At 44.4% G+C, this 103,787-nt stretch overlaps 2 protein-coding genes across 10 annotated transcripts; one reads left to right on the top strand and one right to left on the bottom strand.

The window, feature by feature from the left end:
* The first annotated feature begins 1,700 nt into the window (after positions 1-1,700).
* RNF141 (ring finger protein 141) lies at positions 1,701-30,875 on the top strand. 2 transcript variants are annotated; one of them, XM_006203524.4, is made up of 6 exons: positions 1,701-1,800; positions 11,262-11,455; positions 14,316-14,424; positions 20,872-21,053; positions 24,321-24,428; positions 27,282-30,875. In XM_006203524.4, exons 2-6 carry the CDS (start codon positions 11,313-11,315, stop codon positions 27,430-27,432), a joined length of 693 nt encoding a protein of 230 aa, XP_006203586.1. In that variant the 5' UTR covers positions 1,701-1,800; positions 11,262-11,312; the 3' UTR covers positions 27,433-30,875. The 2 variants fall into 2 exon arrangements, with proteins under 2 accessions (XP_006203586.1, XP_015094070.1); XM_015238584.3 differs by lacking the exon at positions 1,701-1,800 and adding an exon at positions 1,807-2,170.
* Positions 30,876-31,737: 862 nt separating this feature from the next.
* AMPD3 (adenosine monophosphate deaminase 3) lies at positions 31,738-74,395 on the bottom strand. Of its 8 annotated transcripts, XM_072969486.1 has the most exons (16): positions 68,465-68,769; positions 67,486-67,665; positions 63,633-63,858; positions 55,394-55,598; positions 52,914-53,076; positions 50,611-50,830; positions 48,556-48,685; positions 44,292-44,486; positions 42,872-43,003; positions 42,179-42,342; positions 41,373-41,499; positions 38,710-38,873; positions 37,558-37,678; positions 36,265-36,438; positions 34,558-34,668; positions 31,738-33,576 (listed from the first exon to the last, which is right to left on the bottom strand). In XM_072969486.1, exons 2-16 carry the CDS (start codon positions 67,508-67,510, stop codon positions 33,400-33,402), a joined length of 2,334 nt encoding a protein of 777 aa, XP_072825587.1. In that variant the 5' UTR covers positions 67,511-67,665; positions 68,465-68,769; the 3' UTR covers positions 31,738-33,399. The 8 variants fall into 8 exon arrangements, with proteins under 8 accessions (XP_072825587.1, XP_015094068.1, XP_072825589.1 ...); XM_015238582.3 differs by lacking the exons at positions 67,486-67,665; positions 68,465-68,769 and adding an exon at positions 74,261-74,395; XM_072969488.1 differs by lacking the exons at positions 67,486-67,665; positions 68,465-68,769 and adding an exon at positions 73,605-74,037.
* Positions 74,396-103,787: the final 29,392 nt, after the last annotated feature.

The following is a 103,787-nucleotide window of genomic DNA, read 5'->3' as shown; positions in this document are numbered from 1 at the left end:
CTGTTGTTTACTGGCTGTGTAACTGAGTGAACTACTTAAATAAGAGCAATGCCTGTGAAGTGCCTGGTATAGTATTTGGCATACAACAGATGCTTGATAGATAGCAATTATTGACAACAGGTGTTCTGAAAAGCCATGATATTGCCAACACGTGTTCATAATAACAGCTGCCATTACTAGGGCTTACTATTTTGGACCCCGTGCCGGTTACTTTCTATGCATTTTTTTGCAGTATTTTTTATTATTATTTTATTTTGAAATAATTATAGATTCACAGTAAGTTTTAAAAGTACAAAGAGGTCCTATGTAGTCTTCACCTAGTTTCCCTCAATAGTAATGTTTTAATAACTGTAACAAAACCAGGAAATTGACATTGGTACAATCCACAAATCTTACTCGGATTTTACCAGTTTTATATGCACTTGTGTGTGTCTGAAGTTCTATGCAATTTTATAATGTGTCAATTTGTATGTCAACTCCATAATCAAGATACAGCCCTGCTCCATCACTCCATCACCACAAATACCCCTCTCTTAGGGTCACACCCCTGTCCTTCTCTCTCCCCTTACCCTCCCAATTTCTCACCCCTGGCAACCACTAATCTGTTCTCCATCTCTGTAACTTTGTCATTTTGAGAATGTTCTATAAATGAAATCATACAGTTTGTAGCCTTGTTCTTTTTTTATTATTATTATTTTAGAGTCAGGAGGTATTTGGTTTATTTACTTTTGGAGGAGGTACTAGGCATTGAACCCAGGACCTCCTGCATGCTAAGCATGTGCTCTATCACTTGAGTTATAACCTCCCACCGGTTTGTAGCCTTTTGAGTTTAGCTTTTTTCTTTCAGTATAATTTCAGATGTTTCTATTTGAGGGTACATATGTTAGTGATTATGATTTTGTATTTGTCATGGGATAAAAAAGTATTAAAATGCCCACCTCCCAGATTCATCTAAGACTGGGTCTTCTTTCTTTGCTTTTCTTTCTTTTTTTGATGATGTGGTTTTCTATTTATTGATAGGGAAGGATGTCACGACATACTATTTTAATTTTTTTAATGTTTTAATTTTTATTTTTTAAATTGAAGTGTAGTCGATTTACAATGTTGTGTTAAGTCTCTGGTGTACATCATAGTGATTCAGTTACACACATATATACTTTTTCATTATCGGTTACTACAAGATAATGAATATAGTTTCCTGTGCTATATGGTAGGACCTTGCTGGTTATTTTATACTGGTCGTCATATAGGCTCAAGTGCATTCTAAAAAAAAGAAAAAAGCTATTTTCTTACTCCCCTCCCCCATACATATTCTCTTTTATGCTTCTTAATCTAGCTAGGTGAGCATTATCAGCCCCCAACGATAAAGAAACGAGACGATCTTTGTGATAACCAGTGGGAGGTTGGAGTCCTAATAAATAGTGGCCTGAAATTCAACCCTTGACCAAACCAGGGCTCATAGTGTCAGTCACCGGCTGGGCACATCGACAGCCGGCTCTGGAGATGGCACCAGGCTGAGGCCTCTCCCAGCGCCACTAAGGCACGACCCACTCCTTGGCCTTCGCCACCACCCTTCCCTCTCGAATGGCCTTTCCTGCTCAGGAGAAGCGAAGCCAGCGAGCTGAGCTCTGGGGAGGAACGTTGGGCACTGTCTCCAGGCAACGCTCTGGGGGCGGGGCTTGTGCGTCACTGAAGTGCGACCGGGTCGCGGACGGAGCTGCCGCCGCCAACGCCCGAGGTTCTGAGCGGCTGGCTGAGGCGGCGCCTCTGCAGCCGGAAGCGCGATGCCTTGAACCTGGGGTGAGCTCCGCAGCGCTGGTCTGTTGCTGCCTCTCTTCCCAGCTGCCTCCCAACTCTCGGGTCAGGAGTAGAAAGGCCAGCCAGGCCTCCACTGACGCGCCGAGCTCCCGCGGGGAGACAGGCCTGGCCCTGCCGCCCTTTCTAGGCCTCGCCTTAGGGCGCGGGGCTGGCTAGGGAGGGCCTTCTGTGGTCCCACCGTCTCTAACCCGGCGGTTTCCAGTGGCAGGGCGTGGAGGTGGCTTGTCCCGTTTGGGGGAGGTTCTAGGGTACCAGGAGAGAGTTTTTCTTCTTCGAGTGCGGATCCGGATTTGAATATTGCCGCCGGCGCAGTCAGTCCGCCAGCAGACGTAGCTGTTGGTTACAAGTGCAGGTGCGCTTGAGGAGGGGCTGAGACAGAGAGGGCGGCGGGAGGGTGGCGGGTGCGTTTAGTCAACACTAGTGCTGCTAGAAGCCCGTGCGCCTCCGCCGCACTGGACACCCCAGGTTAGAAAAACCCGTCCCTGGGCAGTGGCTCAGAAATGGCCAAGTTGGTCTACTTAACCCTCCCTCCCTTTCTAAATTAGCTTAAGCTGCTCCCCTTCCCAAAGGCCTTACCATGTCAAACCACTTACGGTGAGACCCAGCTGAGACCGTTCCTTGCTGCTTAATTGTAGTAATCATTCCTGAAACAGGAGCCTCCTGTGTTTGCTGTTGAAATGATTTCTTTCCGCTATTGGTATCGTGTTACAGAATGTGGGTTTACTATTATGTTCAGATGTATTCCCAGCCTCTTTAAAATTGCGGTATACGTCCAAATTTATTTATAACGCGGCCGTGACACTTCCTATGGTTTATAATTCTTATATCTTCTGATTCTTTTACACCTCCTCCCGCCCGTTTTTCTTGCTATAAAATGAGATGCATCCATTCGGAATTTTCATGTGGGGCAAGAGGTGTGCCTGAGCAACGATTCTAAATTAGCAACCTCAGTATTGAAGTCAGCCTTCTAAGAAGTAATGCGCTCTGAATTCGAAATTCAAAAATAGTATGAATTTTTTTCTTTTCCTCTGATGCTGCCTGGCTACAGTTTCTAAATATTTTCTTCCAGGATATGACTGTACGTTTTCAGAATATGTTTGTCATTTGGTGTAAGTGAACTTTGTATTTAGTGTGTGTGGCCTGATCTTTCTTAGCTCACATCTATATACTTGACACACTTTCCTTCCCCTCTTCCTCCCAAAAATGCGGAGAAGGTCCAGAGAGAATTCTTACAAGTCTAGTTAGTGCATTTTTCCGAGTATGAAATGTATTTAGTAAACACACTGGTGATACCAGAAATCCATGTTTTCAGTCTCCAAGTACTACTATCCTTTTGTTGTTTTCCTTTCTATACAATTTTTGTCTGATTAAGATCTTTCAGCCCAGGCCATGTATTCCCGACCCTAGTAACTGACTAGTCTGATTGTTTCATATGATCTATTATAGCTGCTGTTAATTTCTTGTCTTGCAGGACAGCTGATGATCTGTTTACAGATCTAGAGTTTGAGTAAGCAATGAATAGTAAAATAAATAGTAACTTTAGGGACCTACTTTGTAGTTCTTAGTTTTTATCACTGATGCTAAAGCAGCCTTAACAGTAAAAATAGTTGATTATTTCAATTATAAATATCTCTTTTGTAAATAAAGAATTTGATACAAAGTTTCACGGAGAGCAGTTTTCAGAGAGGTTTTCTAAATACTACAGTATTTGTGAACTAGTCATCTTGTTGCACTTTCACCCTTTTCATCTTTGCTTTAATCCTTTTATGAATGGATGTGGCTTAAATTTTCATGGAGGGTTTTTTCCCTAGTTACCCATGTTGTGATTTTTGTATCTTTATAAAGAGTATTTGAACTACAGCAATTTATTTGTTAGAAAAAGAAGTGATCAAGTGTATGTTACCACCCACTAGAGAATGTGGCATTTTTGGAATCCTTGATATTCTTATGTGTTTCAAAATAACGGTTATTCTTTATTTAGAAAATCCTTCAAATGTTTTTTGAAAGCACATTGTTATTCTGTTATAAAGGACTAAATTATAGGTGATGCAGTAGTATGGGAGCTGCCAGTTCTTTGAGAAATCTTGACCAGAAATTTGTCTTTTGCTGAGTTCTACGCAAGTGGTTTGCAAATAAAGTTCTTATTTAATACTGTTTCATTATCTAGGGGGAGTATTTTGCTCATACCAAATAATATTTCTCAGTCCACATAAATGTTAATGATAAATTTTTATAATTTTATATTTTTTCCATGTTTTTTTCACTTCAGCTTCTAAGTTGATATTAGTAGATGACTGAACAAGTTAACAAAAATCAAGACTACTAAGTGAATAATAAACCCCCCCCAAACTCAACAGTATTTACTGTATCCATTTATAAACATTTATTGTGTGCTTCTGTATCTGCCATTAGAGAGAACACAGCTGCCACCCTTAAGAAGCTCACAGAGGGGGATGGTCAGGTGACCCAGCTGATGTTGTGTGCTGTGATGGAAGAATGTGCAGAGTCACCAAAGAGGGACATTGAAAAACCTGGGGTGGGTGACTAGAGGGTGGCCTCAGCACATTGTTTTGTGAACAGACATGCACCCTTGGCTGTAGTTCTATTTCGCATGTAGATTACATAGCCATATTTTTATACTCATGATGGATGTTAATATTTATCATTATTTTGTGACATTCAAAATGAACTGTAAATCACAGGCCCTTTCCACCGAACCAGGTTGAGAACCACTGTTCCGTGCTCTCTCAGTACTCTCTAGGTAATGTTCCCTTTTAATCCAAGAAATAATCAGGTTTCTCAGATACCAAGTGCAATTCAGGATAACAAGTTAGTATCTTGCCTCAAATTGTAAACCTTATTGAAAGTTGGGTGTATCATACTAAGTAAAGACAGACAGACAGAGATAAATATAATATCACTTATATGTAGAATCTAAAAAATTAATACAAATAAATTTGTTTACACAACAAGAAAAGACTCAGACATAGAAAACAAACTTATGGTTACCAAAGGTAAACAAGGATTTACTGTATAGCACAGGAATCAATAGTCAATATGTTGTAAAAACCTGTAATGGAAAAGAATCAAATATATATATAACTAAATCACTTTGCTGTACGCCTGAAACTAACACGATATTGTAGGTCAACTATACTTCAATTAAACTTTTTTAAATAAAAAACAAAATTAGGGCATCAGATCAAAACAATGTAGAAACAAAAGGGACCATTTCCTAACTCAATAAACAAGCAACTAAATCTTTTAAAATATCTGGTGGGCACATTGATTAAACTATTATATGTTTTACATAAAATATTAAAACCATATATTTCAAAAGTTTAATTTTTTCTTTGTTAAGAATTTTAAGTGTAAGTTTAAAGTTTTCAGTCTGATTAATTGGAATATTTTATTGCATTTTGATTGGATTAGTACAGGAACACTAGAGGGAATTTAAGTTTTACTTTGGGAGTGAAATTTTAGGTTAGAGGTCACCTTCTCCACTTATTACTCAAGCAGAAATCTATAAAACACTTATTAGATGAATGTCTTATCTTTATTTAAACAACTCCACATTTCCAATGAAAGCAAGCTCACAGGCATTACAAGGTAGCTCTTAACTCTGCTGGATAATTATGAATGATAGGAAATTCTTATATTGACCCGAAATCTGCCTAATTTATAATTTGGCCGTTCTGTTCTCTGTAACCATATAAAATAACTGTTACTTCCTCTTCCACATGAAAGCTCTTGAAGTATTTGAACAAACCTATCATGTTGCTCCATGTTGTTACTGAACTATGATTATCTAGAATAAATTGCTTCCTTTTCTAGATTTGTAACATCTTATGTGCTCTCCTAAATATGTTCAAGCGATTAGTGCCCTTTAAAAGTGTGACTCCTTAGAGCTGGTTACTGAACTTAGTGTGCTAGAACCATTACAGAGCACAGTGGGTAGGCTCTTCCTCTGGACATTTGCTTCTAGCAAGAGTTCAGGATTATTTCAGCATTTTGGCCTCTTAACTGTTGAATTATTTTGACTGATACCCTCAGACCTTTTAATTTTAATTGCTTTTAAGCATATCTTACCCTTGTGCTTTTGTGCAGTTGCCTTTTCAAAGCATATTCAGGATTTGACTTTTAGTCATATTTGATATAATTTATTCTATTTCAGAAAATCAGTATCCCCTTTCAGTCTTGATTGTGGTATTCAGTAGATCTTCATTCATTCCAGTTTTAATCATCCACAGATTGGGCAGGCATGTAGTCTTGTCTTCAGGACATCAGCAAAAATGGTAAACATCCCATCTCTTGTTGCCAGTCTCCCTCTCTCCCTCTCTATTTTAGTCACTCTGGCTTTTTTTTTTTTTTTTAATTACCTCAAAGTCAGCCGTACCCCTTCCTATGTTAGGCACTTTCTATAACCTTTGCCTGGAATGTCCTCCCCTTGACATGCCTCTGTCCCTCTTCTCTGGCTAACTGACTGATAGCAAATCAGTTGTTTGCCCAAGGACTTCTTCCCTGACACAAGACTAGGTCAAGTCCTCCTTTTACAGGCTTTTGTAGTACCCTGTACTTGTTTGGCTTCACACTTACCATTTTGTAATTATGTCTTTCTTGGTATGATTGTTGTCCCCACTGTATCAGATGCTCAGTGGTGGCAAGAACCGTGTTTCTTGTACTCATCATTGTATCCCCAGAACATAGCACAGTGCCAGACATGTGGTACTAGTTGAATTTAATTTTTTAAAAGGCCGTGTAACAGTTGCTCCCTAACACCAGTGTACAACCTTTGGCTTCTGACGATGTTTTCACACATTTGGATTAGACAAGAAAAATAAGGACAGTAGTGTACTGTATATGTAGTATATGTCAGTGTGAAGTTACTGCATTCTTGGAAAGGACTTTTATTCTAATATAGCCTTTGACTTCTCAGGTTATAAATTGTGCTTTTTAAAAATTTAGTTTTAGAAGTTTTTTTTGTTTATTTTTGGAAACTATTCTTAAAAATAAGTGTGCAACACTGTGGTGCTTTGAGATTTTGTTAGTCTGTGAAATCCAGAAATCACTAATGTTGAATACTCTAGAGACCTCCTCTAAGCTAAAATCTTCATTTCTCTTTGGATACAGTTGGTTTGAATCCACTTGGCTATATTTAAAATATATAATGTTGCCTTCAGAGATTTTTTTTTAGTAGTATGGACCTTCCTCAACAATTTCCTTTCATATATCTATGTAATACAGTATTTATCATTGCTAAATAGGTTCAGATTCAAAACAGTAGTTGTTAAGTTTTTCTTTTTTAGTACAATTGTACTTTTCCTATATTTAATGTATAAAAAAAACCCCTCAAATACAATATATTAAATTTGAATAGCGAAAGCAAAATTTGCATATTTATGATTATTGTGAACTCCTTTTGTAAATGATTTTATATTTTAAAGTTACATATTTTAGAGTTATAACTTAATTCTTTTTTTTGATTAAATGATAAAGCAGATTTCCTTAAAAAACCTTTCTTTTGAGTTATAGTCAGTTTACAATGTTGTGTCAATTTCTGGTGTACACAATTTTTCAGTTATACATGAATATACATGTAATCATTTTCATATTCTTTTTCACTGTGAGCTACTACAAGATCTTGTATTTATTTCTCTGCATGTATACAGTATAAATTTGTTTATCTGTTCTGTATATACCTATCGGTATCTACAAATTTCAAACTCCCAGTCTGTCCCTATCTATCCGCCTCCCACCTGGCAACCACAAGTTTGTATTCTATGTCTGTGAGTCTGTTTGTTTTATATTTAAGTTCATTTGTTGTCTTCTCTCTCTCTCTCTCTCTCTTTTTTTTTTTTTTTAAGATTCCACATATGAGCGATCTCATATGGTATTTTTTTTCTCTTTCTGGCTTACTTCACTTAGAATGACATTCTCCAGGCACATCCATGTTGCTGCAAATGGTGTCATGTTGTCATTTTTATGGCTGAATAGTATTCCATTGTATAAATATACCACCTCTTCTATATCCAGTCATCTATCAATGGACATTTAGGCTGTTTCCATGTCTTGGCTATTGTAAATAGTGCTGCTATGAACATTGGGGTGCAGGTGTCATCCTGGAGTAGGGTTCCTTCTGGATATATGCCCAGGAGCGGGATTCCTGGGTCATATGGGAAGTCTATTCCTAGTCTTTTGAGGACTCTCCATACTGTTTTCCACAGTGGCTGCACCAAATTGCATTCCCACCAGCAGTGAGGAGGGTTCCGTTTTCTCCACACCCTCTCCAGTATTTGTCATTTGTGGACTTTTGAATGATGGCCATTCTGACTGGTGTGAGGTGATACCTCATTGTAGTTTTGATTTGCATTTCTCTTTTAATTAGTGATACTGAGCAGTTTTTCATGTGCATATTGATCATTTGTATGTCTTCCTTGGAGAATTGCTTGTTTAGGTCTTCTGCCCATTTTTGGATTGGGTTGTTTGTTTTTTTCTTATTAAGTCGTATGAGCTGTTTATATATTCTGGAGATCAAGCCTTTGTCAGTTTCATCTTTTGCAAATATTTTCTCCCATTCCTTAGGTTGTCGTTTTGTTTGGCTTACAGTTTCCTTTGCTGTGCAAAAGCTTGTAAATTTAATTAGGTCTCATTTGTTTATTCTTACTTTTATTTCTATTTCTCGAGTAGACTGCCCTAGGAGAACATTGCTGAGATGTAATATGAGATAATGTTTTGCTTACGTTTTCTTCTTGGAGGTTTATTGTATCTTGTCTTATGTTTAAGTCTAATCCATTTTGAGTTTATTTTTGTGTATGATGTGAGGGTGTATTCTAGCTTCATTGATTTACATGCTGCTGTCCAGTTTTCCCAACACCATTTGCTGAAGAGACTGTCTTTATTCCATTGTATGTTCTTGCCTTTTTAAAAAAAATTTTTTAACTTTTTTTTGTATTTTCATTTATTATTGTATTATTATTTTATTTTGGTAAGGTGGGAGGTAATTAGGTTTATTTATTTTTAGAGGAGGTACTGGGGATTGAACCCAGGACCTCGTGCATGCTAAGCATGCACTCTACCACTTGAGCTCTACCCTCACCCCTCTGACAAAACTTTTACTATAAATTGTTACTATTTCACCTGCTTTACATGAATGTTAATTTAGGTGAGATAAAATGAGAGTCTTTGATGCAAACCCCTCTGCTTGTTTCCTAAACTGTCCTGTTTCTTCATCTATAAAATGGTGATCATGAGGATTTAAGTGACTGAATTCACAAATACATAGTGCTTAGAGACGTGTTACATGATGGAAGTGATGAATAAATATTAGTTAAATTTACTATTATTAGTAGTGGTATTCTCATTGAATAGGGATTTCCATACCCAGTTATAGAATATATCAACATGGATAAATACTAAAAATTTATCTTATTTTCTATTTTAACCATATCTTAATGCTTGATATTCTGATAAATCAATATTTACCAAAGAAAAATCTATTAGAATAAACATATCCAGCTCTTCTCTAGCCATGGTACATAGAATTATATCTTCCAAGACTTTAGAGTAAGTGGTTATTGCAGACATGTTTTGTGATTAAAATTTTAAATCAATTCAGTACCTTATTGATCTGCATTGATAGTAGATTATTAAAGTGGTGATCCAGCTTAACTAAAATAACACCTTCTCCAGGGAAGACATACAAATGATCAATATGCACATGAAAAACTGCTCAGTATCACTAATTATAAGAGAAATGCAAATCAAAACTACAATGAGGTATCACCTCACACCAGTCAGAATGGCCATCATTCAAAAGTCCACAAATGACAAATACTGGAGAGGGTGTGGAGAAAACGGAACCCTCCTCACTGCTGGTGGGAATGCAATTTGGTGCAGCCACTGTGGAAAACAGTATGGAGAGTCCTCAAAAGACTAGGAATAGACTTCCCATATGACCCAGGAATCCCGCTCCTGGGCATATATCCAGAAGGAACCCTACTCCAGGATGACACCTGCACCCCAATGTTCATAGCAGCACTATTTACAATAGCCAAGACATGGAAACAGCCTAAATGTCCATTGATAGATGACTGGATATAGAAGAGGTGGTATATTTATACAATGGAATACTATTCAGCCATAAAAATGACAACATGACACCATTTGCAGCAACATGGATGCCTGGAGAATGTCATTCTAAGTGAAGTAAGCCAGAAAGAGAAAAAAAATACCATATGAGGAATCTAAATAAAAACAACAACAAAGCATAAATAAAAAATAGAAATAGACTCACAGACATAGAATATAAACTTGTGGTTGCCAAGGGGGTGAGGGGTGGGAAGAGAGAGACTGGGATTTCAAAATTGTAGAATATATAAACAAGATTATACTGTATAGCACAGGGAAATATATACAAGATCTTATGGTAGCTCACAGAGAAAAAAATGTGGCAATGAATATATACATGTTCATGTATAACTGAAAAATTGTGCTCTACACTGGAATTTGACACAGCGTTGTAAAATGATTATAAATCAATTTAAAAATATTAAAAAAAAATTTTAAAAAGTAAAAAAAAAACACCTTCATATTTAGAAAACAAATTATATAAATGCAAAGTTAAAAATACCTATAAGAGTTAAAAAGCAAGAGAGTTGTCTTTTTCCAAGCAGAAAATGTAAGATGGTTAAATTATAACACTTTAATTATCTTAGATTTTTCAAACCAAAAGTCTGTTTGATTTGCATATATTTTACAATTAAAAATAAGTTGCACATTTATAAACAAAGTAACCCTACAACAAATGTTTAATTTGGTCTATCAATATCATGATTATACGCCATAGTATGCCATAGTGTTTTAGAACATGAGCAGTGGAATCTGAAAGACATAAGTTTGAAGTTCTTCAACCATCTACCAGCTGTTTGACTTTAGATAAGTCACTCAGCTCTATTTCCTCATCTATAAAATAGGAATGTAATAATTCCTACCTCTTGGGGTTGTTGTAAGAAATAAATGAGATAATATATGGAAAGTCCTTGGTTTGGAGTCTGACATATGGTAAGCAGTCAGGAAATGGTCTTAGGAAAATTGTATAGGATAAACAAGCTTCCTATTAAATACAGTCACTTAAATGCCTCTGTGTGTGTGTGTGTTTGTGTAAAATGGTTTTTGACTTGGCAAAATTATAGGAATTAGAGATTTATTATGCTCAATAAGATCAGTGAACTCTGTTTTCTCATTTAACTTATGATCTTAAAAAAATAGAACTGTAAATCTTTACTTTAAAATACAGGTGTTTAAATAAATTCTCCCTTAGGCTCATGTAAGTCTGTTGAGCTCTCACTTAAAAGTTTTCCTATTTTTCTTTATTTTCTTGAAGGGATGGGTATGTTGCTGTTTTTATATTACAAGTAAAAGTAACTTTTATGTATATTTGACAGAAACTATGTGAAGCAGGAGTCTTCCTGGATTTCACAAGACATCACTTCATCATGGGACAGCAAATTTCAGATCAGACGCAGTTGGTTCTTAACAAGCTACCAGAAAAAGTAGCAAAACATGTCGCATTGGTTCGAGAAAGTAGCTCCTTAACGTACGAAGAATTTCTTGGGAGAGTAGCTGAACTTAATGATGTGTAAGGCTTGCTCTTTTTCATTTTATTTTTCCCCCGACATATGGCCCAATATCATGAGTATCTGAGAGGGAACCAGAACTATTGATTGGTAAGACTTATTAATATTTTCAGCAGCAGTTAGCAAATGTTTATTGAGTACTTTAAGATTTCCTACGTGGCTATTTAAAAATATGTAATAGAAACAAAAGAGAATGAACTTAAAATTGAATTTCGAACACAGACATGTAAATTTATTCTTACTTGAAAGCACTAAAGAGGGTGCATAACAGAAGAGAATATACTAATTAGTCACTCTAGAGAAAGACTCCTAGGGTGGTGAAAGGACACTCAGATTTTTGTACATCAACCAGTTCATCTAGCTAATAAATAAATCTTCTGTGTTTGTTCATTGAGCCATTATTTTGCCAGAGAAATATATATGATAATAATTCATTTGTCAAAAATAGGACATTTTGTTTATAAATATTTTATAATTAGCTAATATCTTTAAATCTCTACTTAACTCTTGAATAGGTTTCTAAGATGGAATAAACTCTGCCTCCTTAAAGAGCACACCTAGTAGAACTTAGCTGTCTCTTTGTTACTTATTCTTTATTATATCAATTTTTATGATGATCTATATAGAAGCTATTAAAATACACAAGGCTCTTTGTCCTAAAATGACCCCAGATTGTAATACTTTTAAAATACCGCTTTTTTGTTTGTGTGTTCTCCCCTAGTGACAGGGGAGCAGATGGCGCTTTTTCCTATTAAATCTTCCTCAGCAGCACCCATATCTGCCTCTCTTTGTTTATGTATCTCCTGTCTCCCTGGGGATATAGTTATAACTTACTAATGCTGCCTTTTAAATGAGATCTTAAAGTTTCTCTCTTTATTCAATTTAGCTAACGTTCACTAAGCACATAGTATGTGCAAGGCATTCTGCTGATGGTCAGACATTTTAACTGAGACCTAAAGTGATTACCCACTTAGTAATGGCAGATCCAGCTCTCCCTAAGTCTGAAGTTTTTTCCACCAGCTCCCATTACTGCTCCTTAAACCCCAAAAAGGCCAAATAAAATCACCCAGTAGTCTGAGACCACTTAGCACGTATAACTTTATATATTATAGTCCCTATTAATAATTTAGAGTAAGATATGTGAATGTACTCCCTAAGCTTTGTGGACGATAAGAGACGTGCTTGGCTATCTGGAACACTTTAGATAAAGAGAAGGAAATACAGTCCTTCTGTGGACATAGCTGGCGTGTACTGTTATTGGCCAGTCATGAAGAATAAAGCATTCTTAACTCTTAAAGCTCTCTTAGGAGATCATTTCTTTTAAGAACACTGGATTTCACTCATTAAAAACAAACCAAAAAACCCTGTATGGGTATATGGATGGATCCTGTATGGGTGTATATGTAAATGCTTAGAAAATGAACTAGAAGGATACACACTGGGTCTCTGGGGAGTTGGTGAAAATGAGGGGCAGTGAAGGGAGATTTTACATTTTACTGCGTATGTTTGTGTATTGTATGATCTTTTATAATAGAAACATAGTCATGGGTTTTTTAAACTCTAGCATTTTACTTTGTTCTTTTTTTTTTAAAAGATCATCCAGATGGTAGCATTTGAGGTTTTACTTCTGAGACCATATTCTTCAGGAATAAAATTGGATTGAGAGTTTAATTGTATCATAACAGTGGAATGCTTTTTTAGGTTTATTGTTTCAACTTTTTTGAAGAGTAATCATGACATTTTCCATTCCTTTAGAAAATTAGAATTGAATACAATAAACCTATTCTAGTCTATGAAATTTTATTTTTTGGTCTAAAGATACTGGATAAAATGTGTCCTATGAAAGCGTCCGCAAGCTAAGCTTACTGTGTAATACAGAGGTGATGGTAAAGAGTATCTTACTTATTTAGCACAGGATGTTTCTGACTCGATTTGCTTCTTAAAACCAATTCCCCTGGGTCAGAGTTGGGCACCTCACAAGTTCAGTGCTGTCTGAGAACAATAAAGTTAAACCTGCACAAAAGAAGCGTGGCTCGATAACTAGAAAACAGCTGTGAACTGGCAGTACTACTTTCCCTGGCAGACTTTGTTACGTAGAGCTGGTTACTTAATTTTCAGTGGCCTCAATTTATGTGACTATAAGTCACTTAATTCTGAGTGTGATATCCCCACTGGTGCTCAGAGAGAAATGTGAGTAATGATTAAAAAAAAGGAGCTGCAATACTTGATTACGTCTTTGAACTGATTTAAGTTGGTGTTGATAAATGATACTGAATTAGCCTCTAAAAAGTGTCATACTTCTATATTAGTACCCTGTCACTCTCTAAATTAGAATTACTCTGCTACTGGAAGACAGTAAACTTATATAAGTGTCTCAAAATCATTTGCTTCATCAATCCCACATTATCTATAAAAATTTTTTTCAAAGAAGTATGTAAGTGTTGCTTAAGGAAGGACTCAAACAAGGGCAACATTTTTTCACACCTTATATACATCTGAGGCAATAGGCAAAATTTGGACAAGTGAAACCAGCTAAAATTTTCTGTAAGTACTTGACTCCTTACATGTTTTTCCTAGATGTCTTTGTTAGAAATTTAAAGACCATTGAAATATAGATATGACAAAAATTTATAAATGCCATTCCACTGTGCTGTTGACCTTGGAAATTAAATTGCATGTTTATGATCAAAACACTATCTGTGTGTTTCAAGAATCTAATTATTACAATCATTGGATCGTTATTTTTTTTTGTGTCTTCAAATTTCCTTCTCTGCTTTAAAGTGTTTCTTGAATCTGGTTTCATAGCTCCATTATTTTACATGATTTTTCATAAAATTAACAAATGTGTTTGTCTCTTTTCAGAACTGCTAAAGTGGCTTCTGGCCAGGAAAAACATCTTCTCTTTGAGGTACAACCTGGATCTGATTCCTCTGCCTTTTGGAAAGTGGTTGTACGAGTAGTCTGTACCAAGGTGAGAGTGATAGAGGCTTCCAGCTCTGAGCTTAAACTATTTTGGTGGTTAGAACCACATTTAATAGTATAATATAGTGAAAATAAATGTTAATAATTTGGTTATATTTTGGTCATTACTAAATATTTATTTATAAAACTATGTAAAACAGTTTTGATACTGTTATTGCCTTCTAGGTTAACTATTTGAATCTCAATGGTTGTATAATTGCCATATTGTAGAGATTTTTGTACTCAAGGAAGGTGGTAGTAAACTCATTCTTACCTTCTTTCTACCTCTCTTTTTGGATTTTAACTGACTGGAATCCTAAGGTGACACCCTACTTAGCTCTAAGATGACTCCTTAAAAATTAAAGTTATTTTAGGAGATTATTTCTTTCAAGAACACTAAGTTTCATTCATTAAATAATTTTAAAATCCATTAGAATGGTTTGATTTGGGGGGGATATAGTAATTTTTAGTTATAGAATGGATGTTTCACCATCAATGCACTATGTTTCTTATTTCATCTCTAAATCTTAGAGAATTGAGTATATCAGCTGTGCTAAAAAAAATATGATGGCAGCTGTCACAGAGTATTAGGAAGCCTCATCCAGTAATGAGTAGATTAGGTGGTTCTTAACCTTTTTGAAGCCACAGACCTTTGGTCTAAAACAAACACAATAAAATCATCTATATGCATATGAACAATAAGTTGGGCATTTATGAATACCTAGAATCCCATTCCTGATCAACCCATAAAGAACTCCTGGGTAAGGAGATTTTTTTCTTTTGTATCATGGACCCTGGATATTACCCAAGTAATATGCCACATTTCCCCAGTAGGTTGATTGCCACTACTATGTCATAAGTATAGTAGGGCTGATTATGTTTAGTTGATCCAATTTGAAGGTTTAAGTAGTAAAAGAACTTTTAAAGAGAATTGGAGGAGCAGAGACAGCAGATCTTAACTCCGACTTGGCTGAGTTAAATTGCGCCTGTTAGAGTTTACAGTTGATTTAGAAAAAGCATATAGTATAGCTTAATACCATTCACCTGGGTCTGTCCACATTGAACATTTGCTTATTGATTTTTTTTTTAAGTTCAAACGTTAAAAAGCACTAAAATAGCTGCCAGAGAACCATCATTCAAAAAATTTTGCATTATTCATCACAAAGATAGCTAATGTGATACTGGTGCGGGCAGCAGTGTAACTTTATACAGTATATAATGTGTTACAAATCATAGTAACAGAATACACACTGAAAGCTTGTTCCGAGATCATATTTTGTTATTTATACTTTGATTCTTGGGCCCAAAAATTGTATACTAACCACATATTTTTTCCATTTTCTGTTTTCTTTGTTTTTGTTATTGGGTTTATATTATATTTTCCATTAAATTCACTGGGGGTTTTTAACACTGTTATAAATATGCAAACTCCCAAAAAAGAACTTTGGGAATCTGCAACTTGTGACTCTGCAAAGGAGTAAGATAAGGAAGAAGTGAAAAACTGGGCTAAAAACATGTAAAATCCATTCAAATAGTCTAGGTATCTCCCATACTCCCATTGTCCTATAGCTGTGAGTTTACACTGAACACAATCTTTCAGGACAGTTTGAAAGTCACTTTCAGAGGACAGGTGGGTGAATTTATAAGAACTCTAGTGACAGAGGTCATTTCTGAAAATCACACTTTCTTTCTCCTTTTCTTGCCCTCTTCTGTGCAGTAACCATCTAGCTGATCTTGTCAGTTCTACCTCTACCGGGTTTCACCTCCAGTGTATTTTTAAGACAAAGTTTACAGTCTGGAAGAGACTGTAACTAGTGCTCAGGCCCCTCTTTCTTCTCATCCAAATTATCTTAGATTCTGTGATTAATCTCCACATCTTCAGACTCTTCTCCTAATTCTAATTTATGATGCTGTGAGAATAACCTTTCTAAAGCACAACTTTTACCACATCACTTTTCTGCTTAAAATTCCTCAAAAATTCCTCCTTGGCTACAAAATAGTCCCAACTCTAGCCTGGCATTTGAAGCCCTCTGCAATATGGCTCCATGCTATCTTTTCTGTTTTATTTACCACTATCCTTTTCTGCCATCTACAGTCTCACCAGGCTTAACTAATTTAAGTCTATGTAGCTGTTACTTTCCCATCTCGGTGCCTCTGCTCGTTGAGTTCCCTCAACTGGAATGTCCATTCTTCTGTCATTTAAATTGCCATTGGCTACAAGTCACAGAAAAACCTCTGTTCCACCAGTTTAAACAAAATAGTATTTTGTCACTTATCAAGAAATCCTTTTATTAAAGTAGCCCCTGGATTGGTTAATTCAAAGACCTAGGGCCTAGAGATTATCACTAAGTGAAGTAAGTCAGACAGAGAAAGACAAATATTATTTGACATCATTTATATGTGGAATCTAAAAAAACTGATACAGATGAAATTATTTACAAAACAGAAACAGACTCAAACATATAAAACAAACTTACAGTAACCAAAGGGGAAAGGGCCAGGAGGAGGGGTAAATTAGGAGTTTTAGATGAACAGATAGACACTACTATATATAAAGTAGATAAACAGCAAGGACCTACTGTATAGCACAGGGAACAACAGTCAGTATCTTGTAATAACCTATAATGGAAAAGAATCTGAAAAAGAATATATATATGTATATGTATGTATATAACTGGATCACTTTGCTACACACTTGAAACAAACACAACATACATCAATAAGCAAAAAAAAAAAAAGAAAAAAAAAACCCAGAAACAACAATAAAAAAAAACCAAAGACTTAGCAGATCCCTCTTTCTGACTCTGGGTCAATATTTGCTCACATCCCTTTCTTATACCTACACTGGCAGAGGGGATGTGATGACTGTGATTGATTTAGATTAGACTAACCAAGATTGACTCCTGAGTCATTTCAAGAAGTGGTAGACAGACACGAAAACAAAATTAGAGCTCTGCAGGCAGTGAAAAGTGGGAATGGCATTTGGGTAATTGGCTAATAGTTTCTGCCACATCTTTTATTTCTGCATATCTAAACTTAATGTCTCTTTAAAGGTCCACCTCAAATACCATCTTATCCATAAAGTCTTCCCTAACAGAAATTCTCTTGGCTCTTCTAAACTCCAACAGTACTTTATTTGTACTTCATGATTAAATACTACGTTAAGAATAAAATTATTTAGTTTCTTAGTTCCTCTAGTAGGTATTCGGCTTCTGAGGACAGGAACTCTGTCTAGATTCATTCTAGTATCTTACAGCCTCCAGTGTTTTGTACCTGGTAGGAACTGAATATATCTTGAGTGAACAAAAATCTGTTGAAGAAATATTCTTGTTTTAAGTGACTGTGATATATTGAAGCTTTGTTTATTGATACAGTAAAGTACCTAAATTACATTTTATCCATCTTTATTTTATAAAATGCTCAGCTCACATCAAAGGGACCAATATGAATTGTAGAAAGCTGTAGGAATCAGATTTCTGATTCCTTATTTTTCTGGTGCTCCTCTTTGGCAAATACATAATTAATGTTTAATTTTACTATTGGTCACGTTTTTTCTTTTTTTGCTGTAGTATCTTTAACCATTAATTACATCTTTAAAATAAGATTCTAAGAGAAAAATATTAAAGACAGAGGCAGTCAGATTTTTCATTTGTATAATTTTTCTTGATTTTAGCTCTACTCTAAAGAAATGTTTCATTTGCATTTCTTAGGTTCTTTCTGAGAGAATATGAGAAGTCAGTGTTTACGTTAGGAAAAAAAAAGTTTAAGTCCAATAGAAAAAACTGATAGACTGGAATTTCATATTTCTTAACCTTAAGCAACTAAAAACAATTTATAGTAAGACCTTATCTTGACTATCTGCTGTGATGATTATACTCAGTTTAATTCATTATAGAAATAATCTAAATGATGTTTAAATGGAATATTTTGTGGAAATAGTATTAGAAAAATTAATGGGTTAATTAAAATTATGCACTAAGGTGGCTGTTAAGAAACTTTATTAATTATATTATTATCATCTGTCTTTCTGCGTAGACCAAATCCTTGGAGTCATCCTTAATGTGTCTTTTTCTGTCATACCCCACAGTCAGTGCATAAGTGAATCCTGTCAGGTTTCTGTTCAGAATATATTCAGAATCTGGCAACTCTCACCATACCATCTTCACTACTATCACCTTATTCCTAGCAACCATCGTCTCTCACTGGGATTATTCCAATAGCTTTCTAACTGGTCTCCCTGCTTCTGCCCTTGTTCTCATTCATCTGGTCTCAGCACCACATCCAGTCTTTTCCACTCATAATCTGAAATGAAATCAGATAGTACTCCTTGGCTCAAAACCCTCCAGTGACTTCTCATGCACTTGGAATAAAAGCCAAAGTCATTATTATGATCTGCAAAGTCCTATACATTCTGTCCCTGCCTCACTCCCTAACCTTATCTTCTGCCAGTCCTCCTTCCCTCTCATTCTTGTGTTAAATGCCTAGGATATATTGAAGCTTTGTTTATTGATACAGTAAAGTTCCAGCCACCCTGGGCTCCTTGCTGGACTCTGTGCTCCTTGCCAGGAGCACTTCTGCTTTTGCACTTCCCATTCCCTCATCCTGGAATGCTCCCGCCCCCCATATCCATATGATTCATTACATCTCTTCTGGTTCTTAAATATGACCTTCTCTGTGAGGCCTTCCCTGCAACCTTTCAGCATTTTCTCTCCTCTGCTTAATATTCTCCATAACACTTATTTCTAATCTGTAGTTTATTTATCTGTCGCTCATACCTATAGTGTAACCTCTGTGAGGGCAGTGATTTTTGTCTGTCTTTTACACACTGTGTCACCAGTGCCTAGAGCAGTACACATAGTACCTATAACATCTACATAATAGGTACTCAGTAAATACTTGTTGCACGAATCCTATGATTATAATAATTGCAATTTGATAAACTTGCCTGTTAAATACTAAGTTTATATGAATTATTCCCTAATCTTTTCTGAACTGTGCAGTTCCAAAAGAAGACTGGTCCAGTTTCCTCGGCTCTGAAAGCCTTATTTTGTAAGCCTCCATAAATTCCTGTCAACTTTAATTCTGTTTATTTGTTCTCTACCCCATGTATAGTTTTGTCACAGAGAATCTTACATATTTGCAACTCCATATAGATTTTACTTTCCCACAATTTTAATCAATTTTCTGATTATTAGAGATGGTTCTACAATTTTCAGTGTGGAATCTGATTCATATTTTTTTAATTGAATTACAGTCAATTACAGTGTGTCAATCTCTGGTGTACAGCACAATGTCCCAGTCTTGCTTAAACACACATATTGGAATCAGATTCATACTTGATTCTCAGTTTTTTCCCTTACTACCTTCTCAAGTAGTAAACAATTAATAAACATTAGTTACAACTAATTTTATTTTATTCCAAATATTGAAAGTTGCTATCATCATGTTTTTTAAATTTGTAACCTAACTACTTCACTTTCTCATGCCCCCAGTCCCATCAACACATTTAAAAACATATTTCATGTACAATTTTAAGGCTCCCTCCATATCTCTCCCTGCATTCTTCGTTTCTTTCTAAATGTTTTCTGATTTTGTTTGTTCCATTTACTTTGACATGCACTTTGATTTCACTGCTTGCTTCTGTTCCTACAGTCTTCCATACTGTCTCCTGTCCTGAAAGGAAGTCTTTCACACTCTAATCTGTCTCTGGTTACTTCAGGTTCTTCATTCAAGAATATTATGCCCTCAACCCTACTGGCTTTGGTCATTTCAAAAGAGAATATATGCCCTACTTCATGAGGCCCCAAGACTTATGAAGGCAGTATTGTCTCTCCTTACCTATTATCTCATCCTTGCCCCAAATATCTCCTCACAGTAAGAATGTAAGCTAGAGTAGGGAGAGGAACAACCTGTAGGCCAGTAAATGAGTTTTTTGCTAAAGCTCAAAATGGTCTTCTGGGAAAAAAATCAACCACTTTTGTTAGGATTTATTTTAATGCAAATTTTTTCTTTCATTTGAAAGTTTTGATACATAATAGAACTTAAGATATTCAAGAAAGCAATCTGTTGTTTCAGTTATTTAGAGTGATATGTGGTTGTTGGATTGAAATAAATCTTTAATTATTTAGAAATTAAAATGAAAATAATTGTCAATACTGATCTCTTAAGTCTGGAAAAGTTGTCTGACCTCAGCAACTCTAAACAGAATTATGCCTAATCAACACTACAGGGTTGAGCATCAAATGAGATTAAATTATGTGAGTATTTGAACCCCACAAATGTAGGGGACAGGATATTATTCATTTGCTGAGATTCTTGCTCTCTTGGTAGGTAATTTGCAAACCTTGAAAACATCTGTTTCCTAGGATATTTGACTAAATATTTGTTCACCCTTTCTGAGAAAAATTGACAGGAAAAATTACCAACTTTTTTTTTCATTTTCTTTATATTAAATTAGATTAACAAAAGCAGTGGCATTGTGGAAGCATCACGGATCATGAATTTGTACCAGTTTATTCAGCTTTATAAAGATATCACAAGTCAAGCAGCAGGAGTATTGGCACAGAGCGCCACCTCTGAAGACCCTGAGGAAAACTCTTCATCTGTAACATCTTGTCAGGCTAGTTTTTGGATGGGAAGGTATACAGATGCATAAATACCATGTTTCTTTTATTTGCTAACCTGCAAACTACGAAATCTCATTAATTTTTATTGGTGTTCTGTGACATCTTAAATCCCATTACTTTTTGTCTCAGCTGATACTATATCCCACATCAGCTTTTGAATTACTCTGTGCTTCAGGACATTGTTAGAGTGCCAAATTGAAGAAAAACTAAAGTGGCTCACACCAGGTAATGTTTCTGTCAACCCAGTTTCCACTCTTCATTCTGCCTGCTTGCACTTAATGACAAAAGATATAGTTTGTACCCCTCTTATAATAGGAATTTAGGTTCTTAGATAATTGAAGCCCTTCAGGGAATTAGGTCCAAGAATCTGGCAAAACCATTCCAGTTTTTCTTAAAGATATCTGACTAATTGGAGCATTAACATTGTAAATATTGGCTCTAGGACTTGGCAGTTCATTCAGGAATGAACAAGTAGTTGGTGCACATATTGCATGTACTGAGTTACCAAAAGGAAATGAAATCAGCCAGCATTTCTGTGGTGGTGCTTGTTTACTCAGGCCTAATGAATTATTCCATCGAAACTTTCTTTTCCTTCTCTGTACTGCTTTTGGCATGTGAAAGCTTGCACCTGTTGCCATTTGACAACCATGACCATAATTTAAATTTGTAAATGCCTCATTGGAAAAAGGCTTACGTGGGTCCAGACATGCTGACATCCTGTCTTATTGTCATACAGGGTAGACAGCACAAATCTGTATTGATAGTGTATTTTATCTTAAAGTTAAGAATATGCTTAACAAGAACTTCTCTTTTATCGTTCCGTTTGCAATTGCATTTTCCAATCCATTCTTAACCAACTGGTTTCTAGATACTATGTTGTAGCAAAATTGTATTTTAACTTATTATTTCCTGTTTATCTTTAATAGAATTGTTTGGCTTTCATGTTTGGGCTGTACAAGTATTACTGATGAAATGCTAAATGAATTTTAGAACATTATAGGCAGCATTTAGGCTTATCTTTCCTGTATTTTGTGAGATTACTCTTTCAAAGACAGGCATCTGATTTTCTGCTTTTCTTTCCTCTCTATCTTCTGCACAGTGATTTTTTTTTAAAGTATTTTCAAAGTTGAGAACAGTATTTACTAAGCTCTATGGTAGCAAATGAAATGAAAGTAATACTCTTTTCTTGTATCTTAATGAAGGAGGTAAGGGTTTTATCCTTTTTCATGCGCCCTTGAGACTGGGAAACTCACTGCCTGATTGGTAGGTTAGGGCTGCTGCTTGCCTTTGTTTTTCGGTTTTTTGTTACACCCTGACATACTTAGATCATGGAAGAACAGACTTTTCAGGGTGAGAGGGGTCTTAAGGGGGTTTTTTTTGGTTCAGCCGTATGTCTGATGCATTTTTCTACTAGTGGTTTAGTTTGTTGAGTACTACTTACAGGGTATTAGGCGTTGTGATGAGTGCTTTACGTGTATACCTCATTAAATCCTTGTACCAACCCCATGGGAATACAATTATTGGCCCATTACAGATGTAGAAATTGAAGTTTAGACAAGTAAGTGACATGGCTAGAAATTGGCCTGGCTGAGATTCACATTCAAGCCTGTCTGACAATACAGCCGTGCTCCTAACCTCTGCGTTAGTTCTCTCTGGTGCATGAAGATCCTGTACTGCAGTGCTTCTTAAACTTTGATATTCAGTGGTTTTGAGGAGGAGCCTGAGGTTCTGTCAGGCTCCCAGGTGTTTCACTGCTGCTTCTCCACAGATAGCACTTTGAGTAGTGAGACACCACTTACTACACTTAGCCGAGTGGTAGTCCAACTTGAATACCCGCACTGTATGGGACTCACTGCCTCAGAAAGGTAAGCCTTTTAATACACAAATGGCTTTAATCACTGCGCAGTTTTCTCTTTTGCGTTGTGTTCCTCAGAGCCAAAATCTGACTCTCCTAAGGCAGCACAGCACAGATTCCAGAACCAAATTGCCTGTGGTCAACTCCTGGCTCTACTCCTAATTGTGTCACTTTGGGCAAGTTATTAAACCCCTCTTTCCTCATCTTTTGAAAGAGTAAGATCTACTTGATAGGACTCTTGAGAGAGTTAAGTGAGTTAATATACATAAAATGCTTAGGAGAATGCCTGGCCCATAATACTATGGCTGTAAGAGTTAACTATCATAATTATTAAATATTACCATATTCTACTTATTTCAGTGGCAGTGTCCTCTGGAATTCTACCAAGTGTGTTCTCTCTCCCAGTCCTTCTAATATTTCAAAACAGTAATCAAGTTCTTACTGAGCATCTGTTCTCCAGGATAAGCCTCCCCATTTCCTTTGGCCTTTGTTTATGTGGTCTCTTCTACATCCCAGAGGCTTTCCTGTGTGATCTTTTATCTGTCCATTTGTCTTTTGGGGGTAGGGGCAGAGAACTGGATTCTCTGCTCTACAAGTGGTCTAACAAGGACAGACAGCAAGACTCTTTCTCCTTCCTTCTTCTGGTCACTGTACTTCTAGGGAGGTAGCAAAAGAATCAAGTGAACGTGGTACAGGTTCGACTGCTGCTTCTGTGTGTCCTCTTCTTTCTCTTACCTCCATCCAGAACACTCATAGCCCTCTGCTACTCGCTTTTAAACTCTGACCTTTAGAGCTCTGTCTCTCTTTATGGATACAGTTATATTCTCTGCTACTGACACCCAAGTCCACACCCTTAGACATAAATTGTAAGCTCCTCAAGAGCAGAGACCCCAGTTCTTCTCGGTCTGGCACAGTTTATAGCATCTAAAAGACACTTAAACATTGAGCTGAATAGATAACAGAAAAAATCAAATACATTAGACCCACATCCATCTAGGTCTTCATTCAGTTTCCCCATTTCAATTCAGAAGTTGCCCACTTTCATGCATTGCTAAAGCATAGCATTTAATCTTGTTACCACATCCTGATTTGTCTTTTGTAATGCCCATCCGACCAGGCCCTAATTATCTCCCAGGTGAATTGCTGAAATAAGGATCTGATTGGTGTTCCTCCATCTAGACTGTCCCTCATCCTGCTGTCCCAGTTAAAAGCATTATTTCCAGTGGGGGTTCCCTTGCCCCTCCAGTATGTCTTCCCTAGTATATTTGCTATCCCTAAAAGATAAGTTAACTCACTCTGATTTTGCATGAGTCATATTGTGCTCTATGTTGAAGGCACACAGATGTTTGAAGGCAATGGAAACAAAGTGTACAGCACAGTGACAGCAGAGAACATCATTGCTCCAGCTCAGTTTTCACATTGCAGGATAAAGCAGCTGACTGACGAGGAGGAGTGCTGTATCTGTATGGATGGTCGAGCTGACCTCATCCTGCCTTGTGCTCACAGCTTTTGTCAGAAGTGCATTGACAAATGGTAAGTAATCTACTGCCTTCGTGGGGTAGGCAAAGGTCAAGTGCAAGAGTGTATTGGAAACTTCAAAAAATACAAAACCATCAAAGTTAAGTATAAGAGATTTTGTTCTTTAGTACTTTGAATTTTATGACATGCCTCCTACTGGTTAAAATATTTTTATTTTTATATCTAAAGTTTATAAAATGTGGGGATGTATCCTAGTTTTGACAGTTAACTTTTGCTGTAAGGAGCTTTGTGCCTGACTTGAGTTTAGAATCAAATATTTCCCTTTTTCTTCCATTTATCTCCTCATTCCTACATTTTTCCTCTATATATGATTAGAAGGAATAATATGAATCTTTGAATATTGGACTTAGAACTTTAGAGAACCGCTAGTCAAGCTCACTATTTTACAAAATAAGAATCAACCATTTATGATAATTTATAATTGACATACAATAAACTTCATATTCCATAAGATTGAATGTCTGAATAACATTTTTGAAAGATATTTTTTCTGGATGTAGAGTTCTAGACCGATAGTATTTTTTCTCTCAGTACTTTAATGATGTTGCTCCACCCTCTTCTTGCTTACATCATTTCTGATGAGAAATCTGCTCTCATCCTCATCTTTTTTCCTCTGTAAGTAATGTGCTTTTTTTCTCTGGCTGCTTTTGAGGTTTTTTCCTTTATCACTGACTTTGAGCAATTTGATTATGATGTGCCTTAGAGTAGTTTTCTTCATGTTCCTTGCATTGGAGTTACAGGTTTATAGTATCATCGGTTTTGGAAATTTTTCAGCCAGTATTTTCTCAAATTTTTTTTTTTCTGTTCTCTTTTCTCCCTTCTCCTTCTGGGACTCCGGGTACACACACATTAGACCACTTGGGGTTGTCCCACAGCTCACCGATGCTGTGTTCTTTTCTGAGTCATCTTCTCTGTATTTCATTTTGGATAGTTAATATTGATTTATCTTTTCAAATTCATTGATCTTTTTTTTCTACGGTGTCTGACTTGCCATTAATCCCATCCAGTATATTTTTTTTCTTCAGATATTTTAGTTTTCACCTCTAGAAGTTTGATTTGAGTTTAATATCTTCCACGTATCTGCTAAATATATTTGGTCTTTGCTCTAGTTTTAATACTTGGAATACAGTTACCATAACCTTTAATTTTCTTGCTGTTAATTCTATCTGTGTCAGTTCTGGGTTAGTTTTGATTGATTTTTTTTCTCTTTATTTTGGGTTGCATTTTTCTGCTTCTTAGTATTTCTTAATTGAGTGCCAGATACTGTTTTTTTGGTTTGTTTGTTTTTTGTTTTTTACCTTTTGGGGTACAGGACATTTTTGTATTCTTATAAGCATTCTTGAGCTTTGTCCTGGAATATAGTTACTTGGAAACAGTTTGATTCTTTTGAGTCTTGCTTTTATGGTTTGTTAGGCAGGACCAGAGCGGTGTTTACAGCTAATTTGCCCCACCTAATGAGGCAAGCCCCCAGAATCCTCTACCCAATGCTCCATGATTTACAAGGTTTTCCAGTGTGGCTGGTGGGAACAAGTAATGTCCAGGCCCTATGTGAGCTTTGGATACTGGCCTCTTAGATCCTTTTGGGTTGTTCCTCAGCCCCAAGTTGTTTCCTCACATGTACACACTGATCATTACTCTACTGAATATACTTTATGGAGACCTTCAGTAGACTCCAGGATTCTCCTCGTGTGTAGCTTTCTCCTCTCCAGTACTCTGCCCTAGCTGCCTTGGCTTCCCGAGATTCTCAGCTCTGTCTCATCAAGTCAGGGAGTCTGCCAGGTTCCATCTAGGTTTCCCCTACGTGTTTTGCCGCCTGGAAGCGCTCGAGGCAGTAAGCTGGGGCAGTTGTAGGGCTCACCTTCTTTTGCTCCTCATCCCTCAGGGGTTGTAAATCCTTTGTCGTTTTATGTCTAGTGTTGAAAACCATTGTTTCATGTATTTTGTCCTGTGTTTTAGTTGTTTTAAGTGGGAAGATAAATTTGGTCCCTGTTGGCCAGAAGCCGATGCTGATTGTTTTAAAACTGTGATTTTTATGCACAGAAAAGCCCATGAAGTTATCTTGAAAAATATCTCTGAGGAACCAGAAATGAATCTGAATAATACATGTCAAATCTACTTTCCTATTTAATTTTTGGAACAGATTTCTAAATTTCTGCACAAAAGCCAAAGAGCAATTGATATAATTTAATTACTTTGCTCTCTGACTTCACTGAGAGATGAAGAGAAAAACAGTTTCCCTGTATGACATTGTTCTGGATCAAATAAGTTATTTTTGAAATTTCTAAAATAATGTTTGACAAGACCAAAAAAACTTTTGGAAAATGTTATTTTGTTAAAGTGATCATAAATAAGTTTTTTCCTCCTCCCAAAGTTATTCTTCATGTAAAGTTCGTGTATGTTTGTTTTTTTAAGCCTTGAATGCTTTCATTCCATTATTTATAGCAGCAAAAAGCTAAGGAAAAACCTAAAAATCCTTCTGTGTGAATCTAGTTAAATGAATTATAGCCTATCCATACAGTGTATGTTTAAAAAGAATAGACAGTTCTAACAAGTGCTGATACAAAATAGCCCACAAGATACATTAACAGGTGAAAAGAGCAGTGATGTATATATTACACACAAGCTTGGTCATGCTTAATCTAGTTCTAGAAGAATGTGTAAGAAACTGGTAACAGTGGTTGCCTCTGGGGATAAAAATTAAAGATTGGGATAGGAGGGAGAGAGATATTTTCACTGTGTACTTTTATGCTGTTTATTTAAAAAAAAATGTACATGTATTACATTTTGAATCCTTTTTTTTAAGAAGGAAAAGAGAACAAACTTTTCTTTATTTGACTTCTCTAATAGGAGTGATCGACACAGGAATTGCCCTATTTGTCGCCTACAGATGACTGGAGCAAATGAGTCTTGGGTGGTGTCAGATGCACCCACGGAAGATGACATGGCTAACTATATCCTTAACATGGCTGATGAGGCAGGCCAGCCCCACAGGCCATGACTTTGAGGTGAAGTGTTTCTATTAGGGGCTACAAACACTCCGGTCATGGGGGAAGGATGCAAGGTTGTTGTGGTGCAGACACTGAGAAATCAGTTTTTCCCACCCTCTTATTTTTGCTATTCTGACAATTTATCCCATTTCTTTTGACAAACTTTCCATGTCTTCCATTTATGGTAAACTAAAATTTGCTACTGTTTTAGGTCAGATTTTCCTATTATTTACCTGTTCTAATGAATATTAGGACTAATTGCTCTTGAATCCTTTGCTGGGGTTACAGCAGCATTTCCAGGGGCTTCTGAAACAACAACTACTTTTCAGGGCAAGAGTAATCTGGAATCTATTCAGTTAGGTCTAAAATAAACCTTGAAAGTTAAAAAGTTGTAGCCATATGAGAGAAAATCTTAAATGACTGAAAATGTAGAATATATCAAAGTGCATGTTACTACTTAAATTAGTCTTTCTGCTGGAATCTAAGGAGTATGTATGCCCCCTTGTGGTTAACTATTGCTCCTTTAATAATTTTTACTTGAAATGATCCAGTTATTTCCTAACTTTAGTGGTGTGTTTTGGAACTACATGGGTTTTTTGTTGTTGTTGTTTTTTTACCTAAAAGTCTTTTTTTCCCTCATGCTTTATAATTTGGGTGAGGACTGTAAATTTGGGCATGGCTTTGCCTTGTAAATGGATTTCTTCTGGGGAGTCTTCTTGGCTATTCTGGAAATGCTTTCCCAAGCTGGGAAACTTCTAAATAGCTTTTGATAATACTTATGCATCTTGGAGTTTCAGATGGAAGTTTTTCTTCATCACAGATCCTAAGTTTTATATTTCTAAATTATGAAAAATCATTCAATATTGGCTTATGGTGCTTTTATTTTTTTAACTTGAAGGCATCTTTCTGAGGTTCCGAAGTCTTCAAATTTCTTAGATTAAGAGAGAAGAAAATAGGGTGTAGCTTTTTAATCATATTTATACACAAGGCACCTCTGAAAATTAGGTGATAGTTTGACTTTGTTTCAGTGGACCTTATTTGAAATACCCTGAAAGAGTACAGTCATAATGGAATTATGATGTTCAGTGGCACTTGAACCATTTTTGAAAAATTTTGCTCCTAAAGTAAAATTTTTGTTTTATGCTACACATGAACATTTCAGCATACAATAAATTAGGGCCTGATGCCTTCTTTAAAAAGTATGTTCACATTCCATGTAACTTTTCTGATTTATTGGTAAATTGCAAATATTACTATTTTCTGAAGTACCAAAGTACACAATTTAAGTTGCTGCTTATTGACAGCAGAATTTTCAAGTACTAGGATTTTAATAGGCATGCAAATTAAGTAATTCATTTCTAGGAAAAATGTCTGACCAAAGGTAGCTTGATTTTACCCCCAAAATACTGATACTGGTTGACATTCATGATGGGAGCAGCTCAGTACCAAGTAGCTAAACACTTGCTATGGATGTTTACGAAGTAGAGCACTGGGGATGCTACCCTGTCAACCTGGTAATGCACTTGATGGTTGTGTGACCTTGAGAAAGTCCCTTCCTCTGGTTTATAGATTCCTACTTTATTTTCACACTTCCTTTTAACAGTAGAACCTTTTTGCCCCCCAAGTAAAAATCTTACTCAGAACCCCTACACGCACACACACGTGCTGCGTGGGCGCACGTGCGCGTGCGCACACACACACACACACTACCCCACTATATAAAAGTCATTTTATTGATATAAATTCCCTTATACAAATTTTAAATACCATAACTAAATATTATAAAGTCAACCAATGAAAATATGTATTAATGTAGTGGTGGTACCCAGTTTATTGGAATTTGGTGAGTAACACAGTTGTATGATAGGACTTGTTTTTTAAGTTTTTTAAAAAAATTAAATTCATGTCAAATTTGCATAACTCTAAATCTCCTCCTTGGATTCTTAGTACTCTGTGGAATTTATTTTGAAAACCTTGAGATGATCCTCTGAGATCTTTTCCAGCTCTAAGATTTTAAACTATCTTTTTGGATTAGACTTGCTGAGTCTAATTCAGATTGCCTAATTTAAGAATGTTTCTGAAAACAAAGTTGCTTTATAGATTTTTGGTTCTTTCCGGATATAGCCAATGGTTTTATCCCCCAGAATCCTTCACCCTTCAATTCTTTAACGGTGAGCCTGGTGACTTGATATTGCCCAGACCTTTCTATTTTCCAGTATGAGCTCCAAGACACTAACTGATCTACTGTGAAATATGTTTTTATTAGCCTTATCAAGTAAATGAGCATAGTTTTTTGCTCACTCCATTAAACTGGGTGGTAATTCTTTGGATGTGAATGTTAGGTAGGCTCTACTGTAATAACTAACCATAAAAGTTGTAAATTTGTTTAATGGCTGAAATGTATACTTTTTGTATTCTGTACAGCTTGTCTTTTTTAAATTTGAAGTACTTAAATGCACTTACTATGATAGGAAATATGTGTGCCTTCTAGGATTTATGAAGTGGTTTCATGAACTCTTAAGAAATTTGTTTTATAAGTTATTAAGTTTCCCTATCCTAACTCAATAACATAGAGTTTGCTTATAATACCGTAGAAGTTTAGTTTAAGAAAATGGTTTTAACTATGTACTGAATTTAGAAGTAGAGAATAATAGTATCTGTTTTATTCTTACGGGAAACTGACATATTGTGCAGTAAGTAATCTTTAGCAAGTAAATTTTAGCTAATTGAAGAGATTTTCTTATACCATGTAGTTTCATATTCTTATATTACTAAGTGTTTATATTCTTTAGAGGACTATTTTGTATTGTGCTCTGGAGAGTTGTGATGGTTTTGTGCTGTTTTAAAATTCACTTCAAATTAGACTCAATTTCCTTATACCTAACATATATATCTGGTTAATAAGACTGCTTGAAAATATCTTTTGGTTCAGTGATTTTTAACATTGAGAAGTTGGATTCATTAAATGCAATCTTAAGAATTTGCATTTTTAGCTGTTTTTTTCTTAAGTCAAGCTTTCTTGGTCTCTCTAGGAATAAGAAAGCTACTTGGAGATTAGGGAAATCACCTGATCACCCAGATTTATAATGGGCAACACAATGACAATATGATACAAACAGTAACAGACTTTCATTTGTTTTCATGTCTTTTACCCCTATTTGACAGTAATTGATGAGTTACTTCAACCTATGGTGGTTTTGATATTTACCATTTTCTAAGATAAAAGAATGTAAGTAGAGACATAGGTTAGAATCATAGTGCTGAGAAGTAGAAAGCCATTTATAAGGAGAAGCTGTTTAACTGATGGAGAAGTACACATTTTGGTATCAAAGACATAAAAGCCCCCTCAGATATATTTTGATAATCTTACAGCTGCTTGTAATCTCACTGGTATCCCTTATCTTTCTAATCAACTATTTCTTTAGAATTGGAAGGTATAAAATTTTCCAAGGAACTATGTCTGTCTAGTGTTTTTATTACAGTCAGTTTTATGCTTGTTCTATTTTGTAATGGTCATTGTTTAGGTAGAGAATACTTAGGTCTATTACCAACATACCGCCTTCAGTTGTGTCTGCAAGCCCAGAAAAAGATGAATATCATTTCACCAACACAGCACTCGGACACAAGAAAGAGAAAACCAGAGGGATATGCTTTCAACTCTGCTTTATCCAAGGTAAGGGAAAGTAAAGGCCCAAGATAGGCCTTGGTGAATATCAGCTTAGGAGGTGTGTGGTTTGTTTTCATGAGGCAGTGAACTGTAACATTGATCATTTCAGCAGTGCAGTTTAGAGTAATATATAACGTGCACTTGAGCCTTTTAGAGTAAGCAAGGAGATAACATGCCTCAAAAATTGTTCTTTTAGAAATGTGGACTAGTATACTATTGGCTTTGATTCCAATTGTGATCACAAAAGAAAATAGAGCTTCACCCATATAGGCCAATTAGGTACAATGATGTAATAGTGCAAAATGCTATAGAAAAAGGTGGCTGAAAAGCCTTCAGGACAGAAAATCCAACAGGTGTGTCTGAACAGACAGATGTTATCTGCGGGGTAAAGGAAATGACCTTGTGTGGCTTTGCTCATGAACCGTAACAGCAAAAGTTAGAGAAAAAGAGCAAAGGTTTACCCTTCTGGGTCTAGTGAGCTTCAGTTCAAAATTTGAGTTTTCCTAGTTGAGTGTCATCCATGTCTGAGTCTTAGTAAAAGATAAATTAATAGTTATTATTGATAGCTTTTCATGATGCCTATCTTAAAGTTAAAAATTTAAAGATTTGCCTTAAAATAGCATCAGCTTAAAATAGTATTAAATTGTGCCACAGTCCTAACAGACTTTATTCAATAATTACTTGATACAGGTAAGATGACAATGAAAAACTGTACGATACTTGCTATGTTAGGGCAAATGTATACAAATGGGAGCTTTTCAAAAATAATGAATGCCTAAGATAAGTGCTTAGTTTTCATTCAATTTCATAATTAGCTATAAGATAACATGTTTGCCTAGTAAATAGACTATGTTTATTGTTCCAAATGCTAAGTTGACCAGTAGAGGGGACAAGCGCTATAAAGTAACAACACAAGACAATCTGAAGTCAAGTAAGCATTTTCACAGACAAAAATGGGGTTCTTCTAACTCTGTAATGATTTAGAAGGGCTTCCCAGAGTCTGCATTTTCCCACAGTCTACACAGACAAGGAAAGTCCTTGCTGAGTACTAGGAGCACAATCCTTAAAAAGGTGCCAGAGGAGGAAATTCATTCAAGTTATTTAATATACATTTATTGAGCACCTACTATGTACCAGGCACTAGTAACAGATGAAGAAGATGTTGGTAAAGCTTAAATTCAGAGTGGTCTTAAAAAAATGTTTTCTACCTGGCCCCTGGGATGGCTTGTATTTTCTGAAGAAGTCTGTGTATCAGGTAAAGGAGGGATTTCACCTTTGGGGAAAAATGCCCCAGGTTGCAGGGATTACAAAATCTAAATTTGTGAGGCCTGATGGAATAGTGGGAAGGACTGGATTAGGATTGGAGAAACCTAGTTCTAGTCCTATTGCTTATTAGAACTGTGTGACCTTAAGCAAATTTCACTTCTCTGGCCCTAACTCCTCATAGGTAAAGTGATAATCTGGCTACAGTCATAGAATATTCAAGCCAAAAGGAACAGAGATCTAGTCCTACGCTTTCCAAAGTCTTTAATTCAAATGTAAATACGTAGAAGTCCCCATTTAAAGCAGATGATGAAAGTGGAGTCGCCTTGAAGCAGTAAAAGCAGTGCCCCAGAGCCCCCCTCCCCCTGCCCACCCCTGCCCACCCCTGCCCTGAAGTGGTCCGGGAGGGGAAAAACCACTCACCTAGTCCAAACCCTCACTTTTCAAATGCGGAAACCAAGACACTGAACAGGAGTGATTGTTTCAATGTGAACACTTAGTTTCCTAAATAGAAAGGGAGGAGGGCTAAATAAAAGTTTTTAAAATTCATTAAAAATGCAAATTATCAAAAAGGAAGTTTTCTAATTCAAAGTAGCTCTTTTATGAAAAGGAGCTCTGAAATAGATTTTAAGGCAGCCAGCCTGTCAGAGGCTGAAATGAACAATTACAACTAGCCTGCAGGGTCTACAGAGGACTACAGCAGAAAACCACACAGACTTCATGTCACTGGGCACTGGACCGTGTAAGATCCTGGACCTAATGCGAGCATTAGCACTTTCAAGAGAAGTATTTGGAAAATTAGGAATGAGTACAGACGAGTGTCCAGCTCCCAGATCCCCATGGAGGAGTCACCATCTGTTACTCAAAAAAATTAAGAAAAGTGGGCATATGAGGCCTTAAAATGAACAGTGCAACCAAATCACTAGTTTGAAAGTTCAGAGGCATCCTCTCCTTGGAGGAAAAGTCCTCATTTGGTACCTTGACCACTGTTAATCACAGCAGACTTGAAATTAAACCAACAGGTTAAAATGCACATCCAGTGCTCGACCTATGTGGTTAGGGCTGTGATCTCTTCCGATTTCATGGCATCAGACAGGAAGCTGAGCTCATTGCACAAGGTCTCGTATCGGAATGCCATCCGAATCTGAGCAACATTTGTCTTTCGAATATCATTTCCTTCAGGTCCTTCTTTGTAATAATTTTGTCCCAGAAATTTCTGCTTTTCCTGTGGACCAAGAGAAATACAAATGAAACATACCTTAGATTCACTTTCTCTATCCACACGGCAGCTCTGACATTAGCCACACCAAACCAGGCTGGTCCCCTGTTAAAACATCTTTCCCCGCAGGGCTCCTACAAAATTCCTCCCAGCTTCCCTGCCTCAAGGATGTCACCCTGACAGCCACATTCATTCCCTTCATGTCTGACTGTTTCCTTGGTCAGAAAGGAAAGACGAGCTCCAAGAGCCGCTGGGGATGAAGAAGGCGAGAGGAAGGCATGAGGACTCTAGGAAGTCCCTCCTGAGAGCTGACAAGGGCAGACAGGTGTGTTTGGGGAGAGCCAGTCCAAGGAACCAGGTCCCCACGGAATGAGTCTTGAGCCTTAACCCTTGTCTGCATCAGCATTCAACAAGAGCAGCACCACCACAGCCCTCCTCCTGTGCCCGTGACGTCGCCTGGGGAGGGGACCTAGAGCAGTGGTCCTTAGCCCTGCCTCCAAGTCAGAATCACCTAGGGAGCTGTTAAAGAAAAAATTACCAATGTCTGGGTCCTATCCCTAGGTACGATTCATCTATTCAAGAAATACTGTGCCTCCTATGTGCCAGGGTCTATTCTAGGTCCTAGGGATAGAGTGCTGAACTTACATTCTAGAAGGAAAGACAGAAAAACATGACTGCCTACTGCAGTGTCAGCAGTGGTAAACGTTAGGAAGAAAAACAGATTCAAGGGATGGAGAATGAGAGCAAGTGTGTGGCTACTGCAGAATGGGTGATCGGGGAAGGCCTCAGATGGCATGTGAGCAGGGTTCCGGAAAAAGAAAATTCAGGAGTCTTCCCCAGGATCCTCCCCTAGAACACGGTTTTCAGTGTGACAGAGATCCTGCTTGTTCCGTTCATAACAGGTCCCAGGCTTGGGGAGTGCCTGGCACGCAGCAGACATTCGTCATACGCGGGTTGAGAGGACGGGAGGGACAGGGCAGTGCACACCTGATGGGAGAGGCCGCTCTGCAGCACGCTGTTCCGGGCGATCTCGCACAGGTCACACGTGCTCAGCTTCCACACTTGAGCCGCAATGGCGTATTCTTCCATAAGTGCTTCCTAAAGTCCCACAAAGTAAATGTATTAGATTGGAGACTATCCATTTCAATGCATCACATGTTTCCAAAGCTGGCAACATTGCAGATTTTGTTTTTCTTTAATGACTGGCACTGGGATAATCAAACATCCTCCTCCTCAAATTACGAACTCTGGTGATCTTTTTTGTGAGTGCACTCAGTTACCAAAGACAGGTTTATCGAAAAACACTTACACATTTATCTGTTGACCAGCACACGTTCAAAGCCCAGTGCTGGTGGCCAGGGTCACCAGCCTGCTCTCCTGTGCCCGTCTCCCTGGTCGTGCACACTTCTAGTGCCTGCTCTATATAGCTTGCTCTGTATTTAACACACTTTCTTAAGATTGTCCAAAATAAAAGTTACTCTGAGCAAAGCACTAAGAGCAGAGGTGGAACATTAAATAAGAATGAGAAATGATCAAGGATCAACAGTGAGATCGTGTAAGCCCAGGATTTGGGTTTGAGCTGTGATGGCAAATGTTTGACATTGAGCACAAGCCCTTCCATCACCTCTTCACCACCTCACTGCCTCTGAATCCTAGAATGGTGGTTCTGAAAGTATGGTCCCAGAATCCAAGGGTCCCCCAGGCCTTTTGAAAGGTCCTTCCTTTTCCAACTTTGTATTTCCTGAGGCAAAATTTTCTTCATATGCTTTGAAAAAAAAATTTATCACAACAGATTGACTGCAGAAGCAGAGATGAGAATCCAGCTGTCTTCTGTTAAACCAAACATTAAAGAGATTTGCAAAAATGTAAAGTAATTCTATTCTCAGTGTTTTGTTATTGTTTTGGGAAATATGGTTATTTCTCATAAAAATTGCTATTTGTGTTAACATTTAACAGTCTATTAATGTTATTTTTCAATGAGTTAAAATTTTTCAATTTTCCATTAGGTTTTTTCACACAGTTAAGTATCATTAGATGTCAGGCACATCATTCACAGCTCTCAAGGTCTCAGTTCTTCAGAATATAAAGGGGTCCTGGGATCAGAAGCTTGGAGCCTGTCCTAGAAGACCCAGGCACTTCTATTTTTACTAATCAGTGGCTGATCTAATCAGTACTAGCCAGATGTGCCAGTGCCCTAGTGGCTGGTTCACATGCCTGGCATCACTTGTCTCTTCCTCTTCTCCTTCCCAGAGATCCAAAGTCTAATAGTAATATTAGTTGTAACAAAATGGGAGCTAACATGTGGAATACATGCTGTACACAGACACTGTATTACACTCTTTGATTCATTATCTTAATGAATACTAACGGTAAGGTAGAGGTGGATGTAGAGACAATTCTATCCCTGTTTTACACATGAAGAGGTCAAGAGTCGAGTAACTACCAAATCACAGAGCTAGTGAATATCAAGGAAGGGGAAAACAGAAAGGCAAAGAAACGAAATTGTGCCCTCAAGGATCCAAGAAACCCAGAAGAGGGCTCCTGGAAGGAACGCTTTTCCTCACCAGGCGTTCACCTGTCGTCTTCACTAGGCCACCAATGCCACCCCGCAGGCAGAACTGAGCTGGGTGCTCAGGTGCCTGCCTGGGAGGACCGGTCTGAACTGGTGCCTGCTGGGGCCCCTGAAGTCCTCACCTTCGTGTAGTGGAACTGCATGGGGTCATCAGTGGAGAGAGAGACATGTAGTCCCTTGTGCAAGAATTCCCTCAGAGGGTTTTTGGAATATTCGAGGAACAGGCTGTTGTTGCTCAGAGGAGACATGGCAATGGGAATCTGAGCGAGGTAGTAGAGATACTGCAACACCGGGCTCTGCAAAAGAACCGCCATATTCAGGGTCACAAGAGCCAGCGAGGGGAGGAAGGGTGGAGAGACGCCTTCACCAGGGGTCCAGCAGTATCTGTGCAAGCCCCCAGTCAACCCAAGTTCCCCAGCCCCACCCTCCGCCTCCCCCGCCTGCCCACTCACCTCCCTTCTGCATCACGTGCCATCCCTCCCTGGGACTGCTCTCCTGTCCTCTGTGTGAAGCGTTCCCTCTTGGCTCCAGACCAGAGAGACAGCCCAGGGCAGGAAGGGTACCTGCAAGGCCCCAGGCCAACCCCAACCAATGTCCTCAGCGCTCTTCTCCCAGGCACTGGCCCCAACAGGTCAGTCCTGCAGGTGCCCCACTTCTGTTTTGTCACTTTGACCATAAACATTCAGGTTGGAACTGTCAACACTGCAGCTCCTTGGAGGTGGGAAGGGGCAGACCCAACCAGGCTAGAGTGGTTTTCTGCTGTAGCATCCACCCCACACAGAAACGTGAAACCTGGGTACATCTCCCCAGGAACAGGGAAGGAGAGGAGTCTAAGCAAACATGGTTCCTATGGGCATGATCCAGAATATGGAGAAGACTGATGCAGTCCACAGCAGCATTATTTATAAATGAAAAGTTGGACAGACTCTGCAACAACCTAAGACCGGCTGAATCAGGCACAGCCCATCCAGGTGGCGGCCCTCCTTCCAGCAGCCCTTAGAATGAGGAGCACAGATGTCATGTTGCAGCACAGAAAAATGCTTGTTACACAAAGTTAAGGGACAAGGAACCAAAGATTTGTGTTCATTATGATAGTAAACATAGAAGTAGGCTCTGGGAAAAAAAATGGGAATTCGAAATACTAAAAAGCTAGTAATGCTGTTTCTACTAAAGTAATAGTAAGAAGGGTTTTTTTTTTCATTTCTCCGTTTTTTTGAAAATCCAAATTGTGATGCGTTTGATTACATTATTTCGTAATTAAATATGAAATCAAGAGACTACAGACAGTACAGCCCAGGAAAAGGCCTAGCCTTTCTGCATCACTGGCTGAAGCCTCCCAGGGGGTGGGCAAGAGCCCAGGGGAGCCCCGGGCAGAACTGTCACTGCAGGCAGGCGTCTGTGAGTGGCCCGTTTACCTTCTTGAGGAGAAGCCCGTGGGAAATGTTGTCAGCTGTCAGGAAAGCAGACACCAGGTGGGTGATGGAGCCAGCCTCCCCGCAGTGAGGCCGGAACAGGAATGTGCTCAGGCCCCGTTCCCTGCAGAAGTGAGGCTCGTGGTCAGGAAGGACCCCTGGGGTGGGCCTGGGGCCTGCACCCCTAGCTCGGGGCCTACTCCAGGGGAGACAAGTTACCCATGGCAGGGTCAGCACAGCTGACACAAGGCACTCTGGGAACAGCCCCTCCCAAAATGCAGAGGTCCAGACCCAGAGCTCCTCAGAACCAAGAGATACCATCTCTGGGGAACACAGAGGGCCTCCACCCATTCCCCACCTCCCCCAGGACCTGGTGGCAAAGATGCATAGACCTTCAGAGCAGGAAAGGCCATGAGAAACCATCAAGTCCAGCCTCTGTTATGAAAATGAGCAAACCCTGAAAGTGGAGTCAGATGTTAGAAGCCACCAAGCAGGTTAGTGGTGGAGCTAGAACTAGAACCCCACCTCAAAAAGCTCGGTCCTGGACTGCCCCACTCCAACCCTAGGCCATCTTCCTTCCATCGTGGTCCCACTCAAAACCTCTGCATCCACAACTAGCCCTGGCTGAGGTCGAGCTCTGAGGCCCCACAGCTCAGCAGGGGCGGCTGGATGCTAGACCTGCAGGGAGGGGACCGGCTCAGCGTCCTGCTATGTGAGCCGCATCTGCATGTGTGCACTGGGAGGAGCCTGTGTATGCAAGACCACTGGATATAAGCTCCACGAGGGCGTGGATATAATCTGCTTGGTTCCCTCTTGTGTCCAGTGCCCAGGATGGTGCCTTCACATAGAAGGTGCCATGATTTGTTCAATGGACAGATGCACATGTGGACATCACTGGTTTGGTGGTAAGTGTATGTGTGTGTTGGCAGGTCCTGTGTCTATCATATCAGGGATGGGCATGCATACACGTAAGGTGTTGGTGAGTGTGTGTGACCACGTGTATGCACAGGCGTGGGGTGTGGCTGCCTTGTACTTGTGATCATGTGTTGCCACATGCATGCCTTCGTGTGGATGCGGCCTTGTGGACACGTGCCCTATGCGTTGGGCTCAGGAGCATCCCCTGGGTTGAGGTGTGTGCGGGCTGGGCTCACCCACCTGCGAAGGTTGTTGAGCACCATGATGTTGGCGTACATGTAGTACAGGTAGTAGCTGTAGGGCGGGTTCTGCTCACTGGTCCAGATGTCTGGGCTGGGGCTCTTGTCCGAGAACATGTGGTCGCTGTGCTTGGACTCATCATCCACACTGTCAAACCCCGTCACCTGGGCAGGAGGAGTCCCCCATCAAGCCAAGGCAGACAGCTGCCAAAGGCCTTGGAGCCCCAGCCTCTCAGGTGTAAGAGCTCAGCTGGGGGCCCCAGGGCCCACCTGTGCCACATTCCTCCCAGGGACGGGAAGTGGTTGTTCTGCTACCGTCCGTCCCTCCAGGGCTCCCAAAGGTACCCAGGACGTCAATCTGGAGAGTGCTCCTGTGTGCAGGCCAGGCGAGTGGTGAGACGGCTGGACCCACCACCCATCCTTCCACCGCACCAAGGAGGAGGCCGGCGCTGCAGGGCGGCCAGCAGCCACTGCCATCAGCAGCGGTGACAACAGCCGTGAGGGGGGAGGGGATGGGCGTTTTCCCATGCATCTACTGGATGTCAGGCCCTGCTTGACACTCTTAGCACTTAGCACACAGCAGCTGTTTTAATACCTGTGACCTTGTGAGGCAGGGCTTGGCTGAGAGCAAACCAGGGCCGATTAAGGAGCTTGCCCACATGACACATCCAGCTCTGAGCCTAAATGGGCTCAAGGTCTGCACTCTGGAGCTGTAGGTGGAGGAGGCCAGGAGTAGCCGTGAGGAACCAGCTGGAATGCCTCAGATAGGCCAAGGTGGGCACTGTGTGAAAGGGCCCCTTGGGAGGCTGCGCCATGGCTCCCAGGAACCGCCCTCTGAGCAGGGTCAGAGCAGCTCCGGAGACTCCCATCCTGCCACCGCAGCACTTACAGCTCAGCTGGGCCCCACCCTAGTCACAGGCTCCTGTCACCTGCTCCCAGAGGGCAGGCCCGGCAGAGGACATACCTGCGAGGACGCAGGGCGGTTTTGCTCCTGATTCTCAGCCACAGTAGTGCTTTGGGAAGGGGCCTCTGAAGGACTGGCCCAGTCTGGGGGGCTACCAGCCCAGGCCCAGGCCCAGCCGGGTCTGCCCGTTCCTAAATGGGCAGTAGGGACCCAGAGGAGCACAAGACCACCGGGGACTTGGCAGAATCGTCCCCATCAGTCATGTGTTGAAGGAAACGACAAGGTCCCCACTGCAGCTCCCTGCATGGCCTGGTCGGGTCTAGGGCCGGAGGACCTCGAGCCCTGCCCTGTGCTCGCCAGCTCCACGCTCCCCCTGAACTCCCGGGGCCTGCACAGGGGAAACGTCAGCCCCTCTACTAAGCTCTGTGTCCAACCCATGCAGGGCCTCAAACTGGGACTTCCTACGGGCCTCAAGCACAAAATAGGTCCAAACCCCAATTCCTCCTCCGCCCCAAGCCTGCTCCTCCCCCACAGTTGGCAGTGGTATCTGAAAGGCACACCATCTACTCCCCACAGAGCCAGGCACCGGGAGGCCCCCAGACTCTCCCCTTTGGGCTTTGTACCATCAGTTCTATACCTAAGCCCGTGACACTACCCACGGTCCCTCCCACTGTCTGTATACCCCTCCCTTCCTTAATGGGAGGCAGTACCGCAGGGGGATAATGACATCTGGGGAGTCAAACCCTTGGGTATGAATTCCAGTTCTGCCACTATTTAGCTCTGTGATCTCAGTTTTAATTTCCTCGTGTGTGTAAATTGAAGCTGGTCGCTTCCTAGGACTGTTGTGAAGAGTAAGTCAGATAATCCACAGTCCGACACATGGCAAGCTCATGGTTATTCTGCTTACTAGTAACACCGACAAAATGATGTGAAGCAGGGCCATTGTGACCCTACTGTCAAGGGAGATCACCAGGGCAGGCAGCAAATAAATGTGGAGCTGCTACCGCTCTTCTAAGCCCCCCTCAGGTCTCCATTGCTGGAACAGGCTCCCTGACTCTCACCTTGCCCCATTGCCCTCACCTCCAGCTGCCTTCTTTTCCAAACAGCCTGCATGGAGTGTGTCTAAAACATACATTTGATGATGTCCCTCTGCCTGTTCAAGTGCTTTCCTGGCAGTCCCGACCTCCCCCAACACACCCATCCAGTCACCCCTCCCTCCTCCAGCCCTCTGGGTTCTTCCCTGCCTCCCTCCCTGTCAGAAACCATCCCCACAGTTTCCACCCGGCACTCAACTTGCTTCTGCAGCCGCCTCTATTCTGGGCACCCAGAGGGCGGGACCAGCTCCCACCCCCTGACGCCCTTTCTGGTGGAGTCCCTCCTCCACCCTCACACTCCCTCTCCCACAACTAACCAGATAAATCTATCCTGCGGGGCTTGGGCACTTCTGCAAACAAGGTGTGAGGCAAGAGCTGGAGACTGCCGTGGGCGTTTCTAAAGGCCTGAGGCTGCAGCCAGCTGGGGCAGGACCTGGTCCCTCCACCCCAACCTGGTCAGGAACCGACTCCTCAGTCCTGTCCTCACAGCTGCCCCTGAGGAGAGGGGGACCTTCTCCTCCTGGAACAAGCTCATTATTCTAGAAATTCAGCTTCCTGGGGCTGGCCACCCCACGCCTGGGGCACACGAGTGACAGGATCTCAGAAGCCTGACCCAAACGCCTGGAATCGTCTCCTCCCACCCCACCGGTCGCCACCCACACTTACATATTTGAGGAAGAGGTGAAGCTCTCGGTGATCTTGGGGGTTGATGGTAGCCTCAAAAAGGGGCAGGAAGATGTTCTCCAGCATCTTTCCAAAGCTTGGCAGCAGCTTCTTGGACCTAAATATGTCACTGGAGGAAAGTAAGACTCGCCAGTTAAGGTGGACCCAACAACCCCCTTGGCCTGCCAGAGACCAGCCCCAGCCCCTTCCTAAGGCAGCCCAGGTCCCCATTTAAGCACCCAGGGTAGAGTCAGAGATGGGGCTCCAACGCAGATCCTCCCCCTCCTCTCCAGCTCCCAGCAGGCTCTGCAGCACTCGGCAGTGGTTGGCAAGAGAGCTTTCTCCAGCCAGAGGCCATGCTGGGAGGGGGGAGTTGGGATTCAGGCTGATCCAACTCCCTACACTCGGCTCAGTTCCTCTAAACCACAAGTCCCAGCCTGCCCAGGGGCCCCACACTGGCCAGACTGGAGAGGACATATCCAGGGACGAACTAGCAATGTAGGCCCCGGCCAGGTCACTCATACCCCCAGGACTCACCCAAAAGGATAATTCATCCCCAAACCCCAGTGAGAAGAAGATGGGCAGTAGTTTCCACCAGTCCTTTGCACATGTATGTTCTTCAAAGAACAAGAACTTAAGTGTCATAAGGACATCTTTGCCAACTACCCCTCCCTAGGAAAATCCCTGGGGCGGAGAGGCCTAGGCTGGCCCTGGAACAGGCCCTACCACTCTGTAGCAGACTCAGCAGCCCCTGTGGGACAAGCTGGCGTCCCCAGAGGGCACAGGCAGACAGCGGATGCCTCACTTACTAGATCCGGGGCACTTGGATGATCCAGCGCATGTTGGGTGAGTAGACCTTGTGCTGGATGAACCAGCGGGCCAGCCTGGGCCACTCCTCGGGACTGCGGCCATAGATGGAGAGCCGCGGCTCTGAGTACTGGTACTTGCTCTCCTCCAGCTCCCGGGCCACCTCCTGGCAGCAAGAAGAGCGCCGGTCAGCCCAGAGTACCCCAGCTGCCAGATCCGGCCGCTCCTTCAGCCTCCAGCCCCCCAGGCTCGGAAGGCCTGATCTGTACCCCATTGCTGCCATGTCAGCACTCGCTCTCCTTCCTGGGAAGAAAGGCCTCGGGCCTGCACAGTCATATGCCTGGCCAGGCCAGCCAATAGAAGTATCTCCGAACAGGGCTAACCTGTACCCTGTGCAGGCTGCAAACACACAGAGCAGTGAGCCCGGAAGCCACAAAAGCAGCCAGCGCTGGACACTCTACCCCTCCTCTTGCCAGCAGTCAGTACAGCCTGCACACAGCACAGCCTGCCCACTTGGAAGCCGGTGGCCAGGGCCACAGCACAAGGCACCTGCGTCCTGCCTGAGCTGTATGGTGGATGGATGGACAGGGATTCAGGGAGGGGAAGAGGACAGGAGGCCCTGCAAGACCCCCATCCTATAAGGCAGATGCTGCCAGGAATCCGAGGAGGCTTGGAGAAGCCCAGGGCTCACTTGCCTTGACCATCCGAGCAAAGTACTCTCCTCCCAGGTAGTTTTCAGTTTTCAGGTACAGGTCACGCAGCTCGCTGGCCCCCACAGGGTTGTATTTGGAGTTGAACTTGTCAAAGCGGTGGAATGTCTGCCGGCCCTAGAGAGAGGAGGCACCAGCCAGATCACCACGTTGTTCTGCAGCCACCACACACATCCCCCTCTCTGGGCCTTTACAAGGTGGCCTCACACATGGCCACATGGAAAGATGTCTTCTGTGTCAGTTCTCACATGAAAGACTGGAAGGTCCCGGAGCCAGGACCATGCACCCTCACTCAGTCAGCCCTGGTGTCCTTTTGGGAGGCTCTCTGTAAGGGAGAATCAACGGGCCTCGCGCTCCCAGGAGCAGGGCTGGCTGAGTGAGCACAGAATACTGAGCCATCAGTAATAATGTGTGTCCCAAGGCACTTTCTCTACATTGCCTCATTCAGTATCTGGTTTAAGATTTTTTTTATTGTGGAGAAATATACATAACACAAAACCATCTTAACCATTTTTAAGTGTACAGTTCAGTGATATGAAATACATTCACAAAGTTGTGCAACTATCCCCACCATCCATCTCCATAACCCTTTTCATCTTGTAAAAGGGAAACTCTGTGCATTAAACAGTAACTTCCCATGATCCCTTCCACCCAGGCTCTGGTAACCACCATTCTCCTTTCTGTGTCTGTGAGTTTCCCTATTCTGGGCGCCTCATACAAGTGGAGTCATACAGTGTTTGTCCTTTTGTGTCTGGCTTCTTTGATTTAGCAGAAGATTTTTAAGGTTTATCCATGTTGTAGCAGGTATCAGTACTTTATTCCTTTTTAGGGCTGAATAATATTCCATTGTATATACACAGCATTTTGTTTATTCATTCATCTGCTTATGGGCACTTGGGTTGCTTCCACCTTCTGTCCACTGTGAATAAGGCTGCTATAAGCACTGATCTGCAAGTATCTGTTTTAGTCCCCGTTTTCAGTTATTTTGGGTAGGTACCTAGAAGTGGAATTTGAGGAAACTCCATATTGTTTTCTATAGCAGCTGCACCATCATTTAGTATTTTAAAAGCTGTGATGTCAATAAGGCAAGTGGCATTTACCACTTTATAAGCAAGGAAATAAAAGCTTAAATGAGTTGCTTAAGGGCACACAACTCCTAAGGGGCAGAAATGGAATTAGAACTGGGACCTGTCTGACTCCAAGTCACACACCCTTTTCTCCTGTCCCGGGGCTGCTCCCCGCCCTGAGACTCCCTGAGGCCAAGCCACCTCTCACCGTCCCACGGCTGGAGGAGAAAGAGCTGCTTACACAACCTGGCTCTCTCCAAGCCTGATCGTGGTTGCTTTCCCAGGAGCTGGGTCCCCAGCTGGGACTGAATGAGGCCCTAGGGCAGGAGCTCACTCACCGCGTGGACGTCCAGCGAATCCACAGTGAGGTCGTACGGGTCCATGTGCAGGCTGTCGAACACCTGCCGTAGGGTGATCTTCCGGCCCCGCTTCTCAGCCACCGTCCTGTCGGGCTCCGTCTGGTACGTGTGCTTGATGAAGCGCAGCAGGTGCTTCTGGTTCATGCAGGCAGCCGCGTGGATGTGTGTGTCCACCTGCAACACGGGGTCCCCCAGCACGTGAGCTGGGCCACCTCCCAGCACCACAAGAGTCCAGCCACCCAAGCCTCAGGACCTCACGGGACCAATGCTGGAGCCCCTACCCCACTTCTCCTCTAGACTTTGAAACTGGTCTTTCTCCTTCTGGCCTTGCTGCCTAATCCACCTTACAGCATCAAAGGATCTTTTTTAAATGTAGATGGGATCCGGCCACTCCCCTGTTGACAAGTCATCAGTGGCCTCCAAGTCTCCAAGATAAAGCCCGAGCTCTGTAGCCTGGGGTTCAAGGCTTACTTCAAGCCTTCAGTCTCCTCTGGCCACTGCCCTGCTCCACGCCCCGTCCAGAAACACTCCACTTCCAGGTGCCCGAGGCACCACGCTAGTCCACACCGAGTCTCCTGAGCCTGCCTGCCTTCCTCCTCACCAATCTTATCCACCTGGACATTTCCTACAACCTCCCCCACTTGGAAGCCAGTCCTGACCCTCCAAGAACAATGGATCAGTTTTTCCCTTGCCCAACCTGACACCCCAACACAGACACTCCCATCACCGTACACATCCTCCAATCCACTCTAATAATTTTCTGTCTTCTTTGTTACTAGACTGGGAGCTCAGTCCTCAAGGACAGGGATCATCTTTGATGCATCTAAGTCTCCAGTGCCCACCCAGAGCCTGGTATGACCTGAATCAATGGATGGATGAATGGACCAGTGGACAGGTGTGGGAGGTTCCGATAGTTTCAGTGAGATCCACATCCTCATAGAACCCTGAGGGCCCACCAAAACCCCTACAAAACCCCATACTTCCCATTGACCTTTCTTGGAATCCCCAGAGCATTCCCCTCAGCCATCAGCCCTAAAGAAACAGAGACCTGGCTCTGCTGAGGGATGGCCTGAAGTCACGGTGAGCATCCCGATCCCCTTGCATGAGCCCAAGGGGCCTGAGGGAGGTCCCCAGAGAAGGAAGCAGCAGCCGCACGGACCAGGGTACCTCCAGTCCCCAGACCTCACTCCACAGTTCCTGCTGCGGCCAACCAGCCACTCTGCCAGGGCTGGGTGAGGAGATGGCTGACCTCAGGCCAGGGAATGCTGTCCACAGCTGGCCAGGCACCTCCAAGTCGTGCCAAACCAGACATTTGATCTACTGAACCTCGGTGAGTGTTCTACCAACCAGCCTAGTCATCAGCTCATCACTCACTCACCAGGGCCCTTCTGACTCTTAATCCTGCCACTCCTACCAGAAAGACAGACCACTAGCACCAGAGAAAGGAAGCACCAAAAGTTAAACCATCACCCAAAGCACCGTACACAGGCTCGGGCACCTCGGAGGCGGCTGGGCTCACGTGGGCTGCACCGAAGGTCAGCCTGACACAGCTGGGCTCGACTACCTCAGCATGACTTAGCACATTCCGGGCTTTCTTGCTGTCCTCCAGCATACCAATGACACACCACAGGGGGTGCAACCTGTCCTCACCCCTCATGAGTCACAAGATGAGGAGGAAAACAACTGGATAATTCAGAAAGCATCTGATCTGAACTTCAAAATTACCAAGGCAATTATTTTAGGAACAAGTAAAATAGCCTGTCATTGAAAGTCAGCATTTTCCACACACAAGGTGCACGAGCATGCCTTGCTTTCACCTAAGCTCCAGGTCTAAACAGTTTCTAAACAGGGCTGGCCCATCCTTGGCCCCTAAACCAACACTGGCCATTTCCACACCCATGGCAGACATCAGTAATCAATTGCAGCACTCTTCTCTAGGCTTCAGGGGTAGCCTCAGGTCAAGTTTGGCAAAGAAGATGAAACCTATTTGCTATCCCTGCTATATGACACTAATCCTACCCAACTCCCGAGCAGCAAACACATTCAGTCCCTTGCTCTTAGCTCTTAGCAGCAAACAATGGTCTCAGTACACAATCCTCCTATGTGGGACTCCTGGTGCCACAATTCCATGACCTGCTGTGATGTTGCAGGTCATTTCACAAATATCGCCAACCCTGACCCATGGCCATGCACAGCTCCTGCCTCAGGGCATGGCCCTGGCCTGCTCCCACGACACCGACAGCCACCTTGGACGTTTGGAGGCCATCCTCCCAGCCCATCCTGGATTCAGAAAGCTGGCTCTCCTCCCCCAGCAGAGGCTTCCAGGGTAAGGAGGCAGCCGGCATCCAGAAGGCAAGGAGGGGCAGGCCCAGCCTGACCTGGAGCAGACCTGGGCCCACTGCAGTGCCAGAGAGCAGACCACTGTGTCACTGCACAGGGCGCAAGGCCATCTCTGTCCAGAGAGCACATGAACCCCCACTGACAGGGAGCCCCGAGGATTGGCTCTGGTATGTAACCAAGCCCTCCCCACCCAGGACTCTCACCCACTTCATGGCCAGAGAGCAGCTGGTTAGCCCAGGAACACCCTCTGGGGCCCCGCCTGCGAGGCAAAGTGTCGGAGTCAGGGCACTCAGCGAGGACAGGGCCGCCGGCAGAAGGAAGCAGGCAGGCCCAGGGCATACACGTATGCGGAGGGCAGGGCTGCACAAGGAGTTTCCACGGACACCCATCAGGGCGTGTAGGCTGCATTCGGGCAGGGCTGAGAGGAGCTGGCCCAATGACTGGGACACCCACCCATCTGCGCACCAGAGAGGAGAAACATGGTGCTAGAAGGTGAAAATGCTGCATAGGTGGCATCTAACACATGTCTTTTCGTCTCTGCCTAGAAATCCCCAAGACTCCTCCAGGAGCTTCAGAGCCCAGGAGCTGAAGTCTAACTTGCACTCTTAAGGCTCTTGGTGGCCTCCAAGTGGGAGCCCACACTGGACCCCGTGATGCTTAGCAGAGGTGAGCTCGGGGCCTCCCAGGAGGAGGCCTTCCAGGTAGCATTGCTGAGTGTTCCCAGTAGGGGGTCAGGAAGGCCTGAGCGGGGCTTCCCAGAGGAGACACAACCTCCCCTGGCCTACCCTCCCTTATCAAAGCTGACCCCAGGGAGGGGCAATCCTCAGGGAGTCACATCCAGGACAGAGGCCCCTGTGGTGATGACGGCCCCACTGTACTCAGCTCAGGTCCCACCATCCCTCCTCCAGGTAAAGCCCAACCCCACTCTTTCCCCAGGAGCTTCTCTCCCAGGACACGGCCATACCCCCTGCACGACCTCCCCAGTTCCTGAGACAAGCCTGCGTGATCCAAACCTCACACACATCTGCAGCCTCACTCGCCACAACCCACCACCGCCCTCCCCCCGACCCCTGAGCTCCAGCCACACCGCACCACCAGCAGTTACGTCCGCACCCCCATGGGCTCTCCCCACCCCGCCTGCCGTGAGCACAGGCTGCTCCCTCCACCTGCGGTGCCATCACTTCCACTCCCAGTCCCACCCCTGCCTGGCTAACCCCTACTCACAGTCAGCCCGGTTCTGGCCTCTTCCTGAAAGACGCCCTGTCACACACTTTCCACACTAACGGTAACAGGCTGGGAACTGCCTGTGGACAGGAAGTGACTCTTCTTCAGCATCAGAGGCCCCACGCTTGGCACTGTCCCATGCTCGCTGCGCATGAGTCACACGGAGGAAAACGGAAAAGCCGGAGGCCGTGGTCATTTACCCCATGTGTCTGCCCCAGCCGCGGCCTCTGCAGACTGCTCATCCCCTCAAGGGGAGGCCCAGACACAGGGGCACGTCGGACGCTCTTCCTTAAATACGCCTGAACCAGGAGACAGAACCACAAACTCCCAAGTCAAAAGGGCCTTAATAGCTTTCTTGATCCACGATAAATTTAATAAGTTCTCTACCTTAAAAGTAGCCTTGCCTCAACTCTTTTTTTTTAACCAATTGACAGACCATGACCTATTTTTCAAGGAGGGCACATTCCAACAGATACACATGGACAAAGGTTTCCACCTAGAGTCACGCCAAGAACCACCTGAAGCAGGGAAGGCAACTGGCCAGTCTTCTGCACACTGCACATCACTCCCCTCTGGCTAAGGAAGGCCACACGGGGGACCGGCCCCAAACTGGCTCAGGGCATCCCGGGGGGTGGGGGGCCGGGGAGTAGGGACTCTGAACGCTGGCCCACGAACACACCTTTCTCACATTATAGAAGTCTCGGTGGGGGTTACTCTTCAATTCTTTGAACTCGGACATTTCATTTAACATCTCGTGAAGGCTGAACTTGGATTCCAGAAAGTTCAGTCGCCGGTGACAATATGTTTTCCTGCAGGTTGGGAAGGGAAGAAACCACAGTTGAGGAGAGGTCACATCAAGCTCTCCAGTCTGGAGACCTCCGACATCAGCAGGGACTGATTCTTGGGTGGAAGGTCAGGATGGAGCAGCAAGGGGTACGGAGGGGCTGGCCTTCTGCAGGCCTGGCTGAACCGCTGACCACGTCTGTGTGCTCTATGAAAAGCATGGAGTGGATACGGAGCAGTAGAGAGCAGATTCTGCAATCTCATATACATTCCTAAACTTCGAGTTTTATACGCACAGACAATTATCTCAAGCTTCTGTCTCCCGTGAACAAATATGGAGATGACAATGCCCAAGACTGAAGTGAGGGTTAAACTGGCTTATGTGCGTAAAGGGTCCAGCTCTGAGCTTAGTGGATGCTCAGTGAAAGTCTCCCTCCTTCAGCCTTTCCATCTTTCTATCCTCCCATCTATCCTCAGCCACTTTCAATTCCTTGAAAGGAGTTTAACTTCTGCCCAGAAGATCAGTAATACAGTCAAACTCCAAGGTGTGACCTGCCCACCTTGGCTGCAGAGAACCACCTGTGACCAAATGGCACCCCCCAAATCCCGAGACCTGAAGACCTCCCGACTCTGAGATTTCAGGACGAGAGGAGGATGTTTTGCATCACGGGCAGATTAGGAACACAGGGATGTTTGTTACCAAAACAAATCTCTGCAAGGACTAATGTCCCCACCAGCTGGCAAAGGCCCCTGGGGGTGAGAGCACCCCCTGTTCTCAGTCAGTTGCCCGCCCACACTCAGCCCAGGTGTCTGGCCACATGCCTCTGCCCACAGCCACACGGAACCTTCAACCCCGATTCACGCCACCCTGCTTCCTTGTGGCCTCCAAACACACACAGCTTTCTTGACATGCAGTCACTTGGACTTTCATAAAGAGCAGCTGCCAACCCCAGGACAGCACCACCATCTGTCTGCCGGGATGAGCCCCAGAGCAGAGCACGGGAGTCTCAGAGCCAGAAGGGATTCCCAAGGTCATCTCACTCAGTCCCTTTCCCCAGGGGGACTCGCCCTGAGAGCCTCCCTGACAGAACAGCCACTGCTCACACGCCTCCTGGGACAGCAGCGTCCCCAAGGCTTCCCCTCAAAGCTCCAGCTCACAATGGCCAAGCCAAGCTCCTGGGAACTGCCCTTTCCCCTCCCAGGTCACAGCTCTGCCCTCAGATCACCAAGGACCCAGACCCACGCCACTCACCCCCTGGGGCCTGCTCTTCTCCCTGAGAAACTGGCATCACCCGACTCACAGCAAAACCCAAAAGGCAGGGCAAGAGAGAAGTCCCCTCAGCCATGACCAGCCCGCTCTCCCTCCCCAGACTCCCAGTCCTGGCCGGGCACTCACAGAGCAGACACTCAAGAGGCCCAGGGCCCGGGCATACCAGCCTCCATCACTGACTGGCCTAAGTGCCCACCAAGAAGCGAGGGCCCAAATTCAGGACAGCTCCCTGCCAGGTTGGCTCGAGCGAGCCCAGCCCATAAGCATCATGGGGGTCATGGCTCAGAGTTCCCAGGCTCCAGGCACTATCCCCTCCAGAAACACAGAAAACCCAACATAGGAAGCAACAGTCTTCATTGCGCCCCCACCATCTGCAGTGCTGCCCTGCACTGGTAACTCTCTTCAAGGCTGCCACCCTACCTGGGGCGAGGGGTGACAGCCATTTCAAGGCGTACAGGTCTCCACACCCGTGAGTGCAGAACAGGCAGGTCATACCAGCTCTAAAAACAGGCCAGCCTACGATGGAAAATTGCTGCAGAAACCCACAAAGCACTAGGGAAAGGGGAAACCACTCTTTCTGGGATGGCTTAACTGAGGGAAAGCCCAGAGCAAAAGGATACCTCGCTGGCCTTTCCCAGTCCCTCCTACGGAGTGGCAAAGAGAGGGGGAACGCTGGCTTACGTGGGGCCGTCGGTGATGAGAGCCAGGATGTGGCTCATGTCCACCGTGTAGGTCTCCAGGTCGGGGTAGGGCAAGCTGTGGGGCTCCTGGTGCTCCAGCATCCTCTTGTTGTCATACACGAAGGGGATGCCCCCCTGCATGCGGACCAGGTAGCCCAGGTTGGGAGGCGTGTCATCCAGGCAGTAAGGGTCTTCCTGGGGCAGCGGTGGAGGGTGGAAATCTGCAAAACAGGACTGAGTGACAGCAAGGTCACTCAGGAGCTCGCAGGGGCTCAAAAGTCACATTCTCCGTGTGGCCAGTCCTGGTGGTCTGATCTAAAACGCAACCACCCCCACCCGCCCCGACATCTCACATCCCCTTCCCTGCTTTGTCTCCTTAGCATCTACCACTACGTAAAATAACTTCTCTTATTTATCTTGGGTAGTACATGTTCATTTTGTTCACTGCTGAATCCCCATTTCCTACAACAGATCCTGGCCCATGGCTGGCACTTCAAGACATTTATAAAATTTAACTGAAATGAGCTTCAGCCTCCCAGCTACTTCAGGGACAAGAGGTGTAAAAAAGGTACCCGCATCTTCTATAAGAGACGGCCTGGGACGGCCCAGTGGGAATAGCTCCCTGTCTCCCCACACCTTCCTGAGCCCAGGGCGGCCAGGGGGCTAGGTGAGGGAGCCACCCCCACCAACAAGCACGGGACAGAGAGCGTGTCTGCCCCCGAGACTGAGCTGTCTGTCCCCACAGGAGGCAGGAAACGCCTCCTGCCTGCTTCCCAGCTACGAGACTTGAGCCGACCACTCCAACTCCCAAAGCTGTCTGCTCAGCCGAGGGAGACACCCCAGCCTCCACCAGCTGTTGTGCGGGCGGCCGTAGCGGGTAGAGGAAAATGCTTTGTAAACAGGAATGAACCGAAGGGCATCATCCCCATTACTCTCATCATGGGTTTTCCTGACCCGATAAGTTCTGCTCTGGCCAGGGAACGGGTTATGCTAAACAGCAGTAGGACTGGGGGCTTCAACTCTGCACATCAGCCAGCCCTACACAGGGTCCAGCTGCCCACCCAGGCAGAGGAAACCCTGGAATCTTCATCAAAGGAAGGAACCAAGTGGGGTGACTGCCTGGGCATCCCCCATCAGTGTTCAAAGCAGACTTCCCCCAGAGCAGACATGAGGTGTCACGGGGGCTGGAGCAGCACAAAGCTGGGAGCTGATGTCCCCTCATCAGGCATGGTCACGGGCTGGCTCAGGAGCCCCTACATGTGCTGGAGACTGAGAGACACAGGCAGCACAGAGACTTGGGTGAAGCCAGTTTCCACTCACCACATTCGTGCCAAGGCCCCCTGGGGAACGCCGTTTTGTACAAAGTGCACATTTGACATTCCTGCCTGCCCTTGCCAACACTGGGGCAGGTGGGACCAACTTCCCTCAGACAGACAGGGAAATGGGCCCCAGGGGGTGACAGATGCTCCAAGTCCAGGTCTCAGAGCTTCAAGGAAGCCAGAGACAGGAGATACCTTGGGACCAACTCCACCCAGGGGGCAGCCAGGTCCTAGGCACCAGCACAGACCACTGGGCCCTCACCTGATCCCCCATTACCAGCTTTCCAGAATGAGATTTCCTGTTGTCTTCATTCATGTTACTTAACTTACAGCCTCTACTGCTCCTGGGTCCTTCACAGGCCAAACAGACTCCACCAGAAATGATTCTGCCTTCTCCGATCTCCCCTTCCCCAGAATCCACAGCATCAACATAGCTGCCACTTACTGAACACTCATGAGATGCCAGACCATGCTAACCACTTCGTGTGCATTCTCTTGTTTCAGCCCAAGAGATGGATATTATTATATTCCCATTTCACAGATCGAGAAACTGAGATTTGGAGAAATACCTTCTTTGCCCAAGAAAGTGGCAGAACTTAGATCAGGGTGCAGGTATGTGACTCCAGAGTCGACTTCCTAGGCCCCAGAACACACCCTCTGTACCCATCTCCACTCCTCCCACCCCACCACTGATTCGGCATTTACTGTCTGATTGTGCTGTTTTAAAGATCCAGCATGAGACTGCCTGTCTTCCTGGGGGACTCCCAAGATCAGGGACTGTCTTTCACCTCTCTCTCAACTTCTACAGCTCAGCTCTACCTAGGGCAAGGTACCCAGCACACAAACATGTGGGAGAACCAGTACCAGCATAGTATTATAGGAGATGCTACACCATCTGGGGGAAATAATGCAGCCAGGAAAAAGTCCGGACCACCTCCTCGGCCGAGCTGCGCTTGGTACCCCACTCGCAGCCACGGTGCCCTACCTGGGAGGCCCTCTTCCAGGGGTGCAGCGTCCACCCGCCGATGACCCAGGTACTGGGCTGTGGTCCGCGGGAAGCGGTGATAGGCGAGCCGGGCATACTTCTCCCGGATCATCAGGGCCTTGGCCAGGCTCTTGGCAGCCTGCTCGTAGTCCTCCACAGTGATCTGCAGAAGAGGGCACGCAGAACAGAGTTCACCTAGCAGGCCTGAGACCACTGTCTTAGCAAGATCTGCTGCGAGGCTGGCCCTTGGCTGGCAGCCGGCAACTCGGGTCTGAGGAGTATTCCCACCACAGTGGGCACAGCAGCTCACTGGACCTGAAAGGTTTGTACAAACACATGGTTTATGCTGAACACCTGATTTCCTTTTTGGAACCTGGAATTGGGTGATATGCTCTGCAGATGTGCAGCCAGCCCCAGTAAACCCCTGGGCGCCGAGTCTCTAATGAGCTTCCATGGTAGGATATTGCACATGTGCTGTCACAATTCGATGTTGAAGGAATTAAGGGTGTTCTGGTGACGCCACTGGGAGGGGCCCCTGGGAAGCCTGCCGCTGGCCTCCTCCAGACTCCACCCTGTGTACCTCCTCCTGTGCTGACTTTGCTCTGCATCTTTTCACTGTACTAAATCCTAGTCGTGAGTAGAGCTGTGTGCTGAGTCCTAGGAGTCCTAGCAACCCATTGAACCCGGTGGTGGTCTTGGGGACCCTCAACACAGGAGGAGAGTCGGGGCCACGGGGAGGGAGGAAGGTCCTGGGCCAACCTCTGTGCTGTGATTAAACCACAAGCCAGCTGCAGCTGCACCAGGACAGGAAGAGGCAAAGCCGTATCCCTGGTGGGGGTGAACACCATTCTTGTCAGTTGAGAAAACACACGGGTCCTTCGGAGGTAAAGATAAAAACTTCTGGGTGCTCAGTCTGCTGCTCTGCCAACCCCAAGCTTCTGATTCATCTGGTAATCACCCCAATTCACCCGGTCAACAAGTGCTTACGTGTTATGGGTCAGATCCTTCCTGCAGATTTCATTTTGGTCCTCACTGCAACCCATTCTACAACTGGGGAAATGGAGAACCCAGAGAGGATAAATCACAGGAAGACAGGAAGCCACAAAATCAAATTTCAGACCCTCATCTGGTTGATTCCCAAAGCCCAAGGATGCTCTGCCTTCCCGGAGCTGCCTCGCACTCAGAGACGAAATAGATAAATCCCCACCTTCCAGTGGACTCATTCATCTTTGGGAAGGATGTATGTGGCAGAAATCTGAACATGCTGGGGAAGACAAGCAGCTGGACAGCCATTCATGAGGGGATAAGAGATGCAGCAGAGGGAGAAACAAGAGGGAGCACGGAGTGGGGAGGGCGGCTGTCTCCTCTGCTTTAGTTAAAAAAAAAAATTTTTAGTTTTGAAATGTTTTAAACATACAGACAAGCAGTGAAGATAATATGATAAACTGGGATGTATCTACCTTTCAGAGCTAACAATTAATATTTTTCATCATTGTTTCAGATCTCTTCTATGTTTGAAAAAACAAACCGTCTCAGATACAGCCAATAACTCCACCCCCTCCCTCCTCCGCCCCACTCCATCCTCAGAGGAAGGACGTTGGTATGTATCTTTTCCATGCATGCTTTTATACTTTTACTTTTTTTTGTCCTTGCTTCTTATTAAAGAAGTATCTTCTTTTCTGACTCCAGGTGTCCCCATGAGAGAATGTTAATCTCATTTTACACCTTCTAATGGATGGCTTTTGAGAGCAGCAGGAAGAGGTGATCAGACAATACCATAGACAAAAATGTCCCTACCAATGACACAGCCAAACACTGCTGACAGCATGGAGAGGGGCTCAGGCCACAGCTGAAGGTCCTGGAGACGTGCTCAGTGCCCCAGCGGACCAGCCAGCTCGTAAGCACCGCAGGCCTCATGCCCGGCAGCACACCCACCAGGGCAAGACGATCGACAGGGTCAGCCTGCCTCTCGTGGACCCGTAGCTCTCTGGGCACCAGCTGCCCAGGTCAGGGGCTAGCCTGTTTTAAGGATACGGAGCACACAGGAAGAGCTGAGTCAGCAATAGCTGGTTCCATGCAAAGCAATCAACACCAGGACTTGAATCCATTCAACGTGTGGGTATACTAAGGGACCCAAGCTGGAACCACCCTCAGTGGGCTACAGGGACAGAGAGCAGCGTTCTGGGCCCAGAGAACATATGGAGCCTACAGGGTGCAGCCCATGTGCCAGCCCACAGCTCTAGGCCCTCCACTCAGGGAGGGCAGTGTCCCAGACACACACCCACACCCACTGCCTCGCCTGGAGCCCTCCTTCTCTGCAGACTCCTGTGCCTCCTGCCTGCCACCTCCCAGACACCCCCAGGCCAGGATTCAGGGCTGGGCACGACCCCAGGGGACCTTGGCTTCTGCACAAGGTACATACAACACTCACACGGCTCCCAGGGGTGCCCGCAGAGCGCGGGGAGTGGGAGACACCTTACCCCAGCACAGTAATCTCCGCTGATGGTGACCCGCTGGAACTCGGGCATGGCATAGGGCGCGGGTGGAGGCTGGGAAGTGGATCCGGGGACCACGGGGGTTGTGGGAGACATGGCCGGACTGGCTGTCGGGGGGCCCTTCCAATCTTGCTGCGTCGGCATTTGTAGAGACAGGGACTGGGACCGAATCATCTTAAAACTTTTCTTTCTAAAAATCAAGGACAAGGAAAAGTGAGAGACAGCAGCAGCTAACTGGGGCAAGTGATGGGGAGTCTTTGTTATGGATGTGGCGGGAGAATCTGGCTCTGATTAACCACTGGAGCTGGCCCTACCATCAAGAGATTTCTAATTATTTATGTCTTCCTCTTAACACATGTCTCTCTGTATGTAATACCGTAGGCACCCCTCCCTGCAGTCACTACCGCCATGGACTGTGTTTGCAGGGTACATGGAGCATTCGAGTAGGCAAATGTCTCAGGAGACAGAGGGCAGATCACCCTGCAGGGGTCTAACACCAAGGTCAGGCGAGGTGAGGACAATGTCAAATCTACCAGCGTGCTGTCTGCAGATGAGCCAAACTCTTGAGTCCCAGCATATGAACAATCTCAAGAGAGAAAATCACAGTGCGTTTCACAGAGTTAGAAATTTGGGGTATTGGAGCCAGAAGAGATCGTGACAATCAACAAGTCCAACCTCCTATTTTCATAGAGGAGGAGTCAGGGGACCAGGGATGGGACAACTTACAAAGTCAAGGCCAGGTGGTAGCCAGCCCTTAGCCTCCCACCTCCCTGGTACCTGCTCCTTCCTCCAGCCTGATCTGTGCCCTGCTGGGCAGGCACAGATCTAAAGCTCTGTTATGGGAAAGAGACTGATCAACATCAATTTCAGGTCCTTCTGATCTGTCGTTGTAGCACCAAAAGATGACTTCACAAACTCTTGGGGAAGTAGGCACAAGGCTGGTTTAAAATGCCACAAGATCATGCTTCTTTGTGATGCTGATTTACGATCACTCACCTTCCTCATTAACTAATTAGTAATGGTTCAAATGGCACCACCCCAAGTCCAAGGATCTCCAGGGAGGGAGTTAACCAGCTGGGAGGTGAGACCATCAGCACTCCCTTCTCCCAAGTCCTCCTGCCTCTGAGGGAACCCAGCCCCCCAGCACCGCCACCCAGTGATGTCCAAAGCCAGCAACCAGCTGCCTACTTGTCCTCCTGTGCCAGGGGGCCAGCAGCCTCCCGGGTACTGTCCCACCACAACCAGGGCCTACAGCCACCAGCAAAAGACTCAGAGACAATGGTGACCCACCAGAGCCCATTAGAGCCCTTCCTCCCTCCAGGCACCAGTGACCCCTACAGGGTATAGAGAAGTCAGCTGATCTCCATATGGGCCTTACGACCCCCCTGGAAGCTGCTGTCTTCCTCCTGGCTCTTAGCCGGGTCTCCTTCTCACAGACCCACAGCTGATTTTTCAGGAACCACAGTTCCCTGTCCTGTCTATACACCCACTGCTTGCCATGGCTCTCTGGTCCTTCTCTGCCCACATGTGTTAGCACTTCTTTGGGGACAGGGCTGTTCATACCTGGAAAATGAAGGTGGCCCCTTTTCAGAAGCCTGCCTTTCCCCTGCCCCTGCCCTTGCATAACAGATGCACAGGTTGTTCAGGAAACCCAGGCTGAAGCCCCGGAGCCTCCAGCACTGGCTTTCCCCAGCCTGCCATCCATCACATGGAGCCGAGTCAAGCATCCTGTCTCAAGGAAGATGCCAGCTCATGCCTGTCAATCATTCCTCAGAGGCAGGCTCACCTTGAGCAATGAGGTCCTCACACCTAGAGGAAGAGCCATTGCCTTGGGCTCCCTCTCATGTTCTGACAGGTTCAGACAGGATTTATGAGACTCTGGCTTCTCGTCACATGCCTACCAGGTCACTGTTTTTATCTCTTTGCCAACTTCACCCCAACAAGCTTCAGCCAATGCTGCCTGAGGACCAGTCCTGCTAAGGAGAACCAAGGTGACATCTAAGGTGAGCAACAGGTAAGAAAGGGTAAATAAATAAATAAATAGCCCAACCATGATCAGAAAGCTGGAAGGCTGCCTAAGCCAAGAGCCCACCAGGCGTGTCTGAGGCATGTCCACACTCCTCTGCCCCAGTGAGGAAGCCAGTACCCTTCAGCTGGTGCCCCAGATTCTCCTTGAAGACATCCATTATGGCTCCAGCCACTGTCTTCAGGTGAGCTCATCCATGGGCTGGGAGCTCGGACTTTGCAGAGACAAAGGACAGGTTTGACAACAGATGGGGCAACACTCTCAGGGCCCACTTATCATGGGCAAGGGCTTGGAATAACCAGAGCAAACCACTAAGCTGGTCTCTAAGAAAACTGGGAGAGCCACGTGGAGCCCAAGGGGAGGGCCCTGTGCTCATTTTCTATGACTGCATGACAAACTGCCACAAGCCTAGTGGCTTCAAGCCACCCCTACTTGTTAGGCCCACAGTTCCACAGGTGAGACGTCTGGGTGGGCTCCACTGGGCTCTAAGCCCAAGGTACTGAAAGGCCAAATTCAGAAGGCTGGCTACATGTGGCTCTTACCTGGAGACCTTGGGAAAGAGTCCACTTCCAACCTCATGCAGGTGGTTGGCAGAATTCAGTTCCATGTGGCTACAGACCGAGGCCTCAGTTCCTCACCGGCTATTGGGCAGGGGTTGCCCTCCATCTTCAAAACCAGGCATGGAGTCTGGCTCGGTGCTTGGGATCTCTTTGACATCCCCCAAACTGCCAGCCTGAGAAAGCTCTCTGCACTAAGGGCTCGTGGGATTAGACCAGGCCCACCCCCGGAACCGCCCTATCTCAGGTCCACAGTGACATATACAACAGCATACTCACAGGAGTGATGTCTCATCATATTCAAAGGGTCTGGAGATTAGGGAAGGACATCCCTTGGGGGGAAATTTTAGAAATTCTGTCTACCACAGGACTGTATCTAGTATCCATTCTGTACAGCCGAGGCTCAGCCACAACGGTGGACAGCAGCAGCAGAGTGACGGTATGTGGATGATAACGTGAAAAATATGTGCCCACACACCTGTCCTTTTCTCCCTCTGAAAGCTGTCTGAAGCCCCACATGTGTCACAATAATAAAGAAGCTGCCATAAGCTTTTTCTGAATTATAAAACATGCAGTATCCTGACTAGAAAGGACTTTAAAAACTACACAACCCAATCCTCTCATTAAGGCAGCCTTCGCTTGAATACCTCCAGTGACAGGGAGCTCACTACATTTACAAATAAGACATCAGTAGTCAATCATTTACTCAAAAAACATTTACCAAGCACCTACTCTGGACCAGGCCAGTGATAAGCACGCAAATACAAAGTGAGCAAAACATGATCGGTTCCACTGTTAGAAAGCATTTCCTTCTGTTGTGCCAAGATCTGTCTGTCCACAGTTCCACCTGTTGCACCTCGTGTTAGCCCTTGGGATACAGAGTAAGCAGCTCATTCTGCCATAGCTGGCCCGTCCTCTCCTTCCCCTACCCACATGTCCACCTGGCAGAAACTCACTCTTGCCAAAGAACTGGCAGGGTGCGTGGCGGTGAGGGCACCAGCTCCAGGCCAATCCCGAGGGCCCAAAGGGCCAGGAAGAAGTTTCGTCCTCCCTTTTGGGCCACAGGGATCTTCTTGCCCAACCAGACCCTCAACACAGAAAACAAACTGGTCACGTGGGCTGTCATTACAGTATCTCTCAGCACTTGTCTGCTGCCCCCACCTGTTTTATGGCCCTTGCCTGCCTCTGGCATTCTCTGTGTCCCCAGCCCTATGTCCTGCCCCACTCCCCAGCCCTTCTCAGCTCCTGGGCACCCCAGAGCCTTGTTACAACCTTTGATTTGTATGCTAAGCCCAAGTTAAGAACCCCAGGCTCTCCTGCCAGCATTTTCTGTAGTCCACTGCCCTGTGTAGCCTATTAAGGGGAAACCTTGTACCAAAAGCTATCAATCATATACAGTGAGCCAGGGGGCTATATTGGACTCCATTTTATTCAGTAAGCTACCATGTGCCAGGCCCTGGGGTAGACAAGTAGATAAAATACACCCCTGACTCCAGGGGCTGACGTGTGCCGCCCTAGACGGCTGGACATTTCAACAGACTGTCATCACAGTGTGGTCGGTGTGATGAGACGCCCTGGATATTTTGGGATCCCAGAGGAGACACCTAATCCAGACTAAGGGTGGGAGCCATGGAGCCAGAGGGTCAGAGAAGGCTTCCAAATGGGGAGGCTTGTTTGAACCCCTCCCAGGCACGCACACCACTCTGAATGCCCCTACCCCTCCCGATGAGAATTACTACTCTAAAGGTTCAAGGCAGGAGTCACAAAGCAGCATGAGGTTTTACTAACGATTTAAATCTCAACATCGTTAGTTGGCGTCGGCATTCCCCAGGTCCACAGGCTCATCTGCTCCTACTGCTTCCACGGCCACTGCACTGATCCACGTGGAGGTGGGACCCCTGTTTAAGAAGGAGCAGTTGAAGAGCTGGCACCTACTCTGTGACTGTGACCAGAGGTCCCAGCCTACCTGAAAAGAAGGCGGGAATGGCTGACTATGATGCAGGCTGCATGGTGGGCGCTACCTGACAGGTGTGCAGAGGGCGCTGGGGCCCCGCAGAGAACATTCACTCTACATGCACGCACATGACCAGTGGCCCGACCACACGGGTGGAGGGAGCTTTGCTTTGCACCCTTGAAGTCCATCGGGTATAGACTCACAGCCTCATCCCATCTCTCCGATGACCTGCCCTCACCTGCCGCTGTCTCCTGCCCCGCTCCTGAGCACCCGTAGGTCCCCACCGACCTGCCTGCTCCCAGCTGCCCTTCCTCTCCAGAGAGCTAAATGAAGTATGGTCTTTACTACCTGTTAAATTGTCTTAAACTCCATCCTTAACTTTAAACACAGGTAGATTAAACTGTTTTCAAATGAAGCTCTTTTGTCAATGGCTCCAAATTTAAAAAGTGACCTGCCCGCCATTTAAGAAGTTTCGTAAAACAAAATGATTTAACAGCACTAGTTGTGCTATGCTCAAATTCATAACAAATATGTTTCTCTCTTTTACCCAGGGAAGTAGCTGTTCTGGAGAGCTAAATTTTTCAGATAAAGTCTGTCCTTTTTATACCCTAACTGAAAAAAAAAATTCAGTGTGGCTTTTAAAACTGAAATTCACAATTCCAGTATCTGAATCATAGCATGCTGAACACAATTTAAACTATACTCCATGACTCAGGTTCATTATTGTACTATTCAGTCACCATCTCAGAGGTGTTTTGTCCCGAGACTGCTGTGCTTTGAATTCTTGTGTCTGCTTTTCATAATTATTCTGTTTCCTCCCTCGTTGTTGACTGTCAAATAATAACAACAAAAGCAGGGACACTAATGACGTCTAAGCGTGGACCTAAGCAGTCATCCGTATTAGCTCAATCCTCACGAGGTCGGCCCTTCCATTATTCTCATTTTGCCAAGCAGGAAACAGGCTCAACAGTTAAGATCCTTGCCCAAGGCAACTCAGTAGTAAGAGATGGGCTGTCACTTGAACCCAGTCAGTCTCATTCCAAAGCCTGAGCTCATAACCACCACAAAACACGCCTGTAACTCTGCCTAGAAAAGTCCCTCTCCCCACTTCTAATTTGCTTCCTTAAATCTGTCACAGGGTGAGAAACAAAATAACCAAGCTTATTAGAACTCTGTGTAAAGTAACAATAGAAGATGGTTAGTATTTGGATGACAGTTAAATACAGGCTTTCTTGGTGGGGGCAGATAAAAGTGTTCTAAAACTGTGATGGTTGCAACACTGCAAATATACTAAAAACTATTGAATTGTACACTTTAAGTGGATGGATTGTATGGTATGTGATTTATATCTCAATAAAGCTGCTTTTAAAAAAAAGAAAAGGAAACAGGACAGCTGGAGGAACCCTAGTGTGCATTTTGGTTGCACATTAGAAATTTTTCACGTTATCATCCACATTGGCTACATTCATTCAACTACGCACATTTGCAGAGTGGGTGAACTCTGGCTAGATAACGTGATGTGAACAACAGATAGCTTCTGGGTACCAGCAGGCTTTTCCTGTCTTGTCTTTGCATCCTAACTTTGATTCCCCAGTCAGTCTACCCCTCCCACTCACCCTGACCCACTGGAGTTCCAGGAGAGACCGGGTCAATCTCATCTTCCTAAGGAGGCAGAGGGGTCCCTGCAGCAAGCAGTCCCTGCTGGCCTGCTGATCTGGCCTCTCTGGGCAGCCTGGGGTGCTGGCTTCCTAGAGTTGGCCCCCCATCCTGGAAGGGTTGTGTCTGAGCCTAGCTTGGCTCTTAAAGCTGCTGGAATCCTGACAGCAGCCCTCCCAGGGTTAGCTGCTTATCTTCCTTACTCACAACTCAAGTTTTTCATTCTTTTTGTAAGAAGCTATTTTCACTACTGGTTCTAGCTAGTGCCTTTACAGTAGACTGAAAATAAACTTTTTTCTCCTAAATTACAGAGAAAAAGAAAATGATTGTTTTTTAAAAAGACTTCTCCAAGCACCAGGAACAATCAGGCTTGTCAGAGGAGCCAGAAGGAGGGAGGGCTTTTTCCAAACTGGAAGCCCCATCTCATGTCACAGTTTTAAATACAAACCCATAGACTCTGGGTATCTGGAGACCTGCTTCTGGCTACAGGCCTGGGGGCTCCTTGCAGGAAGGCTCTATATCACCATTTATATTTCAGAATGTCAGGAAGGAAGCAGAGATGAAGAGGAAGCTGTGGAGAGCATTCCTCCCCCAAATGGTTCACATCTGAGTATTTGCATAACGGTGTCTGTACTGAGCAGTGAGGCTGAAAGATAAAGTTGGGGGGTGCGAAGCTCTGGAGACACTGGGACATTTGACCCGGAGTCCAGGGACCACGCTATCCTTTGGCAGAAAAGAAGCCACCGGGCAGTTTCCCTCTGCTTCCTTCACAAGCTGGCAGTTATACCCCGGGGAGCAGCGTCCAGGGTCATTTCAGTGTCTCCACATGCAACAGAGCACTCGAGCTCAGACTGGAGATGAGACAGCCTCATGGTTAAAGTGTGGGGTTCTAGATTCAAAGGATGTGGGTTTTGGTCTCTGCCTTGTCATTTACTGGCTATGTATCCTTGTCCTCCTTCCCCACCTGTAAGGCTTCCACCCAGCTCTACACAGAGCTAGCTCCTTTACACCCTTCATCAGCTACAATGTCCTCGGAGAGCCCTTCCCTAAGGACCTACTCTGAAAAGGCCTCTCCTTCCGCCCCTCCCGCCTCCCCACTCATCTCCCTCACAGCACCTGTGCTGGGCCGGGGCCTCTCTGTTCTCAGATCACTCCTCATCCTCCCCTGTGTTTCTAGCTACACGTCAGCCAGCTGCTGGCTGAGTGTGGCCACTGGAGGAAACTAGCACTTGCCAGAAGGATTAAAGCCAGGTATCTCCTGCCTCTTTCTCTGCCGTGGGAGGGGTCTCTGCAGCTGTTGCCTCTCCTCCTTGGCTCCAGTTTCCATTGGAAAGGCCACCGCCATTCCAACCTCTCCACCGCGGGCTCCAGCAACTCCACCTCTCCCCAGTGTCTCTCCAGCCTATGGTGGCAGCTGCCTCCTCCTGTGCCTCCCCTCCCTTCCTGTCTCCTCAGTTCTATACCACTTCTGTAACTGATTCCCCGCACTGAAGCCCTATTTCCAATATTCAAGTCATTTCTGTTTTTCTGGTTAGACCCTGACTGACATAGCACTTATCATAACCTACCTTTTTTTAATTAATTTGTCCAGTCACTCAATTATTGTCTAGACCAACTGAAAGCTCTACAGGGCAGACACCGTATCCACCTTGTTCATTAATACATCCCCAGTGCCCAGCACAGCACCTGGCAAATGGTGAGCTGAGTTAATTAAAATACTTGTCAAGTGATGAAGTCAAATTGATGTTTCCCAAGAAATCTTCATATTCCCAAAAAGAAAATGTCATTTGGAAGTGATGTGTATTTATGAGCATGATTTGTTATTAAAACAACAGCAGAGAAAGCGGTTTTTGATCTTTCCAAACAGAGGCACCAAAACACACTTCCAGCAAGAAGTGAATTAGTCAGTCTCGGTTAAGGAATAAACTCAGCTCCCAGGACAGGCCAGTCCCCATGAGGAGCCTGATCGCAGGACCCACGCCCACAGCCTGCCTGAGTCTGTACAGCTGCACACAAGTCACAGGGACAAACCTTTTCGCGGTCTCCACGGACTTCTGTTCCGCCAGCTCCTTCTGCAGCTCCCTTTCCTTGGCCTCCTTCTGCCCGATGGGGCAGTCCTCGGGGACAGTGAAGAGGGACAAGGCATCTTTGCTGTCCTCTTCTCGGAGCACTTTAGCAAACACCTTCTCAGCCAGGAGCCGGACTTGCTCATCCACCTCAGAGATGTTCAGCTTGGGGAACTGGCGCGGCATCTCGGCTAGCAGAAAAGGAACCAGCGTGAGCTTCTGTGAATTAATGGACCACCTGAGTCACCAGTGCAGGGCAGGAGAAGGTACCAAAATCAGGGCCAGGCACCCCAGTCCTGGGGGTTAGCTGTCTACTCAGGAATTCCCCAGATTGAACCCAGCATGCCAATTTTTAAAACTAGCTCAGTAAGTAACTGGATGTGAAGGATGGAGGCCCACTTACATTTCATGAAAAAGCAAATGTTCAGAAGTAAAAAAATGAACTGCCCAACCAAGTGGGCTTCTGTCTTCCCAAACTCGGGAATCCTCAGCACACCACAGCCCCTCCCTTCCCGACTTGGTTTCTGTGACACAGGAGGGGGAGGAGAGTTCACGACCCCTCCCGCAGACGATGAGGAGGCCATGCCAGGTGCTACAATGACCAAACCGGCTCCCCAGTGCACAGGGGGGAGACCAAAGCCCAAAGGGTTTAATGATTTGAGTAGGGTCCCACGAGATGGTAGCAGAGCCCTGGGGAATCCACAGCTACAGTCCTCATAACAGAAAATGAGGCCTTTTGCTGAAAAGAAATCACAGTTCCACAATCTCCCAAACCCTCTGGAACTTCTAACAAGACAGCAAATAAACTGAGGTTCTGAGCACAGGGATCCTCTTTACCTCTCACAGCCCAGCTGAAAACGCACTTCCTCCAAGAAGCCTGCCCTCATCCTCCTCTGCACACCGGCTGCTCACGGTCGGGAGCTGGCCTCCATCACTGGTTGGTATCCTTCTCTTCTACCTTTGCTCTCTGCCTCTCTTTCAGCACTTACATAGCATGCATTAAGCATGCTCTGCCTAGCCCTTTATTCTTGCTCAGTTAATCCTATTATTCCCATCTTACAGAAGAGAAATTGAAGGCACAGAAAGCTAACTTACCCACTACTAATAAGTGGGCAGAGACTTGTGCTGTTCTCGGCTTCTGGCTCCCCTGTCCCTTTCCTCTCCGAGCCTCTGCTCAGGAGTTAGAACACGGGCACCGTGTCCTCTGAACCACTACACCGTGCTGCTTCTCTCTGCCCATCTAGGGGTCAGGTCAGGTCTCCGCACTGTCCCAGCATCATATTTAAGGAATGGATGAATACTGCATCCTTTCCATGAGCCATCTTCACCAGGAGGAGCTCCGAAAGAGGCATTTTTATATCCATTCATGACCACAGTTTCTTTAAGGAGGGTTTAAAGAGAGATGCAGTTTTGCAGCCCGACAGATGAGGATGAGGGTGAGACAGTGCCCAGTGCCGTCTGGCAGGGGGAGGAAGCGATCACAGAGGAGGAGGGACTCAGACGGCAACCCTCGTTCTCTGCACCTCACAATGTTCTCATCTGTGAGATAAAGGGACTGGACTAGGTGGTCCCCAAGGCCCTCTCAGTCCAAAGTGCCATACTTCTAGGTGCCAGAGAGCTTTCTGGAGCCCAGGGACGCTTGCTGCTCTGGTCTTCTCTGCAGCACGTGGGTCTAATTCAGGACACAGACAGGAAAGAGGAAAGCAGGCTAGTAACGGGCAGGCAAAAAACATGCCTCTAGACTGCGAAGCCCATTTCCTCCTTCCCTGCACCTCCAGGGCCAGGCCTTTCCTGGGCCTCTCTCATCCTCAGCGCTCGAGTGGGAGGGAGCAGGGAGGGGAGAGGTGGGAGGGGAGAGGCAGCCGGGCCTGCAACTGTGCAACCATGCTGGGCTGTGGCCACAGAGACCAAGACGGCAAGGGCCCGTCCTGCAAAGGATGAAGAGGAACAGCTGACTGTGGAGATTCCACGACCTGATAACAGAGAGAAGGGGGAAGCTGGAAACCATCAGGACAGAGGCCGGAGAGGAAGGTGACAGGAGGGAGAAATGGAGAGAAGGACAAAGAACCAGACCCAAGAGGAGCTATGAGGGGAGAACAAAGCTGGACCAGCCCCCCATCTCTAAGGCCATGGTCAGGTGCAGCATTCCAGAACCTCACATGGCATCTCAGAAGCAGACGTCCAACAGGCCCCAGGCAAGGGGCAGCAGATGCTAGAGAAGCACCCAAGCACCTGACAGGGTGCACCCACTTACAGAAATTGCTTCTACGAAAAGAATCTGAAGAAAGAAAAAGCACAAAGATGTTTACCTGCACTCTTTATATAAATAGCTTAAAAATGTCCAAAAGAGAGCAGACTCACTTGATAAAAAAAATGAAGTAACCAACGTTATAATTGTAAGGATGGTGCAATCACATGAAAAATAACTTGTGAAGTAAATGAAAAAATTAATCCATGAAACTGTACCCATGCTTTGATTACAATGATATGAAAATGCAGTCCCTGGACCAGGGCTGCGAGAGAGACACACACTCAGATCATCACACTGCAGGACTGCCTATGTGAGGCAGTATCTGACGTTGATCACTGATACTACTATAATGTCATTTTCACAAAAACAAAGAAGATAGAAAGAAAACGAACACATTTAAGAGTTACAAAAAGAGAAAAATAGGAAAGTTAATCAAACTTCTACAGCCCAGGTGTTGGCAATTCGGGTCCTATCTCCCACCTAAACCACACCAGAGAGAGGACATGGAATCACACCACTGAGGTCCATCCCTGCATTAGCTTTTGCCCTGGATAAAAGCTGCCCACCACCACTTTCCTATCCTCCCAAACATACACAGGCCTGACCCAGCCACACCTCACCAGGCCCCTCTGAACGGGTGCACTCAGGGGGTCTTTTGTGTCTAAGGGCTCTTAGGTCAAATTCCGCCACGTTCCTCCATGAAGCATTTTTCCCTTGCTCAAGTCAAAGAAACACTTTCCAGGATGCGTCTTCCTATAAAAGACCTTCCTTTTTCTTTAGCTCAAATAGCTTAAATCAGCCTTTTCCAAACTGGGTCCCATTAGAAGTCAATACCTATTGCTATGAAACAGGTCCTGTGATCAGTTACTAGGGAGATGCTGCACTCCACAGCCCCTCACCCCAGACTCATAAGGCACATTAAAGATTCGAGGATCACAGAGTGCCATCTCCCCACAGACCCCTTTTTCTTCAGAACCCATGTGAATCTTCTACTACCAATGCCTTAAATAACTGGTGAAGACTCTGTCCCTTTACTTCGCACTGACCAAGAAGCTCTAGAGTGCTGGGCTGAGACAGCTGGCCTTCGGAGCCCTCGAGACACCTGCTGTCTTCTGGAGATCCTTGGCAGACAGCTCCCCTCTGCCAACCCCTCCCTCCAAAGTTCATCTTTTCTTGGACCCACAGACCCCTGCCAGGCCAGGCATGCAGAGGAAAGCCCGCCACACACACAGCAAGCAGCAGCCCCGGCTGCTTGCTCAAGCCTGGCTCTCAACCGTTTGTCACATGAAGCCCACAGGCTTGAGAGGTTTAACTGTGAATTTACCGGCATTGGCAAGTGATAAAAGCTGAAGCCGTAGTTACATACAGTATCCTCTAAGGAGCCTGGAGGAGAGGCGTCCCAAAGTTAGAAAGATAAAATGTCACCAATTTCAACAAAGAGTAACTTTTTCATGGCACCACGGCCCCTCCGGAAAGGAAGCACAGTGCCCCTTAAATCCCTCCTTATACACATAAAGCTGTTTCTTGCTCCTGCCAGACTCCCACAGTGGGAACCCACGACACAGACCTGAGCCTGGTGCTGGACTCGCCATGGCTGATCAGGAGGAGGCCACCCAGGCGATGTGCTCGGGCCGGGGCTGCGTGTTGCCGGGGAGGCTGAGCTGAGTCAGTGTAAGTGCAGCTAGCTGGGTCCCGTCTGCCACTGCTGCTGGGGTGGGAGGTCTCTGCTTTGCATATCTGAGCAGCCCTGAGCAAGAGCAGGAGAGGCCTGGGCTGGAAATTCTTCCGTGAGTACGAAATGGAAGTGGAAAATTTCGGAGAGTTCTAAAGGGCCCAGGTAATGCCAGTTGTCATAGCCGCTGTGTCCAGAATGCAGCGTCGTGGCCCAGCTCACAGCCCTCTCCAGAACAGGAGACTAAGCCACTGCTGCCCAATGCAAGAGTGCCTGCAGCCTTCCTGACCAACCACAGAAGACAAGCCACAGCCTCCCTCAAACGTCCAGACCCCTCCTGAAAGCTGAGAGTCACTGAGATACCATCACCTGTGCTGCTTCCGTTTTGAACAGCACTTCAGGTTTGGCCTGGCCACCAGGTTCATCTCACCAAGATGATCTGTATACATATACACACACACACACAGACAGACAGACAGACACACACACACACACACACACACACACACACACAGCCTGCCCTGGTCCTCTTGAAAGCTCCCCCTCCAAAATACAGCAACCCTCCTGAGGGCACCCCAGAGCTGGCAGGGGAAGTTGTGGGCCAGTTACCAAGACGAGCCCCTCCCCCACCCCTAAAAGAGGGAAGGACCATGAACTGGAAAGGGGGAGGGGACATCTCAGTGCAGGAGCAGGCTAGGATGGAAAGCTGGCATGCCCTGTCCCACTTCTTCCTCTCTTCCCTGAAAGGGGCTGCACATCACTGCTGGCTGGGCAGCCTGCCAGCGCCTCCATGCCCACCCACCCACTCACAGCCAGGAAAGACAGGCCTCCCGCCTGACCCACCCGAGCCCACCCCTCAGCGTCCACTCCTTACTGCCAGTCACGGCTCCCACGTGGGCCTCCAGCTCTGAGAAGCCTCCCGAGAGCTGGCTGGATGGGGCCACCCTGCCGCCAGCAGCTGCCACTCCCCCTGCCTCAGGTGACCCACAGAAGCAGTTAGGGTGGATCAAAACAGCATCCCAGGGCACAAAGCTCCTTTTCTCATCTGCCCTTTAGGAGAAGGGCAGTTCTGTGTGGGAAAGCTCACAACAGACACGCGGCCTCCCGGGAACTTAGACAAACTGCGTGGGTCTGGGAAATAACCGTGAGCCACGGGGCTATTTCTGTGGTGCTGTTGAAATCCTGGGGAGAAGCGCTCAGGAAGGATGGGCAGTTGTTTACTGGGAGGCTGGACCTAGCCCTGACTTGGGCCTGAGTCACCTCCTCATGTCCAATCGTGAAGTTGTGCCTTCCTGAGCCCACATAATAATTCCTGTGTGTACAGAGCAGGATTACAGGGCTGACACACGATCCTCTGGCCACGGCTGGGCTTCAGCTACCCAGAGATTATGACCCACCTGTCCTCACAGCTGTTTCACAAACAGTGCGACCAGCAGGCTACAAGCAACCTAAAGGAGGGCAATATGTATTCATTAAATAATTAAATGGCCTTAAAATAGAGGGGGGAAAAATCTGAGCCCTAAGTACTATTCTGCCAGAGGAGAGAAGGGGCAAAGGATGCCTTCTGCTGTTGTGTTTGGGGGGCAGGGGAGGTACAATGGGGCTGCATGCAAGCATTCTGCCCCCTGCACCTGAGAACCAACCTGGATCCAACACATCCAGGGCATCTTACTCTGCACCTCTAAGCAGACCATGTTAGCCTCAGTCCAAATAAACATTTTCCCAAGTGTAGTCTGCAGAACATGAAATGTCACAAGGTTTGGACAACACGACATATACCATAGTCCTTTATGGGGATTCACACACAATTCCTACTAGCAGCTTCTAAACACCCAAGAAGTCCTCCAGTCAAGAAAGCTACTTAACTTTGTTTACCCCAACACACTTATTTGACACTCTGACCACTGCAACGATAGGAAAAAAAACCTATTAGTATCCTGTGTCATAGGCTTTGGAAAATGTCTTCCACGCTGAGCCTTCGTTTTCCAACCTAGAGAAAGCTGCCTTCCTGGGGCCCAGCATCAGGGTGAGGTCTACTCCATCAGGTCCAGACAGAGATGGGCAGCAGCCCTGCTAAAATGACACAAGCTGGGACAATGGCCAAGGGTCCTGCTGGAGGGATGTAAGACCCTCCAGAACAACAGCAATTTAGAAGGAAGCTGTGCTCTGTCCAGAGGGCAAGCTTTGCTCAAGACTTAACAATTTCACCTGGAGCCTAACATGCCTCTGCTCCTCATGGCCTAGAAGTCTCCTTGGACTGAGAAGCACTGGTCCCAAACTCAAAGCCTTATTTCCCTTTTGAAGGAATATTAAGACAATCTATGGTACTACTGAATGGGAGAAAATATTTGCTAATGATATAAATGATAAGGGGATAATATCCAAAACATATAAACAGCTCATACAACTCAACATAAAAAAAAAATTGAAAAATGGGCAGAAGACCTGAATAGACATTTTTTCAAAAAAGACATACAGATGGCCAACAGGCACATGAATAGATGCTCAATGTCATTAATCACCAGAGAAATGCAAATTAAAACCACAGCGAGATATCATCTCACACCTGTTAGGATGGCTGTTATCAAAAAGATCACAAATAATAAATGTCAGCGACGATGTGGAGAAAAGGGAACCCTCGTACACTGTTGGTAAGAATGTAAATTGGTGTGGCCACTGTGGACAACGGTATGGAGGTTTCTCAAAAAACAAAATATAGAACTACCATATGACCCAGCAATTCCACTCCTGGGTATTTATCCAAGTGAAAACACTAATTTGAAAAGATACATGTACCCCAATGTTCATAGCAGCACTATTTACAATAGCCAAGACATGGAAGCAACCTAAATGTCCATCAACAGGTGAATGGATAAAGAAAATGTGGCATATATATATATGATAGAATACTACTCAGCCATAACAAAGAATGAAATTTTGCCATTTGCAACAACACACTTGGAGGGTATTATGCTATGTGAAATAAGTCAGACAGAGCTAGACAAATACTGCATGATACCACTTATACGTGGACTCTAAAAAAGAAAACAAACTAGTGAATACAACAAAAAAGAAACAGACTCACAAATAGAGAACAAACTAGTGGTTACCAGTGGGGAGAGGGAAGTGGGGAGGGACAAGACAGGGGCAGAGGATTAAGAGGAGCAAACTATTCTATATAAAATAAATAAGCTACAGGATGTATTGTACAACACAAGGAATACAGCCAATACTTTAGAATGACTATAAATGGAGTATAACTTGAAAAATGTGAATCACTATGTTGTACACTTGAAACTTACGTAGTATTGCATATCAACTAGATCTCAATTTTAAAAACTTTTTTAAAAAAGACCATCTATGATAACCAAGCACAGGCCTGCATGTCCTGCCCAGGAGGCCAGACTGCATTCACTCCCTGCATCACTTAAGTGTCCCTTAAAAATCCCCCAAAATGGGAAAGGCCGGAATTAAACTATGGCTCATTCAAAGATACCACTCTCCCTTCCCTAAAAGGATGCTGTGGGCTTGCCTATAGGGACGCATTTTCCTTCTCGTTTCTGAGGCATGCATGACTCACAGAGGGGTTGGGCAAAGGGGCTTTGCCTGCTAAATACCAGCTCCATGACAGACCTTGTCCATCTCATTCACTATTATGTCCCCAAGCCTGGAATATCATAGGCATCAAGAAATATCAGTTGAATGAACACATAGAATAATGAATGAGTGAATGAGCTAAGTGATGAATCTACCTTTGCCGATGTCAAGAGTCAGTACAGTGTGTAGTTAAGAATATGGACTCAAGGCACGTTACCCAGGTTTGAATCCTGTTCCACCACTAAATTGCATGACCTTGGGCAAGTTACTAATTTCTCTGGCTCAGTCTTATTCCCTATAAAATAGGGATGGTAACACTACTGACCTCATAGATTGCCACGACAATTACATTAGTTAGCATACATAAAGTGCTTAGAATAGTACCTGGCAATAACACGTACTTTGTAAGTTTTATCTCTCAACATTATTGCCATCATTGGCATCCTGATATTGGGTACGAGGAAGTCCAGCTGGGAAAATGAATCTGATGTTTCATCTAGACGCCAAATCCTTTTATTCAACATTATTTATTGAGCACTGTTATGTGCTAGGCACAATCAACTCCTATTTGGGTGCAAGAAGGAAACCATATTCAAACGTAAAACCAGATCAGGAAAAATAGCCTTCTCCTCTAGGAGTGAAGGCTGACTTTGCATGGCCAGCACTCCAGCCATGAGCCCATCCTCTTGGGCCCTAACCCCTCATAGATCAGAGCCTAAAGCCATGGTCTCTTGTCCTAGATATGCAGCCAGCACACAAAAGATATGAGATTAATATTTGGGAGGAAGAAACAAGAAGGCCAATGAGAGTAACTTTTACGGAGAAAAGGTACTCTCCCTGCTTAACCCTAAAACTACATTTTATCTGCCGTGATATTTTCAATATCTGGGATTGATTTCAAAGCCCACTTGAAGAGTCACTCATCTAGTGTAAGGACAAGAAAAACAGGCCTCATATCTCTAAGAGCTTCTTGATCTGAGAACCACTCACTCCTCATCCAGGATCGCCAAAGGATGGAGGGTGTGGCTCAGAGGTACAAGAGTCTCCCAGCAACCCATCCATGCAAGCCCCACAATTCTTGGGCAGCCCCATGCTGGCATCTTCTGAGCAAGCCAGCCCCTCAGAGTTGACATCCAAGTTTGCAGCCAGGCCAGGAAAACTACACCAAACCTGCTGTCAACACTCTGGAAAGTGAGAGCTGACAGAGGGTCTGGCTCTATGGCTTGACTACCACTCAGCTTTGACACTTTACAGTCGGGAGGAATGTCTCCTACGAGGGTTTCAGCTGCAGCCAGCTTCTCCCTAAATATGGCCAAATGTTGGTCACCACGTCCAGGAGGATAGCCAACAAAGGCTCAGGACCATGCTGAAATTCCTCCTAGTGCTTCCAGCTTGCTTCACCCAGCTCCTTTGCTCATTTGTCATCACCCAGCTTCCAGCCACATGCAAGGACCCAACAGTTAGGGGGAATGACACTCTAGTTAGCAAGCCTCTCCTACTCCAGGGCCTCTCAAAACTCACCCCAGAGGCCTCTGCCAGCCAAGTCTAGCCATTAGCAGCTCCACTGGCAAAGCAGCTACCAGGAAGTTCAAGGGCAGAAAGCACGCTGCCAGAAGCAGTACACCTGCCTCCCTCGCCAGAGAGAGCCAAAGAGGTAAGGATGAAGGCCTCCAATGACCCCATCACCTGCCAGCCTGTCCATACCCCTGCCTCCAGATGGAAGCCCACCTCGGCCATTGGCATCCAGCCAGTCCTCAAGCACCTAGAAACTTCTCCCGGCTTAAGTGGTGGCAAGTCCAGTGTCCTAATTTCTCTAAACCTTTCGAATCCTATGTAGGTGGCCAGGGAGCTGAGATGCAGCGGGCCCACTTGAGGCCTCTCGAGCCCCGGCCACCTCAGGGACTGAGACAGGCGCACAGGCCAGGTCCCAGGCAGGGGATAAGCCCAGGATTGGCGCTGCTGCCTTAGCGGGCGAGGAAGCCCAGGGCTGAGGTTCCAACCCCAGGGCGCTCCGACTCCCGCCCTGGGCCGCGGGGCGTGGGCCCAAGGTCGGCAGCGCAGCATCACGCGCACTCACCGGGGTCAGAGGATAGGGCCATGCGGTGGGCCGAAGTGGGCGGCCCGCAGGCTGGAGCGCAGGTGGCGGCGCCTTCCCGGACGCACAGCAAGCACCGCGGCGGGACTGCCCAGCACTGCCCCGCACTGCCCCGCCGGCCCGCGCTGGCCCGGGCCAGGCCTCGCCCCCGGGAGGCACTGGGCGGGAGCCTCCGCGGTAAGGGCGGGGGCCGGCGCTTCCCAGGGCGCGGTGGTGCGGCGCCCCGGCCCCGGAGCACCCGGAACCGCCCGGCGGGAGAAGGAGAGCCGCCTCCGCAAGGGAGAAGCCCAGGAGCCGCGCGCCGCCCCAGCCGGTGCCCTACCTGGGCGCGGAGCCGAGGAGAGGCGAGGAGCCGGCGGCAGGGGGCCGCAGGCCGGGCTGCCGCCCGCCCCCCGCGCTGGCCCGCCGCTACCTGAAGCGCCCCGCCGGGCCGCGCCGCCTACAGGAAACTTGGGAACGTCAGGGGCGCGGCGACCGCCGGGTCCCTCGGCCGGAAGCGCGCCCGCCGCAGCGGGGGGTCAGATCCAGCCGGGCTCCTCGGACCTCGTCTCCGCGGGTATCCGCCGGGCCCGAGAGCGCTCCCCACGGTGTTCGGACCTTTCCGAACCTCCTCCCCCGCCAGGACTTGTCCCAGGGGGAGGTTCTGGGGTCACAGCCCCCAGACAGGTGACTTACCCCAGTAGCTGAACAGACCCGCAAACGCTGGTTTTCTCCCGCGCGCCTGGGCCCTTGGATCACCTTCCTGCCCCTCCCAATTCTCTCTCTCTCCACCAACCCTCAGCTCTGGTTTGTCCACCCGCCCCTCCAAGTCCGGACTGACCTTCTCGTTGTGAAAGCCTATGGGTGCCCTGTAACCTCCCTTTCTCGCCTCTCCTCCGCATTTGAACCTGCTAACCACACCTTACTTCCTGAACCCCTCGGAATACAGTTTCTAGAGTTGGCGCCCACCGCCCCCCTCTCTCCAAATTGTCCACATACCTTAATGACTGCAGCTTCTCAGCCTCCCGGGCTTGGCTTTTCATCGTGGTGTTATTCCCCAGGGTCCCACGACTGCCTGCCTCCTGTTTCATTCTGCCGGCCCACACTAGGGATCTCACCCGCTCCCATGGTTTTAAAAAGCCTCCTGCCTGCTAGTGATCTTGAACCTCCTCTCCAGCCCAGAATGCTCCAGAGCTGCAGATGGTGTATTCATCCAACTTCCTGGATACATCTACACTAGAGGTTCCTAGGCTGGAGGAAACGTGTGCAAACTCAAACTCCTGATTTCCTCCCAGAACGTGGAATGCACCAGAACCCGCTCCCATGTTTCTGTAACCCAGCAGGACCCTGTGGGGCCTTCCTAGGACAGACCTCACCGCCCCCGCCCCCATGTCCTCCACCTGCTTCTTGTTTGTAAAAGAAACTTTAGCCTCTTAGGCCTTCCCCCAGTTCCAAAGAGCAAATTTAATCAGGGAAGTGAAAAAATGCAGAAACAAAAGAAGACAGTCGAGCAAAACAATAATAGTTTAGCTAAAAAACAAAGTCACAAACTTTTCTTTTCTTCTCTAGGGCTGCAGGTAATAATCGAAGCCATAGCCTTGAGCTGCTTTGCAGATAGTGAAACCCCCACCAGGTGGAAGAAGTTAACTGCATGCTGATCAACAAGCATGTAGACCCAAGACCGGATGGAACCAGAAGCTTGAGGATGTTGACTCCCAATTACCTCACCAGCAACCAATCAAAAGAATTTCTACAAGCTGATCAGGCACCTGGTGACCCTCAACCTCACCCTGTCTTTAAAAACTCCCTGAAATCCATCTGAGAGGTCGAATCTTTTGAGCATTAGCTGCTGTTACTCCTTGCTTGGCCTTGCAATGAACGCTGCACTTTCCTCAACCCATTGTCAGTAGTTTGACTGGTGGACCCAAAATTGGTTCAATTAACATTTCCAGTCAGCTGAGTCATAGCACTACACCCACTCCTCCGGGCCACACCTGGGAGCCATCCTTAACTCTTTTCCCTTTCATGTCATACCAACTTAGTCACCAAGGGAGAAATGAAATTATTCATTAGCGCCCTGATCATGCCAACCAACCGCTTTCATGTTGTCTCATTTAAATGCTGCATTTTATTCCTTCTACCTTCTAGCCAGATATTCACAAACTTATTTATAAATGACATGCACATGCAACTGTGTATGGTATAAAGCATACAAAGCAAAGTATATAATATAAAGCATACTACCAATGATTAAAGGATTTGGTAAAGATGAAACAATTTTAAATTACTTCATATTTATTGAATAGTACATTATACTTTTTCCCCTTCACTTTAAAGTTATTAGCAAAAATCTGTTTAGTGAGAGCAACATGATTAAAAATGGTGAATAAATCTTAGATTAATATTTTATGAGACTTGAAAGTATGCTTTTAAGTTCAGTTAGTGTCAATACTTAGTCCTAGTGGATATTATTGCAAAAAACAAAACAAAACAAAAACTGACAAAGATAAATGGACCCAAATAGAAGAATTCTACCTTTGATTACACCTATTAAATCACAATTCTCACTGTTTAAATCACATCAACTAATTCTGCAAATGTGAAATTCCCCCAGAAAACTCTTCTTTGTCCGTGAAACCCATGTTCCCAATGATGTTTTTGTTATCAAGCAAGGCCTGATGAACACAGAGGCCAAAAAACTATGGCACTAGTTCGGAGAAAAGAAAGAGCTTAATAGCAGGGTTGACCAGCAAGGAGATAGAAGGCAAAACTCTCAAATCTGTCTCCAGAGTCCAGGATTGGGGCAAAATTTAAGGCACTGGGGGAATTTCAAATTTGGAAGCTGACTGGCTAGCCTTGCATCAGTTCATATAAGTTATTCGTGCTACTGGAGGCCAGATTTTCCTTGTTGAAGGACTTCTCCCTTCACTCTGTAAAGGGCTCCAGTGGCAACGTTCCAATTCTTTGAGTTCCATACACTGAAGATCCTTGGTTCGGGGTAATCCCACAGCCGTGGGTTCCCATCTTGCACATGCACGACGCTGTCTGTAAAATCATTCAAGGTGTGATTAATCAACCTATTTAAGGAGGCAAAACCAGTTTAAGCTGGTGCTGTTTCAACAGCCTGTTTAAGGAAGCAAAACCAGTTTAAGCTGGTCAATGCTTTACGAGTTGTTTCATTTTCATCAGTTGTTCTTGCAAATATTTTTAACCATGGGATTTTCAAGATTCCAGAAACTCTTCATTTGGAAGAATGTAAACAGAGTTTAAACGTGTACTTAATTTGGAAGACTGTGGTAATGACAGTCTATATAGCTGACAATGACACTTCATTTTGGCATTAAAATTGCATAATGATGGAAACAGTTCCAAACATCAATTTTCAAGGTGCTTTCCCCATAACATGATTCTTTTAAAGCGCAGTTATATTTGTTGCTAAAATATCACCTTTACCTGAAGAGATAGATTTTGTGTGTGTGTGTGCGCGCGCGCACGCATACACTTGTTAACAGTCACAAGCCAGCACATCAGAGGTCAGCAAATTTGGAATACTTGTCCTTTTGTTAAAGAAACCCATCTTTAAATTCCACAACTTTTAAGTTCTTTGCCTTGAGATAAACAGTAAACCTTTGAGTAATATAAAAGATTTTCATAGTCTCATTACAAAGTATTATAAAGATTCTACTGTATTTAAGGTTTTTTTGTAAATTAACCATATTATTCACATCCTGTAATATTTTGTGCTCTTCTCACCTCAGTTTCTCTGTTGTTGTAATTTGTAAATGATGCAACTGATGAGTTTCAAATGGAGTCCCTCCCTACCCTCAGCCCACAACTTTGTATTTCAGTCTGGACAGCCACTCCATTGGTGATTACTCTTACACAAAAGAGACACAGCATGTTATCTTAAATATATCATTCACATTATAAACACATCTTTTCTTTAGTAGATCACAAAGTATTTCTTTGTGAATGCCGTTATTGAAAAGTATGGCAAAAGCTTAAGGTGAAACATGTTAGCAACTTGCATCCAATCATATAGCCAGCCTCCACAACACAATATGTGTCCTAAACCTTTTTTTCTAAATCTTTGAAAATGTTCTCTGTGTCTATTTCAACTGAATGTATTTTTATGTGTCACCATCTTCTCTCTGTACCAATTCAGTCACCTTAAGCATGGCAAATAGAACAGCAGGTTTTTTTCCAATCAGAGAGCCTGAAATTTTGCCTTCTACTATTCAGTAAAAGAGATTTTACTCAAAAGAGATTTCTAGATATGTTGATCACATTTAATAATAATTCACAAAAATATACAACTAAGTATTGCATGACTTGGAAAAATGGTAGCAATTTGTCTTCATGCTCTGGTGTACAGAATTTATGTCTTGCTGATCATGATGGCATATTTATATTATTATTAGTTAATACCTCAATACCTTTAGGTTTGTTGTTAGCTATAGTGATGTAAATCCATATTTTGATTAATCTTTTTTATAAATTTGAACTTTTTTTATGAACTTCCATGTCAGAGACAGCATCATAATGGATCTTATATGAGTAGTAGGAAATGGTCAGCTCTGCTATTTTTCTGAGTTTGTTCTTGCTTGCACTATTCATATTACAGCGCCCCTTCCAGGACCTCTGCGGGTAATCAAGTCCATGGATGTTCAAATCCCTTATATAAAATGGCATAGTATCTGCATATAACTTATGCACATCCTCCCGTATACTTTAAATCATCTCTAGATTACTTGTAATAGCTAACACAATGTGAATGCTATGTAAATAGTTGCCAGTCACACTGCAAATTGAAGTTCTAGTTTTTAGAACTTTCTCGAATTTTTTTTACAGATATTTTCCATCCAGAGTTGGTTGAATCCGCATGTTTACAGAGGGCCAACTGAATTTTCAATCTATGGATTTCTTTGTGGGAATCGTTTCAAGCCACTTGTCCCTTTTGTGAGATTAGTTCAGTTAACTGATAGATGATATACTCTGTCTACCACCTGGGATATTGCGTTTTTTACATATTGAAGATTTGTGGCAACCTTGCATCAAGCAAGTCTCCTGGCACCATTTTCCCAACAGCATTTGCTCACTTCATGTCTCCGTGTCACGTTTTGGTAATTCTCAAGATATTTCAAACTTTTTCATTATTATATTTGTTATGATGATCTGTGATCAGTGATATTTCATGTTACTGTTGTAATTTTTTTGTTTTGTATTTCTTAATTAAGGTAGGAACATTATTTTTTAGACATAATGCTATTGCACACTTAATTGTCTACAGTATAGTATAAACAGCTTTCATATGCTATGAGAAACCAAAAAACTCGTGTGATGTGCTTTATTGTGATATTCGCCTTATTGTGGTCATCTGGAACTGAATTTGCACAATATCTCCAAGGTATGCACGTGTAAATAGAGGTTTAAATTTTTCTTTTATGTCCGATGGGGCATCTACCTACACACCCACCTTGAAGACCACTGATTTAATCCATCCCTCCATTGCTTCAGTTCAATGTGAACACCAACGCATCTCTGCCAACACAACTGCCTCCCCCGCCTCACCCTCAGCCCCCAGCGGCACCACCAGGCTCTTCTCCATGCTTCTGCCCCCAGGGGCAGACCTCCTGAGTCCTCTCCCCGCCTCCTCCAATCTGCTCTTCCCTCCAATTATTCAGACGTGAACGCTTTGGTGAGCACTGGGACAAAGCTGTGGGTTACCTCCAACAGTGCTCTGACTCCTAATCCCACTGGGGGATGGGGATTATTTGAGCATTTTTGGAAACCCAGAGGTGTTTGGGGTCTGTGCTCCATCCTCCCAGCCCCTACTAACACCCTCCTCTGGGTAAATGTTCCATAATTGTTCCAAGACAGGATTGGCAGCCTCCAAATAACCCATTTCTCTGTCTCCTTTTACTGTCTCCTGAGCTACAGAAGCCAAAATCTTCCCCCAGGAGGCAGTAAGAGAGGGTTCTGCTTCTGAGAGTGCTTTAGCAGAGCCTCATCAAATATGTCCAGTTTTCAAAGCAAAGTGCCCTGGGGCATTCTACTAATTGAGTGGACTGAAATCATGGCATGTGGTCTGACAGCGGGGCAGCAATAGGTCCATCAGGAGTTCTGGTGGCTGACAGAATAGTGCCCAGGGCAATGTTCCTGGCTCCATATGTGGAAGGGCATTGTGGCCCCTACTGATGCCCTGGTGTGATGGGGGTATAGCCTTCCCCGCACCTGCCTCTCCACTCCAGCTGGAGGTTCAATTCCCTCCCCAAGAGTTTTTAACTTCCATGTAGTCAATCAGCCCAGAGCAAGCTGAAGTCTGACAGTGGGTCCCCTTACAACTAACAGCTGGCTCCCTCTTCCTGAAATGGGTTTCTAGAAAGGAAAGAGTCCAACCTGAACATTTTGAAAATTAGTGGGAGAGCTAGATCTTAGACTCATAGCATGTTCACTCAGGACTGGAGATGGAACTGCTGTGACCAGAAGTGGGGGATGTGTGGTCCCCATGCCCAGGCCTGAAGTGAGAGAGACACAGCTCAGAAGTGGGAATGGTGTGGAGGCTCGGGGTGACTGGGGGCCTTGGGCTTAGACCCCTCAGCCACTCCTCTCTGGACTGGAGGGAAGGGAGGTCCATGAGTGCGTATTGGAAGCTTGGGGCCCATAGCACATGACCATAGAACACTTTCTCGGTAGTCAGGGGTGGATGCTTCCCAGGACACACCTGCCTGCTGATGGGCACATGGTCTCTGTAATTAAGCTGAAGTCTGGGAAGGAGCAGTTCCCTTCCCCATTTAAGAACGGCCTGTCGTCTCTGCCTTCCCTCCAGGACTCTGTACAAGATAATGCTCGGCTATCGCTCCAGCTCACCCCCAATTCATTCCCATGCTTGTGTGCTTTTCACACTCTCCGAACTCTCCCATCAGCCTAATCATTATACCATCTGCTGAGGCTCTGCACTTGGACTTTTACAGATGTGAATCACAGCCTCAGATAGCCTGGCACATTTAACTCATTGTCTGAATGCCCCAAATCATCTGCCCCAACTCCCTTCATCTCTTACTTTATAATTCAAAACTCAGGTGTCAAATTCTAGCATGACTGTAGCCTTCCAGAATTATTCTGGAGGGGTGATAGGGACATGGACAGAGTAGAGCCTCAGGTGAGGCTGTGACCTCTGTCTCCTAGGGATGGAGACTTTCTGCTACGCACGCCCACACATTCTCCTTGGGCCACGCTCATTCCCAGTCCTGGCAGTAGCATCTAACATTTCCAGTCCCAGACTATCCTCTTCCCAACCCCTGATTTAGAACTGCCCACCCGATCATTTAATGAACAATTAGGTCAAAGGCTGAACCAGAACCAAGAGTCAATAGCTGTCCTGTCCCAAGCGTGTGCTTCCCAGCTGAGTGACAAACTCCAGAAGGCTGGCCACCATCAGTAATGACAGCACTGTGGACACCCAGTCCATCCTCAGCTCTATGGATTCTACCAGGAATATCTGGAGGAATGGGAGCAGCTTAAATTGTATCTGAGTGAAGCATAGGCATTTTTCCAGTTCCTGAATTCCTGTTATTTAAGAATGAGCCTAAATATGGTCGCATTGAGGACAATGGCATCAGATTCTGACTTGGGAAATCAAAAAATCAGAACATTGTGATGGTTGTATAACATTTGTGAATGTTACTGATGCCACTGAATCGTACATGTGACCCTGTACATGTTAAAACTGCAAATTTTGTGTTCTTTATGTTTTACCACAATAAAAAAAAATTATTGAAAGAACCAAAAAAACATTGAATGTTTTGTGAAATTTTGTTATTTCATAATTTCACTGTTTCTTTGCACCATGAAGTGTAAACAGGCCCAGGGCAAATGGCTGTTTATCAACTATTTAACTATCCCCAAAGTTGCAGGCACAATAGCTTAAAAGGTACCCTGAGGGAACAAAGAAGGAAGAGTCTGTTCCATGCTGGAAGAATCTGGGAAAGGAAGGAGAGTAGCTTCCAGAAGAGAGAGGATCCTTAGGTAACGAGGAATGAGAACCCAAAGTCACCATGATACAGAAGCTCCACTCAGGAATCCTCAGAAACCTTGGAGAAAACACAAGATGAGCCCCAAACAGCTCAGGGTGGGCCAAAGTCCCCATAGCTCACGATTTCCCTAAAGGGTGAGTCCTTGAGAAAGAGAAACAAATCAGGTGGAAGTCACTGTTATCTACCACCTGTCAACTGTTCCCCAAAGGTAAGCCCCAGTCCCTGGCCACCTGCATAGTTCATGTCTACAGCCACATTCCAGACAGCCCCGCCTTGAGCCAGATCAACTTCCAGTGACATACGGCGAAGTTCAGATTCTTTCTAAATAAACATAGCAAAAGCTTGTGCTCCACCAATAACTTAGTATTCTCAAATGTAGCAGCTGGAATTAGATTCAATTGAGCTAAAACAACAATGGAATAAATAAGAGAAGTGTCTTTCTCTTTCTTTCACTAAATAGTCCAGAGCTGGGAATTATGGGCACTTCACAAATCCTCAGACTCCCTCCAGCCACCACCCTACCTGCCCTCAAGTGTGGCCTCATCTTTGTGGGAGTTAGCAGTCCTCCTTCCTTTGCTAAGAAATGCCTACAGCTAGATCTTCTGCCATTACGTCTGTTTCATGGAGCAAGAGGGAGGAAAGGCCATACAGTAGTTCTGTTTTTAACTTTTTGAGGAACATCCATACTATTTTTTATAGCAGATGCACCATTCCGCATTACCACCCACAGTGTCTACAAGGGTTCTAATTTCTCCACATCCTTGCCAACACTTGCCTTTTGTTTTCTTGATAATAGCCATCCCAACTAGTATGAAGTAATATCTCATTGTGATTTTGATTTGCGTTTCCCTGATGATTAGTGACACTGAGTATATTTTCATGTACCTGTTGGCCATCGATATGTTTTCTTTGAAGAAATGTCTATTCAAGTCTTTGGGCCATTTTTAAATTGGGTTCTTGGGTGGGGGGTGGTATCGAGTTGTATTACCATATGATCCAGCAATCCTGCTTCTGCACCATTATCCAAAAGAACTGAAATCAGGATCTCAGAGCGAGATTAGCACTCTGTATTTACTGCAGCATTATTCACAATAGCCAAGATGGGGATGCAACCTAAATGTCCACTGATGCATGAACGGACAAAGAAAATGTGTAATTTCCATACAATGAATAAATAATATTCAGCCTTAAAAATGAAAGAAATCCTGCAATATGTGACAACATGGACGAACCTTAGGACATGACACTAAGTGAAAAGCTAGTCACAGAAGGACAATTACTGCATTGATTCCATTTACATGAGTATCCAAAATAGTCAAACCCATAGAAGCAAAGAATAGAATGGTGTTGCCAGGGGCTAGGGGGAGGGAGGGGAAATGGGAAGTAGCTAATCAGCAAGTATAACGTTTCAGTTATGCAAGATGAGTAAGTTCTAGAGAGCTGCTGTTCAGCATTGTGCTGAACAGATACAGATAACAATACCGCACTGTGCACTGAAAAGTCTGTTAGGAGGGTAGATGTCATGCTAAGTGTTCTTACCACAAAAAAAAAAAAAAGACAAAAGAAGGAAGGAATGAAGAATAGAAGGCAGAGGACGCATGCCAAATGTCTTTTAATGAAGCCAGCATATCATACTCTCACGTGTCTCCCCTTGGCCACATTGAGCATCTCTGTAACATCCAAACGTAACTGCCATAGATTTTCATGATTAACTTGCCTACTCCAGGCCTAAACTCTCACATTAAAGAAAGCAGGGGAAAATACAACACAGTGCAGTTTAGATATCCTCACCACCTCAGATCTTCTCCAAGTTGGTGTCAGTGCACCGGGGTATTTGTATAATTGTAGCAACCACTCTCAGACCCGAGACTTCCAAGTTAAGGATTAACCTTTTGGCAATTTCAGGTGAATCAAAGGAATTGTGCATCTTTTGTGCTGTGAGGGCAGGATTCTACCTGACTTAAGTCTTCACTATCCTTCCCTGTGAAGTCCTAATGTCAGCAGTCACCACACTGATACACACGCTCCCGCCCTGCTAGTGTGGTGTCAGAAGGTGTTTACACAGAGCAATGTGTGCAATATAGGCCCGAGGCTAGCAGAATCATATTCTATGGTTCACCTTCTCTTACTTGGGAAGCTAGTCTAAACTTGACATGCTCTAAAAGTCCTCCAGGCAGTCATCCATGACATATCTATTGAGTATCTAGCAGGTGTCAGGCGCTAGGTCCTGGAGTAACAAAGGTCAGCAGAACAGTTCTTGCCTTCATGGAGGTTACAGCTATTTAGCAAGACAGGACATTAATCAAATGGCCACCTGAACACGTAATTCCAAAAGTGACAGCGCTGGAAGGAAAAGTACGGCAGCTGCATCAGAGCCTAACAAGAAAACTTGACATCCTTCCAGGTATGAAGAAGGAGAAGAAGGTTCTGCACATTGGAAACAGCATGTGCAAAGGCCCTGGGAGAGTTTAGAGGAACAATACCCAAGTCATTTCCCCCCATTTTATTTGTCTTGTATTCATGATTGGACATTCTGTTATGTTTACACAATAAAAGCTCGATATCTAATGCCTATAAATTCCTTATTTTACTAAGGGAAGTACCACATGGCCTGGGTAAATAAAACCAGATATAGTGTTCCAAGGTGGTGATGTTTTCAAATTAACTTTTCCAAATCCTGTCACTTTTCCAGCATTTATTGAATTTATAACAAACCTGCTTTAAAATTCCTCACGCCCACCCTCCTCAACCCCTTGTGTTTCCTGCATGTTTCCAGTTCTGTCTCTCTCAAACATTCCTTCCATGTGAGTATAGTCTGGAAGTCAGTGGAGAAGAATGTCTTCCCCATGCTGTTTTTGTAAGCATCTTTATTCTTTCTGCCAAAGTTCTAGAGGGGCCAGACCCCATGCAGGCACTCCAGTGCCAGGACCCCTCCACCACACCCCTGCTTCAGTGGGCTCTAACTTGAATCATTCATTTTCCCCCAGGGTCTGGACTTCCGCTCAGCCCTTCTCCAGAGAGCAAGTGGAATAAGATCTGGATGATATTAATGGTCCTGTCCCCTAATACAGCACCCCCCCCCTTGCTTCAAATTAGATCTATCTGTCCTCTACCCGTCCCGATGAGTTAGGCCTGAATGCACTGCCACGTTCCATTCCTGCCAGAGATCTCTGAAGTCTGTCAAGGAATTCACAGTCTCTGTCCTTACTGTTTGTGCTTTCCTCACACACCTCGAGATGCTCTGGAATAGGAGGGATGGGTAGAGAAAAAAATATGAATTGTGTGGGAAGAGTTTAAATAGAGAAAGGAACCCAACAACTTAGCAACAGGGTAGGGCCAAACCAAAAAGAGAGAGAAGGGAAAATTTCCTGTGGGCTGGAGGGGAAGGCATATTCAATGTAAACTTGTTTCCTATTGTGTACTGTGCTGTAATACCCCTCCACTACCCAACCTCTTCAGTAAAAGCCTCTTATAACAGCAATCTCATAATACTGATATTTGGGGAAATAAAGGAGAAGAGGCCTTGGCAAACTGCAATATGGACCAATACAGGAGCTGATGTAAGACGAGCCCTCTTTATTAGCCGAGATAAGCTCGGCTGTAGCTAGCCTATTCACCTTTAAATGTAAATATTAAAAAATATAAAAGGTTGAACACCAATGATCTAAGTGTCCAACTCAAACACTAGAAAAAGAACAGCAAATTAAATCCCGCCAAACTAGAATAGAGGGATAAAGATAAGAGCAGAAATCAACGAAATAGAAAAAAGACATGCAATAGAGAAAATCAACAGTGCAAAGTGTGTTCCTTGAATAGATTAATAGGATTAATAAACCCCTGGCACGGCAGATCTAGAGAGAAAAAAAGTGAGAGCGAGAATACAAATACCAAAATCACGTATACAAAATGGGATATCACTGCAGACCTTACATACATTAAAAAGATAAAGAGAATATTATAAATAACTTTATACCAATAAGTTGGCATCCTATGTGCCCATATTTATGGCAATAAATTGAAAATTTTAGATGAAATATTCAAGTTCATTAAAATACAATTTACCAAACTTGCCACAAGAAGAAATAGAAAATACCAATAGTGCTATGCCTAGCAAAGAAATTGGCTCTGACATTACTCTTCCACAGAGAAACCTGCAAGCCCAAATGGTGTCGCAAAGACTTAAGGTATAAATAATGCTGATCCAAATGAATGCATCCAGAGAATAGAAGAGGAGAAACATCCAAGCTCATTTTATAAGGCTTGCAAAACCTTGATACCTTGATATCAGAAAGACAGTACAGGAAAGCAAAATTACTGGCCAACATTGCAGACTGAAAAATTTAGCAGAGCCCATGGCAAGCCTCCCCACCATAGTGTACTCCTGTGGTCATTAAATATCCCTTTGCTCCCTTCTTCCCACAAATGAAACACCTTCAACTGCTCCTCATGGAAAACAATTCAAAATCCAATCTGCCATTGCATTTTGTAGTCTGCTCTGTCAGGAACAAATGTGACTTCTCTTAGACTGAAGACCTGTCAACCAAAAAGGCAAGTCGTCTATCTCCCACCCGTGCCAACATACAAGAATGCAGTGATGGGCCAGGAATTAGGATAACTTCAGTAAACACTCCCACGGGGGAGACCCACAGTGGCCACAGTTCCACAGCTACACTGGTATGACACTGCTGAATACACTGGTGTTACAAAGCTGAAATGCCAGTGAGCAGACATTAGAACGGCTAGACATTTCAGATAAATGGAATCATACAATATGTGGTCTTTTGTGTCTGGTGTCTTTCATTTAGCACAATGTTTTCAAGGTTCAATCCATACTGTAATATGAATTAGTACTTCATTTCTTTTTATGGCTGAATAATATTCCATTGAGTAGATATGCTATATTTTGTTTATTTATTCATCTGTTTATGGACAATGTGGATTGTTTCCACTTTGGGGCCATGAACATTTGTGGGCAAGTTTTTGTGTGAACATGTTTTCATTTCTCTTGGGAAGATATCTAAGGATGGATTTTGTGGGTCATATAGGAACTCTATGTTGAAGATTTTGAGGGACTATCCAACTCTTTTCCAGAAAGGCCATCCTATATGGCATCCTCACCAGCAGTATATGAGGTTCCAATTTCTCCATATCCTCACCTTCACTTGTCATTGTCTCTATTTGATTATAGCCATCTTAGAGGGTGGGAAGTTGTACCTCATAGTTTTGATTTGCATTTTCCTGATGCCAAATGATATTGAACATCTTTTCATATGCTTAACGACCATTTTTATTTCTTATTTGAAGAAATGTCTATCAGATTCTTTGCCCGTTTTTAAACTAGGTTATTTCTCCTTCTACTGTTCAGTTGTAATAGTTCTTTCTATATTCTAGACATTAGACCTTTACTGGGGAGTGGAATAGCTCAAGTGGTAGAGGTCCATGGGTTCAATCCCCAGTACCTCCTCCAAAAATAAATAAACCTAATTACCTCCCCCCAAAATAAAATAAATAAATAGTACAATAATAAATAAAGTATTTTTTAAAACCAAATATATATACATATGATTTGCAAATATTTTCTCTTACTTTTCACTTTCTTTAGAGTATCTTTTGAAACACTTTATATTGTCCATTCATTTTGATGAAGTCTATTTTTTCTTCTGTTGTTTGTGCCTTTGGTATTATATGCAAGAAATCTTTGCCTAATCCAAGGTCATGAAGATTGCATCTACCTCAGTTTTTTTCTTCTTTAAATGTTTGATGAACATCTATCCTCTGCTTTTCTTTGTAGCAAGTTTTTTTATTGCTAATTCAATCTCTGTACTTGTTATAATTTTGCTTCCTTTTTACTTGTTACTCTTTACTTGTTAATTACTCTGTTTTAGTTTTCTATTTCTTCTTGAGTCAGTTTCAGTAGTTTATATCTTTCTGGGAATTTTTTTCATTTTATCTAGGTTATCTAATTTTTTGGCATGCAAGTGTTCATAGTATTTTCTTATATTCATTTTTATTTTTGTAAGGTTGGTAGCAATGTCCTTTCTCTCATTCCCAATTTTAGTAATTTAAGCCTTCTCTCTTTTTCTCTTGGTCATTCATGGTAAAAGTTTGTCAATTTTGTTGATGTTTTCAAAGAAACAACTTTCGGTTTTGTTGATTTTTCTCTATTATTTTTCTATTTTTATTTCATTTATTTCTGCTCTAGTTGTTATTATTTCCTTCCTTCTGCTTGCTTTTCTTAGTTTAGTTAGCTCTTGTTTTTCTAGTTTCTAATGGTGAAAGTTTAGATTAGTAATTTGAGATCATTCTTCTCTTTTAAGGTGTTTTCAGCTATAAATTTCCCTTGCATTGCTTTGAGTGTATCCTGTAAGTTTTGGTATGTTGTGTTTTTATTTTCATTCATCTCAAAGTATTTTCTAATTTCCCTTGTTATTTCTTCTTTGATTCATTGATTATTCAGAAGAAATGTTTGATTTCAACACGTTTGTGAATGTCCTTCTGTTATGGCTTTCAAATTTCATTCTATTTTGGTTGGGGAACATACACTATGACAAACTTTTACAATTTATTGAGATTTGTTTTATGGCTTGACATACGGTCCATCCTAGAGAACGTTTCACATAAACTAGAGAAGAACGTATATTCTGCTGTTGTTACGGGGCAAGTTCTATTGCTCTCTGTTAGGTCTAGTTTGTTTATATCATTGTTCAAGTCTCTATTTCCTTGTTGATCATCTGCCTATTTTTATCTGTCTGTTCTACCCATTAGTGAAAGTGGGGGTATTGAAGTCTTCAACTATTACTGTAAAACTATTTCTCTCTTTAATTCTTATTTTTTGCTTCATGTATTTTGGGGCTCTTTTGTATCATTGATGCATATATGTTTATAGTTTTGTATCTCCACGATGGATTGATTTTTTTACAAAAACAAAAGAATAAAAATGTTCTTCTTTGCTTCTAGTGACAGTTTTTGTCTTAAAGACTATTTTTCCTGATATTAGTATAGCTCTTCCAGCTTCTTTTGGTTACTGTTTTCATGGTATATCTTTTCCCATCCTTTTACTTTCAACCTATTTCTGTCTTTGAATCCATGTGTCTTGTAGACAGCATATAGTTAGACTGTGGGTGTCTGTTTTTCATTCATTTTGCCAGTTTCTGGTCAATTCTATCCTGAGCTCATCTTTTTCTTGTAATACCTTGACGACTGCAGCCCCCAGTAGCCAATATACCCTACTAGTGTTCTGTTTCTCAGTCTCTTCTCCTAGAGCTGTCATATAAACAAACACGAGTTCTGCCTCCCAAGTTAGATCAATTAATAATGTTTCAGCACTAAAGTGCTGAGATAATCCCAGTCTCCAACATTAGTTTTCCACTCAGTAAGCCACCAGACCATCAGGCTATTAGAGCAGAGCCCTGCTTAGAGGGAAATACTTACATTAGTCAGAGAACAATAAGCTGTACTGTGTTAATAAACAAACCCAAAACGCTAAGTGGTCCAACCCAGCAAAGGTTTATTTCTCACTTCTGACACTATCCAATGCAGGTCAGGCAACTCTTCTGCATTGCCCTTTCCACGCAGTAACAAGTTCCTTACAAACAACAATTTAGCCATCTCGGAGTTCTTAACTTCTAGAACCACAGACAGGAAAGAGAGAGCGGTTGGTAGTGCAGGAGGTTTCTTGTCAGGCTCGAAGATGGCATATAGCACTCCTGCCCACATCTAATGGGCCAGACATAATCACACGTCTCAACTCGACTGCAATGGGGGTGGAAACTTTACAGGAATGCACTGGTATTTGGTGATCATGAGCAGTCTCCACCATACCCCTATTCTCTAGACATATTAAAATTTCACCTCTCAAGGGAGAGAAGGATGGTTAGAGTTTACTGTTTTATGGATACAGGCCATCCAGAACAGGAGGAGGAATCATGGCTAAGTGGTGTGGGCTCTGAAGCCGGGCTGTCTGGGTTCAAATCTTGGGTCTAGTACTTAATAATAATTCTGTCACCTACAGCACCATACTTTAGCCCTATTAAGTTCCAGTTCCTCATCTTAAAGGGCGGGATTAAGTAGTACCTAGCTAGCTTCTAGGTTTATTGTCAAGATGAAATGAGACAATCCACGTAAAAATAGCACAGTGCCTGGCACAAGGTGAGTATATAGTGGACATTACCTATTATTAGTTACAGAGCTGGAAAATAATGGGGAAGAAAATAAAACCATACAGTGACTATTATTGCCATTAATGATATTTTTCTCTGCATGCCTGATTGGAAATTCTGTGTTTGTCGGGGCGGCAGAGGTGGCTCCAAGCAGTGGCAGGAAAGTACATGGCCAGACAGACGAGGCACTAATGGGCCTACTTATGTGAGAGGAATTGGCATCTGATAATGGTATTAGCTCTCACAAGTGCACAGTCCAAGCCTGAGAATGCTCCCCTGATGACTCAGAGAGGAGGAGGAGAGGCTTAATTGGAGTGCAATTTAAACCTTGATCACACTTCTACCCACAGGAGAGTGGAGCTGCCTGCATGGTGTCAAGAAGCCTGGACTCTACTTTGATTGCCCCTGATATTCCAAGCCACACAGCTCTGCAACGCCCAGGAGGAAAGACTAGGGGGAAATCAGCAGGTGTGAGATATTCTATTATCCTTTCAGTATACTTCTTCTTTACTTAGGTAGCCAGAGTTGGCTGCTGCTGCTTACAGTCAGAAGAACCTCAATAAACACAGCACCTCATAGAACTTTGATACGTAGGGTGTTCGGCTCCATGCTTGTGTAGGATAAGCTCTCAGTCATCTGTAGCATTTATCACCTATAAAGGTGAAGCTAATAAGAGAACAAGTAAAAAAGCCACAGACTAGGAGAAAATATTTGCAAAAGATACAACCGATAAAGGCCTGTTACCCAAATTATACAAAGAACTCTCAAAACTCAGCAATAAGAAAAATGAATCAGTTGGGTGGGAAGGATAAATTAGGAGTTTGGGATTAACAGATACAAGCTACTATATATAAAATAGATAAATAACAGAGACCTACTGTATAGCACAGAGAATTATATTCAATTTCTTCTAATAACCTATAATGAAAAAGAATCTGGAAAAGAATATATATATTCAGGTACACAGCAAAGCAATTCAGATATAGATATATATATATATGTCTTATATATAATATTATATGTAACTGAATGTTACATGATGTAACATATATTATATATTAAATATGTAACTGAATCACTTTGTTGTACACCTGAAACTAACACAGCATTGTAAATCAACAATGCTTCAATAAAAAATTAAATTAAAAAAAGAAAATGACACATTGTAAAATGACTATAACTCAATAAAAAATGTTTAAAAATAAATTAATAAATAAATAAAGAAGTTATGGTAAATTTATACAATGGAATACTACTCAGCCATAAAAAATAATAAATTAATGCTATTTGCAGCAACAAAAGAAAAAGAAAAAAGAAAATGAACTAATTAAGAAGTTAGCAAAAGACCTTAACAGACACCTCACCAAAGACAATATACAGATGGCAAATAAGCATATGAAAAGATGTTCAACATCATATGTCACTAGGGAATTGCAAATTAAAACAGCAGTAAGATACCACTACATGCCTATCAGAATGGCCAAAATTCAGAATACTGACAATTCTAGATGCTGATGAGGTTGTGAAGCAACAGGAACTCTTATTCATTGCTGATGAGAATGCAAAATGGTATAGCCACTTTGGAAGACAATTTGCAAATTCTTACAAAATTACACACACTCTTACCATGCATACAGTCCAGCAATTGTGCTCCTTGGTAGTTTCTCACATGAGTTGAAATTTTATGTCCACATAGATGTTTATAGAGACTTTATTCATAACTGCCAAAACTTGAAAGCAACCAAGATGTCCTTCAGTAGGCTATTGGATAAGCTGTGGTACAACCAGACAGTGGAATATTATTCAGCTCTAAAAAGAAATGAGATTTCAAGCCATAAAAAGACATGGAAGAAGCAAATGCATACGGACTTTGGGTGATTATGATGTGTCACAATGCAGTTTCAGCAAAAGAAAAGAAAGAAATATGGAAATGAGACAGTATATGTAAATATACTAAGGTACTCTGTTGACCTGTGTCACTGAACAAATGTAAGGACTGTTAGTTACAAGGTGCTCTCAGGAGGGCACTGTAAATGTGTGGCCCACATATGTGGTTATGAAATGGAATACAACCTTTAAAAATTGTAACTCACTATGTTGTACACCTGAAACTCACACAACATTGTATATCAACTACATCTCAGTAAAAACAAACATGAGCATCATGTTGCCTTTAGGTGACAGTGACAACTTTAAGTAGATATGATTCTGCTGTTACTAAAAGTGAAGAATTGCTTCCTAAACATGGAAAGAGGGTAAGAGTGGAGTCCAGAAACGAATAACTTAGATATAGATCCCTGGTGGTTTTTATTTTTATTAAATTTTTTTTAATTAAAAAAATTTTAATTGAGACACAGTTGACTTCCAATATTATGTAAGTTTCAGGTATACAGCATAGTGATTCACAATTTTTAAAGATTATACTCCATACAGTTTTAAAAAAAATATTGGCCCTATTCTCTATGTTGAACAATATATCCTTGTAGCTTATTTATTTCATACATAGTAATTTGTACCTCTTAATCCCCTCCCCTATCATGCCCCTCCCCTTTTCTTTCTCCCCATTGGTAACCACTAGTTGGTTCTCTACATCTGTGAGTCTGTGTCTTTTCTGTTATTTTAATAGCTTGTTTTGTTTTTTAGATTCCACATATAAGTGATATCATACAGTATTTATCTAGCTCTGTCTGACTTATTTCACATAGCATAATACCCTCCAAGTCCATCTGTGTTGTTGCAAATGGCAAAATTTCATTCTTTTTATGGCTGAGTAATATTCCACTGTATATATTTAAATACTACATCTTCTTTATCCAATCATCTGTTGATAGACACTTAGGTTGCTTCCATATCTTGGCTATTGTAAATAATGTTGCTATGAACATTATGGTGCATATGTCTTTTATTTTTGCATATGTCTTTTAGAATAAGCATTTTCATTTTTTTCAGATGTATACAATGCCTGTTTTAATGTCATCTTGACTCCGTGGCCCAAAGGCCATCCCTAGTATCTTAAGGCGTCCATGCAGAGCCAGACATACTGGATGAAATCAAACCTCCTCAAAAGCATAGCCACTGAAGATTTGCTCCTTTGCTGTGAACGTGGAGCAACTGCTGGTGGAGAGAGTGGGAATTCTCCACTCTTGATGCTAAACCCCATTTAAAGAAAGTAAATCATTTCAGGGTAGACAATGCGGTAGGCAGACAGCTGGAAATGATGAAGAGGATTAAGAACTAAAACCAGGGTAAGACAACGAAAGAAGAGAATTCCGACAGAATCAGGACAGAGGAATTCCTCGGCCCCATCCGGTTGTGGCTGTCACAGTACCCTGGTGAAGAGGAATTAGCATCAAAAACTGAACAACACTTCGTCTTCCGTGTGGTCACTTGTGTTCATACATTCGCTTTGGTCCACTTGGATAGTTCTCATCCCCAAGTGTCAGCTCAGTCCTTCTAGACTAACTTTGTGTTATCATTGTCTTCATAGAGTTCCAAGGAAAGCTCTTCTCTGATTATGGTAATAAGACACTTGCCATTACAGAAAGACATCTTGGCCTGGTGCCTTCCGACAAGCAGTCACTGCCTAGATCCTGGTGCCCAGATTAAGCAAACCTGGTAACAGCTCTCCCCGCCTCCCCCACCCACATCCTTAGAACGTCATAGAACAAGCCAGAACCTACGAGAACGAGGCCTGAAGAGGCCTCATCACTATGCGGGTGCACCATCTCTTGCATAAGTATGCGGAGTAATTAAGAGAAGCAAGGTCTGGACTGAGAACTGGGTCAGACATGAAGGGGCCCAAGAAACAAGTACACAGATCACTGAGAACATGACAAGGGAACCTGCGAGCAGCTGTGCTGTTAAGTGAGTAAGAAGGTGTCGCCAGGAGATGCCCAGTCATGCAAGCTGAGTGTGCATCCCTCTTCGCTGAGTAGCTGAAGGAGGGCGCTCACAGCCCCAGGATGGCAGGCAAGGCGGGACGGGGGTGGGAGACCTCTGCAAAGCACGCCGCCAGGCAGCTGCTGCTCCTCCCTCACCTTCGGGTAGAACTTGCCCTGGGCTGTGGGCAGCAGAAAGAGGACACCGAGGTTCCCAAAGCCTGGCCCACCACTTCCCTAGGTCTGTAAAAATTCTGCAGGAGCTCTGTCCCCTGCCTAGAGTCTCAAGTCACTCACAAAGGGAACGTGCTCAGGCACCCGGCCTTCCCTTTGCTTCCTTCAAAAGATGAACATTTCTATCTCTCCTTCTCTTTTTAAATAAATATATTTGTTGTTATTTTTATTTTTGTTTTTTCCTCCAGATGAAAACCTTCAATAACCACACAGAAACACAAAGGAAAGGAAACTGCTAAATAGTCATTTCCCAGACTACAGCCCCAAATCCCAGAGAGAATTTATGTCACCACATCTGCTCTGAGCTGCAGACCACAGATTTCTGTTTTAACGTGGAGACAAAATGGGCTTCTTTGAACCATACTCTCTAAAAAGGACCACAGAGGAGCACCCTGTGCGTCACTCCTGGACCCTCCTACGCAAAGGAAAGCTGGGAATCGGTTCCAGGTGCAAACAATGTGCCAGGCCCTCCCTCAGATAGTCTCAGGACCACCCCAGCCATTCCAAGCCTCACTCTTCACAGTTGCAGTTGTTGGAACAGACTGACCACGTGGAAAATAACCCATGAAAAGTTATTAAAGGAAGTTGCAGGGAAAATTACAGAATGTCACAACAGAAAACTGCTGTTTGGGGTGAAGGAACAGAGTGAAATCTTTGCAGAGCCATGTCACTGAGCCAGCCAACCCCACCCTCTTATCTCCCCCTTTATCCTTCAATTCTGCTCACTGACTCTTTATAAAATTGCCAGGCTTCGTGTAATACTGTGACCTAGAGTGAGGAAGGGAAGCAAAAGTTCAAAAGACATGTTTAGACGTTCTTGTTCTGCCCACATCCTTTTTCTGGGAACTAGTCCCTTTAGCTTAACAGTCATTCACTCTTTAAATGCACAGATATTTATTGAGCACCTACTGGATCTCAAGCACTGTTGTAAGTGCAGATACACAAAAATGAACAAGACAGACAAGGGCCCTTCATTATAGAGCTCATTTTTTAGTGGGACAGTTAAATGATACACAGATAAAGAAATAAATGAAGACAGTCTTGAATACTGATAACTTGCTATGAATTTTTAAAAACACAAACAAAACAAAGTGATGTGTTAGAGAGTCATCTGCTAGAAGGCTGCCTACTCTAGATAAAATAGACTAGGAAAATATGAGCTTAGTCATGAATGAGAAGTTTGGCTGCAATGAACATTCTGGGCAGAAGGAAGAGCAAATGTAAAGGTCCTGGGGCAGAAATGAGAGAGCAACAGAAAGGCCAGTGTGGCTGAAGCCTCTAAACCAATGGAAGGTGGTAGAAGGAGCTTATAAAAGAGCAGAGGCTGTGATAAGAAGCTTGGCCTTTATTTTAAAGGCAATAGGAAATCACCAGAGAATCTTAAACAAGGGAGTGGCATAACCTGATAAACATTATTTTAGTTCAATTTCTCTTCCATATTTTATTTGTTAATGCACAGCTGATATCTAAATTAAGAACATGCTTACCAGACAGGTTAGGAATTTATTCACTCCAATCCACTAGTTAAGTTTGGTTTTGACTGAACTCTTAAATAACTTTTGATAAAAAGTGATTCTTGGCTCTTAGATTTCAAATGAGATGAAATAATCTGTTTTCTTTGTTATTTAGAATTATTGTAGATGTAGCCCAATCTGAAGAGTTTCTCCCAATGAGACAAATGCTCTGAATAATTCCTTAATTCTCACAAGGAAAACTCATGCTCTTCATAGACCCCCATCACCAAATTTTAAATGATAAAAGTGTTGAACTTTATTTGTGGTTAGGTCAGGGGTCAGTAAAACGTTTTCTTTAAAGATCCAGAGTGTAAATATTTCAGGCTTTGAGGCTATGTGGTCTCTGTGACAACCCCTCAGTTCTGCCCTTATGATGCAAAAACAGCCGTAGACAATATGTAAATGACGGTCTGTTGCTGTGTTCCAATACAACGTTATTTATAAACGCTAAAATTTGAATTTCATGTCATTTTCACATGACATGAAATACTATTCTTTTGATTTTTTTTCAAGATGTTAGCACCATTCTTGGCTTAGGATTAATATAAAAACAGGTGGCAGGCCAGATTTAGCCAGCAGGCTGTAGTTTCCTGACTCCTGCCTTAGGTGAACTGGGGCCTGACAGACATTTTTAATGGAATCATTTTGGCTGCAGCATGGAAGGTGGCTCATGGGACGAGGGGAGCAATGGTGGAAGCAGAGAAATCAGTCAGGAGGTAACTGGCATAGTCCAAGCAAGACACAATGGCGGCTTTGACGGGGTAGTTGCCATGGAGTTGGGAAGACGTGGACACAGTAGTACGTTGTGGAGGCCCTGACAGGGCTTGCTGATGTAGTCAGTGGGAGCAGAGAAGGAAAGCAAGAGAGCAAGATCAAGAGTGAAGCATGATCCTGCATTTTAGTGTTAAACAACTGGCTCTGCGGGCATGTCATGTACTTAGATGGAAAGCACTAGGAAGGAACAGATTTGGGGGGAAGTCAAGAGTTCTAGTTTGAGATGCTTGTTAGGAATTTAAACAGAGATGCCAAGTTGGAATTCAGGGGATATCAGGGCTGGAGATAGATATATGGGGGTCATGGCTTTTAGAAGGTATTTAAAGACCTAAGACAAGATCAGATCCACTGGGGAAAGCGTATGGATACAGGAGAGGAGAGAACTGAGGTGAGAGTCCATGGGGATTCTCAGAAGAGGAAGAATTAACAAAAGGCAAAGGCAGCCAGTGGATGAAGCAGACAAGTCAGAAGAATCATGAAGGTCAAAAGCAGCAAGTTGTTCAAGAAACAAGGGAGGTGTCAAGTACATGGAATGCCGCTGAGAGACAGTATTGTGAGGGCAGTGGAGTTACCATTTGATTTGGCAACAGGAAAATCATGTGTGTCCTTGACAAGAAGAGTTTCAAAGGACTGATGGGGATGAAAGAATGTTTTGAATGGTCACTGCGACTTCCACTTATGCACTGGTGATTTTAAACACGTGTGTATCTCCATTCCCTCCTGACACCCACTAAAGCAAAAGTGACGAAATAAAAAAGAATGAGCCCACCAGAACAGAGAGAATGGCATGAAGATGACAGGGAACAAGAGAAGTTAATAAATCCTTGGAAGAGGGAAGAGGCTGGATAACAGCAACTAAGCAAAACAGGGAAAGCTGAAACCAAAGCGCCCACACAGGGGGCAGTGGGGGAGGGGTGCCAGCAAGAAGCAAGCTGGTTCCAATCACTGAACCCCAGCAAGGCTGATAAATTTGAGCCAAGGTGAGAAAATGCAGCTGAAAACAGAAGGATAGGGAGAAAGTCTTTATAAGGAAGAGTTGGCTCTCCCAGAGCCCCTCCCTAATCCTGTGCTGCCAGGAAACTATGGGAAATAAATGGTTTAGTCTCTGCAGAAACTGACCCAGAGAAACTCACAGATAAGAGAACCCTGGCACAGGGAAGGTAAAGGTGAGGCACTGCACTGAAAGATGGGGAGTTGGGTAAAATTTACATACCAGTTGGTGAGTCTCCTAGCACCCTCCCCAGCTCAGCAGCCAGCCAAGCTTATAGCTCACTCGCTCGCTCACTCGCTCGCGCTCTCTCTCTCTCTCTAGCAGATTGAGGAGCTGTGGGCTATACCCTTGCTGTGCTGGTAGCCATGCTGGCTATGTGCAAGCAGAGGAAGCCAATCAAGATGCAAGGAGAGAAAGAGCAATGAACATGAAAGATGCTGCTGGCCTGGGATAGGAATATGGAGACAGTGTTGGGTACCAGCCTCAGGCCAGGACCAGGCAGCTCTTCCTCTCCCAGGTTTGAGACTGCCTAGTGTATCCTCACACAAGCACCCTTACTAGGACAGCTTGAGTGGCTTTGACCTCGACTTCGTAGCTGGATGATCCCCAACAAAGTCGGGAACATCCTGTAGAAGGCTAATTTTCCAGACCCGGTCCAAGCCGCATTTGCAGCCTTCCTTGGTCCCTGTTAAGCAGACGTGGCCAACCGAACTGCAGGCTGCCCCTCCCTCAGGGGCTCCAGAAGGGCCAGGATCAGCCCATCTGCAGGTCTGGAGGGTCTGCAAAGGTAAGCAGTGTCCCGCTTCGTCGAAGGCCGGGTTGTTAGACAGTACCTTGTGTAGTCACTACACTTTATGGATAAGGAAGGCAAAGCAACAGGGGAGTTAAGTAATTTGCCTAAAGTCACAGAGCTTAATTACTAAAAGAACCACCTGAGGACAAAATTCAGTCTCTTGACTTTCAGTCTCTGATTCTTTCCACTGTCCATATTTCCTCCCATTGTGCTCAAAGACTACTTTGACAGGTGGGATTTGGTTATTTCCATGGCACTACCAAAACCAAAATACTAAAACATGGTACTTACAGTCTCTGTTGTGTAGTAGACAACATGCTAAATGCAGAGTCCAGCCATGTGGGTTCCAGTCCCACCTCCACCTCTCATTCTGTGGTATCAGTTAGGCAAGTCACTGATCCATCTCTCTGGATGTAGTTTTGTCCTCTATAAAATGTGGAGAGAGTGACAATACTCAGAGCAGAGGAAAGAATGCAAATCCCAAGGGTCTGGGACGATAGCCTGAACGCACCTCTGACACTTGAGATTTCTGGAGAGCTCCCGACTTACTGAAACACTTATGCAAATTCTGCATTCTACCCTTATATGTGTATTTATTTTAATAAACATAGTTGGAAGTGGTAGTCCCCACAAATAATTCACATCAAATTGATGCTCCAGGAAGACGGTCCATATGTATCCCACCTTGGCTCACCCTTGGTGTAGCAGTGCACATCCCAATTTGAGACGTTCAGGACAAGACCTCTAAGGACTGTGAGCTACTAACATTTAAAATTTCTCAAACTTCAACAAGTCCAATCTCCATTCTGCCAACATCCCCAAAACAACCATTCCTGGAACAGAAGTCACATCTGGATGCTATTAAGCTCCTCCAACACCTGAACAGGGCCAGGACTCACAGGGGATATCCTGGTGGATCCACTGCTGTCTTAGAAGCTGTGAGACAAAAGTGTCACAGGGAACTGGCCCCCACATTCCTTCCGCGTGGTCCACACCCACAAAGCATCTACAGTCTAACCCTGGTGGCCGCCATCACCACAGATGTCACACCCAGGGGCCTTGTTTTGAGCCTCTAGGTCATACTTTCTCTAGGGGCTACAGGTGGGGCTGAAGGGAGGTAGCGGGAAAGGTCAGGGCAGTGCAGAGCACCCCTAGATGGGGAGAGTGGGAGGCGTGGAAGCCGATAGTTTTTAACCCTTTCAGGACCACCCCCCTCTATGCTGACCATACTACTCATGGTGGGCCCCTTGAGGGCCCTCTTAAACAGAGGAGATGTGTGTCTCAGGAATGAGGGGGTTCATCCTGAGTTACCCACCCAAGCACTTTGTCAAAGCTTCCTGACTGCCTGAAGGGAAGGGAAGGACCAGAGCTGTCTCACATCCACACTTTTACAAATGCTACTCCCTCTTGAAATTCCCATCCTCCTGCCTCCCCGCCCAAATCTGCAAAAGTGCCACCTGCTCTAGGAAGGTGTCACTAAGAGCCCTACCTCCAGGCAGAGTTGGACACCCCCTCCCTAGCCCCACTTCGTCATTTTGTGCAGTTCCCTATTAAAACAAAACGTCACCCGACAGGTCCATCCTACGACCCTCCACGCTCTAGGCTGTGGGCTTCCTGTCAGTACCTGACACAGAGACTGAGGCTCTAAGGTCTCCTTCTAACATCCTTTGTGAAGGAAAGTACAAACCCATTAAAACCGATGAAATAGGCAGCTACAACTCAGTCGGGGGTGGGGGGCTGCAGAGGGCCAAGTCGTGTGGCTCCGCCCACCAACTTTCCAAGCCCTCCCAGGTGCCTCACTTAATTCACAAAATACTGGGCCTCAGAGAAATCCCTTTCCTGCCACCCAAAATTGCCCTTTCCCACAGCAGTTATCCCCTGGAGCCCTCAGCAGAAGAAACCTGAGAGTTGAAACTCCCACTTGAAAGACCCCAGTGGGGATGAGAGCCTGGGTCCCCAGCCTCCATAATTAGACCCCGGGGAGGCTGAAGGAGCTCTCACACTCCTGTGTGCTCCGCATGGCTCTCTCTGGGAGAGGCAGCCAGCTTCTGCCCCAGCAGGAAGCCCAGGACCAAGGAGGAGGCACAGATCTCACTCCCCCTGCTCTCTGTTCCTGCCCTGTCTGCCTCTCCCCCATAGCAATGTTCCTGCCAAAGCCCGTTTCTAGAGCCCTGACCTTGTCCCTGTCCCTGTCTCCATCCCTCTCTGCCCTGTGGTGTGGCACAGCTTCTCTCCTGGGTGCCCAACCCTCCTTGCCCATGGATGCCCTGTTAGTAAACATGACAGAGTGTTCTGGAGTACAGTGACCCACAGGAATCCTCCGTGGCTGAGGTCTCTTGAAGACAGGCAGCAGGGGCTGGCCCAAGTTCCCAGGTTTCAGCCAGACTGGACAGAACCCACTAGTGAACTGCTGATTCAATTCCAGCCAACGAACATCATCAAGGCCCACTCTGGGCCTGGCCCTGTTCTAGGTCCTGGAGGGACACAGACGGCCCCACCCAGCTGCTGAGGGGAGGCAGGCCTGAGAAACTACATTATAATCTGTTAACAACACAGAGAAGGTAGCTAGTGATGCGAAGGGCAGAGGGAGTGAGGGGAGGGGACAGAGAAGAGTTCAGGGTGGCCAGCCCTCCAGTGGCCACTCCACTCTGAAGTCTGGCTTCCAACTGGGAGCATGGGAAGGGAGCCAGGGATGCTATCCAGCTTCACTATTCCTGAGCCAAACTGCCATTTTCCCTCACTCAATTCACAAACAGTGGGCACAGGAGAGCCCCCCAACGGACAGGGTGGGAGGGCCAAGAGCTGTGCCACAGCACCACCTCAGGGTACCATGATGTCCGTGAAAATCCCATGAGCAAAGCCAAAAAGACTGTGCATGTGACAAGGAGGAGGAGAAGGGAATAAGAAAAGAAAGGATCCAGGGGTGCAGAATGAGAGTGAGACCAGGGTCTCAGGAGGGAGGAGAGAGGAAGCAAAAAGCAAGATTGGCTATGAACACCTGAGAACACAGGCTGAGCGAAGGCATGCAGGTGTTAAGTATCATGCATGCCCAGAAACAGGCCCTGTTCTAGCCCTTCCCGCAGGGACACTGCTTCCCCCAGCTGCCTGCTCTGGGTACCAGGGGGAGTGACTACAATAGACTCCTGGCCCAGTGTCAAATTAGCTCCCTATAATGTTACCTGAAGGGGCTCCCACCCTGGACTTTATTGAGGGAGTCACCTCACACAAACTTCTTTATAGACCTCAAAACCACAGAATTCAGTTCCTCATAACCTTTGGTTCCTAACACATTTTTATGACAGTTCATGGCCCTCTTATATTCTTTTATTTATGCCATGCCAAATGATGTCTGAATACTTACTTGAAAGTCAAAATCAAATGGCTGGAAGTCAAATAATACATTTGTATATTATGGATGGAGGTTATACTCAGAAATTTAAAATGTGTTAGCTTTTTCAGGGGCTGAGAGAACTTCTGGGTTCCATGCAAAACAAACAGGAACTGAGAACATCCCCGTAAAGCTAAAGGTCATGGCCTCTTTAACTGTGTTGAAACCCAGAAATCCAGGAACCTCACCTTTCCTTTCCAGAAGCCCTGCACCCTCAGGGTCTCCCACACTAAACACATCTCTCTAGACCAGCAGGTGGCAAGCTCTGCCACCAAGTCACATCCAGCCCACCATCTGTTTTGCAAGGCCTGTGAGCTAAGAATGTTTTTTATATTTTTAAGTGGTTGGAAACAATCAAAAGAAGAATCATATTTTGTGACACATGGAAATAACATGAATTCAAATTTCGGCGGCCATAAATAAAGTTGTATTGGAACCCAACCACAGTCATTCACTTCCATATTGTCCAAGGCTGCTTTCCAACTACAGTGCAGTTTAGTGGTTGCAACAGACACAGGACAACCCGAAAACCTAAAACACTGACTATCTAGCCCTTTATAGAAGAGTGTGCTGATACCTGCTCTAAACCAAAGCCCAGAAAGGGGGCTGAAGACCCACGTGTCTGACTGTCCTCATTTCTCTCCCCCTTCCCCCTCTCAGTCTCCTTCTTCTACCTCCTGGGGCCAAGAAGTGGGCGTTGGTTTACTTACTTCCTTTACGTAAGTTCCTCCCCCTTTCTGATTCCACCCTCCTGAGTAAGCCTTAGGGACTGGTGGAGGTGTCCTCCCTAGGCCAGAGCTTTTAGAGGGCGTGCCTCCAGTGGGCCAAGGTTGTGCAGCAAAGTGGCGTGGCGACGCCCACAGCCCTGGGGCGAGCGGGCGGCTGGAGCACGTGGGCTGGTCACGCGGAGAGACCCTCGCTCCTTGTAGGGCTGTCCCCTCCAGTGGGACCCCCTAGGCAGCAAGGAAAAAGATCTCCCCCCACGCATCAAAGGGGCGCTCCACCACCTGCCCAGGCGCCGCTCCCCTCCCCCGCAGAGTGCCGGCCACGGGGTGGGGGAGGGGCAAGGATCGCAGGGGGGCGGTCTCGGAGGGCACAGCGTCAGATGGCAGCCCTGAATCTCTTCACCCTTATGTGCGTAAACCAAATAACTTATTGTCCAAACTGGTACATTTTCTTTTTTTAAACAAGTTTTAACGAGGTATCGTTTACATACCATAAAATGCACCCAGTTTAAATATACAATACTATGAGTTTCGACAAACATTCGTTTGTGATTGTGGGCGATCTACCAGGGTAATCACTGCCACAGCCAAGATAGAAAACCTTGCCATTACCCCAAAAGTTCCTTTGAACCCCTTTGCAGTCATCTTCCACTCCCCACACCCCTGTCCCCACCCACCATGGCTACCCAAGACAACTTTTCATCTGCTTTCCATCACTACAAATTTGTTATGTCTGTTCTAGAATTTCAAGTAAATGAAATCAATCATACAGCATGTACTTTTTTGTGTCTGGCTTCTTTTACGCAGGATGTTTTTGAGCTTTGTCCATGTCACGTGTATCAACATCAAACTGATGCACTTTTTTTTTTTTTTGAGTGAAAGGAGGTGCTATGAACAGTCATGTCAGGTTAGAAGGCATAAATCAGAACCCATCAGGACAAATCAGGACAAAGGTGACTCTATGCATTGGGCTGCTTCTTATCTTTTGCAGCAGCTGAGCTTTTTTTAGTTACATCCAGGCTGGCTGCAGGGGGAATGCTCTAAAAATGCATATGTATTTTGCAAATCAGTGCTTCATCATTATTTCAGTACATGCAAATGCTAGAGATTTGATGGATGCTAAATCCAATGTCTTATCACAAGAAATTTCAACGCTACCTTTGTCAATGGAAGAAAAGAGAAATTTATCATCTTTACATACAATTTCAACTGCTGTAAATTTTTGAGTGGTTATAAAGCTGTTTTTAATTTGTTACCACTAGTTTATACAAATTTTCTTGTCAGTGATGATTATCAAGAATTTGAAGAAATCATTAAAAATCTCCATCAGAAATTTCATGCTGCCATTTCAGTCTGAAATCATATATAAAAAGATATGTTCCTGGAAGTAAGCTCATGTTTAATAAAATATTTGAAATAATTTTATTTAGAATTCTATACAAATTCAATATTACTATTTTCCTTTGCTTTGTATCTTACTGTAATTACAAAACATGAAAAAATGTTGTGCATTTTTTCACTAAGCCCAAATAGATATTCTCCAGTCCCCTTCAGTTCCCTCCAATGCACCATACACATCTCATTTTCTATGTGAATAGGGAAGCATAAAGCAGCTCAACCCTGCTCTATGGGAGAAGTGGTGGCTGCGGCTAGAAGACTGCTGTCCTGCAAAAGAGGTCTCTTCTGCCCTCTAGTGATAATCTTTGTAACTGCATCTCCACAGGAAAACAATAAGGTAAGGGGTAATTTAACATATCAGTTTTGTATTTGCAAAAATATCATCCCTGTTACACAGGCATTATGCTCGCCTTTGGTCCTGGCAGGTGCAAGCCTTCACAGGCACCCATGACCCCTGTTGCTCCATGAGCCCTGGAGAGATCCAGCCTGTGGCTCCTGTTGCATGATTCCACCATCCCTCTCCACCCTCACCTTCTCCACTATGACAGATGGGCCAGATCTCCACCATCCCCAGCCAGAAGACCACCCTTGCCATCATCTAGAACCACCAGCCACCAAGCTCCTTCCCTACTCCAC

The sequence above is a fragment of the Vicugna pacos genome, chromosome 10, assembly GCF_048564905.1.
Source record: "Vicugna pacos chromosome 10, VicPac4, whole genome shotgun sequence".
Lineage (NCBI taxonomy): Eukaryota > Metazoa > Chordata > Mammalia > Artiodactyla > Camelidae > Vicugna > Vicugna pacos.
This window is presented reverse-complemented; position numbering and strand designations above follow the sequence as displayed.

Bases quoted from the DNA above. Each gene is read 5' to 3' on its own strand.
- RNF141 (XM_006203524.4), top strand. From the start codon at position 11,313: ATGGGACAGCAAATTTCAGATCAGACGCAGTTGGTTCTTAACAAGCTA. The intron at 14,425-20,871 runs GTGAGAGTGATA...ATATTAAATTAG, and splicing joins TACGAGTAGTCTGTACCAAG to ATTAACAAAAGCAGTGGCAT. The intron at 24,429-27,281 runs GTAAGTAATCTA...CTTCTCTAATAG, and splicing joins CAGAAGTGCATTGACAAATG to GAGTGATCGACACAGGAATT.
- AMPD3 (XM_072969486.1), bottom strand. From the start codon at position 67,510: ATGGCGAGTCCAGCACCAGGCTCAG. The intron at 63,859-67,485 runs GTCTGTGTCGTG...CTTTTCTGCTAG, and splicing joins GAGTCCAGCACCAGGCTCAG to CCGAGATGCCGCGCCAGTTC. The intron at 50,831-52,913 runs GTAGGGCACCGT...CCTGTTTTGCAG, and splicing joins CCTGGAAGAGGGCCTCCCAG to ATTTCCACCCTCCACCGCTG.